General features: G+C 41.3%; 1 protein-coding gene across 3 annotated transcripts; it reads left to right on the plus strand.

Moving 5' to 3' along the window:
• Window positions 1-1,599: 1,599 nt before the first annotated feature.
• On the plus strand, window positions 1,600-112,079 carry LOC122654576 (DNA polymerase I). 3 transcript variants are annotated; one of them, XM_043848721.1, is made up of 16 exons: window positions 1,600-1,623; window positions 1,971-2,196; window positions 3,044-3,275; window positions 13,108-13,187; window positions 33,258-33,296; window positions 33,569-33,587; window positions 48,767-48,820; window positions 79,447-79,574; window positions 79,656-79,724; window positions 94,164-94,249; window positions 94,386-94,495; window positions 94,640-94,690; window positions 95,914-95,972; window positions 102,840-102,884; window positions 110,837-110,911; window positions 111,863-112,079. In XM_043848721.1, exons 2-16 carry the CDS (start codon window positions 2,029-2,031, stop codon window positions 111,971-111,973), a joined length of 1,326 nt encoding a protein of 441 aa, XP_043704656.1. In that variant the 5' UTR covers window positions 1,600-1,623; window positions 1,971-2,028; the 3' UTR covers window positions 111,974-112,079. The 3 variants fall into 3 exon arrangements, with proteins under 3 accessions (XP_043704656.1, XP_043704657.1, XP_043704655.1); XM_043848720.1 differs by lacking the exon at window positions 1,600-1,623 and having other exon boundaries at window positions 1,911-2,196; XM_043848722.1 differs by lacking the exons at window positions 1,600-1,623; window positions 48,767-48,820 and having other exon boundaries at window positions 1,910-2,196.
• Window positions 112,080-144,179: the final 32,100 nt, after the last annotated feature.

Below are 144,179 nucleotides of genomic sequence, written 5' to 3' on the forward strand. Positions count from 1 at the left end.
CCAGACAAGTGGGAGTTTGCCAATGAAGGAAATCTAAGTGATCAGAAGCATCTATTGAAGAACATCAAGAAGAGGAAGGCACCGTTGCAGCAAGCTTTGGATCCTTGCCTCGAAGTGGGACAATCTGGATTGGAGTAACAGTAAGATGGCTGCCTAGATTTCATTGGTAAGGGCGGCGGTGTTAGGGGTGTCAATTTTGGACCGAAACCGTCTCGCTAGGAGCCAAAACCGACCCACCCAATAGCTTATTGGTCCAAATCTGGTCTGGTCCCCGAAACCGTTGGAACCAGAAGAAATGTATACACTTGAACTTGTCTTGCACCATTTTTTCTGTTTTAAAATGTTAAAAGATGATCTTTGCTATTTTAACATGTAGTTAAAGTGACTTTTATTATACAGTTGTTATCCAATGGCTATTAGAACATGACCCAAGACTAAGCAAGACACTTGGCCCCTCAAATTCTAGTATTCTACCCCTCTTATATCTGTTGCACACAGAGGACACACACTAGTAATTAATGAATTGCTTTTGAAAGATTCTAGCTTGCTTGAGATTTCTACTTCCAATGGGAAAAATGCTTTACATTTGACTACTCAACAAGGGCATGTTTGGACCCCATTAGGAATCAGAACCAGACCATCCATTAGTTAATGGTCTTGGATCTTAGATTTGGAACCGGTGAGCATATTGGTCCGAATCTGGTTTTGACAGCTTAGAGCCAGAACTGCTAGAACTGAACCGATAGCCCAGAACCGGACCAGTTGACATCCCTAGGCGGTGTTGGTGGAGCAATAGGCAAGGGAGGGGGACTCGGTGGTGGAATTGGTAAGGGTGGAGGAGTTGGAGGTGGTGTTGGAGGTGGGGCTCATAGTGGTGATGGTGTTAATAGTGGGTGGCGATGGTGGTGGTGGTATTATTGGGTATCTATATTGTAAAAGAAGATGATGATTTGGGGAAGACGAGGGCATTTTGGTCTTTTCCAATTTTAGCAAATAGGTCAGGGCAATGAGGTCTTTTCAAATTTTAAAAGATATAGAATAAAGGGTAATTTGGTCATTTTTTAGCATTTAACGCCTCGTGTGGACTTAAATGGCTTTAGAGAGGTAAAGTAGGGGTGGTATGTGGAATTTTCAGGGGGTACGCGTGGACTCGTCAAAATCTTAGGGGGGCATGAGGAATATTGGGTGCATTTTAGGGGGCATGTATTTAACCCTAATTTTTTTGATTGGTCGCAAAGTGTAATTTCATTAAACGATTGGTACCTAAAATGTAATTCACCCAACTCAGAAAAAAGAAAGGTGGAGGGTTGAGGAAGCTGAATAAGAATAATCCTTCAACATTATACAAGCTCTTAGTCCATAAAAAAAAGAGTAATCCTTCAGCAGTTCGGCCCAACCAGACGATGACCGGTCTATGAAAACGATTGATGATCCAAGCCGTCGGGCCATGGTCGGATCGTCCGCTTTTACGGACCTTTGTTTATCGACTTATCACATTCAGTCTCTTGCACAAAATCTGAAATTCCCCCTCATTTGTAAATTGTTTACCCCCTTATTTAACTACTGAGAAGCAACGAAGTAGAAGAAAGAGTTCTTCGCCAAGACAAAGAGAGAACTCTCAAGGTTTCCATTTTATTCTTTCACTGCTTTAACTAGTTGCCAATTTGTTTAATTTTATGGCAAAAGCTTGCAACGTTTCGATTGCCCATTTGTTTTTCGAAGTATCCTGATCGACTTTCATTAAATTTTGTCTGTGGAAGTGTACACAAACACTTCTTTCATTGTAGTTTAACTGATTTACAGCATTAGATTGTTGTTTTTTTTTTTCTTTCCTTGTTCTCAATTTTAAAAATGATGAACGAAGCCCATTTTTTATTTGACGTAATAACTAGAATGTGTGCGTGCAGGTCTCTTGGGTTTCAGTCCGCATTGAGGCTTCTTGTAGAAGCTTTTGTTCTTTTCTTCCTGAGTCTCTCAAGTCATGACTATCACTGAGGTGGTTAGAACTTAAACGTGGAGAGAGATGATATGACTATGGCATGCCAGTGGTCCTCGCTTCATCGGGTTCAGTTGTTATGGCAGAGCGTTCACTGTTTGGGGAGGAGATGGTCAATAAGGGCTGGAGCTGGACACAACATGTGCTTTTACCATCTGCATGGTTGGTTCCGTCCTTGTTCATCAGTTGTGTTTAGAAAGGTATTACTTTATAGCTTATACTTTTCCCTACCTCAATTCCTAAACTTACTATTTTATGGGCACTTGAACTGGAGAGCTTTGAGTTCCCAAAAAAAGAGAGTGAGAGAGAGAGCTATGTGATTCTTTTTCAATTTTTAATTTATTGCAAAGAATATTGCCAAAAGAAAATATAGACACAGGATGGGAGGAGGTCAAAAGGATCATTATTTTGCTACAATGTCACAAAGCTCTTTCATTTAATGCCAGCCTGGTGGAGAAGAAGTAGGAGAAAAAAAGGAAGGTACCAATTATAAGGTGATGGAATAAACATTTAGGAAAGAGGGAAGATTTAAAGAAGAACTGGAAAAATGTTGATTTTTTCTTCTGAGTTTGAACCAAAACTTGAAATTTCAGTATTTCAGTTACAAGCCAGTCATAACCTAGGTTGGAAAAAGGAATTTGAACTTTGAACCCCTGATGGGAGCCATGAATTTAAAAGAAAATTTAATAAATTTCTCAAAATAAAGAACCCATTTTTCAAGTTCTATTTTCACATCAGATTCATTTCCTTTAGGCTCAGTTTGTTCAAAGGGAAAATATTTTACAAAATTGTCTTAGAACTGAAAGGAAGTTGTGTTGGTCTTAAAAAAAAAACTTTATAATATACTAAAAAATGTGGAATATGACTTCCACCTTAAATTTCTAGATGCTTTTCGGGGTTTGGCATAGTCTGTCCTTGTCCATTTTCTCCATGTGCATGCTAGGATATGCAGAATGAAGCGTGCATCTTTATGGATGAGTAGTTTCTTTTCTTTAAATTTTTTTTCCCGTTTATGTTAAATCCTTTCATCTGATGTTTGTCTTTCAGGGTTACTGTAGGCCATCTAATAGTTTAGAGTTGGGGTTATCCACGACTGCTAGTGCAACTATACATAATAATCTGCAGATAGATTCCAAATCCCAAGATTTGGATATCCAAGATGCGCTTCTTGATTCAGCTAAGCATGAAGAAAAAGATCTGAATCTTAATTCTTTGAATGGTCGAGTGATGCTTATTGATGGTACATCAGTCCTGTATAGAGCTTATTACAAGCTCCTAGGTATGTCAAGTCATTTCCTATTGTATATGTTCTGTGGGAATAATCATTTCATTTGGAATTGCTTCTGTTTAATTTCTTCAATATCACCAGAAAACGAAATTTAATTTATGTATTGAAAATTTCATATACAACTTAACTTTGTAATAGTACATCATATTACATAAGTACAGGCATATACATGTCTCATCTTGCATTATTGATTCGCACTTAACCCCAAAGTAGCTTTATTGCTATATGTAAAATCTCTGGTTGAGAAAAGCACGAATGCACAATCAAGTACGTAGGACACATAGGCACATACTCATTGGCATAGTTGTCACGGCGTCTTGGCAACCACTGACGAAACTGTTCTTCTGACTCTATCACAATTAGAAGGCCATGTCATGCTATCCGACATGCTGCCTCTCAATGAGTCTTCTTGGGTGACTCCATTCATTGATTAATAACTCCAACAGCAAAAGATATATCAGGTCTAGTAATAGTAAGGTAAATAAGTTTCCCAACTAACCTCCTGTACCGGTGCTTCTTGTCAAATTCTTCGTCATCATTGTGTCCCAAACTTCTGGTGCAGATCTGGATATCAACTGGTTTATAAGCAAGCATACCGGTCTTAGGCAAGAGATTTAGCACATATTTTCTTTGTGACAAACTAATCCCTTTCATACTGTGTAGCACTTCTATACCAAGAAAATATCTTTCAAGTCTTTCATCTGAAATGCTGATGTAGATAAACTTTCACCTCTGTAATCCTGGTAGCATCATACCTAGATATAATAATGACATCGACTTAGACAACCAATACCACCGCTCTAGAACCTTGGTGCCGAAAAAATACAGTAAGTGATCAGAATAACATACTGCAGAGTAACAATAGAGCTGAACTTGTTGAACCATGCTGTAGGTGTTTATTTCAATTTTCAACCCATAACTTGCCTTGTGTACCTTACAAACTCATGTGTGAATTCTCCCCCTGAGCAGCATACCCTGGAGTTTGTTCCATACACCTCCTCGTGTAAATCATTATATAAAAACACATTCTTGATATCCAACTGATATAAAGGCCAATCTAAATTCACAGCCAAGGAGATATGCACACAAACCGAATTTAGACGAGCAACATTTGATAAGGTCTCAAAATAATCCACATCGTAGGTTTGAGTACGACCCTTCATAATCAAACGAGCCTTTAGCCGCTCGACCTGTGCCATCTGGATTGTATTTAATGGTGTATACCTAGTGATTTTAAGAGATGTATCGTATCGTATCGGGAGACGCAAGATATCCTAAAGATACGTATGAAAATGGTCAAGAAATGTATGGAAATGCTTGGGTTATATCTAAAATACAGTTTTGAAGCATAAAACACTATAATTAAGCAATATGTAAAATATATCATGTATAAAATGGAGAATTTGTATGACGAGACAAGTGCATTCAATTAATTATAGATAAAGAATGAGATTTCTTACATTTACTAATATCAAAATTTTTAGGTATTGTATCAGTACTGTATTGTATCGGTACCTTAAAGATACAATACGTATCGGTTAGTATCAGCAGATACAAAAGGATACTTAAAATCTTGTGAGGGTCCATGTCTGTCTAAAAAGCAAAGCATCCATTTCTGTTTCCATAGCCACTTTCCGCCCAGGATGAGACAACACCTTATGATGAGTTTTAGGAATAGAGTTGGTAGATAACGAGAAACCAAAGTTATGAAATGGAGATGTAAGATGAGATATGGATACACAATTCTCAATGGGATAAACAGTCATGGAAGTTTGAGTGCATGAACAAGTACCTTTGCGAAGAGCAACTGGCAAGTCATCAGAGACACGGGAGGAGCTTCAGTTGGAGGTGCAGATCGTATGGTGGGCTGTGAAGCAGTAGACTGCACTGTCTTCTTCCGCCGCTAATACACTTTTAGTGGTGCAGATGAGGGAGATGCAACATCAATATAGGAACTAGAGTAGGAATTGGGGGGGGGGGGGTGCGCACACAACATTTTTATCAAGGGAAGAACTAGGTCACAAGAGATGGAAAATATGGAGTAGTTTAAAAAAAATGTAACAGTGGCATTGATAGATTGGTGCAGATTCATCACCAAAATAGGCTTGTTTTATTAGGAATAAGTTTAGGGTTGGGTTTTATACATGTTGGGCCTTTGATCCCATGGGGGGTGTCAAAAAAGCCCGGCCGGCCCGAACCCGCCCTGATCCCGGCCCGGACTCGACCCTGATTTTTCAGCGTGAAGGGCGGGATTGGGTTTAATAATACCCTAGCCCTGGCAGGGTCGGGTCGGGTCGGGCTCGGGTTTAGGCCTCGGGCTGAGCCCGGCCCGGCCCGACCCGACCCTGTATTAATTATAATTAGGGTTGGGCTTTTGGGGGGGGGTCTATTTTGGACCATAGGATCATGAACAACTAATCCTAGTTGTTGGTTTATTAGAAAACGAAAAACCTGATTTCCTATTTTCCTTAAATTTCCTCTCCCAAGTCCCACCCGAGTCCTGAGCCTAGCCTATCGTTGTCGACTCCTCGGTTCCTTCTCCACCAGAGCCCTGGAATCCCTGGCCTGCAAAACCAGAAGAACCAGAATCCCTATGTTTGCTTGTGGAGGCATTACTGCTCAACCTCACCTTCCCAAACACATGTATGACTCTCTCTCTCTCTCTCCTTCCCAAACACAGATATGACCTGTTTTCACATTACTTGAGAGTACATAACAGAAGTCATTGACTCTGCCCGAAGAGGTATACAATCAATCATATGCATTGCTGGAGTGTTAATTTAGAAAAAGTTTTTGTTCTTGCTTTATTTTCAACGATGGGTTGTGATTTCATCGTTAATTGTCAAACTTTGTGTCTGGTCAATTGGGGGAATTTGGAATTATTAGGTGGTTGTATTTGAAGATTTTTTCCCGACCTTCTAGTTCAATTGCTTTCTGGTTTTGCTCTTCCTTGTGGAGATTTATATCTATGCTTATATGAATTATCGATTCACTTCTTTAGTTTCAGTTCAATTCTGCATAAACGGAGATGCTCCAGTGGCGTCTCCCCCCCCCTAAAAAAAAAAAAAAAAAAAAAAGAATTCCTGCACACTGTTTCGCGGGTGAGGTACTATTGACTTCAGCTTCTGGTTGATTATTTATACGAAAGCAAAACACATTAACACTTGTAATAGCTAATTCTGGAAAAAAAGCAGTATAGCCATGTTCTATGAGATCCTCTTACTGTATGTTGTTTTGTTCAGTCTCTTAGTTTCAGATTCTCCTTTTTTTTTTTCTCTTTTGGTTGATTATTTATATGAAAGGAAAACACAGGGTCAATCAGGGCCAACCTGGCCCTGCCAGACCCAATCAGGGTCAATCAGGGCCGGGTCGGGCTAGACAAAACCCTGGCAGGATCGGGCTGGGTTGAGGGTATCTTAGGCCCTGGCAGGGTTGGGTTGGGGTTTAGGGTAGGCTCGGCTCAGCCCGACCCATTGACACCCCTAGTTTTCAATTTAATAGGTCACTTTTATGGACCTAAAGTAAGGGTGCATAGGTTGCATACAGGATTAGCTTATGTACTTAGTTTATTTTCATGTTTTAGTGTTTTAAATTGAATCGGTACAAAACTAGTTTGAACCAGTGGTTCAATTTAAGTGACTTGAGTCACCTTTCTTTTATTTGCTTTCATTATAAGTTGGGTCCACACCTCTCCATGAATTTGAGAGAGGTTGTGAAGTGTAATTAGAGTCCGCTAGGAGCTTTTGCACTCCTAGGTTGATTAGGAATATAGCCTATAGCCATTATAAATAAAACAATCGGTGGGGCTTATTCCCACCTCTGAATTTTGAAATCTCTCTCTTTTGAGCTGGTGCTCTGCAACTTGTTCTTCATCATTGAAGATTGTCTTGTGTGTGATCAAGACTGGTGGGATTGGTGTTTGATCCAATTGACACCTTGCTGTGTGAAGCCCGGGTGGTTCTTTAGAAACTCTCCTTTAAGGCACTTGAAGATTTCTTTGAAGTTATAGTTAAAGATCCAATTTTTATTCAAGTTTCATCATCAAACAAGTTGCTGCCAAGAGTAATCTGCTACTACAATCTTGGTTTACTGGCTCATAGTTGGTCTCCTACCAATCTAGGACTACATTAAGTGGTATTAGAGCATGGATGAACATGGTAGACCAATGCTGCCAGCAACACCCGATCCTATGGCAAAGGTTATCGAGATGCTTCAGCAACTACTAATTGATCAGAGAGCTATGAATGAAAGTTTTCAGCAAATTGAACAATACCAAACCACTCCAATAAGGGATAGCAATCTACCACTAAAAGAAGATACATATCAAGGACAATCTCAAGTTCATCGCTGTAACAGAAGGAACAGAGGATATAGAGACTGCAAGGAACAGCCTAGACCTCCAAAGGAGTTTGAGTTGAGGGATTACGATGGCCGACCAGATCCACAGGTTTTTCTGATTGTTTAGGTGCTTTAGATGATTATTTTGATTGGTATGATTTATTTGAGCCTAGGAAGATGAGATTAGCTCGTACTAATCTAGTGGGGTTAGCCCTTGAGTGGTGGAGAACTACTGAGAGAAATCTTCAGTATGAAGGCAAAGCCCCTATTAATTGGGTAGAGATGAAGGAAGACCTGAGTAAAAAATATTTACTATGGGCATTCAGACAAATAAATTCCCTTCGACAACATCACCACCAAAAGGCCTTCAAATCTGATGACAACTTGAAGCCTCAATCAATGAGTTTCAGTTTGCAAGTTGAAGAGTGTTGGAAATCTGACATCACCAATGTTAAAACAACGGCTGAATATGGAGTATTTTCAAAAAAATGTAACAACGACATTGACAGATTGGTGATTGGTCAGAGGATCATAGCATTTGTCCCTTTTCTGAGTTCGTTAGTAGCCAAGAAAAATATATATGATAGCTCTGGGAGGCAGTTTATCAATCTGGGGTTGTAAATTATGAACGAAGCACCCACATCCAAACACACGAGGCGGTAAAAAAAACATGGGTGACTTTGGAAATAGTATAGACAAAGGTGAACTATTACTAAGAATGGACGAAGGCATTCGGTTAATCAAGTAACATGCAGTAAGTACATCATCGCACAAAAAATGTTTAGGAACATGCATATAAATCATGAGAGATCTAGCAATCTCCAATAAAATGTCTATTCTTTCATTCAACAACCCCATCTATTGGGGTGTATAAGAACAACTTGTTTGATGAATCATACCATGAGCAGAGCAAACATTTGAGATCTCCCGCTGAGTGTATTCAAGAGCATTATCAAACTGAAAAATTTTAATAGGATCATCAAACTGAGTATGTATTTCATCATAGATATCTTTAAAAACAGAAAGAAACTTTGAACAATCTTTTAATAAATACACCCATGTCAACTGAGAATGTTCGTTTACAAAGGAGACATAACAAGAAACTCCTAACCTATTTTTGACCTGACTCTCGACATTGATTTTGCTCTTCTTGAATAAGCCTTGCCAATAAAAGACTGGCAGTACCCTTATGGTAGGTATGTTAGAAAGCACCTTTCTACTTTCAGGACATTTTTGACCTGATTTCCAATATAAACTTGCATCTGATGCTTACGCCATCGGATAGTACTAGCGAAATCCTTTCCGAAAATATCCAGATTGTCAAAATCTGTCGGTCGGATTGAGAGATATCGCTCCCGGAAGATCCTTTCGACCGTGGGTTTTGTTTCGGCCAGGCCCGGAACCGAGACAACACTGAGATTTCGGTCAATTTCGACTGAAACCTGCAACAATGGTCCATGTAACTGTTTGACATTACAGCTGTACAGATTTGAGAAATCTACGAGAGAAATTGTTTGACAGATAATAGTTTAGAGGTTTGTTTTGCAGTTGAGAAGGGGGAAACCTTGTGTTAATGATTCATGAGTTTAGGCATCTTGGTTTTGAGGATGTTGGGTTTCTCCATTCTCTCTTTTTTTCCTCTTTAATAGAATTCTTTGTTACCTATAACGAGAAAAATATCTTCCTCTATTATTTTGCTCTTCTCTTTTATCATAAGAAATATATGGTGGTATTTAGGTTAAGTACTAGTCTGTATCTTGGGATGTCTACCTGAACAGACTACTTAGGGCACATGTGCTTCTCAATTGATCAATGACATGCTAGGTAGGGCGTTGAATGTTCCCCGTGCGGAAGAAACAATTGCTGCCAAATCTAACTATTTTACCAAATATTGGGGTGGTCCTTTTCTAATTATCTTGGTTTTAGCTTTAAAGCAAATTATTGCGGATTTCCTGTGTGTGCAACACAATTTTATGCTGTAGCATATTCAACTAGTGGCTTGACATATGATTGGGCTTTCTGCGACCAAATTTGTTAGAAGAATCGTGGGTTAGAAAGAGAGAATGGAATAATAATGTTATATTTCATTGATAGGTAAGCCCCTCTATTTATAATAGAGGGGAAAGTTACAAAGGACTGAACTAGGCGATGTAGGACTAAACCCACATAGGCAACTGTAGACATAATTTCCCCTAACTAGCTGACTCTATAAGAGCAGCCACTTAAACCTAATAACATAGGAATAAAACTATCCCAAAAGGACCAGAATACCCCCACGGTATTCTGGATTACATATTCCAACACTCCCCCTCAAGCTGGATTATACAAATAAGAGAAGAAGGAAAATCCAGCTTGAACTAAATAAAAAAAGAACTCCATAATAATGCTCAGACTCCCCCTCAAGTTGGCGCATACAAGGTATTAATGCCCAACTTGAACAAAATGGGAAGAGACTAAGTTGCAGCAGAATCCAGCTTGACATATGAATGCAGCTCCCAAATAAACCTTCAAGAATTTGAAATAATTGATCTCCAAAACCTGGGCAGCCTTGATCAGCAAACTTTCACCAATCTTCAACAACTGTCCAGTGATGAATCTCTGATTGATAATCTTGAAGATAAGCAACTAGGGCAGCAAGCAGCGGAAACAAACAAATCAGGCAGCAGAAATGATCAACCCAATTGTACAACCTCATATAGGCAGGCAATAACCAAACATCTTCAATACTTTAATACTTCAATCTCCCCCTTACAGCAAACTCAACCCAATAACAAAGGAGATACTCAATGGCAATGGTGGAAACTTTGATCTTCTATGTTTTGCACCAAGTGCTCCTGCAAGTTCTACTTCTACAATGTCTGCAGGTGTACTGTACATAATCTCCCCCTCACGTGTAGCAGTACACGTGGACATAACAGAGATGACGAATGAGATAGTGCAAAAGGATTATATTCCAGAATATTCCAAGAGGTGCTAAGGGTAATGGAAAAGGAAGAAATGGTAAATTAGAGAATACCATTATCGTCCAAAGTGGTTATGGGTATATGCCAAAGGTATGTTTTGGGAGGTGGTGAAGTGAAAAGAGCAGTGGGATAATGAATTACGGAGTAAAACAATTCAACATATAAATTTTCAACCATCTTCAAATGATCAAACAAACACTTTTGATGGAAACTCCTGCAGGGGAGAAAATCCTAACTCCAATATCCAAATCTGATAAGTATAGAGATCTGATTTGAAGCAAGGAAAAACTTCAATCTTTAAGGCTTGATCAATCTTCAAACAAGGAAGAATTAGTGTGCAAAACTCCAATTTATAAACTCCCACATGCGAAATAGGACTGACGAAGATATCTGGACAGCAATTGATGTAAGAAGCTTCAACAAAAAAACTTAGATCAGATCTGAATTAGTGAACAATGCTAGGATCAAGCTCCAAAGTAAGCCGGATATGAACTAGAAAAGCTTCACATAACTGAATAGGTTCGTAGTTGCAACCAATAACCATGGAACACACTGTTATAATCCCAAATAAGCTGATCTCTAGGGTAGTAGATTCGAGTCTTCAATAATGAAAGAAATTCGATCTCCAATAGTAGGATACTCAGTCTCAATAATAGGGCAGCAGTAGTCCTTATAAAGGTAACAGTAACATGTCAACCAGTCATGCTTACAGTAGACAATCAAAAGAACCAGCAAATATAAGATAAATAACCCGACAGATCCATAGGTATTTGAAGTAGCCAGCCACATGGGAACTAGAAAAAAATAGGTTGATAGTTGATGAAATCGAGCCATAAGGGTGAACCTGAATTTTTTCAAAATAAATCCATGAATGATGCTGAAACTTGGGTTGAGAACTCCTCTGGTATGTGTAAAACTCCCCTAAAAAAATTAGCTTGATAGGACAGCCCTAACCCTAAAATCGATTTTTGTCAGGGTTTTGGAAAACCCTGAAATTGAGATCGATTAGGGAAGGGGACTTCAAAAATCTGTTGATGCTTGTCAAAGTGTGATGATTTCTTGGCATAGATGCTGTCCATAGCTGCTGGAATGGATCTCCAATACGAACACCCAATCTCTTGTAGGATTTGAGACTTGATCTCAAGTGGGAGAAACACCAAAAAGTGCAGAAAAAATAGGGCAGCAGCTATCTTAAGTAAAATACTTCTTTAAGCCATGAATAATTGAAGTAGATTGCCTCTCTTGATGGTAGAATCACCTCCAAAAACTCCAGAAGCAGCAGGTAACCCTAACCCAAAAAATCGATTATTGTCAGGGTTTTGGAAAACCCTGAAAATTAGAGATCGATTGGGGAGGGGTCTTCTAGAAAACTTGGATATGTGCAAGATTGAGGTCTAGTGGTCCTAGTAATGGAAGTAATCAGCCCTCCAAAAATCAGAAAAAGTTGAAACCTGTAACCCTAATTTCGATTGGAGTCAGGTTATTGTCAGGGTTTTTAGCAGGTTAAGAAAGTTTTTGCTGTAGAAACAAATCCAGCCATCAGAAAGGGTCCAAACTTGTGTCGAGTAGGGTTTGTAGTAGTAGGGAATCACCCCCAAAAAATCAGCTCCATCTGAAAAGGGAAACCCTAAAATCGATTGGAGTCAGGGTTTTGAAAAACCATGAAAAGTTGAGATTGATTAGGATAGGGGCTGGAAAGGTTAATGAATGATGGAGAAATAGAAAAAAAGGGAAGGAGGTCATTTAAATAGGGTAGGAAGGTGCTGGAAAAGAGAGCAAAGGGAGCTCCAATGGTGGAAGGTGAGCCTTCAATAGTGATACGAAGTTGATCTCCAAAAAATTCTGGAAAGCTCCAATTCGCAAAGATGGTTCCAACAGAATTTTAATTGAAAAAAGAGATTGAATGGAGGAGGGCAGCAACTAAATCATTGGTTAAGGTTTTTACCTCATTAGTGCTGCCCCCTTACAAGGATGAGAAGAAGAAAACCAGAAGAAGGAGAAGCCGAGAAAGAGAGAAGAAGGTGGGTTTTTCCTTTCTTTCTAACCTAGATCAGACCTGCTCTGATACCATGTTAGAAGAATCGTGGGTTAGAAAGAGAGAAAGAGAGAATGGAATAATAATGTTATATTTCATTGATGGGTAAGCCCCTCTATTTATAATAGAGGGGAAAGTTACAAAGGACTGAACTAGGCGCTGTGGGACTAAACCCACATAGCAAACTGTAGAAATTATTACCCCCAACTAACTGACTCTATAAGAGCAGCCACTTAAACCTAATAACATAGGAATAAAACTACCCCAAAAGGACCAGAATACCCCCACAGTTTTCTGGATTACATATTCCAACAAAGTTTTTGGAAGAATTTCTAGAATTTGGTTCTTCCTGAAATTACATTCTAAAATCAACTTGTTTTGTTTCTATTTGGTCAATCAACATGCTCTACTTTTATTTGTTGGGCTCACTGGTTTGTTGCATTACTTACCATTGGATGCTTATTCATGTTTTGTTGATTGAGAGTAGCCAGGTTGCACCATGGTAGTCTTCTCAGTGCTGATGGGAATGGAGATTGGGTTTTAACTATATTTACGGCTTTGTCTCTTGTAAGTTATTTTATGTCTATACATTTATTTTATTATTTCTTGTTTATGGCAGATAATATTATGTTTATTGGATTTCTTCAATATGCCTTGTTTACAACTTTTCTAAAGCATCGACTTGAATATAATGGTACATTTTCTTAAATTTTCTTTGTATGACCTGCTCTTTTCACCTTTTACATCTTTAAGTAAAAGAGTTGATTCAGCTGCGAACTTGAAGTAATACCAATTTTACTGAAACAGACAGAGAATGTAGAGTCCAATAACTCCCAGGAGGGGAAAAAGGTCAGCAGCTTTCTATAATGTTGGAAAAAAAAGGAACACTAACACCTCATAAAGGGAGATTGACCTCAAAACTTCCAGCCTCACAACAGCTTGTTCAGCCTAGTGGTCCATCTTCAAAAGTAACAAGGGATTCATTAAGGAAGCAAGATGCATAATGTGCTTCATGATTTGGGAAAAGCTCCATTTCCCCCCTTTGCATTCCAGACCATGCAATAACAGAATCCAACTATGGTATGAGGAAGCAGTCCTTGATAACATAATCCTAGTCGCAGCACTGAGGTCACCTTTAATTGCCCTTCATGTGCCTATGCTTGGTGCCCAAAATCGGCGTTGTTTGAAAGTTTTGACTTTCGTTGCTGAATATAGTGATGCTAGATACGTTGCAGAATGGAGACAGTGGAAAATGCATCCGATAATCTGCTCAAGTTGTTGCCTAACCTAATAAGGGATTGGGGTGACTACCTATGAGGCGGGTCTTAAAGTTGAAAAATTGATCAGAATTGGCCTGATAAGTCTGAAATAAAGGGTTTTTTAAGAGGGGGATTTACCTTCAAAGAAAATGAGAGTCTCGTTGTAAATCCGACGTAAAGTGATGAGAGTCCAGCCCTAGATGAGTTTCCTTCTCCAGTGTAGCTGAGAAAACGCTCAGAACCCTCCTGTGACAGTCCTCACTATGCCCCCGACACCTGATGGGCAAGGATAACTCAAAGATAGCCATGAAAGTTTAGTTTCACGAGTCTCTTGGGCTTCCTTTATTTTGACCGAAAAATATTTCTTGGTAAAGCAATTAATTGTTATAGAATTTATTTGTTAATTTTTCATCATTTTTCTTTAAGAGACTGAACATGACAAGGACACATATTTTGGCTTGGTTGATTGAGGAAACCAATTGAATCATATGACGGGGGTAGCATATTCTATTAGTGATAATTTCATGGCCAAAATACTACAAATTTTTTTATTGAAATAAATGGAGCATTTGGAAAGGAGCATGTAAATCTACTCTCCTAGCCAATTAAAGGTATGGAGCAATGACATTAATCTCTAGGTAATAGCTAGAACATATTTAAATTGATTGTCTTCCAATGCTCAATCGGCAACTTTGACTGTGAATCACCTCCACCTCAAATGAATAAGAATTTTGTAACATTCAGCTTATCCAACAAGCACCATAATACAGCTAATAAAGTGGCCTGCATAAAGAACATTCATTTTTTGCTTTTGCAAGAACCACATCAACTCCTGAACTTAAGTAGCAAAAACACCTGATCTAACTGAAACATCAATACACCATCAAGAAATGTGTGCACTCCTTTTTGGCGACGGTGCAGTAGAGGAATAGGTGATTCACAGATTCCCCATCCTTGTAGCATATTAGACAATCATAGGAGAGACACAATCCACCCTCCTTTTTAATGTTAGTGTCTGCGACTATCTCCTATGTTACATTGGTTTGGATATGCGATTGACATAGTTCTGTGTCCAGCATATTTGTCACGGCGTCTAGGTGACCCAAGGGTTGGAGGGGGCCTGGGTGTAATGTGACACCATCAAGGCACCTGGACACGTAAGCGACGCCTTGACAACTATGATGTCCAGAAGTTGGATTCACTTGACTTCTAAAATATTGGTATGTGTCCAAAAGTTGGAGCAGATGTAAACATGTCTAATATGTGTCTAAAAGTTGGTTATTGGGAAGTGGGGATAGTTTCTTTGGACTGCGCACCCTGTCTATGGACTGCACAATTATCTGCTACATGCAGGTTGGACTGGGATGAAGTTTTGTGCACAAATTGACCCAAAGGTCTCATGCTCACGCCATATTTCAGCCCAAACTGGAGTTGGCCAATTGGCAAAACAGTACCTTGAAAAATCTAGACTACAGAATGGTGCATGTCCATACATGGATGTCTGAAAAGTACAATGGAAGATGCCAATATACGGAAGGGTATATGACTGCATTAGTTAAAAATTGAAGTAGAGAACACAACTGTCCTTTATCTGGAAGATTTGGACAGGACAGGGAATAAGAGGAAGAAACATAAATAAGGGGGCATGACTACTGAAAACAGAGCATTTCCAATTCGTCACCTAGGCGTTACCTTGGTTGTTTTGGCCATGTAGTCAACCTAGGAGGTCACTTTATTAGCCCTTTAATCATACACACATATATATATACTTCTTTGTTATTTTTATTGTAATACATACTTCTTTATTATTTTTATTGGTTTTTAGATCATTGATTTGTGTACGTATGCTACACTATATCATTTTATAAGTAAGATAAGTTGGTTTTAGTCTTGATTTCGTATTCAGTGATTTTATTGGTTAGTGCATATTGTAATAGAATGGGAAGAAACATTGATTCACATCTTATAAGAGAGGATGTAATTATAGGGCTTTCGATTTAGGATAACTTAGTTGAAACATTGATTAATGCTTGATGTCTCTTTTATATGGTATATTGTTGCAAAAGCATATTTATGACATGTTTACATATACCCTACTAAACACTAATGCATATAACTAAACACCCCTTACACTTATGCGCACCTTACTTCGTAAGACGTTGCTTAGGTGTTGCCTTGGCGCCTTGACCATTATGACGAAGGTGTTCGCTACTGTTTCACCTAAAAGCTCGAACTGTTAGGGAAGGACAGTGTCAATGTATACATCAATACTCCCCTGCTTGTGTAGGCTAAGATTCCATGATTCTTGCATGTGGAGCTCATGCGGCACCGAGGGAGAAGAAAGGTTGATGCAGATTTATCACCAAACTGGGTTTCTTTGCTTAGGAATAAGTCTAGGGTTGGGCCTTTGATCCTATGGGTTTTCTATGTAATATGCCACTTTTATGGGCCTACAATGTGGGTAATTAGGTTGCATACGGGATTAGTTGTTTTAGTTCCATACTTAGTTATATTTTGGTGTTTTTGTTCATAAATTGAACCGTTTCAGCCAATGGTTCAATTTAAGTGATTTTAGTAGTTTTCTTTTAAGTGTTTAGTGGGGTTGGATTAGGACTCTGTTTTGAGTCTATTTTAGTTTCCTAGTTAGTCTAAGTTATCTAATAGGTTAAGGATTGGGTTAGGCCTTTCCTTTTTAGTGTAGGAGTCTATTTTTAAGTCTTTTATATAAGGTTGTAAAGGGGACAAATATTGAACATGAATTTTGATATTAATGAAAAGTTTTTGCTGCTCTTCTTCTTCATTGAAGATTTTTGTCTTGTGTTTGATCAAGGCTGGTGGGATCGGTGTTTAATCCGATTGACACCTTGTGTTGGGAAGCCCTTCGTTGGTGGGATTGGTGTTTGATCCAATCGACATGTTGCGGTATGAAGCCCAGGTAGTTCTTTTAAAGCTCTACTTCAAGTTCTAGTTAAAGATTCAATTTTTATTCAAGTTTCTTAATCAAATAAGCTGCTGCCAAGGATTTTCTGCAACAATAGTGAGTTAGGATCATCCCATCCCTGACCTTTCTTCTTCTAATGCTCTAAACCACCAAAACCTTTCCATCCCCTCCATCTCTAAACATCATTCTCATTACCCAGATTCTACCCAGACCAAACCAGCCATCAAAATACCCCCATATTTGGATCGAATTTCCCTCTCATCCTCGAGAGAACTCGATCCAAACCCCTGCCCTAATCTCCCATTCTAAACCCTAGATTCCACCATTATTCCCTTTTCAAAAACCCTAACCCTAACCTTCTTGTTGATTCTAATTAAAAGACCTAGACTTGTTAAAACTTAACAAGACCATCACTGATAGACTCCCCTACATCAACTTGACCTAACCCTACCATCAAACCCTAACCCTCATTTCACAATTTTCACCTATTTTGATGTAACCGAACTATCTGTTCAGATGAGATCCTGGTTATTGGCTTCTAGTTGGTCTCTTACTAATCTAGGACTACATTACAGGTTAACTCTTCCGATGCACTTCCCAATAGTTGATCACTTGACCTCCCTGCTCTGATACCATGTTTGCTACCGTTTCACCTAAAAGCTCGAACTGTTAGGGAAAGACAGCGTTAATGTCCATAAACAGAAGGTAACCGAGGGGAAATAAGGGAAATAGTAAAAATTTTGCAATGAGACTTTAGGGGATAATTATTTAAGCATAAGTACTCATGTATAAAAAGAAAAACTTAAAGACATTAATAAGTTAGTAACATAGGGAAGGTGGTGCTTCGATGAAGATACTAATATGATGTGGAACAAGATGGCTACTTATATTAAGAATGTGGGTAAAGATATTCTAAGTGAATCTAAAGGAAAGCGACATTCATCTAGGGAAACTTGGTGGTGGGATGATGAAGTTCAAGCAGCCATTAAGGCTAAGAAATTTAGTTTTAAAACTTGGCAAAGGACTAACAATGTGGAGGATAGAAGATATAAATTTGCTAGAAATGAAGCTAAGAACATAGTAGGGAAGCAAGGACTAAGAAATATGAGGATCTCGATAACAATTTAAGCACAAAGGATGGAGAAAAAGATATCTATAAACTAAGTAAAAGGAAAGAAAGAAAGAGTAGAGATTTCAACCATATTAGATGCATTAAAAGTGAAGATGATAATATATTAATAAGTGATGAGGAGATTAAAGAGAGATGAAAAACTATTTCTGCTACTTAATGAAAAAAATTATAAGTAATAGTTCCCTAGAGGCCACAAGTTCTGTGAGCAAACATATTAATGACGAGGAGCGCATATTTGCCATCGCGGTAGCTGAATGTGAAAATTCTTCCTGCTCTACCTCGAGAATTATACATTTGTGTATTGATAAGACCATTCACTATTTCTTAAAGCTCGATCTCTCCCCTGGATGAACCATATAGCCAAGAGAAACCATGAACCGTGAGGCTACAATTCTTGACTGGAGGGGACACCAAAGGTCTCTGACCTTCCATCCCTTGGATAGATAGAGAGGGAGGGCAGAGCTTTTGGTTTTTTTCATGTTATGTTGTCAAAGGGCTTGCTTCATCTCTTGTTTGATTGAACTCGTTGGAAGAAGGGAGGCAAAAAATAGATTCCCGGGCATATGGAATAGAGAGGGTTAGGATCACGAGATTTTGGGGAAAATGAAGAGCAATAAAGAAACTTATTAGGCTTTGGCTTACAGCAGGAACTCGAGCAAGCACGCAAGAAAGCTGTTTTTCCCTTGCGAGTTGTTTTGTTTGCCTTTCCTGTCGCTATTGACTGCAAACCCTCTCGTTTGGTTGATCAGTCAATGTCTATCGATTTTTCTTTTCTTACTTTGAAAGAGGCAGGTCACCATATTTGCTAGGAAGCAATTCGGTCTCCCTAGTCAGGGCCCGTGCCTCTTCAATGGCCTTCTTTTCCTATGTAGATTGGCTGGTCAAGGGTTACACTCTGGCTTGGCATTGGGATTTATGAAAAAACCAACCCATATTGAATCTAATTGCTTATCGAAAGTGTGCGCCAGAACTCAAAATTTGGGGGCGTTAACGCCCATTTATATAGGGTCGTTTACGATCAGCTTTTTTGGCTGCTGATCATGTTTTAAAAGCTTGTAATAAGTAATAACCATCAAGAAACCACAAATCTTAGTTATATACGAAAAATTAGGGTGTATAAAATACATGAAGTTTTAAAGAAGAAATACAGGAAGTTTTAAAGAAGATGAAAATAGGTAAAGTAATAGTTCCAAATGGTATCCCAGTAGAGGTGTGGAAGAGCTTAGGAATTTGTGGAATAACTTGGCTAACTAAGTTGTTTAATGGAGGAGAAGCATTATGGTTTTAATTTATAAGAATAAAGGCGATATTCTAAGTTGTAATAACTATAGAGGAATAAAACTTATGAGCCATTTTTTAAAATTATAGGGGAGAGTATCTTAAACCTGTCTGAGACACGAAGCTAATATTTCGAATAACCAATTTGGTTTTATGCAAGGAAGATTAACCAAAGAAACTATTTATTTTTTTAGGAGGTTAATAGAAAGATCTAGAGATTGTGAAAAGGATCTCCATGTGGTCTTTGTTGACTTACAGAGTCCATAGAGAGTTAATTTGGCAAGTGTTAAAGAAGAAAAGTGTTTCAAGTAAATATGTAGAGTGTAGACATAGTTAAAGATATGTATAATGGCATAATGGTTCTAAATCTCGGTTCCGCAAGAAACCGAGACGAGATAAGTTGCGACTTTAAAAAACCAAAAGTGCGGTAAAATATTCCATTTGTTTTGATACATCTAAAAAAATATTTTCATTTAGAGCGATTTTGACCGCGTTAACCTTATTTATGAATACTATCTTAAGTAAAATATAATATACAAAACATTTTACTTAAATGATATTTGACATAAATAAGTGCCTCCTTTGACAACTATGATTCTTAGTACATTGTGTACACTAGTAAACTTGGGTAAAAACCCCAAGTACCATTTTGAATGTGTTTTTTTTTTGTGAAAATAGTTTATGCATTGTGTTTAGAATGTCAAAAATAGGTTGTATACAAAAAATCAGATAAAATAAAAAAAACGATTTCTGGGACTCGAAACTGCCACCTTGAGTTGGTTGAGAAAAAGTCCCTGGTTTTGACCAGTTTTGACCATATCTCGGTTTCTGGCTGGTCGGAACCCAGTTTTAGAACTTTGGTTGCAACAAGTTTTTCCCTTATTTATTTTGGTGAATTATATAACCAACAAGCTTGGGGGAAGAAGATGCCAACAAGCTATGGTGAATTATGTAGTTATCAAGAAGTTTTAGGAGATACCCATTTATACCCTTCGATGTGGATTTATTTTACATTGCTTGATGAGGTACTCATTCATACTCTTCAAAATTATTTGTACAAGTACCCTTTTGAGAAAATTTTAGGGAAAATGGATAACTTAAAAACCAAAGGGCTGTTATGACCCAACTAATTCCCAACTAATTTTGAGTAGAGTCTTACATATCCTTGGATTCTATGTAGATCTCATGATTTATGGAACTTGTTATGGGATCTTAGCAATGCCAAATAAATACAAGAGGATTAGGATCTACTCCTTCAGATACAGGTTGCACTAAAGTTTATGTTGGATTGTATGGGTTAGAATACCGTGGGGGTATTCTGGACTTTTCCCCTTTCATTAATTATGTTTTATGTTCTATGCTGTTATGTACTGCCTATGTCGACTGTGTTAGGGGCAGTTTTGTCCTTGTAATCTCTACTTCATTATTATAAATAAAGGCTTGGAGTCAGTCTTGATCATTCAAACATTATTCCTAAATCTGTTTTGTTAACATGCTATCAGAGCCAAAATCTCTCTGATCTAGGTTTTCAAAGCCCACCACCCTCCCATCGTTTTTTCCTTTCCTTCTCCTTCTCTCGATTTTTTTTCCTCCCCTTTCTCTTTGGTTCCCATCCCTCTCCAAGGGCAGCACTGAAGAGGTGATCATATGATCTAGTTGCTGCCCTCCTCCCCCACCTCTTTTCCCCTTTTTTCCATGTCATAAATTCTGCTCCATAGCTACTGGTCCTCTCTTTGCGTTTTTGGAGTTTTCCAGAATTTTTTGAAGATCAGGCCATTACCACTGTTGAAGGCTGATTTTCCTCTGTTGGAGCTTCATCTGCAACCTTGACCAGCTTCTATCCAGCCTCTACCAGTTCTTTGAAGACCCCTACTCCCAATCGATCTCTTTTTCCAGGGTTTTCCAAAACCCTGACATCTATCGATTTTTGGGATTAGGGATGCTTGTTGCTGCTATATTTTTTTGGAGGAGTTTCTACCACCAAGGGCATCATCTACAAGTTCCTGGCCAGCCTACATCCAGCTCTTTTGCAGTTTTTTTGGATCCAACTCCCCACATTGATCTCAACTTTCAGGTTTTTTGTTCAAAACCTTGACAACATCGATCTTTGGGATAGGGTTCTCCATTGCTGCTGATTTTTTTGGAGGTGTTTTTCCCATCCAAGAGGACCACTCGACCTTGCTTTCAGCCCTTAGCTTGGAGTATTTGTTAGGTTTATCTTCCCAACAACCCCTCTCTGCGATTTGGGTTTCTCTGCTGCAACTATGGGTGACTCTGTTACTTCCACTGCTACTTCTGATCATGATGGCCTTGGCAAATCAGAATACCACTGTTTTCGTCTTAATCCCATCAAACTTGATGACACAAACTACCTACTAATGTAGTTCTAGATAGGGTAAAGCCCTACTAGAAGCCAATTAAACCAGGACCAATAACAAGGAATTAAGGGGCTGTTGGTTCTGCGGTTTTAGTAGGACAGAATTGCAGTTTTAGGTCAAATCTAGGGCTTAGGTTAGGATAATGGAAGGGGAGCTTAGGGGGTATGACTAGGCAGGTTTATAGGACTCTAATAATGTAGGTATTATAGAGTTTTTAGTGTTTTGAAAATTCTGTAAAACTGGGCAGTAAGTCAGGATCGACTATGGGTTTTGGGGAAATTAATGAAGGATGAGGGGATTAGGGTTTTGATGGACAAATAGGGGCAGCAGCTTGGGTCGAGTGTAGGGGGTGTTAAGGAGAGGCTGTGGTTTGAATTTGAAGTAATTCTAATGGTTAAATATGGCTGGGCAGCAAGATCTAGGGTTTAATGGAGTTAGGGTTTATGGGATTCAAACAAAAAATAAAGGGGACCGATTGGGGGAAAGGATTAGAGGGTTAGAAGAAGAAATTGGGTGTCAAACTTACTGGAGATTCCACTGGCAGCAGCTTGAACAGATGTGAAGGATAGAACCACCTTCGACTTGAAGAAGATCCTCCCAGCCGTCACGGCGTAAGGAGTCAACCGGATTCCACCAGTCCCTTTCCACCTTGATAGAACCACAAGGATGCACACTCACAAGGAGCAACACTCAACAGAGCAAGGCAGCAGCAATGGCAGCAAAACAAAAGCTTTTTCATTAATCAAATTCGTATTCAAGGTTTTGCCCCCTTACAACCTTATATAAAAGACTCAAAAATAGACTTCTACTCTAAAAAGGAAAGGCCTAACCCAATCCTTAACCTATTAGGTAACTTAAATTGATTAGGAAACTAAAATACTAAAAGAAATAGACTCAAAACCTGGCTGGACTTATAGAATCCTAATCCAACCCAACTTACATCACATGACCACTTAAACAAGTCACATGATCACTTAAGTGATCACATGACCACTAATTACATAAAAATCAAAACTAAGGAATTAAAACAGCTAATCCCGTATGCAACCTAATTACCCATATTTTAGGCCCATAAAAGTGGCCTATTACATAGAGAACCCATGGGATAAAAGGCCCAACATACATATAACCCAACCTTAGACTTATTTCTAAAGAAATAAGCCCATTTCGGTGATGAATCTGCATCACCTACTGTGGTCTCGGTCTGCCTCCTTTGCCATTGCTGGCCGTGGCCTTACTGGCCATATTGATGGCACCAATACTATGCCGGTTGCACATGGTCCTCAAACTTGATGGCTTGCCAACAATTGGGTTCTCATGTCATACTTGATTGGTTCTATGACTTCTGACCTTGCACATGGGTTTCTTCTCCTTGATACAACTTCTCAGATTTGGTCGGCTTGGAAGGAAACATACGGGCAGCTTGGCAATGATGCTTAGGTTTATTAACTCAGAAAGAAGGTCCTTCATACTACTCAAGGAGACTTGTCGGTCTCTAAATACTATGCTCCTCTGTGCAGCCTCTGGCAACAGTTGGACCACTTTTCTGATTACCACCCTACTACAGCTGTTGACATTGCTGCCTATAAAAAACATGTGGACAAGATTAGGGTCTATGACTTCTTAGCCGAGTTGAATGTTGAGTATGACCAGATTCGTGTTTAGGTGTTGGGCCATTCACCTTTTCCCACACTTGAACAGTCCTATGCCTTGGTCTCCTTTGAAGAAAACCGACGGGCTGCTATGTTACACCCTCCTATTACTGACAGATCAACCCTACAGACTGTTGCCCAGGCTCCAACTGCACCTGTTGGAAATCTCTCTCTTGGTAGTTCTACTCCAGGCACTATTACTTGTGAGCATTGTTACAAACCTTACCACACCAAGGACAAATGTTGGAAACTTCATGGGAAACCAGCTGACTTTGAAGCTAAACGAGCTGCCAAGAAGAAGCCAAAAAACAAAGACAACCACTCTGAAACTGTTACTACAGCCCCGACTACAGACATTGGTCTATCCCAGGATGATTTACAAGCATTCCTACGTGTGCTAAGGATTTCCGCTGCTGTTGCCTCTACTACATCCGCTACTACTGCCAATTCCTCTGCTCCTTCAGGTTCAAACTTTGCCCGGTCAGGTATTCCATTTGGTGGTCATTGTGCTTCTGTAGCTTTCCATTCTTGGATCATAGATTCTGGAGCTACAGATCACATGATTGGTTCCTTTGGTCTATTCCATAGATATTCTCCCTCTTCTGGGAAAGACAAGGTTAAAGTAGCTGATGGTTCCCTTTCTTCCATATCTGGAAAAGGAATCATCAACTGCACTACCTCCCTTCCTTTATCTTCGGTTTTGCATATTCCTAATTTTGCTACTAATCTTCTTTCCATTAGTAGTATTACTCGTAATCTTAATTGCAAAGTAACTTTTTTCCTTCCCATTGTGTTTTTCAGGATCTGGCATCTGGGAAGACGATTGGATTAGGTAAAGTGCACAATGGATTGTACCTGCTTGATGATGGCCGTCTCTCTCCACCATCATTACCTTTTCCGCTACATCAGAACTCCGGTCTCTTCTGAACTTTACCAATGACACTCTAGATTAGGTCACCCCCCATTAGGAATTTTAGCACATTTAATTCCTGTTTTAGTCACCAAATGTAGTAAGGATGATTTTTTTTTGTGAGGCTTGTGTTCTGGCCAAACAGACACGTTCTACTTATTCTTTATCAAATAAAAGGAGTTCTTTTATTTTGTGATTTTCATTTGGTACATTCTGATGTTTGGGGGCGTAATCGTAAACCCTCTCTTTCTGGTCATTGTTGGTTTGTTTCCTTTATTGATTGTCATTCTCGACACACATGGGTTTATCTTATGCACACAAAAAGTCAAGTTTTTTCATGTTTTCAACACTTCCATAAAATGATCCAAACTCAGTTCCATGGTACTCTCAAAATTTTGAGAAGTGATAATGGAATCGAGTACAAGGAATCCCAATTTCAAAAATACGTTGCTGATAATGGAATTCTTTACCAGACTAGTTGTGTTGATACTCCGACCCAAAATGGTGTGGTTGAAAGGAAGAACCACCACTTATTGGAAGTGGCCAAAGCATTGATGTTTGCTTGACATGTTCCATCCCAATATTGGGGTGATACTGTCCTAACTGCAGCTTATCTTATTAATCGACTGCCTTCCCTGGTACTTGATTCCCGTAGTCCTGCTGATATTTTACTTGGGAATTCTTCTTTTGTGATTCCACCCAAGGTGTTTGGTTGTGTCTGTTATGCTAGAGATACAAAACCTCATACCAAACTTGAACCCCGTGGGTTATGGTGTATTTTTTTGGTTATTCCCCAACCCAAAAAGGCTATAAGTGTTATCATCTTCCTTCCCGTCGTACTATGATAAGTATGGATGTCATTTTTCATGAAACCCTTTCATATTATTCTTCACCACCTCTTCAGGGGGAGTTTTTTAGTGAAGATGTGGTTCCTTCTCTTGAGGTTCCCCTTCTTTTACCTACTATGCATGCTGTCCAGCCCCCTAAGCCTACTGTCCAGTTTTCTATGGCTGCTGTCCAGCCTCCTACAGCTGCTGTCCAGCCTTCTATGACTACTACTCATCCTCCTATGGCTGCTGCCCAGCGCCCAATGACTGCTGCCCCTTCACCCGATGGGAAACCTTTACAGGGGGAGACCATGGAAACAAATGATGGTGATGTTCCTATTTAGGAGGAGTTGACTCCAGTACAGAGAACCATTAGTAAATTTCAGGAGAGAATTGACGACTCCAATGTTATCACCTATAAAAAGAGATGTTCCAGCAAAGGACAGCTTCAATCCACTGTAGCACCGATACCTATCCAGTTGTCGACTCAGGATCTAGACTCTTCTTCTTCCGGTAAGCCTTGTTCCTCCGACCTATCTATTGCTCAGCGCAAAGGTACTTGGACTTGCACTCTGCATCCCATCTCTCGTTTCGTTTCTTATAGTTCTCTTTCTCTTTCTTTTCTTGCATTTGTATCTTCTCTTTCTTCTGTTTCCATTCCTAATAATTGGCAGGAAGCATCTACAGATGGAAAGTAGAAGGCAACAATGTTGGAAGAAATGAGAGCATTAAGAAAAAATAATACGTGGGATCTTGTGGCTCTTCCTCCAGGGAAAAAACCAGTGGGATGTAAATGGGTGTTTGTGGTCAAACAGAAAGCAGATGGAACAGTGGATCGATGCAAGGCACGTTTGGTTGCAAAGGGCTTTACTCAGACATATGGAGTTGACTACCAGGAGACCTTCGCACTAATAGCAAAACTCAATACTGTAAGAGTATTGTTACCTCGTGCTGTGAATCTTGGATGGGATCTTCAGCAGTTGGATGTGAAGAATGCCTTCCTCCATGGAGAACTAGAGGAAGAGGTATATATGGACATTCCACCAGGCTTCTCTAATGGTACTACCAGGGGCAAGGTTTGTAAATTGAAGAGGGCTCTCTATGGGTTGAAGCAGTCACCTAGAGCTTGGTTCGGTAGATTTCATAAGGCTATGGTTTCTGTGGGATGCAAACAAAGCAATGCTGATCATACCTTGTTTATCAAACGAGTTGGTGATAAGGTAACTATCCTCATAGTCTATGTTGATGATATTGTAGTGACCGACAATGATGGTGATAAGATCAACAAATTGAAGCTCTTGGTCGTGAGTTTGAAATAAAGGATCTGGGAACTCTAAAATATTTTCTAGGGATAGAGGTTGCTCGATCTTCAAAGGGCATCTTTCTTTCTCTAAGAAAATATATCCTAAATCTATTGTCTGAGATTGGAATGTTAGGGTGTCATCCTTCAGATACTCCCATGGAAGCTACTACTAGACTTATCGAGAAAGAAGGTGAACCTGTTGACAAAGGTCGTTAGCAACGATTAGTAGGCAAGTTGATCTACTTCTCCCATACACGACTAGACATAGCCATTACTGTGAGTTTGGTAAGCCAGTTTATGCATGATCCTTATTCCTCTCACATGGATGCAATTCTTCACATCTTGCGATACTTGAAGTCTGCTCCAGGAAAAGGATGCTTTTATCTCCCAGTGGTCATCTAAAAGTTGAAGCTTATACTGATGCCAATTGGGATGGCTCTACTGACAGAAAATCCATTTCTGGCTATTGTTCATTTGTGGGTGGCAACCTTGTCACATGGTGTAGTAAGAAGCAGAATGTTGTGGTAAGGTCCAGTGCTGAAGCTAAATTCCGTGCCATGGCACAAGGAATCTGTGAACTTTTGTGGCTTAGAGGATTGTTGCAAGATATTGGTGTTGCTGTCCACCTTCCCATGATGCTATATTGCGATATTGCGATAGTAAAGCGGCCATTAGCATCGCTCATAATCCTGTCCAGCATGATCGTACTAAACATGTGGAGTTTGAGCGACATTTCATTAAGGAGAAGCTTGAAGCCGGACTCATTTGTGTTCCATTTGTGAAGTCTGCTGATCAGTTAGTCGATGTGTTCACGAAAGGACTAAGTGGCAAAGTGTTTCATCCTATTTTAGTCAAGTTCGGCATGTATGACATATATGCACCAACTTGAGGGGGAGTGTTGGATTGTATGGGCCAAAATACCGTGGGGGTATTTTGGACTTTTCCCCTTTCATTATTTATGTTTTATGTTCTATGCTGTTATGGACTGCCTATGTCGGCTGTGTTAGGGGTAGTTTTGTCCTTGTAATCTCTACTTCATTATTATAAATAAAGGCTTGGGGTCAGTCTTGATCATTCAAGCATTATTCCTAAGTCTGTTTTGTTAACAGTTTAATTGGCTAAACCATTTGAATCAGGGTAAAGCTTTGTCAATATTTATATACACCCGGTTCCTTGAACTTATGACTGTTGCCTCTGTCGTCCTTTCCTCCGGCCTCCTTGGCCGGCCGGATTAGTTTCCCTTCAATGACTTCCTCGGCTGAAATGTCCGCTGCTTCTCCTACCCCTTCTCCCTCCCCTCCTTTGCTAATCCCTTCCTCCACCCCTGCTTCTGTTGGTACTGTGCCTCATCCTCCCCCACCTGCTTCTACCTGGGCATCTCTTTTAAACTCTGCAACTACACCTTCGTCTGGGGGTTTGCCCCTTCGCTTTGTCTCTCCGGCTTTGGATTGCATCTCCAAGGTGGCCCTCTGCCCTCCGGAAGTGCTTGAATTTGAAGCAAAGCTCTAGGAGAACTCCTTGGTAGGCAATTTTCTGGGCTCTCGCCCTCCTTTCTCCGTGGTAAAAGCGTCTCTTTCCAAGCAATGGAGAACTCAGGCCTCGCTGGATGTCTCCCTTCTGGATAATGGGTTCTTCCTTTTCAAGTTCTCCTCTGCCTCTGACAAGACTCGAGTCTTAGAAGGAGGTCCATGGCTTGTCGGGAAAAAGCCTATTTTCCTCCGGCAGTGGCATCGACATCTGCAACTCAGGCGTAATGATCTCTCTTCGATCCCTCTGTGGGTTACCCTGCCGGGACTCCCGCTACACTACTGGTGCACGGATGGGCTTAGTTCACTGGGCTCTGTCCTGGGAAAACCTCTCTTCTCCGACATGAGGACCAGACGCAAAGACAGACTTGCCTATGCAAGGATCTGTGTGGAAGTTTCTGCGCACGATGTTCTTCCTTCCTTCATCAAGGTTGTGGAAGATCACGATTACTCCTTCGAACAGGAAATACATTACGATTGGAAGCCACCCCAATGTACTATCTGCAACATCTTTGGCCATGACTCCAGTCTTTGCGCCACTACGAAGGATGTCTCTGATGTCCACCACCCTCCTGCTGGCGGTGATGAAGTGGCTGAGGACCTCCCTTTGAATGCGGGCAACAAGAACTCTTCAGGTGTTGTGCAGAGTGACTCTTCTGCCTGGCGTCAAAGCTCCAGGGGTTGGAGAAGGCAAAGATCTCGCTACAGCAATCTTCCTCCGGCGGCAGGCAACCGGAACCCTTTGTGGGCTACGAGGCCTGTACCCCTGAGTCAGAACAATTTCTCGCTTTTGGCAGACCTAGATGGGGACGCTGCAGGTCCTTTCATGGCAGGTGATGATGAAGATAATCAGCTTTTGGACACTTGCCCCGAGAAATTACACTTCGATGTTATGCCTCGCAGCAGGTCTCGTATGTCGGAGGATACTGCGATGGAAGTTTCTCTTCCTAGCTCTGTTGTCGCTGCAACATTGGAAAGCTACTCAATGCCCCCTTCGGGTGCTTCTGCGCCTTTGTCTCGGTCCTCTTGCCTTCAAGGCCTGCTGGAAATCAACGCTGACTCAGGGTTATTAGAGCAGAGAGGCCTGGGGCCCACTACTGTTGATAACTCCACTACTTCGACTGGCTTGGGCCAAGATGAACCATTTACCGGTTCACTTATTGCTGGTTCTCCTTGCCCTCCGCTTAAGGCGGTTCAGCCATCTCCATCCGGGTCGGGTTCCCATCAAGTGCTTGCCCAAACCCATATTCAAGTTGGGCCTTCTTCTCTGCCCGATACCTCTGGCTCAAGTCTGAGACCCCCTTGCTATGCAAACCTCAGCTCTTCTCGCCACAGCTCCTACCACCGAAGGCATCGAAGTGAAACCAGGTCTCCAGCAGTCATGACTCACCTTTTGGAGTCTTCGTTGCCCCTCCTCCCCCTTCCTCAATGATTCGTGGCTTTCTGTGGAATTCTCGAGACCTCAATTCTGCCTCGAAGCAAGCTACTGTCAGATCCAAAATTCGTGCCTCCCATGCTGCTTTTTGTTGTCTTCTTGAAACTCACATCAAGGAGCCAAATGCTGGAAAAATTCTCATGTCCTTAGCTCTTGGCTGGTCCTTTCTATCCAACTACTCCTCCCACCCAAATGGCCGAATCTGGTTTATCTGGGACCCCCGCAAGCTTTCCATTGCTTTGCTTTCCTCTTCCGATCAGTTTATCCATCTCAGCTTTTCGGATTGCCTAGGCCAGTCTACCTATTTCTTTTCAGTCATCTATGCTCACAATTGCCCAATTCAAAGGTCTCTCCTTTGGACTGATCTGCGTTCCATTGCCAACAGCATAGGGACTCTCCCTTGGGGTTTGGAGGGAGATTTCAATGTTATCAGGTACTCCTCTGAGAAACAAGGAGGTTCGCACCTTGATTTGGAGGCTATGGAAAGTTTCAATGAGTGTCTCGATGATATGGGGGTCAATGACCTTCGGTGGACTGGTTTCCCTCTATCTTGGTGCAACAAGAGAGCAGGAAGTCACCGCATCTCTTGTAAGCTGGACAGATTTTTGGTTAATGAAGCTTGGCTCTCTTCTTTCCCTTCCTCTCTGGCTACCTTTGAGAACCCTGACATCTCTGATCACTCTCCTATAAATCTTACCATTCAGCCTTACACTTCTTTCGGCCCAAAATCCTTCAAGTATTTTGATATGTGGTCCTCTCATCCTTCCTTCTTGCCCACTGTTACTGAGGACTGGGCAAAACCTGTTCTAGCCTTCTCTTCCCCTCTTGTGGCCTTTGCTAGAAAGCTTCGCAATGTAAAGGAGTCCCTTAAGATCTGGAACAAGGCTACCTTTGGTGATATTTCCATTCAAGTTGCTGATTGCAAGGAGAGGCTCCTATCGGTTCAGGTGCAGCTGCAAACTGATATGCTGAATATTTCTCTTCAATCTGAAAAAGATCTCACTGTGGAGCTCAATACTTTGCTCTCTAGGGAAGAGAGCTTCTTAAAGCAGAAATCAAGAATCAAATGGCTTGATTTAGGCGACTCAAACACTGCTTATTTCCATCGGTCTGTCAAGGCAAATGTCAATGTTAACTCCATCATCCAGCTCACTTCCCCTGATGGCTCTATAGCTACCACTGTCAAGGATATAAAGGAGCTGGCTGTTAAGCACTTCAGTGACATTTTCAATGCTCCTCTTCCGGATCATGTTCCTTTGCAAAGTCATCTGCTAAACAAGTTTATTCCTGCCAGCCACTTGGAAGTTTTGAGTTCTATCCCCAAAGAAGAGGAGATTTTAGATGCAATTCACTCCCTCAAGGTCTTGGGGGCTCCAGGGCCGGATGGTTTCAGCATGGGCTTCTTTCTTGCTGCCTGGGATATCTTAAGGAAGACCTCATAGCAGCCATTGTCAGCTTCTTCTTTAACCCCAGTCAGATTAAAGGGGTCAATCACACTTTCCTTTGTTTTATCCCGAAGAAGGAGGGTGCCTCCTTGATGAATGACTATAGCCCCATTGCTCTCTGCAATATCATCTACAAGTTTATTGCAAAGATCTTAGCCAAAAGACTCAAGAGTGTTGTTGATCTGCTGGTCAGTGATAACCAATCAGCTTTCATCCCAGGCAGGAACATCTCTGACAACATCCTTCTTTGCAATGACTTAGTGAGAGGGTTTGACAGGAAAAATCATTCGCCTTCTATTCTCTTGAAGATTGACATTCACAAGGCTTTTGACTCTTTCAGATGGGATTTCATTTCTCAAGTTATGCTCAAGATGGGGTTCCCTATGCCTTTTGTCAACTGGATTAGTCACTGCATTTCCTCTCCCAAGTTCTCTGTTCTCCTCAATGGCAGCCCGGCAGGTTACTTTGGTGCTACTGTAGGCATTCAACAGGGGTGCCCTTTATCTCCATACTTGTTCACCTTGGCTTTGGAAGTCCTCTCTAGACATTTGCAGTCCTATACTGATCAGCAGCTCATTACTCCTATGCCCAAGTGCAAAGCTTTAAAGCTTACCCACCTTACTTTTGCAGATGACTTGATGATTTTCTCCAAAGCCTCCATAGCCTCACTTGAGTGTATATTGCTTTGTCTTCGTCAATTCCATGCCACTTCAGGGCTCCGCATCAATCCTAACAAATCCCTCATCTTCTTTGCTGGTATTCCAGAATTGGACAAAAGGGAGTTTCTAGACAGCTCGGGATTCCTTGAAGGCCATCTGCCAGTCAAGTATCTGAGTCTCCCTTTGATCCTAGCTAGGCTCTCTGCTCATCACTGCACTCCCATGTTGAATCTCATCAGGAAAAGGCTTCAGTTATGGAAAGCCATGCTCCTTTCCTATGCTGGTAGACTGGTCCTCATCAGATCTGTCCTAGAAGCTTCCTACATCTGCTGGTCCGGCATCTATGGGCTACCGCAAGCAACCATCAAGTCCTTAGAATCCTTGTTAGTTGCTTACCTCTGGAAAGGCTCTGACACGCCTAGGTTTCTCCACCCTCTCAAATGGGCTTCAGTCTGCCTCCCAAAAAAGGAGGGTGGTCTGGGTATCAGAAGGATCAAAGAAGCCAACCGGGCTGGTATTATCAAGCTCATTTGGAAGATAGCCTCTAAGAAAAAGAGCATTTGGGTTGACTGGGTTTGCTCGAGACTCCTCCGGCAAGACTCTATTTGGACTGTTACTATCTCCTCTGAGGCTTCTTGGGTTTGGCGCAAGATCCTGGAAGCTCGTCATCTTGTTCAAAGTCACATCCACAATCACATAGGTGATGGGCTCTCCACCTCTCTTTGGCTGGACAACTGGCACCCTAAGGGAATATTACTCCACCTTGTCACCCCAAGGGTTATCTATGCTTCGGGTCTTCATAGGAAGGATCGGGTGGCTGATATTCTCCGTCTTGATGATTGGACTCCCCCCCCCAACCTCCTCTCTGCAGTTATCTCTTATCTGGAGTGAGCTTCAGTCTATCAGCAGAAGGTTGCCATCTAGGGGAGATAGTGTCTCTTGGAATGCAAACAGCTCTCCTACATTCTCCTCTAAAGGAGCTTGGAACCTTATCCGGCAGAAAGGTCCGATGGCTATTTGGAGGAAGCTTCTGTGGTTTAGGCATCACATCCCTAGGCACTGCTTCACTGCTTGGAGGGTCTTCACTGAATGTCTTCCTACGCAAGCCTTCCTTCGCAGGCAGCACATCCAGGTGTCCAGTTCTTGCTGCCTTTGTTGGAGCAACTCGGAAGACTTGGCTCATCTGTTCTTTGATTGTCCTGTCTCCAAGGCCGTATGGAAAGGCATCCTCTCCAAATGCTGGCCTGCCCAAAGAAGGATTCTCAGTTTCTCTAGAGAATGGATTTGGGTTGACATGACCTATGGAGGAACTTCTTTGTGTGATTCTGTGGGAAAGATGGCTTTCACTGTGCTGCTCTTAGTCACATTTGGATGGAGAGGAATATTAGGAAATGGACCTCCAAATCGCGTACCTTTCAGTAGATTTGGGATTCCATTTCCTTTGAAATCTCCTCAAAGCTGCTGTTTGCCCCTCCCTCTTTTTGTAAGGACACCCCAAGGAACAGGCTTATTGTTGTCTCCTGGGGTCTCTCTAATGTTTCTCTCTCTTCTAGCTCCTGTTAGCTAATGCTCTCCTAGCCGTGGGCTCTTGTATTTCCCCTTTGGGGGCCCTTTTCTTTTTCTTTAGTAATTATATTCTTTATTCACCCAAAAAAAAAAAAACAGTTTAATTGAAGTTTTAATTTTCCTTGAAAAAAAGGGGGAATAAAGGTTGTACTAAAGTTTGTTTATATATTTAAAAATAGTTTGCTGATTTGCCATCATAAGATTATACCAGAGTTTCTTTATGTGTTTTGTTTTTTTAATTAAATGCTTTCGGATCTCCATTTTAGGGTTTAGTGTTTACTAACATCGGACTTTGAGAGGCTTTGCTTACTGCCATTTTCATGCAGATTATCGATGTTTTGGAGTTGATGCCTTCACATGTTGCGGTATGCCTCTTCTTACTCCTTTCTTCTTTTCTTCTTTTGATTGTAATTATAAAATCAAAACGCTCACACAATTATTATTTCGAAAATGATCCCCCACACCGGCGGTTTGTTTATTTTTCTATTTTCTTGTTGCATTTGGCCATCTTAAATGCATAAATTATTGGTTTTTCCCTTCTGGAGAATTCATTTGTTTTATGTAGTATCTACATTAATGCACTCGTCAATAGGAAATGTTGTGTTGCTAATGGGCATCTTTCTTTTTTATCATGCAGGTGGTGTTTGACCATGATGGTGAGATGTATAAGTTGATGACATCCTTTTCTCTTTTTTCAATCATGAGTGTCTGTTCTTCATTCTCTCATATGCTTGATTTGCTTCTGTATTCTCATCTGTCCTGCGTATGCTTGGAGTAATTTGAATCCAAGAGATTATCATCATGTGATGATTGCTTATTTAAGCTCAAGTTCCTTGCTCCCTTGCTTCTGTTGAAATTCAGTTGCGTGAGGTCTATTCATAAATTTTCTATAATTTTGCTGGGTGTTAAAGAATACATATCATGGCAGTGTGGTGTACCATGTTACGGTCTGTGGTGTGCCATGGGATAATATTTAAGTTGTAATTGTAATTAGATTAGGTCTTTAGCTGTTTGTGCCTTTTCAATTTATATTTCCTTATTGTAATTTGGACGTAGTGTTCTAGATTCCTACGAAGATGTCTGGTGTATGATCCCATGAGTGGACAGATAAGACTGAAATGATCCATCCATATATTCTTTCCCATTATCTGTCCTCAAAATCTTCACCTTGGCATCAAACTGAGTCTGAACCATGTTATGAAATAACTGGAAGCAGGATGAGACATCACTCTTCTGATGCATAAGATAAACTTAGGTAGTACGACTAAAGCAGTCAAAAACAAACCAACAAAAGCCAGAAGTAGAAACACAATGGGCAGGACCCCACACATCAGAATGAATCAAACCAAATGGTATTAAACTTCCACTATCTGAAATTGGATAAATAGCTCTAGTCTGTTTTGAAAAAATGCACGCATCACAAGGGAAAGTTTGCATTACAACTTTTAACTAAACTGGGAACTAATGTAGATAAGACTCCAAGGGGAGGGTGGCCTAAACGTCGATGCCACCTATGTAGTTCGGCCAAGGAAGAATCAGATGAGTCAGAACGAAGGACAAAAGCTGATGGAACTGATGAAGAGCTGTCCAACATGTAGAGACCACCAACCACCTTACCACTGCCAATCGTACGACCCGTTTTCAAGTCCTGGATAACACAATGAGTACAAAAAAATGTCACGGTGCAATGTAAATCACGAGTCAGGCTACTAATGGACAGTAAGGTCATACCCAGTGCACAAGGCTCCCGCATTTAGCAAGGTCTGGGGAGGGTCTGATGTACACAGCCTTACCCCTGTTTCCAGAGAGGCTGTTTCCAGGACTTGAACCCGTGGCCAAGCGTTCAAGCGTTCAGCAAGTGAGCACTTGACCAACGTGCCAAGCACGGCCTTCTAATGGACAGTAAATTGGTGGAAAATTTAGGTACATGTTAGACATAAGAAAGAGAAGGAGTGCACTTAATGGTGCCCTTCCCAGAAAAAACAGAAAGGGAACCATCAGCAACACAGACTTTACTGTTACCAGACAATGGAAAATATTGAAGAAATTGGGAAGGAAAACCTGTCATATGGTCAGTGGCTCCCGAGTCAATTATCCAAGATATGGACATGACCGAGGCACATTGGCCTCCAAAAGAAATACCTGTTGGGGTAGAAGTAGATGGAGGAGAGGTTCCTGGCATGGAAATAGCAGAGGCTTCAGAAGGAGCTGATGAAGAAGTGGTGTCCAGCCTTGGTCATGAGATGGCGAAGATGCTGAAGTTCCTCCTGGGAAAGAGGTTGGTCGGATATGTTGTCCTTAAATGAAGTCTGATTAGCCTTGGTTGAGGAAGAACGCCGCTGTCCACGTCCCCGGGTGTCATTGGGACGCCCATGTAACTACCAACATCTATCTCTGGTATGTCGTTCCTTGCCACAAAAATCAGACTTCACCGGTGGGCGATCAACATTGGAACAATCACCCATAGTACGAGGACCCCACAAGATGTTTGCTGTGGGCTGGTGAAGAGGGCAGATTGCTCCTGGGTAATAGGGTGAACCATAGTAGTACGACAGCTCTCCTCTGATTACACCATAGCATATGCCTGTTCAAGAATCGGAAAGGGATTACGATTCAAGACATGAACCGGAATTTGATCGTACTCCATATTTAGTCCGGCAAGAAAATCAAATATCTGAAGACCTTCCCACTTCTTGAAAGCAGTTGCATCAACATCACAAATAGCAGTAAAGGGCCCATAAAAATCCAGCTTTTGCCACATGCCACAATTTAGAATAATATTGGGAGAGGGATAATTCTTGCTGCTTTGTGGCATGTATCTTTTGACGGAGCTCATAGCACTTGGCAGTATTACCGACCTGGGAATAAGTGTCCTTGGCTGGCTTCCAAATCTTGGCAGCAATTTCGAGAAGGAGATAGCCACTAGCAAGGTTAAATACTTGGTGGTGAAAAAGTTCTCTTCGTAAATGAAGGCATGTAGCATTCTGTCCTTGTCAACAAATTGTATCTCCATCCCTCACCAAGTCTGACTCATCTTCCTCTTCTTAGGACAACTCAGCTTTTGTTGCAGGTGGACGTGGCTCTGTTTTTCCTGGTAGAGGTCATGGGCTAAAGGGAGGTCGAGGATGTGGCATTGGTGGTGGTAGAGAACAACAACCTGACAAAGCCTTACGTCAAGGTCAATTATACAGTTGACAAGTGTTGGGTTAAATATTTCAAACCTTAGTTTGCACAACAACTAGCTAATACTTGAGTAACAGAGGGGAGTTTTGATGTGGTGTCACCAAATGACATTACTGATGCTTCTTCTTGTGGAAGTGGTCAATCTGCATCTATATTTCGTAATGATATACTCTCTCAGTTACTTAAATGTGTCCAACAGCTTGAGTCATCGACCTCCTCGTCCACTGATACTTTAGCCCATACAGGTAAAATTACACTGCTATTTCCTTTTTAGTCACCTATTTCTTAGATTATTAATTCTAGGGCTACTTTTCATATGCTGTAAGTCAAATGTGTTCTCCTCTTTTCATAAAACTAGTCATCCTTCTCGAGTTATACTCGCTAACAGGACTTCTACTCCCATATCTAGTTATGATATTGTTTCTCCTACTTCATCTTTATCCTTGTCTTCTGTACTCCATGTGCCTCAATTATCTTTCAATCTTGTGAGTCAAAGTACTAAATCTTTAAACTGTTCAATTACGTTTTTTTCCCTCATCTTATATGTTTCAAGATCTGCAGACGGGGAAGATGATTGATGGAGGGCATGAGAAAGATGGTCTCTACTATCTTGACAATGTTTTGTCTTCTACAACTACTGCTTTTTCCAATAGTATTTCCCCTCTTCATTAGCATTATCAATCAGGTGATGTATCTCTCCAAGCTTTAGTATATAATCCCTAGTTGCAAGTCTATTTCCCGCATAGTTATCAAGGTGGGAAGGCGGTCATGGTGTTTTAGAGGGTAAAAATCAAGGCGACACTGCCATGGCGGCAAGGCGACCGCTTAGAAGCCCAAAGCGACCAAGGTGCTTGGACACCAAGGCGACGCCTTGATAACTATGATTTCCCATATTGAGTGTGAAGCTTGTGAGCTGGGCAAACATCATCGTACAATGTTTCCTTCTCGTGGTTTAGTTAGGAGTTAGTCATTATTTTCTTTGGTTTATTCAGATATTTGGGCTCTTTGTCGTGTTAAAAGTCGGTCTGGTTTCTTGTATTTTGTTACTTTTGTGGTTGATTATTCTCGTTTGACTTGGTTATGTTTATTGAAAGCTGTTCACAATTTCTATTTGTCTTCAAGGAATTTATAATCAAATAAATTCCCAATGTAGTGTTCTCTTTAAAGTTTTTTATTCTAACAATGCTCTTGAATACACACAACATGAAATTTCATCGTTTTGTTCTTAGCTTGGTATGATTCATCGGACTACTTGTTCCTGCACTCTTTAATAGAATGGTGTAGCTGAACAAAAGAATCGACATCTGCTAAAAACTACTTTCATTATAATGTTCCTAATACTTTGTGGGGGTGATACTGTTTTGACTGCCTTTTATTTGATTACCGATGCCATCATCTGTTCTTTAAAATCTCTCCATCTTTGTTGGCTTTCCTAAATCTTCATTGTTTTCTTTGCCACCCCAAGTGTTTGGTTAATTGGTTGTACTTGTTTTGTTCATAATTTAAGTCATGACATTGATAAATTATCTCTTCGGGTTGTCAAATGTCTCTTTCTTGGATACCCTTGTACACAAAAAGGCTATAAGTGGTACAATCCGGTTGAACAGTGATGGCCATTGAGAAGGGGGGGTGCTGAATCAGTGGACTCTAAAACTTTTCCCTCAATAGGTTCACTTCACAGTTCACCTATTTATATCCTAAGCACTCTGCACAATCACTGATGTAATCCTCTCAAATCCACAATCATACCATCATACACAGTCTGACAACCCTGACTCAGACACACACAACTACACTCACAACCCTTGTTGCCAAGAGCTGATGATCACAATGCTGCCAAAAGCTGATACACATACACTTTGCACCTCTCAATCGAGCACACAAACTCAAATCACTACTGGAGACCAACACTGTTGGCATACATGCACACATACACACCACAACCTGATTGTCAAAGGCTCTACTAGGTGTATACACCCATCTTGTTGAAAAGTACTTCTAACAAAAGCAAGCAAGCAAGCAAGCATCCATAGCATAGAGAAATACGTGCTTCGGCAGTTTCCCTACGTGCACAGAATAATGTTCACTCAGACCTCAACATCTACTCAATACTAATTTTCCCAGCATGAAATTGAGAGGCCGCACCCACGGAAATGATGTTTCAGTCACACCCATGACTCAGGACATCTGATCTGTTCTAGTCCCTAAATATAGAGATCCTAATGGTTTCCCAACACCCACTGGTAACCTACACTGTGTCTAGATCAAGGTTCTAAAACTTGGGTTTCGACTAGGTTTTGACCAGCTAGAAACCGAGTTCGTCTCGGTTTCAACCATATCTCGGTCGAAACCTGGGACTGTCTCCAGGCTAACTTGAACCTTGGTTTCGAGGCCCAAAAGTTGTTTTTTGCCCTGATTCTTGTTGTGCTACCTATTTTTGACATTTTAAATCCAATCCATGCATTAGTTTCACATAGAGAATACTATTTTTTCTTTTGGGTGAATAAAAAATTATATTACCAAAAGAGAGAAGAGAATACAAAGAGCCCTGGAGGGAATACTGCCTGCCGAGGCAGAGGCTAGGGGGCAGAGGGAGCAAAAGAAACACTAGAGAGACCCCAGGAATTTACAATAAGCCTGTTCCTTGGGGTGTCTATACAAAAAGGAGGAGCTAACGCTAACTTTGCATTAATTTCAAAGGAGATGGAATCCCAAATCATACGATAAGTTCGAGATTTGGAGGTCTATTTCCTAGTGTTACACTCCATCCAAATGTGATTAATGGTTGCACAAAAAGCCATCTTGCCCACAGAGTCACAAATGGAAGAGCCCCCGAAAGTCATGTCGATCCAAATCCACTCTCTAGCGAAGGGGAGAGTTCTTCTTCGAGCAGGCCAGCATTTGTTGAGGACTCCTTTCCATATTGCAGACGCCACAGGGCAGTCAAAGAAAAGGTGATTGAGGTCTTCATCGCTGTTCCAGCAAAGGCAGCAAGGAGAAGGGGCTGAGATGCGACGGCTGTGAAGAAAGTCTTGCGTGGGCAGGCAATTGATGAAGACTCGCTAGGCTGTAAAGCAGTGCCTAGGAATGTTGTGCTTGAACCATAGGAGCTTCCTCCAAGGAGCCTTGGGGCCGTTTAAACGGATGAGATTCCAAGCAGCTTTGGAGGAGAAGGGGCCGCCATTAAACAAGAAACCAGGTCTCCTCTAGCCATCGTTCTTCTAGTAATGGATTGAAGATCAGTCCAAACATGATCAAGAGGAGAGGAGGGGGGAGGAGCCCAACCATTGTGGTCCATGATTTCAGCAACCAAAGAGAGCCTATGCAAGCCGGAGGCATAAATACCTCGGTAAGAAACCAAGGGCAGCAGAATTCCTTTTGGGTGCCAGTGATCCAACCAGAGATAGGTGGAGAGCCCATCCCCTATCTAAGAGTGAATAGCTTGAAGTGCAATATGCCTGTGATCAAGGATATTGCGCCAGACACATGAGGCATCCGGGGAGGCCGAGGCAGTCCAAATAGAGTCATTCCGAAGAGGACCTGAATACACCCAATCGACCCATATGCTTTTCTTCTTTGAGGCAATCTTCCAGATAAGCTTGATAAAATTGGCGGAGTTCACATCTTTGATTCTCCTAATGCCTAGCCCACCTTCCTCCTTAGGGCGGCAGACTGCAGCCCAACTGAGAGGATGAAGAAATCTAGAGGTTTCCTTTCCCTTCCAGAGTAACGAAGCTAAGAGAGATTCCAGAGATTTGATGGTAGATTGGGGCAAAGCATAGACTCCGGACCAATAGATGTACGAGGCCTCCAAGACTGATCTTATAAGTACCAATCTGCCCGCGTAGGAGAGGAGCTTGCCTTTCCACAGAGAATACTATTTTACTTGTGGTTTTGATCCAAGTTTGATACTGTATATTGTTCTTGGACATGGTATCAAATAAGGTTTGACCGGAACATAACTCCTTCAATATAAATGAGATTTAAGCAATCTTGGATTTGTTAGAAAGCTTTGTTTTGATAGCTTTCCAACAAGTCCAAGATTGCTTAAATCTGATTTATATTAAAGGAGTTATGTACCGGTCAAACTTAATTTGGTGTGCACGAATGCTGTCAAAATCGCTCTGGACGAAAATGTTTTTTTGAACATCAAAACAAATGAATATTTTACTGCACTTTTGGTTTTTAGCAATGTTTTACCATATTAAGATTTATGAAATTTTTAGATTTGAGAAAAACCCCAACATTAGAAAGTTGAAAATTGCACCTACCATTGAAATTCAGTTTTTGTTCTTGAACTGGGGGGTTGACTTTTTTTTTCCTTTTGGAATTTGATTTTTTTAACTATTTTTATTGGATTCAAATAGGGGGTATTTGCTTATTTATGAATAATATCTTAAGTAAATGAAATACAAATACAAAAGTAAATGAAATACAAATACAAAAGCATTTACTTAAATGATATTAGACATAACTGTCTGTCTTGGTTTCTGGCATAAATACCTGTCTGTCCTAGTTTCCAGCCGAGTTTCCCCTAGTTTCGATGCGCATGTGTCAAAACCACCGAAATATGGTCGAAACCCGGTCGAATCCAGGGATTTTATAAAATCCCCCTTCAACTCGTCTCAGAAATCTGCGAAACCGAGTTAACTCGGTGATTTCGACAGGTTTCGGTCGAGTTTTTCTTCCATGGTCTAGATGCAACTGGACAACTCAACATAAATAATTGGGCTTATAACAATGCCCTAAAGTTAAATCACATCTAGCATAGGTCTCAACATGCATCCCTACTGCTAGCATATACAAGATACAAAATGCAAAATACAAAGTCAAGAGATAGAAATTCTCACAACTATGTGTTGTCTCTGATTTCTGGTATCCAGAGATGGAACTAGCAACTCTGGTAGCTCACTGAAATCTTTAACTTCTCCCAATTTGATGGAGAACTGAATCTTCAAGTGTGCACTGTCACTGAAGTCCTGAATGGTTCCTGGCAATGTGGGAAACCAGTTTCTTCCTCCCTTCTCCTTTCCTTTCCCTTCTTTTCTTTTCTCTTTCTTTATGTCTTTTCTTTTCTTTTCTTTCCTTTTCCCTTTTCCTTTCTTTCCTTCACCGAATTTGAGATTGAGCCATTGCTTTCTTCTTCACTTGTTTTTTTTCTCCCTTCTTCCCCTCTTACTTTTTAGGGCTGTAAATGGATAACCAAAAATCCGAATTCGATCCGCATCCGTATCCGTTTAGGTGCATCCGTATTCAACTAGAGATATCCGGAAAAATATCCAAATACTTCGATAAAAATCCGAATCCGAATACTTAATTAAAAAAAATTAAGTAAATAATGATCTTGAGGGTTTTTGAAGATTCAACAGGTTCTAGAATATGAGGAGAAGAGAATCATGATCTAAAACTATGGATTGAGAGTGAATTGTATCCACTAGGGGGAGGAAGGTTCGGGTTACACAAGGCAGAGGTGTAAACGGATGGTCGAAAATCCGAATTCGATCCGCATCCGAATCCATCCGAATCCGTTTAGAGGTTTACGTATTCGACCAGGAAATATCCGAATCTGATTACATCCGATCTGTATCCGAGCCGAATCTGATCCGTTTACAGGCCTATTTCTTTTCTTCTCTTTTATGCTATAACCATCACATAAGAAATGCAATGAAGCTTACCTACCTTGCTAGAACCATTAACGGAGCTCCATGGACACACAAGCACAGGTAGGGGTTGGATTCAACACATAAAACAAAGGGGCAGTGGGGATTTTGCGATTTCCACTCCACAGAGGCTGCAACCAGTGTGTTTTTTTTTTTTTTCCTTTCAGAAGGTAGAGCTCGAAAAGACGATCATTCTGCAATTTGGTTTACCTCAAACGGACTCCAAATAAGTGAGATATTCAAGTTTCAAGTCCGGCTAATGAGAGGGCTCGAAATGGAATCTCGGGTGTATTTTATGTGTGCACGTGTTACATCTCAGCGGTGCATTTTCCTGTGTAGCGCACGTGCAACTGGCGTGAGTTTTGAGGGCTGTTGGATCGAGATTCCAAAGTATGCCTTAAATAAAGGCCGTCAGATCGTGTCAGAGCATGTTAGCAAGTCAGCGCAGATCGCACTCGATCTGTGCCATTGGATCTGGATCTGGATCCTCGAGACAAGATGAATATCATCGTTTGACGTAGTCAGACTATGTTTTGCGCTCTGATTGGTTGATCAGGTACGGCGATATCTGAGCCGTTCATCTAGTAGGTGAAGGCAGGAAAATGCTACAGCCGTTCGATTGTAATCTGTCCTTCTCATACCACCTGGAGCCATGAAATCCAATAAAATAGAATCTCTTGGGCAGTGTAACATACGTTGGTGGAGCATCTAATCACAGACCACAGTGGTACCAAGCTTAATCATTCCTGTACCATTCATTCAAATTTTAAATTTAGAAATGAATGGAGTGCATGAGATCAGAATCTATGCTTCAATCTAGTCTGATGCCACATACAGAACCTTCATATACGCTACCAATCAATAGTGCCCCAACAGAATCTTTGGCACCATGTATCACGTGCCTGTGCTCCCTTCTCTCACTGTCGACAGATTGGCATCTTCTGACATGGATCAATCTCAGCCACACACCCTCTGATCCGCTACATGATAGTGTACCATTATTTCTTGTCCTCCCAGCCTACCAGAATCCGTGAAATGGTATCTACCTCATCTTTTTCGTCCGATCGAGTTTTTTGATGCGGTTTGCGGAAGCGCGCTCGTGACAACAAGAACTATCACTCCACATATCCAAAATCAATCAAATGTTCCAGAATTGCAAAACCTCTCCCATTTAGCTTCTTTTGGCGCGACTATACGGAAACTGCAATATCTCCTCCGTCCGACATTGAAACGACAAGAAACCAAATCCACTGGAACACTAACTCAAAGAACTGCATTTCTTCAGTTTTCACCTCTTTCCAAAAATGCCGTCTGGACTTCCGAAATTTCCCTCAAACACGCTGCTTGTGCATAGACCTATGAAATAAACATTTTGGAAATATGTAGCTCTCACCCGAAGCTGCCGAAGGCCACCAGACACTAGGGGCTCACTTGATAACCTTACTAGGTGTTTCTGTTCTGGAAATGTGCTGGGAAACACCAAAACATTTTTTTGTTTTCCAGCGCAGTTTTTTTCATTTTTTTGCTGAGAAACCGTTTTTTACCCGCTTGGTAAACCTGTTCTGGAAATTTGTTCCCAGGAGACTCTCTCTGCAATTTCTTATCCTCTTGCCTGCTTCTCCCAACTTAAAAAATGCATAAAAACAATGGAACTAACAGAGCACTAAAAGCACCATTGGATTTGCTCGGAAGATACGAAGACGCGTCTCCATCAGTTAAAATGCATTTCGCTTTGTATAATTCTTCATCCAGCTTGATCAAACACAAGAGAAACCAACAAAATTTGATGAAATCCCGTCGATAACGAAAAGAGCTGATTAAACAAGAAAACCGAGATGAAAATTTCGTGGCCTACATCGATGCACTATTCGATCTTGAAATCAAAGGAGGAGGAAGGGAAGTGGGTGATGAAGAAGTAATGATTCTCATCATGGAGGGTTCTTAATGCGGGTAGTGACACAACATCAACAATGTTACAATGGATCATGGCAAACCTTGTGAAGGATCAAAAGATCCAAGAAAACCTTTATTTTGAGATCAAAGAGGTTGTGATGGGGAGAAACCGTGCCCATCTCCTAAAAGAATTCCACTATGAATATTCTTGAGAATAAAAAATAAATTGAAGAAGAGAAAACCCCAAAGTTTTAGGGTAACATCGAAACCTCTTGAGATGCTCGAACCATAAGCAGCAGTAACTAAACAATGTGAGGGGATACGGAGACCCGTGAACCAAACCCCCCAAATTTCACAGTTCTAACACAAACCCAATTCAAAGAAAACCAAAAAAAAAAAAAAGAAGGCTCGGAAAAAATTAAATGGTGAATAAGTGAGAATCAAGACAATCAAAACGAACCCAAAACAAATGAAGACATTTAAAAAATAAAAGGCGTCGCAGAAATAAAAAGACGAACAACCTTTGTGATCTCAAGCAGTTCGGCGAAGGGAACAAAGAAGCCGGCTTTTCAAACTTTGCTTGTTGAGAACCTCTTTCTGTGTTAGTACAAGAAATACCTAAAATTGAACTGCAAGCAGTTCGGCGAAAGGAATAGAGAAGCCGGTGGGCACACAGAAGCCGTGGTTGTTACTTCTTAGGGTTTCTGTGAACCATATCGTGCACAGAGAGCGAGAAAGAGAGGGGAAGAGATAGAGTAAGAAAAAGAGAGGGATAGAGAACGAGTTTGACGGTACCTCCAAACTAGAGTTGCAGGTTGAAGGAGCGTAGCAGGTTGAAGGTCCGTTGCATCTTCTCCCACGGCTTCGACTGAAAACAGAGAGATGAGAGGTGTGTGACTCGTGAAGTTCTCTTTTGGATTTTTAGGAGTTTTTATCGGGTATACTTTTGGTAGATTTGTGCTGAGCAATGCAGAACATGTTGGACATGTTCTGTCAAAAGTCTTCTAGGGAGCAGAAATTTTGATTTATCCACCAGAGAACAATTTCTATGGAACACTGTTTATCAAGCACTTTTTAGGTGTTTTTCTGTTTCTCAGAATAAAAAAACACCAGAAACAGTTTCTGGTAAGGTTATCAAGCGGTACCTATATAAACCTAAAATGGAGAGTCCCATACTGCCACAGAGGCCCGGATGCTCCAACAACATTGCCAACATGTTACATCACTGTCAAATGACCAAAATGCCCTTGCGCATAGTTCTAAAGGCGTCATCAAGTCGTCCAGGCGCCTTGGTCGACTTGGTCACCTTGGCGGGTGCCTTACATGCCTTGGACACCTGTTTGGTGTCGCCTTGATTTTGGACCTCTCCAAAACCTTTGGTCACCTAGACGCCGTGACAACTATGCCCCTGTGAGTTGTATCAACACTCCACAGTCCTCCGTGACTGACATAATCACCAAAACACTCTAGGATGCTCACAATCACTGTTAAACGACAGAATTGCCCCTAGATGACTCCCAATCACCGTGGGACCTCTATGTACATTGCCAAACCCCTGTAATGATGTCACTGCCACTGTGAGCACTGTAAGAACTACTGGGGATGCTGGGAATGCTGCTAGTTATTACCTGAACTATCATAACCTCTGCAATTGCCACTGTACACTGCTACTATCACTGTAATGCACCAACATGCATTGTGTTGACAATAACAACACACATGCACTATGTTGACAACAATGACAACCAACACACAGACACTACCATCTCCACTGTATGTTCAACAGATCTTGTATGTGGGGAACAATTTGTCCGTGCTGGTGTTACCTTTTTGAAGGCACTCCTTGTTTCTTTGTTGAGTCGTATTTTGGAATCTGATCGATAGCTTTCCACATATCCCTGTGTTGCTTCTTATTGATTCTCCACATTTTTCACAACAACTGAAGGTTTATATGTGTCGTCCTATGACACCTGGTCTGGATGCTGCTGCTCCTTCTTTGTTGCCCATCACACAGTCAGATACTTTATCTGCAGGTTCTGGTCCGTCATCTCCTGCTACTGACTTACCAGTTTCTCTTTGTAAAGGTATTTGTTCATGCACTCAATATGTTTTTGATCACTTTCCCTATTGATCAATATGTTTCTATTTCACATCTTCCATCTCCTATTAATGGCTTTGCTAATTCCTTATCTGCCGATAGTTCAAAAACTCGTTTTGTTTCGATCAAAATTTTGAATATTTCGAGTATTTCATTTGAGTAGAAACAAAATTCAACATTGAATTGAAAAAATGCAATATTTCAAAAATTTCGTTGAAATTTCGGAAATTTCAATCATCTCGTTTCGAAAATTTTGGAAATCTCGGTCATTTTGGAATTTTACACCCACAAATGGCCAAGCAAAACTCATAGAAAAAATTCCATATTTCGACTCGGTATCTTGGAAATTTTGGTCAGACCGAAACACTGAAACGAAATGAGATTTAAACCTTGTATGTGCCTACCCTATACATAAGTTTTATCATGTGGTGCTATCTCATCCTAGTTGGAAATCGGCTATGGATGTGGAAATGGATGCTCTGTTAAGTCCTCAGACATGGATGCCTATTGAGTTACCTTCAGTTAAGACGCTTATTAATTATCGTTGTACGTATAGCATAATCACCCTGATGGATCTGTTGAGAGGCTTAAAACTCACTTAGTGGCTAAGGGCTACACTGACTTGTGCTATTGGCTATTTTGAGATTTTTTTCTCTCTTGTTGTCGGTTGAACTTTGTGTGTTCTTATTTTATTGGCTATTAATCTTGATTGGCCCTTGTATTAGCTAGACATAAAAAATGCTTTTTTGTATGGTGATTTGCTTGAGGAGGTCTATATGGAGCAACCTCTTGGGTATGTTGCTTAAGGGAGGATAAAAGAAAAGTATGCAGGCTTCACAAGGGGGATCTATGGTTTGAAACAGTCTCCTTAATTTGACAAGTTTAGCAAAAATTGTTCGTGCTTGTGTTTTTGGACATTGCTTCTCAAATCACTAGCGTTTGTTGTTCATCAGGATTCTAGGGTGATTGTTTTGGTGGTCTATCTTTGCGCTATTATTCTTTCTGGTAATGATTTGTCTGGGATTGAAGATGTCAAAGCTTATTTGAAACAACAGAACTATCTCATCAGAAGCTTAGGACATGTGGTGGTAAGGAACTTACAGACAAGCATCAATATCGACGGCTGGTTGTTAAACTTATCTATTGCACTGTGACCTAGGCTTTGCAGTGGGTGTTATAAGCCAGTTAACGCAGTCGCCGTAGCAGGTTCACTAGGATGCTGGATGTCACATTGTCCAGTATGTTAAGGGTGCTCCAAACATAGTTGTCAAGGTGTCTCCTAGGCGATGCCTATGCATCCAGACACCTTGGTCGCCTAGGCAGGTGCCTTGGATGCCTTGCCCCTTGTTGGTTTCGCTTTGCGTCTAGGTACCCTCCAACGCCTTGGGTCGCCTAGATGCCGTGACTACTATGGTTCTAGGAAATTTACTCATTTATAAATATTATGGACATGTTGATTTTGTTAGTTACTCAAATGCCGATTGGGCTGGTGCTGAAGGTGATAGGAAGTTTACCACTGGTTATTGTATGTTTGTTGGTGGGAATCTTGTCACATGGAGCAGTAAGAAATAAACTACAATGGCGAGGTCCAGTGCTGAAGCTTAGTGTAGGGCCATGGGTCGTGTTGTAGTTGAGTTGATGTGGTTGAAGTCTTTTCTTCAAGAGCTTGGTTTTTCAACTAATAAGTCTATTAACATGTACTGTGATAATCGGTCTGCCATCGATATTGCCAATAATCCATTTTTTCATGAAAAAACTAAACATATTGAAGTTGATTTCCATTTTATTCGTGATGGTGTAATGTGGAAGTTGATCTTCACTCCATTTGGTAGCTCTGTTCAACAGCATGGTGACCTGTTTACTAAAGGTTTGTTTAAATTTTTTTTTCTTCAAACGTTTTCCGAGCTGGGCGTGATTGATATTTATGCTCCAGCTTGAGGGGGAGTGTTAAGAGTTAAGGTGTTGTACCAAAGGGTATACTAGTCATTCCCTTGCTTATTAGGTCATATGAAGTGGGTACATAAAGTAGTAAGGGCAGTGCTGTAACTACTGCTTATCTTTATTATAAATGAACACATACTACACAATTCTCTCCAATCGGTAGCACTCTCCTTTGCTACTTTTTATTCTTTCTTCTTCTCTTTTGGTGCTCTTCTCTCTTTGTTTATGCATCACTAGTGTTGGTTGTTTTAGATCTTAAACTATTTCATGGTGCTTGAAGGCTTGAACTTCTTTTGGCAATCTTGGGCTTATTATAGTGGGTATGTCAACATCTTCTAGGTGCATAGTACTGCCTGTACAATTGATTGTTTATGGGGTGAAAGATGGGAGGCAATCGGTTGTTATTCTCTTTGTTTACTGCTTCCTGTATAAATGATGGTTTCTGTGTTGGTGAATGTTGAGAGGCAATTGTTTGTTATTCTCTTTGATACTACGGGTCTGTACACTGTATATGTTTTGCTCTCGTGTGAAATATGCCTGAGGCCTGGGAATTGCTTGTCGTAGATTTGTAAGGTTGTGTCTGCAGTTGATTTGTTTGAAGTTAGTGTTTTCCTCGTTGCAGCATCATTATTTAGTCAATCAACCAGATTCCTACGCTCTCACTGTTTTGGGGATTAATCTAATGTTAATGAAAGATATGGTGTTGCCTCAAAAGAAAAAATTGTTATGACAACATCAAACTTGATCTTTTTCTCAAGAAAGTTATATAACAACCTGTGATAATTAGTTTTCTGTTGTTTTACATGAATCTTGTGCTGTTGCTAGCACGTTCATCTTTGTTAATTGCATTCCGATCTCTCTTTAGAACATTATTTACAATAGCAGTTCATTTACTAGTAGGAGTTATTACCCGTTAAATCCTGTACTCTGATTAATATTCTGGGTTGCATTCTGACCCATGCTTCCTAGAGTAAAATTGGATATAGTTTTCTCTCAGTCTCTCTAGTTTTCAAGTTATCAATTTGTGTAAAATTTTGAGTGGCTATAACTTTCCTTTCAGGAGTTCCATTTCGTCATTCTTCTGTTCCATCCAAAGAGAAGTACAGGGCAAAAGGTATGTTCCATCCTCCATGCGACGGTTGCAGTTGGAATAAAATGTTAAATTGAAGCAGCTCTTATCACTTGCTGTCATTTCTCACTATCAGCTGAATGATAAATCTCAATATCAGCTGAAAGATAAAATGGCATCCCAGGCATATGTGTCAATATCTTACAAAACATGCTAATAGAATTGGGATTTTCCCCTTAATAATATTATGTATATATTCTATTAATGTTGAAGTTTGTTTCAAAAAGATTTATGATTTTGGAGTGAGGAAGTTCCATAATAGTTAGTGTTCTACTATCATGAAATAAATTTATTTATCATATGGGATGATCTTGTTACTTCTCTTTTAGAAGTCAAAAAGTGTTGTGGATATGTGTAGTATATCTGGTATGGGTGCATAGGAAAGTGGAATCTCTCTCCTCATTCAATGTGAGATGATAATGATTCTTTTGAGATACTTCCTGATCCTCCATTGTTTTTGGTTCCCATGGTTGATTTATATGGAGGATGGTCCTATTTGCGATATGTTGGGGAGGATTTGGAAGGAGAGAATAGCTAGACTTCTGAGGAAAGTAGTTGTTGTGGTGTATTGATATACATTGTTGTGGTCCTTACATAAAAGCTCGAACATTTGGGATAAGCAGTTGTAACATGGTATCAGAGCCAGGTGGTTGGTGTTCGATCCCTTGTATGTGCAAGGGTTTCTTTGTTGTGTGTTGTTGTCGTGCCCTTATGCCTTGTACCCTCGGTGTCATATGATGGTGTCACATGCAGAGTTGTGTGCTTGTGTGGGCCTGCACCGGGGAGGGGGGGTGTTGTGTGTTGATATACATTGTTGTGGCAGTTACAACTCGAACTTTTGAGATAAGACGTTGGAACATTAGTCACAGCACAGGGGCCTACTTTGAGATTTTGTGTGGATCTGTTTGATTATTTAGGTGGTCGATGTTATAATCATCGGAATCTAGAATCTGATCGGTCTCTGCAGATCTTGTGAGCAATGCCAAACCTTTTCTTCACTAATCTTCTGAGTTCTGTCATAAAACTGAGATCTTGGCATATTGCCTTAAGGATTGTGACATGGGAGGGAATATTCAGATCACCACCAATCCCAATATGGATGAGATATTCTTCCTAATCTCATCCAAATACTGGAAACAATAGCTTGGATAGAGCATAATTTGGTTGTAATTGATGGTCTCTTTTGGAAAATGCAATTCTCTTTACTATTGGACATTGGTAATAGATGATTAAAATAAAAAGAATTTGAAAGCTAAAATTGGAATAATCTGAGAAGGCAATATTGGTATCATTGCTGTATAATGTAGAAATAGGGCACCCATGTTTTGGGCTTTATAGATTGTTTGTTTGGACCATGGTCATTGATCTAGCATTTTAAATCGTGGCAAACATGATGATGCAGTCTGATCTAAGATAAGAGCATCTGAAGCTTTTAAAAATTTCTAATAAAAAGGATAACATTCAACCTCATGTTTTAGGATTTTTCAGCCTTTGATTTGAGCATGACTGTTCATTTATCTTGTTAAATCATGGTAAACATGATGGTACAGTTTGATCTATGATCAGATCATCAAAAGCATCTGATATGTGGTCAATGTTTCAATCATGTGATGAAGGTTCTAATAATTGATTTCAATGAACATAATTCATAACTATTGATTTAGCTAGGGTTAGTGTTGTCATGATTAAAATGCGAAGGCCCCGTTTGTTTAGAGGGGAAGGTGGGGTGGGATTGTTGGGAAGATGGGATCCACATGTTGGTGGGGTTTTTTTTGGATGGAAATGTTGAGGTAAAGTTACTTTTCCCATGAACAGTAACCAAAGTCCCACCAATTTGGTGGGACTTTGAATAGCAAAGGGGTGGGATTTTGAAGTACCACATTAGCAGACAAAGCAATTAATGATCTCCCTTGAGCTTTTGTAAGTTCACCACCCCAAATTAACCAAACATGGTTGGGTGGGATTTTGAAGTGCCACATCAGCATTTTCCCACCCCACCTAAGTCCCCTCTAAACAAACGTGGCCTAAATGAACGGCCATGATCCTACTCGGATTAAAAAATGTTAAAACATATGATGATTGAAGCGTCTTCTTCCAATTGTTTTTTTTTTTCAAAAGATATAGAAGCTTGGGGTCGTTTGGTCATGTACTTATACAAGGTAAAAACAGACTCCATTTTATTTAACAGATGGTATCCAGGTTGAGGCCCCCCAAATGTCAAGTTTTAAACGTTAGGTAACCCATGTAATAGTTACCTCTAGCGTTAAGAACCTCAGGTGTAATTTCCCTACTTAAAATAATAAAACCATGTTATATTCCGGCTTCCATGGCAGGGACCCTCGGGGTGGATCCGTCTTCACCCATGGTTCAATCGCACGTCCCCCTCCCCCTCCCCAGGGTGGTCTTGCATGGAACTCACTCTTCAGCCATTCCTGCCAGCTTTTGAGTGATGGTATCCTTCTCCATTTCTTCCCCCCCTCTATTATGGGCGCCTCCAAAGTTGCACTTTGCCTGGCAGGCCTCCTGAACACCGAAGCTCTGAAATGGAAAAACTCCCTTGTGGGCCATTTCATTGGTAGTAGACCACCCTTCAGCATTGTCAAGCTTTCTCTCAGTAGGTAATGGGAACCAAAAGGAGTTATGGACACCTACCTCATGGACAACGGTTTTATCATGTTCAAGTTCTCAGACGAAGATGACAAACTGCAAGCTCTTGAAGGTGGTCCTTGGAAGGTTGGCTGCAACCCCATTCTCCTTTGCCAATGGGACCATTATCTCCAACTCAATCGGATCGATCTGAGCTCTATACTACTTTGGATTACCCTGCCTGGTTTACTGCTTCATTACTGGTGCGTTGAAGGTCTTTGCATTATTGGCTCCATCCTTTGTAAACCAATCTACTCTTATGGCAGAGCCAAGACGATGAAACGCTTAGCCTATTCGTGAATTTGCGTCGAGCTCTTCGCTGATGTTCCCCTGCCTTCCTCCATAACGGTTGTAGACGATGAAGGATTTTCCTTCAACCAGCAGGTCAGCTTAAAGTGGATGCTTCCCCATTGCCAATTTTGCAAAATTTTTGGGCATTTGTCAATCAAGTTTCCCCAGTTCATCTTCCACTATCCCCATATTCCCTTTACCACTACCAATACCAACCCTGTCCCCCTCATCCCATCTACCTCTATACACCCTTCCCGGTCCCCATCCTCAGAACTCCAGCTTGTAAGTTCCGTTCTCCCCCTTGTCACCAAGTCACCCATCGTATGCTTGTTGCTTCCTGCTTTCGGAGCCGTGGTAGATGCCAAAACTGTAAAGGAAATACCCATCGCCGTCGGGAACCTCCCTCTGGTTCTCCTCAGGGTCATTACCTTCGTCGTCCCTTTGGTTCTTCTCTGCCTTTATCCGCTGATCCAAACAGGTTCTCCACTTTACAGTTTGATCTTGTCAGCAATCTTGTCGCCCTCGAGAAAGATCCTGCCCTCGTCAACTCCCTTTGTTCTCCTTGCCCTTCGAACGGTCGCCATCACTTGGGTTCTACTGTAAGCTAGATAACTTCTCTTCTCCTTGTAGCCTCCCACTGATCGATCGTCATCGCTAGGTTCTTCTTCCATCCCTCCCTCTCTTGTCTCCCTCCAGGTTATTCACGATCTTTTGAGGTCTTCCCCCTTTCTCTGCTTTTACCATTTCCTTTCATCCTGGAGTGGGGCCCGACTCTGTTGCAATCCAGCTGGCCCCACTTCCCTATCCCCCATTAACACCCCTTATCATGGGCCTCTAATCTGTCGAAGCCCACCTCTAACGATCACCCCCTCTACCTACCCTCTCCCTACCTTAGGCCGGCCCAACAAGCTAAAGTCCTGAACCAACCCATCACCCCTCCTTCTACTTACGAAGCCTCACCTCTGGACTTGGATCTAGGATTTTCCACTCCGATAGTCACAAAATTCTCCATTTTGTCTTCTCTGTCTACCTCTTTGCCCCTCCTCTCCCACCCGACAGCCCCTTGTTCTGGGATCTCCCCAAGTCACTACCCGTCCACCACCTCCCTTTGCCCCATTATCCTTGAGTACCGACGCTGTCGTGGAGATAAGTTCCCTCAACCACTCGACCTTTCCTTTTGTCCCTACCCTGAGGGACCTTTGTTGCATCATCCCTACTAACCTCCCAAATGACGCAATGCATAGTTTGGAATACCAGAGAGCTTCGCCATGGTTTATACTATCGCACTATGTCGTATCGACTGATATGTATCGGTATCGTAAGGTGTCGATATGATACAGTAGACAACTTTTTTTTTGAAAAAAAAATGGTATCGATCAGTATCGCATTGTATTGGTCGATATGGTGCGATACGATATAATATGATATGATATGATATGTGTCACACTCCGGCCTGGTTCATAAGGGCCAAGTGTGACTGGATGTCTTTGACATCCAACCAATCCCCAAGGATCGCAAGTGTAGTACCCTATTTACAACAATTATCACAATACAGAATTTAAACACAGCGGAAGCAATTTAAATACTAGAGATAATGGCAATAATAGAGAAGGCTAAGTGATAATGCATTTATATATAAAACTGAAGTTTGAGTTACATTGAAAGATTTACACAGTAACCCAAAACAAAAAAATACAAGATCTATATAAAGTTAAGTATACAAAAGTGTTTTATAAAACAAAAGAGTGGGGAGATAGCCTGGACTGTCAGGCATAGTCAAGAGAAGACACAGTCGTTACACGAGCACGAGACATCGTGCTCCACAAACAACGGAGTCTCAACTCTAAGAGTAGTAAGAGGATCCTGAGCGGATGAAGCTCCTACAGATACACCGGCAGCAGTAGCAGAATCATCTGAAAAATAAGGTTAATCACAGGGGTGAGCTCCACTGAGCCCAACAAGGGAAACACGCAAGCAGATGTGTATAGTCTATGATGAATGACTTAAATCTAAGTATGCTTCTAATAACAATACTAAGTCTTATGAGGTATAAGTGCTACTATGGTAGGTATGATATCCTCGATCCCGGAAACACATAACCAGACGTCGGTCACCCGAGCGATACCACTCTACCACTGTGGGGACCGGCCAGTTTCGGAATGAACACATCAGACCCCAACGAACCCCCAATGATAACCCTACTGTTTGTTCCCATCCTGATATGAACACATCGGACCTGGGACAGTGAGTGGCATTCCGGTATGAACACATTAGACCTACCACGGGTTATCCAATACCTCAACCCTTGTTGGTAAGGGTCGTAGCATTGGGTTCATACCAAGCCTAACCATATGTAACTAACATGATGGTAAATAAATTATATTAGATAATTAAGCAATTCTGTCCAGCAACATCACTATAAATCATAAATTCCAAGAACAAGTAATCAATGTAAATGCAACATAGATATGCAACCTAAAATCATGCACATCTAATGCAAATAAGTTGAAGCTAATAAAAATACATGATTTGAGTTATAAGAATAATGCATGATATGACAGCCACAACAAAACAGAAATTAAATATCATAAACACACCAAAATTAAAGTCAAATTCCTTTACCTCAAGTTGTAAAACAAACTGGACAACAGAGAAACCAAACTCAAACACAGACTTCACTAGAAAGAGGGTAAACAGCCCTATTTAGACACTAAATAACATAAATTAGACATAGAAAGAACCTTAGGTCAATCCCCTAGCAATTAGGTTCAAAACCATCACAAAATAGTGAACCGGATTCAGGCTTTGATCCAACCGGTTGACCGGATTCAGACTTGCAACTCCATCCGGTCCATAAAACAGAATGGGTTTTTGAGTTGTACAGTCATGGATCCTCATATGCACAACCCCAATTTGAAGAAAAGAAGTCTAAGAGAGGAGGGAAACCATAAATTGGGTTGTTTGATCCCAAATGTATTTGGAATTTGGGGATTACCCATCTATTTGTTAGGTTATCTAAGTCTTGGGCTGAATAGAGTTGTAAACTCAAAAGATTGAAGGAGAAGGAGGAATTTAAGTTAAACACAGAAATTAGGTTTAGGTTCCTACCTGAATATGGAGTAGAAATGGTATGGCAGCCCCTAATTGCAAGCTCCAACTATGATCCCCAACTGCTAGGCTCCAAGCTCCAAGCCCTTCTCCTTCCTTTCTCTTCTTCTTTCTCTCATTTAGAGCTCCTAAGCTGAAATCGAATTCTGTTTTAGTGTAAAATGAATCCTAAGACTAAGTATTGTATATATAGTAAGCCTTGACTAAAGGCTGTTTGGTTCAGTCCATAGAGAAGTAGTTTGATAAAAGTGTTTTTCCTAAACTAATTCTCATAGAATTAACTTACTAAATCACCTATTTTTAAGTCATATTAGTGATGTCATGTGGCATAAGTGAGAATCTAGTTGGGGTAAACTACGGGAAGTTGGATTTCGCACTGGGGATATGGGTCCCATAAGAGAAAATTTCCATTCTGCCCCTACAATACTATTTAAGTAGAAATACAATATATATACATACAAAATGGAATTCTCACCCATAATTCAACCTAGAATAGAGTGAGGTTCGCAGGCTATAAATCCAGCATGCCAAGCTTATGTGTTGTCCTCCGCTAGACACCTCAGACTCATTAGAGACTAAGTTAGTTGGCTGTTCGAAACGCCATTAGAGGCGGGTCACGAGATTGGTCTGAATTTTCAACCGAGACAGCCCACAATATAAAGGCTAGCATGGGCATTGAACCAGAACCCGAAATCACACAGGTTCCAAAAGTTCAAATTTATATTGGGTTTCACAATATGTACTGATAATCTCGATACGATTGATTTAGGGGTTGCAAAAATTTAACATATCGGTATGTATAACATCGTATCGGCCGATACGACGCGGTACAATGCGATACTTTGTGAAACATTGCTATACACACATTAAAAGGCTACTTTAGAATCGTGATTCCAGAAACCAAAAAGCACCAACAACACTTGGACGGACAAGTTTTCACCAAAAACTTTTATTTTGTGACCTCTTCTTCTTCTTTTAAATATCATGCTTGGGGCTTTGATTCCTTGTTGAAAAACGAATCAAGTCAAGGAAACAAGCTGCTATATTTCTTATTTATGTTGTTTTTTGCTCCAACTGTTTCCGCTATTCTGATAATAAATATGAAAATTCGATAGAGATGTAGTAGGGGATCATTTAAAAATTTTATATGCTTGGACTACACAAGAATTTGTTGATATATCCGATTGAATCCTCTTGTTCCTGAATCTTCCATAGGAAGAAATTGCCATTCCCTTCCTCCGCAAAGAAAGGTTTATTCCGAGTCACAACATAAGAGCCAGCTATTTTTCAATATCTTTCTTTGACTTTGATTCCAATTCCAGAAAAGATAAGTTTATACAATCTCTTAAAATCACCCCACCGATACTATACACGATACTGATACTTTAAACCTTGGGCTTAACAACTTGTCAAAGCAAGCTGAGGTTCACTCCCATATATCCTTCCTGCACCTTACTTTCTGTTGTCTCATTGAAACTAGATTCAAGCAAGCCAATGCCTCTTCCATCGCCAATTCCATTGCTCACAGTTGGAACTTTATCTACAATTATCCCATCATCCCAGTGGCTGATTTTAGGGGTGTCGAATTGGCCCGGCGAACCCGAGCTTGCACTAACCTGCCCTGAGCCAGACAGGGCCTCGGCCCGGTATTTCAGCCCACAGAGCGGGCTTGGGTTTAAGTCTTTCCTGGCCCTGGCATGGCCGGGCCAGGCTTGGGTTGAGGCCTTGGGCTGAGCCCAGCCCTATAATGCATTATGCTTATATATATATATATACATTATGACCCTCCCCAGACCCCGCAATGGCAGGAACCTCATGCACTGGGTACACCCTATTATATTATAGTATATTAATATGGTATAGTCCCTACTCAGCCGGGCTTTGGCAAACTCTAGTATAGTATAGTTATAAATTATAATGTTCAAATATTAATATATTATAATTACAATTCAGGGTCAATCGGGGCCAACCCGGATGGCCCTCCCCAATCAGGGTCAATCAGGGCCGGTCCGGGGTAGGGTAAACCCTGGCAGGGTGTGGCCTAGGTCGAGTGTTTCTTAGTCCCTGGTAGGGCTGGGCTGGGCTCGGGAGACTTTAAGACCCCTAGGGTTGGGCTGGGGTTTTAGCATAGCTGGCCTAGCTCGGCCCATACGCACCTCGAGCCGATTTGGTGTCTCTGGGACCCTTCCCTTGTTCATATTTCAACCATATTCTCCTCTTCCCAAATGCTGTGCTTGTTCATTTCTGACCCCTCAAAGAATTCTCCCATCTTCTTCTCAATCATTTATGGCTTATGCCGCCTTCTCCTCCTCTGAGTGTTCCTCCCTTTGGATGGACATTCGGCACATTGCAAATCAGATTGGCTCCCAACCTTGGGTTATGGGTGGAGATTTCAATGTAGTCCAGTTTGAACATGAGAACAAGGTTCTAAATCTCGGTTTTGAGGCCGGTTTCGACCCTGACCAAAACCGATATTTCCCAGGTTTCAACCGAAACTTGGTTGAAACCTGGTATTTTCTACTCAAAACTCTGCATGTCATGGGCTGTCAAAACTGGTCGAAACTAATCAAAACTTGTCGAAACTACCGAAACTGGTCAAAATTGGTCGAAACTTGGTATTTTTTCGGACGAAACTACCGAAATGTGCGAAATATAGTCAAAACTGGTTGAAACTTGGTACAAGTCTGTATCAACTCAAGATTTTTTCTCGTTTTCTTGGGAAACCGAGATATCTCGGTCATTTAGAACCATCCATGAGAAACAAGGTGGCGGCTGGCTGGCTGGCTTGATGACCCTTCTATGGAAGCATTCAACGAATTCTTAGATGACATCGGTATGGATGTTTTGAGATGGTCTGGCCTTAAATTCACCTGGCACAATACGTGCGGTGGTGTTTCCAGAATTGCTTGTAAACATGACCGTTTCCTCATCAATGATGGTTGGTTTATCTCTTTCCCCTCCTCCCATGCCTCCTTTGCTGTCCTTGGAATCTCTGACCAAATTTCTATTCAGCCCTTCATTTTCTTTGGCCCTAAGCCCTTTAAATATATCAATATGTGGTCCTTCATCCTTGACCTCCCTTTCCATTATCAGAGCCGCTTGGGACCAGCCCTTCCAATCCTATTCTTCCCCCTTCATTACCGTCTCCAGTAAGCTTTGTAATGTCAAACGTGCCCTCAAAGCTTGGAACTTCTCCTTTGGAAACATTTCTTCCCTCTCTTGCTGAGGATGAAAAGTCCTTCTCCCTTTAACTTCACTCCCTTGTGGTTCAAGGGGTGAGCTTCCTTCGTAAAAAATCTCGAATCAAGTGGTTAGAGCTGGGTGACTCCAATTCAGCTTTCTTCCATAAATCCCTCAAGGCCAGATCCAACCTCAACTCTATTTCCTCCTCAAGTTTGAGTCCATTGCTTTTTTCAAGCATATCTTCAACCCCCTCCCCCTCTCCTTTGGCTGTTATCCTTGATCGCCTCCTCTCCTCTCTTTCCCCCTCTCTATGCCATTCCCTCAGATGAGGAAATCCTTGCTGCCATCCTCTCCTCCAAGGCCAATCGTGCCCCCGGTCTTGACGGTTTCAATATGGGTTTCTTCGCTACCTGGGACATCATCAAGCTTGACCTCATCTAGGCCATGCGCAGTTTCTTTTTTAACCCCAGCTAAGTCTATGGGATCAACCAAACCTTCATCTGCTTCATCCTGAGAAAGAAGGTGCCTCCTCCTTGTTTGACTTCTGGCCCATTGCCCCCAGCAACTTGCTGTACAAGCTTATAGCCAAAATCCTTGCCCACCAGCTAAAGTTGTTGACCATTTAGTTAGTCCTAATCAATCAGCCTTCAAGCCTGGTAGGAGCATCTCTAACAATATTCTTCTCTGTAATGATCTTGTCAGAAGATTTGATAGAAAGCACCACCCCCCTCTGCCCTTCTAAAACTTGTTATCCATAAATCTTTTGACTCTTTGTCTTGGGGCTTCATTCTCAGTTTTCGCAGAAGATGTCATTCCCTCCTGCCTTTGTTAATTGGGTTTCCCATTGTATCTCCTCTCCCCGCTTCTCAGTGCTTTTCAATGGTAGTCTTGCCGGTTTTTTTGCCTCTTCTGTTGGCATCCGCCAAGGTTGTCCCCTCTCCCCTTGCCTCTTGCAGTTCTCTCCCATAGCATTCAATCCTCTATGGATTAGCAGCTCATCTATCCAATGTCCAATTCAAGGCCCTCGACCTCTCCCACCTGGCATTTCCCGATGATGTTGTGATCTTTTCCAGAGCCGATATCCCTTCCTTTAAGGCTATTTTGTCCTGTTTGTGCTTTATCACGAGCATGTCTAAACTCCATGTCAACACCTCCTTCTGTTCCTTGCTGGTGTCCCTGATGATCCTAAGACCTCTGTCCCTGCATCGTCTGGGTTTTCGTTGGGCCATCTTCCGGTCAAGTACCTTGGGTTATCGTTAATCCCCTCCCGGTTGTCTGCGCACCATTGTTCTCCCATGTTGGAGCTCCTTCGCAAGAGGGTCCAGCTCTGGAAGGGCAGAGCTGCTCTCCTATGCTGGTCGCCTAGTGCTTATTCGATTTGTCCTCCAGTCTTTCTATATATATTGGTCAGGTATCTTTGGGCTGCCATAGTTTATCATTGCATTTATCATTGCAAAGATGGAATCCCTTATCTGTGCTTTCCATTGGAAGGGTAGTAGTGCTTCTAAATTCCTTCACCCTCTCAGTTGGGCTTCTGTTTGCCTTCCAAAAGATGAAGGGGGTTTGGGTTTGAGAAGAATTAAAGATGTCAACCAGGCAGATATTCTGAAATTGATTTGGAAGCTGGCAGCCTAGCTTAAGTGCATTTGGGTGGATCGGCTGTTCTCCCATCACCTCCGTTCAGATTCTATTTGGACTTCTATTACTTCCGATGCCTCCTGGGTGTGGAGGAAGATCTTGCAGCTCAAGCCCATTGCTCTTGGGGCGATCAGATCCTTGTTTGATGATGGTTCCACTAGATTTTGACTTGATAATTGACACCCTCTTGGTGTTCTCATCCATTCAGTTAGTGCCAGAGCCCTCTACAGTTCTGGTTTTGATAGGATGGACTTCATTGGAGATGTTCGGCAGTTGATGATTGGCTTCCCCTACCCCCCTCCTTAGCTGCCATTTGGAATGCTCTTCAGAGTATCCCCAGGAGGCCGAGGGGGAGTGGTGATTTAGTGAGTTGGCCTGCTTCGCCGGCAGGTCTCATCTCCTCCAAGTTTGCTTGGGATCTCATCAGGGCTCATGGGACTGTGAAGCTTTGGCGCAAACTGGTCTGGTTCAAGAGGCACATTCCCATCATAGCTTCACTGTTTGTAGAGTTTTCTCTTGCTGCCTCCCTGCACCAGATTTCCTCCTCCAGTGTCAGATCACGGTTCCTCCAGTGCTGCCTTTGCTGGAATGCCTCAGAAGACGTGGATCATCTATTCTTTGATTGCCCATTCTCTTCAAAAGTTTGGTCAAAAGAATTTGGATCTTGCCCTTTGAAAGAGAATGGATTTGGATGGATATGACTTTCGCGGGCAAATCCTGCTGTGACACGGTGGGGAAGCTTGCTTTTGGCGCTGCCATTAATCACATCTGATGTGAATGCAGTCTTCGGTGATGGTCCTCCAAGTCTAGGTCCTTTCAGCAGATTTGGGACTCCATCACCTTTGATGTCAAAGCTAAGATTGGTGCTGCCATTGTTAGTTGTGTGGACTCCCCTAGAAATGGGCTGATTATTGATGCTTGAGGTCTCTCCCTGTCTTTGTTGCAGTCTCTAGCCTCCTCCCCTCCTTGTAAGGCAGGGTCTTGTTAGTTGTATTGCTCTTTTCCCCCTACTTCTTGTGGTTTCCCTCTATTTTTCCGTTCTTCTTTGGTAATGAATTCATTTATTCACCCAAAAAAGTGCCCATGTTATATTTATAATGTAATATATATTATAATATAGATATGTAAATATGTTAAATAATTTGGTAGTATTTTCTAACAATTACAAAAAATACTGTTTTATTAAGGAAAAGTTGAATAACATCAATATATTGCATTATGCCACTCCATATTTTCCACATTTAATTTCATGCATGTTCGTGAAAAACAGAATTTTTTACAATCTTGTCTATTTTTAAATCATTATTTAAACCAGAAAACTTAGAAAAATAATGATTGGATGAAAAAAGGTGAGGTTTCTTTCTCTTCAAATAGTCTTTAAATGGTTTTGTTGATTGTGTATGAGAGTAGAATGTGGAGAGAGAGACCCTATTTTACCAGATTTTTTTTTTTTAAAACAAAAGGGGCAAAATTAAGGATTCAAAGAAGCTTTATATATTTCTCACATTTACATTTTCTGCCATTTTCGATATTGTTTTGACTCGAAATGGGTAAAATATTTGTATATCTATGTATGATTTCAGTCATCTCGTTTTTTTTTTTTTTTTCACCCGAATATTACCTGGGACCGGGGCCGTACCCCAGAGCTTTATTGATAATCAAATAAATAATGAAAGAATACAAGGGGGGGGGGGGGACATGCCGCCTTACCCCATCCCAAAGGGAAAACTCTACCACTCGATCCTCTCCAACCACCAAACTATACAAGAGAAAACCTGAAACTAAAGTCTTAGGATCGGCATACCAGACTTGTCCTCTCTAAGCAGCACCTGAAGCTCCCCTGCAGGGAGAGTATTCTGCCGGAAAGTGCTTGACCTCTTGGCTTTACAAGCTAGCTTAGCCAGCCAGTCCGCAGCTCTGTTGCTTTCCCGGTAAGCAAATGACACTACCCCTCGACTGGCAGACAACAGAGTCATAATGTCGTGGAACCAGTACCACCCCTTCCAAAAGTCACACCAACCCTTAGTTACCATTGAAACCGTGGCAACCGAGTCCGAGTTGACCACAAAGTCACTGAACCCCAATTCACCACAAAGGGCCAGTCCATCCCTTAGGGCTCGCAACTCCGCAATAGCGTTTGTACAATCACCATAGAAGTTAGAGAATGCTGCCAGCACCTCACTATTCCCATCCCTTATTACCCCTCCACCTCCTCCCGTGCCCGGGTTTCCCCTACAGGCTCCATCAACATTCAACTTAACTGTATTGGGTGCAGGACACCAGGCTACCGGAATTGGCCTAGGAAGCTTTACCTTCGGAGTCTCTATGCCAAAGTACTGTAAAATCAGACCACTCCTAGCCGTCCCTAGCTGACCCATCTTGGCTGGTAAAGGGTTATCTTTCACCCAAGTTCTGATGCACTCAACCACTGTGGCTGCCGTGCGCTTCCTTTCACCATGTCTTCTATTATTTCTTTCTTTCCAAAGCTCCCAGACTATTAGTGATGGAACAATTCCTATTAAGAAAGCACTGGCACTTTTAAAGCTAGCTGTCTCCTGCCAAAGCCGAATCCGACCACGAACTCCCTGAGATGGCACATAAGCAATGTTGAAAAGCCTGGAGAAAAAAGCCCACACTCTGGCTGCCGTTCCTCCAGACACCAGGCAGTGGTCCGTGGTCTCCCTCCTGGGGGATCTACAACAAGTACACATAGAAGCAAGAGGAATGCTAACTGACATAAGTGTGTCATTTGTGGGAATCTTCCCATTAAATAGCTGCCATGAGAAGAAAGCAATCTTAGGAGGAACAGCTTGGTTCCAAATTCATCTAGCATAGCTAACCTCAGGGGACGTGCTTCTCACTTCTTCCCATGCCGACCTGGTGGTGAACAAGCCATTCGAAGTAGGGATCCAAACCAGCGCATCCTCCCTATCGGAGAGCACATAGATGCCACAAGTGATGCACTCCCTGGCTGTAGACGAGTCAATAAACTCAAGAAGACCCTGTTTCCAAGCCCCATTCTCATCAAAAGCATCCTTGACCATCAAGCCCACGTCGACCTGTAAGCCATTATCCACATGGTCAATAAGTGCTCCTGCACCGGACCAATTGTCCAACCAGAAGAAGACCTGGCCAGCCCCAATCAGCTATCTAGATCTTTCAAGCAGAAACCCCTGAAGGCTAAAGTGCTCCTCCAAGACCTTGAACCAGCCCTTAGCTCACCCGCCAGCCATAGTTATCAAGGCGTCGCCATGGCGGTGTCACCTTGAATTTTGCCCCTCTAAAGCGCCATGGTCGCTTTCCGGCCTTGATAACTATGCCACCAGCACTACATGGTCATTCCAAAAGAACTTCGCCTTGAAAAAAACACAGCAGAGTGACTTTTCCGAAAGCACTCTCCAGAGTCCTTTAAGCCTGAGAGCAAGGCCCACATCCTCCAAAAGCCTCACCCCCAATCCTCCCTCTTTAAGAGGTCTGCATATCTTATGCCACCAAACCTAGTGCCTTCGCTTCCCCCACTCTGAGTTTCCCCACAAAAAATCAGCAAAAATACCATAAAGCTTGTGAAGGACAGCCTTAGGAGGATCCAGCGTAGAAAGAACATGGATCGGAATGGATGTGAGAACATGTTTTAAGAGGGTGAGCTGGCCCCCTGCCGACAGAAGCCTTCCCTTCCAGCCCGCCACCCTGTTCCTGATCTTTCCAACCAACTCATCAAAGAAACTGATTTTCATCCTACCACAGTGCAGTGGCGCACCCAGATAAGTGATAGGCAGGGTCTTCCTGGTGAAGCTTGTCACTGTCTCTATCATGTGGGACCGTGCAAACGTGGTCTTGTCACCCACCACAAAACAGCTCTTTTGTCTATTTACTAGCTGCCCCGAGCACCCCTCATACCTGCTAATGAATCCCATAATCTGTTTGAGCGAGCCCTTAAGGCCCCTAGTGAACACAATGGTGTCATCTGTAAAGAGGCTATGTGAGATCCCTGGGCACCCTCTTGGAAGCTTGAAATAAGAGGCGTGACCTGATGCAAAAAGATTTTTAAGACCCCTCCTTAGCACCTCCTCGGCCAGAATGAAAAGGGCTGGTGACAATGGGTCCCCTTGCCTAACTCCTCTGGTGGACTTAAAGAAACCTGACTGTCCGCCACCCAACACAATGGAGAACCAGCAATTCTCCACAGTCTTCCTAATTAGGCCAATCCACACCTCACTGAAATCGAGCCTGGAGAGGACTTGCCAAAGGAAGCTCCACTCGAGCCTGTCCTATGCTTTGGCCATATCAAGCTTAAGTATCACGTTGCCCCCTCTTGCCTTGCGATTTAAGTCCTGGGTTACCTCCTGAACAATAGAAATGTTGTCATGTATGCACCGGCCCTGTACGAAAGCTCCCTGCTCCTCATCCACAACACCTGGAAGCAAGCTAGCCAACCTTGAAACCAGGATCTTGGCTATAATCTTGTAAGAGAAGTTGCACAAGCTGATGGGGCGAAGATCAGCCATTACTTTAGGGCTGTCCTTCTTAGGGATTAGCACCAGATTTGCTGACGTGTAGCTTCGGGGAAGTACCCCACCTCCAAAAAAATCCTTTACCGTTGCCCAAATGTCCTGGCACACAACCTCCCAACAGGAAGTGAAAAAATGCCCCGAGAAGCCATCTGGACCTGGCGCACTGTCACAAGACAAGGCATGGACAGCCACCCTAACCTCCTCCACAGTGGGGACCAGAAGAAGAGCAGCATTGTCAGCATCAGACACAGAAGCCGGGAGAAGCGAGAACAGCCCCTCGTCCAACGCGCACCCCTGGGAAGTAAACAACTCCGAAAAGTGATGCACCGCCTCCGCCTGAACCCCTTCAGAGTCTTCTATCCAGACACCATCAAGCCCCTTGATTCTGTCAACCCTGGCTTGTCTCCTTCTGACCTAGACCGCGGCATGGAAAAATTTCGTGTTCCTGTCCCCCTCCTTTAGCCAAGTGACCCTGGATTTTTGCTTCCAAAAAATCTCCTCCCGCAGCAGCATCTCTTCGAGACTCTTTCTCGCCTCTGCCAGGGCGGCCCTGGATGCCTCACCGGGGCAACTATCATAATCCACCTCTGCCCTGATAACCGAGTCCTCCGCATCCCTGACTTTCTGATGGATATTGCCAAAAACCTCCCTGTTCCATTTCCGTAGCGTTGCTTGAAGCCGCTTCAGTTTACAGTAAAGCACGAAAAGCCCTGAGCCAGCCATCGGTTCATCCCAGTTGCTTCTGACGAAATCAACAAAACCTGGGTGCCTCAGTCACATTTGCTGAAATTTGAAGGGAGCCCAACTCCTCGGGTCATCGACTGAGAAAGAAAACCAAATGGGGGCATGGTTTGAGCACGTTCTATTTAGATGTGCCACCTCGTACTTAGAAAAAACCCCTGTTCAAGCCGTATTCACCAAGAACCTATCCAGCCTCGCCAAAACCCGGGCCGTACCCGCCCGATTATTGGTCCAGGTAAAGGTACTGCCCACATAGTCTGCGTCCAGAAGCCTCGCTCCACTCACAAAATCCCCAAACTCAGCCATAGACAACGAGCATGCGGGGCTACCCCCAATTTTCTCGGACGGGGAGATCACAGCATTGAAGTCCCCTCCTAACGCCTAGGGGAAGGCAATCGAGCTTGAAAACCGTTCCAGCCTCTCCCACACCTCCCTCCTCTCCACCATTGAACAGAGCCCATGAACAAAGGTGAACACCACTGTTCCCACACAAGCACCCACACACTGCAAGGTCACATACTGACGATGCTCCTCCAACACCGAGATTTGTAGCGAAGATCTCCAAAACACCCAAATCCGCTCCCCTGTGTACATTGAATCCAACCCAAGCCGCCCCAGGATCAGCCGTGCCTTCGACTGCAGTGCCTTTGGCTCGGCAATTGCTACAATGTCTGCCTTATGCAGGTTAATTAAGGTCTTCAGGCGCCTAGTAGTTGGCTTATTTCCAAGGCCACGTGCATTCCAAAACAAGCAGCTCATTGAGTCAGAAGCAAAGGCATCTCCAACGATCTCATCGACCTTGTGATATGCCTGGTAGGGCCCTCCTTGGCTGGTCTTCCCCTTTTCCCCTTCTTTATTTTCTTCCTCTTGTACACATGCGCAGCACCGAGGAATGAAACCCGAGCCGAATGTCTCCTTCCCTTCCCAGGTGCCACTGGTTCTGCATTCTCCTCCCTAAGCCTCTCCAGGGTTTTGCGAATCCGCTCCTCTATAGCCGTGTTGAAGGACTTGAAGCTCTGTAGCAAAGCATTGCGGCTGAGGGGGCCTTCTACCACGGAATCCACGTCGCCATCATCCTTGGCCGGACCAACACCCAACAGGTCCTCAAAGAAATCTGCCGAGCCGTCACCAACTGATTGCAAACCTTCCTTAGTGATCGGCTCCAATGCCTCCCTCTTGCCAACCGCAACCAATCCCTTGTTGTGTTCCTGTTCGACAGCCCCAAAGGGCCTGCACCTGCTCCCCAACACCAAGCACATTCACAGCCTGCTGTGGAGGCCTCACCCCCTCGCCCAGGTCACCCGAAGCGCCCTGCTTAGCCTGAACCTCCTCTGCAGCAGAGTCTGCAGTCTTCCCAGCCTCTTGGCTCACCACAACACGCCCCGACGACTGCCAACGACCCGTCCGTCGAGAGACCTGCAACCCTTGGGCAGCATGGCTCCCACTTGCAACGGAGGCCCGCGAAGAACCCTCCCCCGCCGGAATAAAGACCCCATTACCATCTCTGTTCCCTGGAGCACCACCCGGTAAAGGCCCCGCGCCCCCCTGAACATTCTGGTAAGCGGCAGCCTCCTTTCCCTGGGCGCCAGGCGGAGCAGCATTATCAAAAACCCCGTGCGCCTCCTTGTTTGACCTGCAAACCTCCTTCACGTGGCCCAGCTTCGAGCAAGCACCACAATACTACGGTCTTCTTTCATACACGACCTTCTGGTAAAACCCCTCAGAGCCACACCCTATCCAAATTTTCGATGGCAACACACTCCTGAGATCCACTTCGACGCAAAATCTGGCTTCAACCGTGCGGGTAACATTGGCTGTGGCTCCATCCACCTTCAGGAATTTTCCAATCGCACCAGCAATCGAAACCAAGTAATTCCCCTGGTAAAAACTAACCGGCAGTCCCAGCAGAGACACCCAGACTGGGGCAAACGGCGATTCCCAGCCAGAGATAAAATCAGGGGACCATTTCATAAAACGAAAGAGAAAGCCCTGAATGAAAACCTTCTCCTTGAGCCACACCTTGACGAAATCTGCCTGAGTCGAAAACCGTAAGAGAACATGCCTCCGGTCCAGCGACGAAACCACCACTTCACCCTGCACATACAGGTTTTTCTGGAGAAAAGATTTAATCATCATAAGTGACGGTCTCCCATAGCTGCATTTTGCGATAAGGGAGGACGCGAAAACCTGCGCCGAGAGGGCCACCTCCTCGCTGGAGAAAAAAACTGCAGGTTCACCGTAAAAACTCGAAAGCTTCTTAACGGCAATCTCCACTCGAGAGCCAACTGCAGCAGCAGGCACAAGACTTCGAGAAGCCACCTCAGCAAATGAAGGCACAGTCCCTCCCGTGAAGCCCCCACACTGGAGAGGATCAGGAGGGTGCTCCTCCCGAGAAGGAGGACCCACCATGGCTGAAGCACGATCGAAAACTCCAAAACCCTACCGTGAGCCACCAGAGCCTATCGTGCGCACCAGAACTTGACTTCCCCCTATTCAGGAGTCATCTCGTTGAATTATGGCATGTCTTGTATTTCCCACAGCATTTCATTTCTGAAAAATCCGTATATTTCAATTTTGACACAATTTGATTGAAATTTTGAACATTTGAACGATTAAATAAAGAAAAAAAAAAGAAAAAGAAATCCATTAGAAGTTCATAAAGCTGTTAAAGAAAGACATGAATTTCGAATGGTTAAAAACTTATAATCTTTTCTTGTTTTGGTTTCTGGTAGACACAACCTTTTAGTTGGGTGTCATCCAAATGCATGTTCACATCTTCCTTACACGAGGCAATGGTGAGCTATATGGTCTCATATCCAACTTGGTCAAATTGAATATGAAACTGGACTAAATCTTCATGCTTATTAGTTTGTGGTTTCCCCCCCATTTTAATCTGAAATACAATGCCTCATTTTCTTGTTCATGCTCCGCTGATAATATTAATCTTTAAAGCGGGATCAAGTAACCCAAAATAGGTGGGCTCAATAATTGAGTGTTTTAAGGATTTAAATATTCAATTATAATAGTCTATGTGACTAAAGTGTTTACTGGATGGAGATTGATAATTGAGAATATCAATATAAAACTGAAGAACAATCACTAGGTGATCTGTATCATGATTTGTGAGGTTGCATTCACCATTATGGCGTGGTTGTTGCATTACATGTAACTTTGCATCAACTGGATTTCGTTTGTTTTGACCTACACAACAGATAGGATATATAGATATAGCAATCATTGATATTGGAACAATGCCTATTTGAGTACTCTAGCTGTATCTATATGGGAGATTGCCACGTTTTGAGTTGGATGTTTGGATTATGTTGTAGACTAGACTTGTAGTCTGAATCCTGGATATGTGTGGTTTATGTTTAGCTTTTAATTCTTTCCAGATGTAATGTTTAGCAGTAGTCATGTGGCTATCTTCCGTTTACTGCCTTCTGTTCTACTTGTACGAAGTGTTTTTGTTCCTGAAGTGCAAATTGATGTTAGAGCCTATTGTGGACTTATAATTGCTGCTATGGTTGGGTTTGGTTTGGGATATTTGAGAAATACAAAATGTGATCTATATCTATTAGGAGATTCCTAGGATGGGAACTTTAATCATGCGCAGTTCATGTAATTAAAGTGGTTTTGGTGATGTGAGAAACCCAAAACCTGGAACCAGTACCTGCAAGTGGAAGAGATAGGAGAGAAGGGAAAGACATTGAGGGAGAAGAAGAGAAGGGACTGTCAAGAATAACAACCGATAGATTGCAGTGCCCCTCTTATTGTCTATATATATATATATCCAGTAGTACAAAAAGGCATGGACTTCCTCAGTCCTTGTGATAGACTGAAAGACTAAACAACTTACCTAATCTAACTAGGAAAGTAAACAACCTAGTCTAACTAGAAAAGGAAATAAAACAATACAATAAGTAAACTCTATTGCTAAAATTTCCCATGATAGGGACACTCCCCTATTGTGTTACATAACAAACAACCTCTGCTGTATATCTTAACAGGTGATACCGCATTTCAAGCTAAAACATTAGAGAATTCATGTTATGCTACTTTTTGAAGCTAAAACAAGACACTCTTAGATATATGCTTCAACGTAGACATTGAGGCCGTTGGTAAATCAATTCTTCACTGGTTATCTCTTCCTCTGCCTTTCTTATCTCATTCGTTCCTAGAGTTCTTGCTATATTATGGATTTAGGAGCTACTGAGTGTTTGATAAATAATAATAGCCATTCCTCATTTCTGTTATAATACACATTCCCCATTTCTGTTCTTTTTGTTAAAAATTTGGTGGGCTGAAAAGCTTGTTGTAATTTGGGGTTTAAAGGGTAGAATTGTCCATAGGGGTATTTCTGTCCTGTAGCCTATCTAGAATGTTCCACTCCTCACCATAAATGAAGATCGAGACTGTGTCTCATATGCCACAAGTCCTATTTTCCCAACTCAAACATGGTATCAGAGCAGGAAAGATCGACCTAGGGAATCAACCCTAATCTAGCCTCTCCTTCTCTCTCTCTCCCTTTCTCGATTTCAGTGCCTCCCACAGCCTAGCGCCACCAACCATCAGCTTTTCACCTTCTTCTAGCAGCAGCCCTTCCAACCGCAGCCTTCTCTCACATCCACCCACCTCGGTGGCTCTTTCCTAAGCCACAGAGGGCCTTTTTTTTTTTTTTGTGTGGTTCCTTCAATTACACTGATGCTGTGAAGGACTTAATTCTGTTTTTTTTCCTTTCTCTTTGACAGGATCCAGACTTTTATCCAATTGAATTTTCCCAGATCTTTCTGGCATAATTTTTTTCTGGTTCCACCTTTTCTTCTAATCGATTCTTTTGCAGTCTTTTGGAATCGAATTTTTCCTGGCCTTTTTTTTTTTTTTCCCATGTTTGTCGTTTTCTCAGGATACCACCTGAAATCGATCTCTGTTTGCAGCCCGTCTTTTATCTTGATTTTTTGCACCTTGCTAGAATCGATTTTTCCCAAATTCTTTGGAATCGATTTTTTTTTTATCAGTTATACGAGATCGATTCTTTAGATTCTTTTAGGGGTTCTTTTATCCAATCTGAGATGACTGGTTCAGAGGTATCTTCTGGTTCTTCTGGAGAGGATGGAGTCACCATTATCCAAATTTTCCCCCTTGTGCTATTAAACTTGATGGGGGAAATTATCTGAAGTGGTCCAAGTCAGTTTGCCTCTCTATTGATGCTCGTGGATATTATGGCTATCTCACCGGTGCTAAGCCAAAACCCACTGATGAAGCTGAACAAGAAAATGGAGTTCCGCCAACTCCCTGGTTATGTCATTTCTCTTCAATAGCATGCAGCCGGAGATTGCAGATGGTTATATGCTCTTGGACACTGCTGCCAAGATCTGGAAGGCGGCTCAGGCAACCTATTCCCAAGTCGGTAACGATGCTCAGGTCTATGAACTACGACAGAAGCTTCATGGGACTAAGCAGTGTGATCGTACCCTGCCTCAATATTTCTCTGGGTTGCGATCCCTCTGGCAATCCCTGGACTATTATGATGACTTTCAGTGCTCCATCTCTGCTGATGTTATTGCATTTTTTAGAAACGGAAGGATAAGTTCCGTGTTTATGACTTCTTGGCTGGCCTCAAGGTAGAGTATGATCAGCTCCATGCACAGATTCTCAGCCGTGAACCATTTCCCACTTTGGAGCAGTCCTATGCCTTGGTACAACTTGAGGATACTCGCCGATCTTCTATGTTTCCGCATTCTGTACCTTCTGCACCTGAGCCATCAGCCCTTACTTCTGGTCCTGCTGTACCATCTCAGGGAAGTAACCAGAAGTCAACCGATCGCCTTGCTTCTGATCGGCCTCCTATCAAGTGTGACAATTGTGGTTGAGAGAGACACACCAAAGAATTCTGCTGGAAACTCCACGGTCGCCCTGCTGATGGTAATACTAAGGGTCATGGCCGTGGCCGTGGCAAGCCAACTGCGCATGTGTCTGAGACTACCGAGACTGACTCACCAGCCCCTGTTGCTCCTTCTGCTGCTGCTCCTATGCCAGATGAGGTCACTATGCTGCTCCGCCGCTTGGTCACAAAATTGGATCAGCCTGCCTCTGTCAATCCTGCCACTGCATCCTCTACATTTTTACCAGGTTCTTCCACTGCTTCAGGTATATCTTTTGCTGGTTATGTGTCTGCTGCTCCCAGTCCATGGATTATTGACTCTGGAGCCTCAGATCACACGACCGGTAATTCTAGTCTTTTTTCCCGATATTCTCCTTGTTCTAGTAAAGACAAGGTTCGTATTGCAAATGGGTCTCTTTCTTGTGTCTCTAGACAAGGATCCGTTCGATGCACTCCCACTTTAACTTTGAATAATGTTTTGCATGTTCCTGATTTTTCTACCAGTCTCCTTTCCATTCATCGTCTTACTACTGATTTGAATTGTAAAGTCATTTTTTTTTTCTCTTCCTACTGTTTGTTTCAGGATGTCGTAATTGGGGAAATGATTGGCTCTAGTAGGGCTCGTGGTGGTCTCTATTTGCTCGACGAGGCAACTTCTTCGACTTCTCAAGCTCATCACACCAAATCAGATGTTTCCGCATCTCTTCTTCTTTGGCATAAGCGTTTGGGTCACCCACCTGTGGGGACCTTAGTTAAATCTTGTCCTAGTTTGTTTTCTAGATGTAGTTCGAAAGATATTTTTTGTGAAGCTTGTGTTTTAGCCAAGCAAACCCGTATTTCTTATTCTGTTTCTAATAATAAAAGTCCAGCACCTTTTCTGTTAATTCACTCGAATGTATGGGGTCCAGCTCGATGTACGTCTGTTTCAGGTTTTCGGTGGTTTGTCTTTTATTGATTGTCATACTCGAGTTACCTGACTCTATCTGATGCAACACAAGAATGAAGTGTTCAATTGTTTTCAGTCTTTCCACAATATGGTCCGCACTCAGTTCAAGACCGACATCCAGATCCTTTGTAGTGACAATGGGTGGGAATATTGTGATGGTCCATTTCGAGCATACCTTGATTCTCACGACATTCTCTATCAGACTAGTTGTGTGGATACACCTGCCCAAAATGGTGTGGCTGAACGGAAAAACCGCCACTTGCTTGAGGTGGCTTGCTCTTTAGTTTTTGAGATGCATGTGCCGTTACATTTTTGGGGCGAAGCAGTCCTTACTGCTGCCTATTTGATCAACCGGATGCCCACTCGTGTGCTGAATTTTAATTCACCCCTCCAGGCTCTTCATGGATCAACAACCTTCATTGTTCCACCGAAGGTTTCGGTGTGTATGCTATGCTTGGAACCTTCAACATCCTAACAAATTGGAGCCAAGGGGACTGAAATGTGTCTTTGTTGGGTATTCTCCATCTCAAAAGGGCTATCGGTGCTATCACCCACCCACACGGCTTTTGTATGTCACTATGGTTGTGGTTTTTAATGAGGCAACTCCTTACTTTTCTCCGGCATCTCCTCAAGGGGGCCCCTTGGTACTTGGTGATGACATGCCTCAAGGTTCTCCGCATTCTCATCTACCTCCTGCTGCAGTTGTTCCTATTTAGGGGGAGAGTTCGGATAGTACTGATGCTGTCCAAAGTCATACTCCAGTCCCAGTTTGCCCACCAATTGTTCCTTATGACATTGTCTACAATCGCCGACCTCGTGAGCAGCAAATAGAGCCTACCACAGCTGCACCAACTCTACCTAGTCAACCGTTACCTCCTGCAACAAATCCGGTTACATCAGGTATTGATTAGTTTCCTTCTGAGTAAATTATTTCAGATTCCATTATTTCAGGTTCTCCTTCGCTTGATGCTTCCCTTGACCGCCCCATTACTCTCCGTAAGGGGACTAGAACTTGTACGCAACATCCTATTTCTAAGGCTGTCTCATATGGGTATCTATCTCCTTCCTTTCATGCCTTTGTATCATCTTTGTCTTTTCTATCCCTCAGAACTGGCAGGAGGATCTTAAAGATCCAAAGTAGAAAGCAACAATGGTGGAAGAAATGCAGGTTTTAAAGGAGAACAATACATGAGACTTGGTGAGTCTTCCTCCCCAAAAGAAGATTGTCAGTTGTAAATGGGCGTTCGTTGTTAAGCAGAAGCCTGATGGATCTGTAGACCGTTACAAGGCTCGGCTTGTGGCTAGAGGATTTACACAGACCCATGGTCTGGATTATCAGGAGACTTTCGCACCAGTGGCAAAAATGAACGCCATTCGGGTCATTCTTACATGTGCCGTCAATCTTGTCTGGGCATTGCAACAACTCGACGTCAAGAATGCCTTCTTACATGGGGAGCTCGAAGAAGAGGTGTATCTTGACATTCCTCTTGGGTTTGCTAGTGAAGCGACTGTTGGCAAGGTGTTCTATCTGCGACACTGCTGCCAAGCTAGTGTTTGGGGCCACTATTTCGCACATTTAGATGGAGAGGAATCTTCGAAGATGGACCTCCCAACTCCCATTCTATTGATAAGATTTGGAAAGCCATCTCCTTGACGTCAGTCCAGACTTCATATGCTCCCCCCATGGTTCTATTATTGGTTCCCCAAGGAACAGGCATATTGTTGTTTCTTGGGGTCTAGATGTTTCTTTTTTGCAGCCTCTGGCTCCTCCTAGGGTTTGAGGCTCTGTATATTCCCCCCTCCCCCCTTCTTCCCTGTGTATTCTCCTCCCCCTTCTTTCTCTTCCCCTTTGGGGCTTTGGTATTGAACTTTTTATTCACCAAAAAAAAAAAAAAAACATATCATTTGTGACTGGTTTGCATCCTCACCAAATCCTTGAATTTTTTAATCGCCTTCTTTCCTTCTTACGTTGGAAGAGAAATAAATTGGATAGAGTAATATCTTCTTTGTGCCAAAATGGTTGTTTCTTGAATGGTTTGGTCCAATATTGATTTCAGAAAACAGTGGTGATGCATTTGATTGGATTCTGGGGTGAAACATGTTTGCTAATTTGGTAAAACAGAGGATAATGCTCCAATGCTGTCACAAGGTTGGTGTTATACTGTTATTACTTATTACACTTTAAGAGTATATCATTATACTCAAAAGAATCCCCTAATATAAATAAAAAAGAAAATTGCTTCTTTTCCTTTCCAGCCACATAAACTCTTAACGAATAAGTGTATAGGGAAATTGAATTACACTGTTGCATGGTGTTAAAGTTATACCGCAGGGGGTATTTTGTAATGTTTCTTATATGTCAGGGGTGTATGAGTAATTACAATATGCCAAGGGGTTTCTTGTCATTAGTTATTATTATTATGTTATACATATAAACTTAAGCTGTTGATCAAGGTAACACAACACCCTAATGGACCAGCTTTTGTTTTCTCCCATATTCTCTCTTCTCTTCCTTTTTCTTTCTTTTTCCTTCCCTTTCTTCTTCTTCTCTTGATCTGCACAGGTATTGGTAGTGTTTTTCTGATTCTGTCACATGGTATCAGAGCACCATAAACTAGTTGTCTACTTTTCGTTCTCTTGCTGATTTGAGAGTCCTTCAAGCCAAATGTGTGGTGTGCAGTAACTGTGCTACCTGCTACTGTTAGTGATGCATTCTCTTGTTTGGTGAAATACAAATCAAGGGATTTCTTGTGTGGATGAAGTCTTATCTGCTTTGATCATGTGTGAATGGTTATTAGCCTTCTATCAACACTCTGTGACATGATCTAATTAGTTTTCTGCTATTTTGGTTTAATTTCAAGAATCCTTGTGGGTGTCTAATTCTTGAATGGGCATCTGCACTTTGTTGGAATCAGTCCAAAATTTGTAGACTTGCTCTACTCTCTCTTGTGGTTGGATGATCTCAATTTCAGGATCATTAGACCTCGTTTGCAGCAGTTCTTTTAAGAATTATTTTTCAAAAAGGAATTTTCAAGAAGCCCACTTCCACTGTCAGAACTCCGTGAAATTTTTGTAGGTATATTCTCCTCATAAATTAAGATACTTGACCAAAATTTCAGGGCAATCAGACATCTCTTGCCCATGCAATTTCACAGCCTTACTTAACTGCAATTTGGGGTTTTCCCGCTTCTTGTGGTTTGGTCTTTTTCTACTTTGCAGCTTGTGGTTATGGCTTTTGTTTGACTTCAATTGGATTTTCAATATTGTTGCTACCTCTGGCTGGTTATTGTTGCTGTTTATGGTCGGAGATGTGGTTATCTGTTTCTAATCCGTGATTGGGATCTGTCTAGAATTTTTTTTGCCTTGTGGTTTGACCTTATTGTGATCTTTTCTTGGTTCTGATTGCTGAACCTGTCTCTGCTTTGCTATAATGGGTGATTCTGTACCCTTTGTAGACTTATTTAATATCCAAATTACTGTTATTAAGCCAAATGGTATATCTAATTATTTATTTTTGGCACAAGCTGTGAAAGTTTATATTAATGCCGAAGGCAAGTTGAAGTATTTAACTTCAACACCTTTGTCTGCTGATTCAAAAGACTGATGATTGGAGGGTTGAGAATGATATATTATTAGTCTGGTTATGAAATAATATGGATCAATCACTTTTAAGTTCCATTCTATTTAGAGTCTGTTTACCCAGAGTCAACTAGATAGCAAATCATGCCCTCCTCCTCTCCAGCAGCCCCTGCCGCTGATCGAACCCCCCGTTTCCCCTCCCCCTCTTGCTTCTCCATCTCACCCCACCCCACTGCACCACCTCTGGTCCCAAACCCTGGAACTCTCTCTTCGGCCCTGCTCCCAACCACACCTGCGAAGCTCACATTCTCCATTATGTCCCCCCCATCATCATCGACGACCATAGTTGTCAAGGCGTCACCTAGGCGGACTCCTCGGTCGCCTAATTGGTGTCATCTTTCTTTTTGACCCTCTCCAATGCCTTGGGTTGCCTAGATGCCGGGACAACTAAGTCGACGACACTGAAGCTGGTCACTGCCCTTCTGGGCTCTTGGCTGACAAAATCGCAAAATGGCACTGCTGCCTCGTTGGCCACTTCATCGGGACCAGACCCCCCTTTCATGTTGTTAAAAACTCTGTTAAAAAATAATGGAGGCCTACTAGATGTTTCGACACTTACTTGTTAGCTAACGGCATCTTCATCTTCCGCTTCGCCTGCGAAGGCGACAAGCTTCGAATGTTGGAAGGAGGACCTTGGCAAATTGGAAAGAAACCCATCTTCTTGCGACAATGGGATCAGCACACCAAACTCTGCAAAATTGACCTGAAATCCATTGCTCTTTGGGTCACCCTCACCATAGTTATCACGGCGGCAAGGCGGTAGAGGGGTGTCTAACCGCTTAGGCGACCAAGGCGCTCAAGTGTTTTTTTTTAATTTCTTCTATTTTCTAACATTATTTAGTATGCTAAAATATGTACCTTTTATCATCAAAAGTCAACATTAAACCACATCAAGTCATAAAAAATCAACATTAAGCTACATCAAGTCATCAAAAATCAACATTAAGTGACATCAAGTCATCAAAAATTAATATTAAGCCACATCAAGTTATCAAAATCAACATAGAACTAGAAGACAACAAAACTGAAGAAGCAAGCTATTTTGAAACAATCAAAACATACATTTGGTTTTTACTGTTCTTGGAATTGGTTATTGTTCAGATATACCTAGTCTCACATTTGGTTTATACTATTCTTAGAAAATATGATCTTATCCATAAGTAAAACTGCTCTCGATATAGAGAAATGTTCTTGTTCTCTAAGAAGTTTGACTGCTCAAATGATTTTATTTTTACATGAGACTTTTTGTATTAGGTAGAGCACAAAACCAGCTTTCCGATAATTCAGAGATTGCTTAAATCTGATTTGTATTGAAGGAATTATGTTCCGGTCAAACCTTATTTGGTGTGCACGAATGCTGTCAAAATCGCTTTGAATGAATATATGTTTTTAGATATCAAAACAAATGAATATTTTACTGCACTTTTGTTTTTTAGGACTGTTTTACCATATTAAGACTTATGGAATTTTTAGATTTAAGAAAAACCCAGCATTAGAAAGTTGAAAATTTCACCTACCGCCATAAATCCAGTTTTTGTTCTTGAACTAGGGGGTTGACTTTTATGCTTTTGGAATTTGATCTTTTAACTATTTTTATTGGATTCAAATAGGCTGTATTTGCTTATTTATGAATAATATCTTAAGTAAATGAATAAGTGTCATGCCTTGGCGACGCCTTGACAACTTTGACCCTCACTGGTCTCCCCCTTCACTTTTGGTGTGCCGCTGGCCTTAGTGCTCATAACACCAACTCTGCGAACAATGGGACAATAGTCAGCGATCAAAAGCTCAACAGAATGAAGTTAATTACAAGAGTAGAGAAGTGCACCATGGGAACAAACCGACCCTCGAGAATGTGGGGACTGCGCTTGGTAGCTAAGGCATCAAGGCTTCGAAGGAGATACGCGTCACCCGAAACACCCCAGTTGTACTCGGTGGCCTGACCCAAATTGGTAATATACCTAAAAAACAACAAAGACGTTGCGTTGCGGCACTAACTAAACAAACCAAATCCGCCGGAACCAACTAGTATGCATTTGCCCACCGGGAGGATAGGATCCAAAATGTCTGAGCAAAATTGACCCATTACAATGAAAACCAAAAAAGTAAAAAGCCCTACTTTATAATATAACCATCCGAAGGTCAATGTCAGCCCATTGGACTGCCACCAACACTTTATGGGTCTCCCAACCTTGGATATAAGCCTCAATACGGGATCAATGCCGAATGCAACTGCATCGATTTCCTTGGTGTTGAGAAAAACTTGCCCTCGAGTTTTGTAGAACAGTAGGAATCAAAACATTTTAATGGGCGCTTGTAGTTCTTTGTCTATAACTCGAACAAAATCCAAAATATGAAGCTTCAATGTTGCATCCGTATCTTGAAATATGTGGAGAATTACAAATTCTATATGTTGAACATTCTTCGTTGTAGTGGAGTCTATTATTATTTCATTCATAATAATTATCTTGTTTCCCTTTGTTGTTCCTGTCGTCCCTCATCGGAGTGGTTTTCCTCTTGTATTGACCTTTTCGGCTCTTCCTGTGGCTGTATTGTTGTTGCTGCGTCCTTTGGTTCCGAGCATAATTTGTCAACCAGTCTCTTTAACACAAACGTCTGTCATTGATGGGAAGGCTTTAGGGAACACAAATTTTTGTTGCGATCAACGACACCTCGTCGTGCTTCCAACTACTTTCCACCTACTTTAATAATACACTCAGAAGAATAAAAAACTTCACATTAAGCACTTCACAATATTGAGAAATTGAGAATTTGACAAAAACATCATCCTCAGACTTAATGATGATCTCATTGGTCATTGATAACTTCTCCACCACCGGCCACAAGAAGAAATTGTCACTCCGCCATCATCTATAAGTAAAATAGCAGTTTTCTGTTCGGCAAATGAACTCTGGTCTTGAAAACATAGGTATCTATGGTTAGGTTCGGCTCTAATATCAAATAAGGGACTCTGAAATTCCAGATTATGGATCTCAGATGCAAGCAGGCTCAATGATCAAATCTGAGATAAAGGAAGCAATTGCGTTGTTAAGGCAAGAAATCAGATCGATGGAGTGGAGGGAAAAGGGATGAGATCGATCATCTTAGGAGGAAGAGGAGAGAAAACGTGTGGAAGAAGAGAGGAGAGGAGAAGAAATCAGGTTTGGGATACCAATCCCGTATGCACTGTTTAATAACACAAAAACTCTAAGAAAAAAAACTCATATTCTTTACTCAAATCATTTCTAATTGATGGTTGTGGTATTCCATATATAAAGACCTTATAAAGTTCCTAAATTAGTGGGCGAGCCTTGGCACAACTGTTAAGTTGCGTTATTGCAACCTGTTGGTTACGGATTCAAAACTTGGTCAATAGCCTTCTTCAGATGTTTTGTAAATCACTCCAGCTTTTCCTTTGTTGATTATTGAGTCTGTAATCTCATGGGCGACAAGAGATATACCTACCTTTATGAGTATCACTTGTGTAGGTTTATTTCTTTTGAGAATCATCTCTCATATGTCATAAGGGATTATTCATTTCTACCTGGCATAAATGTTTTTGTACGGTCCACTTAGGAAGGGATTCCTTGTCGCCCCACGTTATTGTGCCACATGGGATGATGATTTGGCACTTCTGACCATAAAACAGAGAGTGCATCAGTGCATGGTCTCGATTAGCCACATGTCAAAAAACATTTGACACCAAAGAAGGCCTTCCTATGGGGGCTATGCGCGTTCCACATGCTCTTTCTAGCTTGTGATTGTACATTGATGGTCTCAATAATTCCAAAGTCAGATGGAACTAGTGAAACTTTTGTTTTGATAAGTAATGGCAAAATTATAAATTGCTCTTATATGTATGTTTATATGTTTGTGGCTGGTTGCCTGTCTTTTTATGAATTTATCGTTTGTATTTGTATAACCATGACTTGGCTGGCCATTCTTGGTTGAATTTGTACCTAAAACTGTATAGTGAATTTTTTGAAAGTTAGTATCTCTAACTATAATTTCATCAACCAATGTGAAGGCCTGAATTTTCGTCACACTTTATATCCCTCATACAAGAGCAACCGTGATCCTACACCTGATACTGTAATTCAGGGGCTCCAATTTTTGAAGGCTTCCATCAAGGCTATGTCCATAAAAGTGATTGAGGTGAATAAAAAATAGCCCTACTGCATATATCAAGAGACGATGACTATTCTGTTCTTGTTCCTAATTTACACTTAATATCAGGTTCCAGGTGTTGAAGCTGATGATGTAATTGGAACTTTGGCAATAAATAGTGTTGCTGCAGGGTTCAAGGTGGTTCACTTTGCTTTCATTGCTATTATATGAAACTTATTTGGTATCTTGATGTTTAAGCTAATTGTTAGATTTTGATGTAGGAGCTAGGGAATTAATGAATGACTATCTATGCCACTGTTTCTTCCTCTAGAATAATATTTCTCTGCATTATTTCAATAATATGGCTGTAGATAAAACAAAACCAGTAATGCATCTGATACATAAATTGAAGACACAATATTTTCTCTTTTCTAAGTTTGGATCATGGTTCGAAATTTCAATTTTGAAACCCTGGTTGAAACCAAAATGTTGTGCCAAATACCAAAATTTCGGAACCGAAATGGCCATTTCGGTGGCAAAACTGTTAAATTTTGCCTTGAAACTTCAGTGTAATCCTATTTAAGCATGATTACACGTATTCAAACCATTATATTGAAAAAAAAAACCATACAAATTCTAGTTTAGCTTTGGACCCTAGGTTGCTAGTGCATGCTGTAGCCTACCATATTCTCTCTTATATAACCTATTATACACATAATTTAGTACTAGAAAACATGACATCCAATAAAATCAATTTGAATTATATATTAAGAATAAAGAAAAACCATTTAATAGTACGTCAATGTCCAAAAGTTTCATCATAGACACTTAAATAAGTACAACTATGCAACTTTTGACACCCCTATGCCTATGTTAGTACCGCATAGAATTCTGAGGAGGCTCAAAACCTCTACAAGATTTCTGCCGCTAACGGAACCATTCCCCCATCAAGTCATAGATTGGCTGAATGGAGTCTAACATATAAAATATTAAAGGCCAACCAATATATATTGACTCTATTTTATTCAAAAATTTGTTTCAAGAAAATAAATTTTCAAACCAGAAAATTAGAAACAAATTATTTTAAAAAAAAAGTTAAATCTAAAATCGTGAAGCCATTGATTGGCCTACGATGTCTAACATATAAAAAATTGAAGGCATGGTTTGAGGTTTTGGTCAGGCCCAAAATCGAGATTTCAGCCAAAATTATTTATTTTTTCCAGGGAGTTTCGAGGTTGGGTTTTTGAGGGCCATATGACCAAGTTAGGTCTTAAAACTTGTAGGACAGCCTATTTCAGTCCCTCTAAACATAGTGGAACCCTTAGATTTTTCGAAATCACACCCAAAATGGTAGTTTGACTTTGGACCCTAGGTTGTTAGTCTATGCTATGTACAATCTCTACCTAGGCTATTCCATACAATCTTTATTACTAAAACACATAATTTAAGTAAAGCAACTTTTTTTTTGTTTGGGGTGAGTTAATAATCATCACCAAAAGTGACAAAAAACAAGGAGGATCCCCTAAGGGGCAAGGAGAAAAAATAATGAACCTCTTAGGGGATGTTGGGGGGGGGGCAAAGAAGAGGGGAGGCCCAGAAGACAACAATATGCCTGTTCCTTGGGGAGGGAGTACAAGCATAGTACTAAAACTCGTGAAATTTCCTCGCGAGATATCGAGCTTTAATTACAAAAATTCCCTTCTATTTATACGCTATCTCGTGACGTGGAGAAGGGGCACTCGAATAAGAGGTGACCAATGTCTTCCCTTTCGTTTCAGCAAAGACAACAAATTGGGGGAATTGTGATCTGACAATGAAGAAGAAATGACTGCATTGGAAGGCAGTTGGAGAAGGCTCTCCACATACAGAAGCTGTGGTGAGGGATATGACCCTTGAACCAAACGAGCTTACGCCAATGGGAGGTGGGCTCCCAAGATTTGACATTCCATGTGGATCTGGAGATGAAGAGACCCGAAGAGGAGGGAGTCCATGTAACTATATCTCCTGAACCTGATGGCTGAGTTGCGGAGGAGGGGGATGGGACACAGCCATCCTGATGCATGATGTCTGCAACAAGAGAGTGTCTGTGAAGGCACACTTTGTGAATCTCTTTGGAGCCGAATAGGGCGAGGACACCCAATGGATGCCAATGGTCAACCTAGAGACAAGTAGAGGACCCTTGCTCAATCTTTGAGATAATGCTCCCAATAGCTGAATGTCTAAGATTCAGGATCTTTCTCCATACCCAGAAGGAATCTGGAGTAACTGTCCAAATGGAGTCATTCTGAAGGAGCCCTGCATAAATCCAAGCTACCCAATACTTTTCTTCTTTGCTGCGATCTTCCTGATCAATTTACGAATGCCTGCTGGCAGGGGATTGGCAAATGCTTGCTCGCTCTCTGTTGATAGGCCCCTCTTCTCCTTATTCTGACGGAAGGACAGCGCCTGCTGGCGCGAAGGATGATTGGCATGTGCCGGATAAGGCAGCCATGGAGCTAAGCTGCGAGGCTTTGTTGGACAGTTTTAAGGCATTCAATACCACTCTCGGTGGAAGGATCCGTAGAACCTTTGAGAGGTTGGAAGCTGGGCACAGGGCAGCAGCGCCTACTGGTCGACGATTTAGGAAAAGGTTGCCACCTCGGACTGCTTCCCTCAGTGTAAGCCAGGTGTATAGGAGGAAGAAAATATTAAAGGCGAAGCATAGTCGACAGGCTATGGAGGGGTCCCAGCGGTGAATCACAAGATCTATGCGATCGGCGGTTGGCTCCTTGAACCTTAATTAATGAGCTGCATTTTTTGGAATGCCAGGGGGATTGGGAACAAGCCTACTAGCAGGCGTCTGAGAACACTTGTAAGCTTACATAAAGTGGATATTGTTGCGGTGGCTGAACCTAAAGCGCAGGTTTCTAAGGCGCGTTTGATCATGCGTAGGATTGGCGTGGGCATGATGCATATTTTGGACAGGTTATGGGTCTTTTGGAAGGCGTCGTTGCAAGTTCGAGTTGTGGAAGGGCACTGTCAGTTTGTTACTCTGGAATGCCAGGGTGTTGGTGCTGGGCCTTTCCTCATGACTTTTGTCTATGGCCTTTGCACGGCGGTGGAGAGGAGAGAAATGTGGGAGAGACTCGAGGCGTTCTCTCATTCTGTCATTTTCCCTTGGTTGTTGGGGGGAGATTTCAACGCTGTGGTTTCACCGTTGGAAAAGACGGGTGGTAGACCAGCCTGTTCTCTGTCCTTGGAGGAGTTTGGGTGCTTTTTGAGTAGGGCTGGCCTTATTGATACAGGATACGCTGGCAACATTTTTACTTGGTCGAACAACCAGTCAGGTGTGGGCAGAGTGATGGCTAGGCTGGATCGGTTCTTGGTAAATAACTAAATACTGCTTGGGTGGGTGCTTTTCCCAGGTACTTGGTCAACCATTTCAACAGAACATGCTCAGATCATGTGCCTATTGGTTTCACCTTTTCGGTTGCTACCCATCACACTTTTTCAGCCTTCAAATTCCAGCAAATGTGGCTACGACACCCTGATTTTTTGGACTTTGTGAAGGGCCATTGGGACAAGCCGGTGGCTGGCACGCCTCTCTTTTTTCTGTTCATGAAGCTTAAGAGGCTTCGCAGTGCTCTTCGCAATTGAATAAAACAATCTTTGGCAACATTCATCAAAAGGTTAGGGACGCAGAGGATTCGGTTAGCAGAACGGAGGTGGAGTTTGACCAGCAGGCTGATGACATCTCCAAGGACAATCTTGAGGAGTCTAGGAAAACCCTATAGAAGGTGTTACTGCAGGAGGAAATCTTCTGGAGGCAAAAATCCAGGGTCACTTGGCTGAAAGAAGGGGATCGTGACACTAAATTTTTTCATTCCATGGTCAAGGTTAGAAGAAGGTAGGCTGGTGTTCAGAAAATTAAAGGGGAAACTGGTGATTGAATTGATGACCCGGATGGGGTGCAAGCTAAGGCTGTGTGCCATTTCTCAGGCATCTTTACTTCTCAGGGCTGCTTGGTGGATGAGGAGCTCCTTTCCGTGATCCCACGGTTGGTAACGGAAGAGGATAATGCTTTTCTTCTCTTGACTCCGTCTATGGAGGAGGTAAAAGGGGCTGTTTTCTCTTTGTCCTGTGACAGTGCGCTGGGCCCATATGGCTTCTCTGGATATTTTTTTTACTTCCTACTGGGATGTGGTTTGCGATGATGTTCTGGCAGCGGTCAAGGATTTCTTCGAAGGTGGTATCCTTTCGAGGAGTTTCACCTCAGCCAACTTAGAGCTAATCCCTAAAAAGGACAACCCTGAGGTAATGGCTGACTTGAGGCCTATCAGTCTTTGTAATTTCTCGTATAAGATCATTGCTAAGATCATTAAGACAAGGTTGGTAGGGGTTCTTCCTCACCTAGTGGCAGAGGAACAAGGTGCTTTTGTCCAGGGCCGGTGCATCCATGATAATATTTCTATTGTTTAGGAGGTGACTCAAGACCTGAACAGGAAGACTAGGGGCAATGTTATCCTTAAGTTGGATATGGCTAAGGCCTATGACCGATTGGAATAGAAGTTCCTATGGATGGCCCTCTCTCAGTTTGGCTTCAGTAACTCCTGGATCAGTCTGATTAGGAAGACGGTTGAGAACTGCTGGTTTTCTATTGTTCTGGGGGGCAGCCAGTCGGGCTTCTTCAAGTCATCTAGGGGAGTGAGGCAGGGGGATCCCTTATCGCCTGCTTTGTTTATCCTGGCAGAGGAGGTCCTTAGCAGGGGTATTAAGGAGTTGTTTGTTGCTGGGCATGCTTCTTACTTCAAGCTATCGAGAGGTTGCCCCAGGATCTCTCACTGTCTCTTTGCAAATGACACCATAATTTTCTCAAGGGGCCTCAAAAGCTCGCTCAAGCAAATCATGGGTTTTCTTCGCAGGTATGAAGGCTTTTCTGGACAGCTTGTCAATAGACAGAAGAGTTGCTTTGTGCGAGGTGATAAGGTGTCGCTTGCTAGAGCCAGGATGGTTGGGGAAATCACAGGGTTCCCAAGGAAGGTCCTTCCAATCACTTATTTGGGAGCTGAGCTTCACTTTGGAAGACTGAAAATCTGTTTCTTTGATGATCTGATAGAGAAAATAAGAAACAAGGTTGCAGGTTGGAAGGGAAGACTTTTATCTGTTGGGGGACGGGTCACTCTATTAAAACATGTCCTCTTATCCATCCCGATCCATGTTCTTGCCACCTTGGATCCGCCTAAGTAAGTCTCTCGGAGAATTTATAGTATCTTTGCTGATTTCCTCTGGGGAAGCTCTGAGTGGAGCAATCGTAAGCACTGGGTTTGTTGGCGAAAGGTCTGTAGGCCACTGGAATAAGGTGGTCTGGGGGTTAGGCTTCTGGAGGATGTTGGCCTCTCACTCAGGCTTAAGGGAATTTGGAGGGTTCTCTCTGAACAATCTCTTTGGAGTGGCTTCTTCAAGGCTAAGTTCTTCAAGAATCTTCACGTGGTTTTAGCTGGTTTGCCTAGTGTTGGCTCTAAGTCTTAGCGGAATGCCTTGGTGTTTAAGAGCCTATTGCTGTACAACTCTCGTTGGTTGCTTGGCGTTGGTAATATTCTCTTCTGGCTGGATAACTGGTCTGGGGCTGGCCCTTTATTGGATGCAGTGGACAATAGCCTCTTGATTGACTTGGAGGTTCGCCTTAAGGATGCGGTTGAAGAGGATGGCTCCTGGAAGGAGGGGCTAATGGACCAAATTGATTCTGCTACAATGAGAAACAGCATTACTTCAGGTAACTTTGCCTTTAGTGATAGGGAAGATGTGCTAGTTTGGACCCCAGCAAGTGATGGTTGCTTCACTACTAAAGCTGCCTGGAACGAGGTGAGGAGTGTGTCGCCTGCTGTTCCCTACGCCAAGTGGCTCTGGAACTCTACCCTCCCAGTGAAAGTTGGTTTTTTTTCATGGCAGCTCATGAATGGAAAGATCCCAACTAATGACTCTTTAATGGCGGTGGGCATCCCCTTGGCGTCTAAATGTGTTTGTTATGGCAGCCCCAGGAGGGAAACGATGGATCACTGTCTAGTCTCAGGCCGGACGGCTTCCAAAGTCTGGGGTTACTTCTCCAGTATTTTTGACATTGAAGCTCCTCTCTATCAGGATGTCAGGAATCGCATCTCTCTATGGCAAGGCTTGGCAGGCAGTCACTGTCACAGTGCTTTTATCACAGGATTGCTTCCAGCTCTGATTGTTTGGGAACTTTAGAAGGAAAGAAACAATAGAAGACATGGGGAAAAAAGGCGTTCTGCTAACCTCATCATCCAGTGCATTAAAACCTGGGTGAAAGACCTTCCGTTACCTTCTAAGATTGGTAAACAGGGATCTGCCAGAGATTGTTTGATTCTGCAGTGTTTTGGTCTCTTGGCTCCGATACCCAAGCTGAAATGTCCCCTCCCTGTCTATTGGTGTCCCCCCTTTGCCTCTGTTAAACTTAATGTGGATGGGGCTTGTCGAGGTAACCCTGGGCTTAAGGGGGGGGGGAAGGAGGGATCATCAGAGACCCGAAGGGAGTGGTGTTGGCAGCATTCTCTAACTGCTATGGGCTCTGCACCAACTCCATTGCTGAACTGAGAGCTCTTAGGGATGGGTTATCTTTGTGCCAGGAGCTCGGCTTTGCTGACGTGGTGGTTAACTTTGACTCTGCCTCCATTGTCAGGATGGTTAACAAAAGGTGTAACCTGTGGAAGGGGTGGTACTGGTTTCAAGCATAGTTCGAGAACTCGTTTCGTTTCGGTATTTCGAGCTGACCGAAATATTCGAAATTTCGGATATTTCGGTCGAAATATTGTATTTTTCTGGTATGTTTCGATAGGTCATTTCGGTGGGTTTTAGGCCAAGTTAAGGCCTGAAACTTCATGGAAACCCTATTTTAGGCTATATAAACACATTTAAATGTTCAAATTGCAAAAATAGTCACCCAAAATGGTGTTTTGGATGTGCACCATTGATTGGCAACGTACGGTCGAACCCTAATGTATAAGTGTATAACTTAGTTAATTACACATTTACACATACACATTGTACATTAAACAAGTAAATTGACTTGGAACTAAGTTGGAAACATAATGACTCATAAGTTAAGTCATAAATCATAATATAAAGTACATAAGACATCAAGTCAATAACAAGTTAACAAATAACAACTTAAGAGTTAAGATTTAAGAAGATGATATCAAACATTCCAAATCACAATATGTCAATATCCCCAATTGTCCCCTACAAGGCTACAAGTCAAGTAGTCAACTAGTCATCATTCATCTCAAATGTTTACAAATTTGCTAATAATAACTACTCCACCGTCCAGGATCAACCCCACTCATGGTCCGCTGGAGCCGACGTGTATTGCTCTCTGACTGTAGGGATTAGGCAACCCACCTCCTCCACTTGTACCTGCTCCTCCACTACCACTAGCACTAGCTCTAGAGGTACTAGCTCCTCCACTACCACCTACTCTCTGTCTCTCGACTCTCACCTGATCCTCATGATAACTGGCTCTGCTCATCATCTGTGCTCGTCTCCAATCCCCATGGTACTAAATCTCGTTTCGTTTCGACCGAAATTTCCGAGATACCGAAATTTCGTCGAAATCTCGGTCGAAATATGGTATTTTTCTGTGGGTGTAAAATGCCAAAAATGTCCGAGATTTCCGAAATTTTCGAAACGAGATGACCGAAATTATCGAAATTTCCGAAACGAGATGACCGAAATTTCCAAAATTTCCGAAATTTCGTCGAAATTTCCGAAATATTGCATTTTTTCATTTCGGACTTGCGTTTCGTTTCGGACAGGTCGATATACTCGAAATATTCGATATCTCGACCGAAATTTCGCGAGTTTTAGTACTATGCCAATCCCTAGCCTCTTGCTCAGTCTCTATATCATCAGGAACATAGACATCATCACTGTCATCATCATCATCATCACGATGGCTTGATTGGCCTCCCGCTGTACACCTTACTGCTTCCTCAAGATCTACTTTTGCCTTTTCCCTCTGAGCCTTCCTCTTACTCCCTCCCTTCATGTAATCAATGACAGCCCTAGATACCTCCACAGGGACCATATGACATGCGACCACTTCAGGAGAATTCCCAGCTAGATGTTGTTTGAGTCTAGTGGCACCACCTCCCAAAAACTGCATGTGACAATAGTTGCATTGGGATTTTCTTTTATCCCCATCAATTGGAGTGCCATGCAACCATGCAATGTCACCCCTAGTGCGCCTGTGTGTGCTCCCCTCCTCCTGGGTCTGGGCCGGCTGCCTCTGCCCCTCTTGCCTCTGGCTCTGTCGTTTACCACGGTTCGTCATAATCAGACTAGTTTACTGTTGCATGAATAAAAGACAATTTATTAATCACTGAAGCACATCAATTCTTTTAGTTTAAAATTTTAAATGTTTAAGAATTAAGATTTAAGAGCACTAACACAAGTATATAAGTATATAACTATTTAGTATTTTTCCCCTAACCCTCATATTTTTCTCATATTTAAAGACAATTTTTAAAAATATTTTTCAAATAAATATTGGCCTAGCACAACAAAATCGAAAAGATATGTAAATGGGCAGCAAATAAGAAGTATGTACAATTTACTTTTATATTTTTCGGTAATTTTAAAACAAAAACCTCATATTTTTTCTTATTTTTTGCTATTTTTTTGAATTTTTTAAATATTTTTTATAATTTTCAAAAATTAAAATAATTAATTATTGGCAGAAAAATATTTTTGACACCATGAGGCCATAGAGCGGCCAATGGTGTCTAACATATATTTAATTCATCACCATACAATATACATAACCCCTATTATTTTTTGATTTTTGTTGTAAATAAATCCAATTTTTGAAGTAGAAAAATAAATAAATAATATATATACCAAAAAAAAATTTCGACACCGTGAATTCGTAGATCGGCTTCCGGTGTCTAACATATATTTATTTCATCACAAACAAACATGTTGATCAAGCATTTCCCTAAAAAAAATCAATTTTGAGAATATGGTTTTACCTGAAATAGTGGAAAGGCTTCACAGATGTGCTAAGAAGTCTGTTCTCCAAGTGATTCCGGTGTAGATGTGGCAAGGATTCAAGTGGGAAGTGGAAGATTTAAGAAGAAATAAGCAAAAACCTTCAAAAACCAAGCAAAAGAGGAAAAATGCTCTGTTTCTCAGTCTCGGTTGAAATTTCGACCGAGACTATCGAAACATGGTATTTTATATAAAGCATTTTTCGAGATTTTTGAAATCTCGAAATATCTCGAAATCTCGAGAATTTCGATCGAAATTTAGTATTTTTTTTATTCGAGGGGTCATTTCGTTTCGAGGGGGTCGAAATTCTCGAAATCTCGATCGAGATTTCGCGAGATTTTGAACTATGGTTTCAAGAGGTTCTGGTTCTTATTGCGCCCTGAAGGGCTTCGGTGTCTTTCGCGTACCGGGAGAGTAATAGGGTTGCTGACTGGTTAGCTAACATGGCATGTGACTCTGGATCTTCATCCACTTTCCAGCCTGCTAACTTGTCGTTGGGGTCTCTGAAAGGGATTCTTAAGGAGGACATGGTTGGTCTGCCGATCCTTAGAAAGTAGTGCAACTGTGTATACTTTCCTGTGTATGAGTTTTTTGGGATTGAGAGGTTCTGAGAGATTAGTTTTTCGGGTTGGGGTAACGTGGAATGTCCCCCCCTTGTATTCTTTATTCTTTTTGATTTTTAATAAAAGCTCAGGGGCTGGCCCGGGTTCCAGATAAGGTTCGGGTTAAAAAATAATAATAAAAAAATTTTACGAATGCCTGCTGAATTTACCTCTTTGATTTTTCTCAAGCCAAGAGGTCCAAGATCTCCCTCATCCTTGGGAAGACAAACTGAGGCCCAATTCGTACGGCGGAGGAATTTAGAGGCTTCAGAACCTTTCCGGAGGAAGGAACACATAAGAGATTCAAGCCCTTTGATCGAGGACTGAGGCAGCCCAAAAACACCTGACCAATAAATATATGAAGATTGGAGCACAGATCTAATCAGCTCCAGACGATCGACATAAGAGAGGAGCCTGACCTTCCATAGTTGATGTCTCTTCCGCATAAAATCAAGGATAGGGATGTAGTGGTGAGCCTTCAACCTAGCAGGAATAAGAGGCAGCCCCAGATATTTATCTGGAAGGTGGCGAAAGGGGAAGGTTGTCCTTGCTTGGTGAGAATGCATATCTGAATCACAGAGCCTTGCCAAAAATAAGAGGGATTTCAGGGGATTGATTCTGAGACCAGATAATCTTTCAAAATGTCTCAAACAAGCCATAAGAGTCTCAAATGAAAGGAGATTAGCTTTGGACAAGATCATGTGGTTTTCAGCAAAGGCCGAGTGATTTATCATAAGCTTCTTGCACTTGGGCATAGGGAAGATGAGCTGTTGGTTTGTCTTGCACTGAATCTCTCTAGAAAGCACTTCCAGAGCATGGGTTAATATAAGAGGAGACAAGGGGGCAGCCTTGTCTAATGCCTACAAAGGAGGAGAAGAATCCAGCTGGGTTTTCATTTACAAGGATCGAGAACTGAGGGGTTGAGATGCAGCGATAAACCCAATTAACGAACGCTGGAGGGAACCCCATTTTGTTCAAAAATTGGCAATGTAGTCCCATCTTTAAGAATCAAAAGCTTTGTGGATGTCTATTTTCATCAGGGCTGTAGGAGAGTGACCTTTTCTTTCAAAACCGCAAACCAACTCATTACATAGAAGAATATTGTCAGTTATATTTTTACCAGCAATAAAAGCAGATTGATTTTCACTGGCAAGGGAGGCCACAACAAGCTTGATTTTGTTGGCAAGAATTTTAGCAATAAATTTGTAGATGGTGTTGCAGAGGGATATGTGCTTGAAATCTGACATAGTGGAGGCACCTTCTTTCTTAGGGATAAGGCAGAGGAAGGTTTGATTCTTACCTTTGATTTGGCTGGGATTGAAGAAGAAGCTCTGAAGGGCCTTGGTGAGGTCCCCTTTGATAATGTCCCAGCAGGAGGAGAAGAAGCTCATACTGAACCCATTTGAGCCTGGTACTCTGTTAGCCTTATGAGAGTGAACAACCACAAGGATCTCGTCTTCAGTAGGGATGGCTTGAAGAGAGCTATGGAGGGAGCTGGGGATGAACTTGTTGAGCTGCTCCTCAGGGATAGGATCCGAAGAGCCAATGGAAGGGGATAGTAGTAAAGAACTTCCTTAGCCCTGATGCCATCGACTGAAGTGAGGGAACCATCTGGAGCCAAGAGCAAGGGAATGGAGTTCGAGTTGGTTCTGTGAAAATATGTTGTATTGGAAACTCTCCTCTTGAGCAACCAAAGTCTAAAGATTCAAAGCAACTTGCTTCTCTTCCTCTGCTAGGCGGATATTGACAGTGTCAGATTGGAGACTTAGTTGGATCCCAGTGAGCTTAGATCTGCAGTCAGAACCCAAGGAGGAAACATTTCCAAAAGAATTAGAATTCCAAACTTTAATGGCACCCTACTCATTACGAAACTTTCTGGCTAAAGCTATAAGAGGGGTGGAATGAGTCTGGACTGGCTTGTCCCAGGCAGATTGGACAATGGAGAGAGGAAGTCTTGGTGTGTGGACAACATATCAAAAAATTTGAATGGTTTTGGACCGAAGGAGATATAGGGTTGAATGAACAGTGAGATAGGGGTATGGTCTAAGATGCTTGGGGATCAAAGGTGGCATGAGATGAGGGAAAAGCAGATAACCAAGCTTCATTGACCAGCACATCCAATTTGCAGGCTATTCTGGAGTCACCACTTCTGTTGTGCCAGGAGTATTTCAACCCAGACCACTGAAGATCATTGGCATTGATATCATTAAGGCAATCATTGAAAGCCTCTACTGAAGAGATGTCAAGGTGATCACCTCCTTGTTTTTCATGTTCAAAGCGAACAACGTTGAAGTCTCCCCCAAGACCCAGGGGTGGGAGCCAACCTGCATAGCAATATTACGGAGATCACCCCAGAGGGTAGCATGCTCCAATGGGCTGTTAGATGCATGTATAACAGTGAAAAAAAGTGGGTATTTCCCTTGGGTGTCTCTGATTTGGAGATGGAGGAATTGGGATGAGGAAGCCAGAAGCGAGACTTGGATTATTGATGGATTCCAAAGCAGCCAAAGACAACTGTTAGGGTGATGGTAGTTGTTGGTGAAAACAGACCAAGAAGGGGCTATAAGGGAGGCAATACGAGAAGAGTTGGCCTTAAAAACTCTGGTTTCTATAAGACAACAAAAGCAACATGGAAAAGTTTTATGTGAGAATGGACTTCCGCATGCTTGAACGAGGAATTGAGACCTTGAGTGTTTTATGGGAGAGATTGATTCATGTCGAAGGGTGGAGAGGGTGCAACAATGTCCTCTAGTGAGAAAGAGGGGTGGCTTTTGTGGCACAGCTGGTAAGAGCAGATAGAAGAAGCTTCAGAGGGAGGTGGAGGATATCTCAGAAGCAGGAGAGGAAGGGAGCAGAGGGGAGAGCATCAATGCAGCAGGCGCAAAAGATTGAGTCTTGAAGGTGGGTATAAAGGAGGAGGGATGATGGAAGATGGGGTACCCAGGTCCAGACCCGAAACCGGATCCAGATGAGAGGGCTCGGTCGAGTTAGGGAGAGGAGGTTGGGCCATGTTAAGAGAAAGAGATAGCTTGTTGGAGAAGTGGGTTGTGCCAGAAGGCAAGTGGTTCAAGACAATAGATGAGGCGATGGGGGGAGTGGGCCCAAGGAGAGAGCGTACGAGCTTAGTGGTGGGCCCCTTCTGTGAGAAGCTACTGGAAGGTTATAGGAGGTAGAAGGTTTAGAAGATTGGTTTTTCTGATTCCCTTTCCCCATCGGCTTCTTCAGCTGACTAAGGTGGTCCAGACTCAGCATCTTTAGCATCTTCCACGGGTAGTGAGTGACCCAACCTGACTTACCCTGTAGAGCTGTAGAGAAGGCGACTGCACTTGATGGCAGATGATCGGCACGAAGAAAAGGAGATCCATGGAGGGGCGAGTCAACTTGAAGCGCAAGCAGATCAACATGAGCCAGAGGAGCAGACAATGGATGTTGACGAGACTCGGGACAAGACGAATGAGGATTATCAGCACCAAGAACTGACATGGCTGTAGAGGAAGCGGCAGGTACGGTCGCAGTTGTGGGGTTCGATGGGTCAACATGAGAGACTTGCAGAAGGGAGAACCTATTAGGACTGCCGGTCTTTTGTGGAAGTTGAAGCGTTGGTCTGGGTAGGTTGAGTAGCATGATGAAGGGAGGTGTTAACAGTGGCAGCTAGCTTTGGAGGGGGCGGACGTTCTTCTTGGGAAGACGGAGAAGGATGGCACTGTTTAGTATCATGGCCGAAAACAAAGCAGATCAGGCACTGAGGAGGGAGCCATTCGTATATTATGGCTTGTTTGAAGGAGTGTCCCTCATCATCAGCAACCAAGATTGAGGTAAGAGGGACAGCATCTGCTGAAACCTCCACACAGATTTTTGCATAAGCAAGTCTGTCTTGCTTCTTTATTCGGACATCATAGTAAAGAGGTCTTCCCACTACCGAACCAACAACACTGAGACCATCTTCGAACCAGAATTGGAGTGGGAGACCAGGGAGCGCAATCCAAAGAGGAATGGTTGAGGTCAACTTTCTGGAGTTGTAGGTATTTGCCCCATTGCCTGAGGAAAATGGGTTTTTTTAACCGACTTGCCAAGGCCCACCCTCAAGGGCACGTAGCTTATATTCGTCGGAGAATTTAAAGATGAAGAGTCTTATCTAAAAGGTATGTATCTAAAGATCCACTCAGTCACCATTTTGCAATTGGAACTCAGTTTTCATCTATTTGGGGACATGGAGATAGAAGATTTGGGCTTCATCTGCTACACACATCTTAATTTCTTACAATAATTCCAGAACATTGTACCAAATAAATCAGAATCTGCGATCAAGCTTGTACAGACATTGAGAAACATACCTGATCAAATCACACGTCAATACCTTTTGGGAAGTGAACCTGATATCTGGAGCACCATGGAAGGAGAGTGAGTGGGTTTGTCTTGCAGAGAATGCAAGCCAGATAAGTATAATAGGAATTTGTACTGGAATGGATCCCATACCTGTTCAGAAGACAATTCAATACCTTCTGGGAATTGGGCCTGATTTCTGGAGCAGAATGGTCGGGGTGGGCAGAGATATATGGACGGGTGGGAGAGAGAGAGAGAGAGTTGTGTAGTCTGTGATGGGGCAGCAGGACTTCGAACCTACATGGAATAAAGAGGTAGAAGAGGACTGCAGCATATTGAGTAAATATCCTTGGGGTTGGTGCACATAACAAGGCTTTGGTTTCTTTCCAACACTCTTAAAGGTGGCAATATGCAGTTATTGAATAGTGAATATTCAGTTTTTCTTATTGTTAGCATAGTTATCAAGGTGGGAAGGCGACCATGGCGTTTTAGAGGTCAAAAATCAAGGCGACACTGCCATGGCGGCAAGGTGCCCACCTAGGCGGCCAAGGCGTCCAAGGAGCCTGGACACCATGGCGTTGCCTTGATAACTATGATTTGAAGTAGTTAGTTGTCATCCTCTTGTACTTGGTATCTAATTCAGTTTTGCTTATACTGCCTTAATTTATTACAGGTCCGAATTGTCTCTCCTGATAAAGACTTCTTTCAGATTTTATCTCCTTCATTACGTCTTCTACGAATAGCTCCACGTGGAACAGAGTGGGTGTCATTCTCACATGACCTTCGTATGCTGATTTCATTTCTAACACTTTTATAGCTCAGTTTTGATTAAAGCAGTTCTTTTACTTATGTGAGTTCTATTAACTACTAAAGATTTTCATGGTTGCTCTTGTAGGTTGGTCTCATTTGGACTGGAGGACTTTGTGAAAAAATATGGATCTCTAAAGCCTTCCCAGTTTGTCGATATAGTCTCACTTATGGGTGATAAAAGTGATAATATTCCAGGTTCGTTGTTTCTCTCACTCGCTGTTGTTGTTGTGATGTGTGTTTTTATTGTTGAAAGCTTCACTCCCTTAATTTTGTCAATTGTTGCTTGCAACTTGCAAATTGGACTTTATTAAAGTATGTGTGTTTCTTTTCTTAATGCAGGGGTTGAAGGTATTGGAGAAGTACATGCTGTCAAGTTGATCACCAAATTTGGTATGCCTAGTTACTTATTTAAGGGAATCAATGTAATTGAATTGGAATGTAATTGATGAAATTGGAAGAAGTCTTTAAATTAAACCATGAAACTTCATACTCTCCATATTATTCAATTAGATAGGCACTCCGTTTTGAGAAAGACCATAGCAGTAGGCACCCATAGAAGGGGACTCCCATGGTGGGGGACTCCGACGGAGGGGACTCTCAAAAAGATTTTTGTGATTTACCAATCATACATTTTCAATCGTTTGATTCTGAATGGAGATCCTTTTAATTTTATGATACAAAAATCATCAAAGATGATTATGGGACGGAACTGTGATAGTGATACCCTCGGCCCCTTTCAAAAGACGAAATTAAAGAATGGTATTTCGTGAGTGGATGTGTGACAATGTGTCTTAATATACCCTTGGGCCATCTCCACCTCATGCCTTACGGTTTTGGGTTGGACCCCGAAGTGGTATTTCATGGGCTACCCAACTTTATTAAATAGAACACTAGTAGGATGGTAGGAGTTGCTATATTGTAGTTGGATTCATATTAAGGGTCTGATTACTGAAGAGAGTATTTTTCTTAGTTGTTTTACGATTTTGTTTTAGAGTCCAAGTCCTATCTCGTTTTTTTGGGATGGATGGTCTATACATTGGGCTGTAACCTTATTGTTGGTGTTGAGTTAATGAGTTTGAGTCTTAGCTTTTTGGGATTGGTTTGGAGTAGGAATTGTGAGTGAATTCTCCTAGTGATTTGCATTCTTTTTGCTGGTTTGAATTTCTACATCTCTCTTTCACTTCTCTGATATTCCTGCATCATTTGGGCCCACAATTTACACAAGCAGGGGAAATTTGGGCCAGCACCAACCTGTCTCGTGGTAGAAAATGATGGTTGATTTGCCTCCAATAGCAAATTGGCTGAGTTGCAGTCTCCTTCCCTAAAAGTAAAGTTGGGATAATATATGAGCTGGAAAAGAGGCAAATCAAACTTTCACAGGCTAATAGTTGGGAAGCCAACTGTACGAGTGCCAAGATGAAATGTACCCCTCAATTTTTCAATTTATGGAGGTGGTTCCACATGACTGTGAACAAGAAACCTAACCAATCTCTTTTCTTTCTAGTCTTTTGCTTTTGTTTCATTTATTTTTTTTCGTACTTACTATTTGTGGAGCCCACTAATTCAAGTTATCTAACCTATTACCTGTTAATTGCCATCGTATATATGGGCAGGTAATTTGGAGAACTTGTTGAAATGCACTGATCAGGTTGACGAGGAGCGCATGAGAAAGGTATCCTGAACTATTCCAGTGGATCTTTTCTTCACTATGTATGGTTATGTAAGCTAGGGTTGAATCCACAGCCTTGCCATTGGGGCAGGAAGCAATCTAGTGCCCCTAGTTGTAAAGCAAGTTTTGCAAGATACTTTGGATAGTTACTGTTAACAGGAATAAAACTAGAGCTGAATGCTTGGATAGTCTAAGGCAGACCCCAAGCCATATATTTATAATGAATAGAAAATATTACATGGACAGAACTGTCCCTAACAAAGCCGACATGGCTGTACATATCATAAAAGAGGTAAAAAGTCCAGAATACCCCCATGGTATTCTGGCCCATGCAATCGAACACTCCCCCTCAAGTTGGAGCATATATGTCATGCGTGCCCAACTTGACTAAGATAGGAAGAAACACTTTGCCACTTAGTCCCTTAGTGAACACATCAGCTAACTAATCAACAAACTTCACAAAGGGAACACAGATGAGTCCAGCTTCGAGCTTCTCCTTGATGAAATGTCGGTCAACCTCTACATGCTTAGTACGATCATGCTTGGACAGGGTTATGAGCAATGCTAATGGCTGCTTTATTATGAATTATCATAATAAAGCATCATTGGAAGATGGGCAGCAACACCAATATCCTGCAACAATCCTCTAAGCCACAAAAGTTCACAGATTTCTTGAGCCATTGCATGGATCTCTGCTTCTGCATTGGACCTTGCCACAACATCCTGCTTCTTGCTGCGCCATGTGACAAGGTTTCCACCAACAAAGGAACAATAGCCAAAAATTAATTTTCTGTTAGTAGAGTCAGCCCAATCGGCGTCGGTATAAGCTTCAACCTTCAGATGACCATTGGGAGAGAGAAGGATTCTTTTTCTTAGGAGCAAACTTCAAACACTGCAAAATATGAAGGACTGCCTCCATGTGAGAGGAATAAGGATCATGCATAAGCTGGCTCACTAAACTTACAACAATGGCTATGTCATGTCTTGTGTGAGAGAGATAGATTAGTTTGCCACTAATCGCTGATAACAACCTTTGTCAACAGGTTCGCCCTCTTTATCCTTAAGTCTTGTAGTAGCTTCCATAGGAGTATCTGAAGGATGACAACCTAGCAACCCAGTCTCAGACAACAGATTTAGGATATATTTTCTTTGAGAAAGAAAGATGCCCTTCGAAGATCGAGCAACTTTTATCTCTAGAAAATATTTTAGAGTCCCTAGATCCTTTACTTCAAACTTACGGTCAAAGAGGTGCTTCAATTTCTTGATAGCATCACCATCATTACCAGTGACCACAATATCATCCACATAAACGATGAGAATAGTTACCTTGTCACCAACTTGTCTGATGAAGAAAGTGTGATCAGCATTGCTTTGCTTATAGCCTGCTGAAATCATAGCCTTGTGAAATCTGCCAAACCAGGCTCTAGGTGATTGCTTCAAACCATAAAGAGCACACTTCAATTTACAGACCTTGCCCCTGGTCCTGTCATCAGAGAAGCCTGGTGGAATATCCATATATACCTCTTCCTCAAGCTCCCCATGGAGGAAGGTATTCTTTACATCCAATTGCTGAAGATCCCACCCAAGATTTGCAGCACAAGACAATAACACCCTTACAGTGTTGAGTTTCACCACTGATGCAAAGGTCTCCTGATAGTCAACTCCATAAGTTTGAGTGAACCCCTTTACAACTAGACGTGCCTTATATCGATCCACTGTCTCATCTGCCTTCTATTTGACCATAAAGACCCATTTACATCTAACTGGTTTTTTCCCTGGAGGAAGAGCCACAAGTTCCCACTTATTATTTTTGTGTAGTGCTCTCATTTCTTCCAACATTGCTGCCTTCCACTTTCCATCTATAGATGCTTCCTGCCAATTTTTAGGAATGGAAACAAAAGAAAGAGAAGATACAAATGCACGGAAAAAAGGAGAAAGAGAACTATAAGAAACAAAACGAGATATAGCATGCAGAGTGCATGTCCTAGTACCTTTACAATGAGCAATAGGTAGGTCGGAAGAAGAGGAATTACCAGGAGAGGATCTGGATCTTGAGCCGGCAACTGGATGGGTATTGGTGCTACAGTGGATTAAAGTTGCCTCCTTTTGGTACCTCCCTTTTTATAGGTAATCATATTGGAGTTGTCAATCCTGTTCTGAAACTCACCAATAGTTCTCTGGACTAGAGTCAGCTCCCCCTGAATAGGAACATCAACAACACTCTTTTCCATGGTCTCCCCCTGTAAAGGATTCCCTTTGGATGAGGGAGGAACAGCCAGAGGAGGTTGGGCAGCAGCCATGGGGGGCTAGACAGCAGCCGTAGGGGGCTGGACAGTAGCCGTAGGGGTTAGAAGAGGAGGAACATCAAAGGACAGCATATCTTCACTAGAACTCTCACCCTAAAGAGGTGGTGAAGAATAATGGGAAAGGGTCTCATGAAAGATAACATCCATACTGACCAAAGTACGGCGGGAAGGGGGATGGTAGCATTTATAACCCTTCTGGGTTGGAGAATAGCCCAAAAAAATACAACGTAACCCCCTAGGTTCAAGTTTGCCTGGAGATTTTGTATCTCTAGCATAACACACACAACCAAACACTTTAGGAGTCACAATAAAGGAGGAATTCCCCATTAAAACATCAGCTGAGCTACGGGAGTCAAGAACCCGAGAAGGTAATCTATTGATGAGATAGGCTGCAGTGAGAACAGCATCTCCCCAATATTGAGATGGGACATGCCTAGCAAACATCAAAGCCCTGGCCACCTCTACAAGTGGCGGTTTTTCCTTTCAGCCACACCATTCTGGGCAGAGGTATCAACACAACTAGTCTGGTGAACAATACCATGGTCAACTAGGTATTTTTGAAAGTGAGATTCTTTATAGTCAGTGCCGTTATCACTTCTCAATATTTTGAGAGTAACCTGGAATCGAGTTTGGACCATGTTATAAAAATGCTGAAAACATTCAAAAACCTGATTTTTTGTGTGTAAAAGATACACCCATGTTTTCCTAGAATGACAGTCAATAAAAGAAACAAACCATCGATGACCAGAAAGAGGTGTTTTACTATTAGAACCCCGAACATTAGAATGCACCAATTGAAAACAAGAAGAACTCTTTTTATTTGATAAAGAATAAGTTGAACATGTCTATTTGGCCAAAACACAAGCCTCACAAAAAAAGTCATCTGTATTACATTGGGTGACCAAACTAGGAAATTTAGCACATTTATTTGAATACTACTAATGGAATGAAGGTTAGTAGTAAAATTAGGAATATGTAAAATAGAGGACAAAGGAAGAGAGGAAGTGCAGTTGATGATTCCTTTTCCATGCATGGAAGAAAAGGAACCATCAGCTACTTTGACCTTGTCTTTTCTAGAAGTTGAAGAATAATGATGGAACAAGCTAGAGGAACCGGTCATGTGATCTATAGCCCAGTATCTATGATTCAAGGATGGGAAGCTATAGAAGCACAGTGACCACCAAATGAAATACCTGACCGGGCAAAGTGTGAACCTGAAGGAGTAGAAGAGTTGGCTGTAGCAGCAGCAGAATTCCTTAGCACACGAAGGAATGCTTGTAGATCGTCCTGGGATAGACCAGTGTCAGTATTAGGGGCTGTGGTAACAGACTCAGTATGATTAGCCTTGTTCTTTGGCTTTTTCTTGGCAGCCCTCTTAGTCTCAAAGTCAGCCGGTTTCCCATGAAGTTTCCAGCACTTCTCTTTGGTGTGTTAAGATTTGTGACAGTGCTCACAAACAACAGTGCCAGTAGTAGAATCACCAGAAGAAGTGCCAACAAGTGCAAGAGTAGCCGGGGCAGCAGTCTGGAGGGCTGATCTGTTAGTAATAGGAGGGTGCAACATAGCAGCCCTATGGTTTTCCTCAGAGGAGACCAAAGCATGGGACTGTTCAAGTGTGAGAAAAGGCTTATGGCCCAACACCTGAACACGAACCTTGTCATACTCCACATTCAAACCAGCCAAAATATCATAAACCCGAATCTTGTCCACATGCTTCTTGTATGAAGTGATTTCAGCAGCAGTAGTCGGGTGATAATCAGAGAAGTGGTCCAATTGTTACCAAAGACTGCGCAAAGTAGCATAGTATTTGGATACAAATAATTCTCCCTATGTAGTGTGTAGAGCCTTCTTCCGGAGTTAATACACCTAGGCATCATTGCCAAGTTACCCGTAAGTTTCCTTGCAAGCAGCCCAAATTTGAGAGGCCGTATCAAGGAGAAGAAACCCATGCGCAAGGTCTGAAGTTATGGAGCCAATGAGGTAGGACATGAGCACTCCATTGTTTGCAAGCCATCTGTCTTGAGCAGCACCAGTCTCAATTGGCATAACACTGGTGCCATTAATATGGCCAGCAAATGGCAAAGGAAGCAAACCGAGACCAAAGCAAGTAATTAGTGCCATCTAGTTTGACTGGATTAGGGGGAAAGGTATGATAATCTGATTTGCCTTGGTCATCACCAACAGAAGTAGCAATCGAAGTCACTGAGTCACCCATGAATGCAGTAAAGAAGCCCAAATCGCAGAGAGGGGCTGTTGTGAGGCAAAAGCCAGTAAAAAACTCCAAGAGAAGTGCCAAAAATTGAGAGAGAGACCTCTGTATATGCAGCAATAGGTGTCCCAAAAAATCAGCAGCAACAGAGATGGCAATCCCCTAGATTGACTTTTGCAGGGTTTTGGAAAAAAACCTTGATTTGGTAGAATCGATGTAGGGGAGAAATCAGGCAAAAACTCAGCAAAAGGGGCTGAAATTTGGGTCGAGTGGTCTTCTAATGGTGTTGGATCACTCCTCCAAAAATTAGCTTCAATGGATACCTGAAATCCCCAGATCGATAATTGTTAGGGTTGTGAGAAAACCCTGATGTTGGGAAGAATCGATCTGAGGAAACCTTCAAGGAATGGAGATAGGAACTTGGAAAAATCTGCTGCAGGTCTTGATCTTCAATAAGGGAGATCAATTTCTTGTTAGGAGATGAAATCAATCCAAAAAAAAATTGAAGCTTCAAATATCGTAGGCAGGGAGGCTGGTTCCTATCGAGCAGAATTTTTTGTCATTGAATGAGGTGATGGAGGGCAGCAACTGGATCTAGTGATCACCTCATCAGTGCTGCCCTATGGGAGAATGGAGAACAAAAGAAAGGAGAAGAGAGAAGGAAGGGAAGTAAAGAGGAAGAAGAGAGATCGAGAATGAGGCTGTGAAGAACCCTAGTTCGAAACCTGCTCTGATGCCATGTTAACAGGAATAAAACTAGAGCTGCATGCTTGGATAGTCTAAGGCAGACCCCAAGCCATATATTTATAATGAATAGAAAATATTACATGGACAGAACTGTCCCTAACAAAGCCGACATGGCTGTACATATCATAAAAGAGGTAAAAAGTCCAGAATACCCCCACGGTGTTTTGGCGCATACAATCCAACAGTTACAGAACATGTTTGTTCTTTTTATCCATTTCCCCAGTTGGTAGAACATGAAATCTAGAATTGGGAAGACTTTCTGGAAAGCAGTTCTAGAAAATGGGAAATCTTTCTTAGTTTAAGAAACAATGTTCCACTTGAATTCTTAGTTGTGAATGTTGATGTTCAAAAAAGGAAAAAAACCTTCTTTTGGTTACAACATCCAAAATATTTCATTGCAAAAATGGAATTTTCCTGACATAAAATTCTTCACCTGATGGCTTTGGCCTTCCCGGTTTATGAATAGTGTTTTGCCACATTCGGTTGTGTCAGCCCAAATACATGGGAAGGTTTAGTTTGAAATATTTAGCATTTAATTGTTATAATAATAATGCAATTGGGCTGGGCAAAGTGGTTAATGGGATGTTGGGTACATGAATGAACCCCTTTTCTAAGGGCAATCGGACGGTCATCAGGAGCATTAGCAGAAACAGGCACAGAATCAATAACAAGAGAGATGTTACCTGATGGTGAGGGCAGATCTGGTGGAGGCGCCGCAATGGGTAATGGCTGAGGATTGTACATGGTATCCTTTCGCCTGGATTTGTTCTGAGTGTAAGTTATCAAATCTGGAATAGCAAGAACAGCAGGTGGTTGTGGGACCAATGTCTCCCTCTGAACAGGAACAGGTACAGGTAGACTACCAACTACTAGTAACGGCAGCTCTTCTTCCTCAAGACTCTCCCCCTGAAGAGGTGTCATGAAATACGGTTTGGACTCGTGAAAAGTGACATCCAGGGTGACATAAAGACGGCGAGAAGGGGGGTGATGACATTTGTAACCCTTCTCAACAGTATGTTGTAGCCTATTGTATTTTTTCCCTTGTATGGCATATTCTACACATAGTTTAGTCCTATAACATACAACATTCAATAAATTTTATTTTTTTGGAAATATGCTTTAGTATTTAGAGCAAAATTTCAACCATTTTGGTCATTTACCAAAATTTCTATCAAAATCTAGCTGGTGGTTTCATTTTGAACAGGTCGAAACCGAGATAAACAGTTGAAATTTCAATATTTTCGCCAAAATTTTGAGCTATGATTAAGTTATTTCATTTTGAGTTTCCACTCCTTTCTGAGTATTCAGAAAGGAAAGTTCATTGCTTCTATGTTAGATCCTGGTTCCTTGATACTATTGATCTGATATATTAACTAATCAAATTACCTAGTAGACAGGGAAATACACTGAAACTATTACAATGCTTATTTAGTTTAGAAGTTCAGTGTCTAATATGGTTGCCAATATGTTTGTCTCCGATGTAGTTGCTTAAGAGTTACTAAAAGGGTATGCAAAAGCTAATTGGGTCTTGACAAACATAAGCTTGGTAGTAGTTGTACTTTTCTTCTTCATTTTGTTCTCTCTTGTTTATTTCTATTTCCTTTGCAGGCCTTGACATTAAATGCAGAACAGGCTATCTTAAGCAAGAACCTGGTAATTTTGTTGCCTTCAGAACTCTAATTTTTGTAGTCACATGCAACTATATTCTTTTGGAACAGTGATTACTTTATTTATGATAAGGGCTAATCTATTCTGAGATTTGTGTCTGTTGTTTGCATGTTAGGTGCAAAACAGTTATATAACTGGGTCAGGGTTCCACCAAGCAAGTAGTGCAAATGCAAGCAAATACTGACCGTGGTTAATAATAAAAAGAATCACAAATCATGTTAGTATGCCAATATGAATTAGCATCAGTTAACAATAAATAAAAGTGAAGCTATAAAATAAATAAATAAATAAAAGTGTGAACTCAGATTATTAAATTATTATATTACTGAATTGCCATGTGAAGTGAGGAGCACACCAACATCTAATAATATATAGAATCTTTTGTCTCGCATGACTGATTATTATTAGCCATGAAAATTTTAGTTAACAATTGAACTACTCATGGTTAATAATAAAAATTTTGAGAAAAGCTGGATGTCACCTAGGTAGGTTGTAAAAGTGTTGTAATTTATTTTCAATTGCCTTAAATACCCACAATGACAAAGGCATGATTGGCCAAAGAAAAAACCAGAAAGTAATTTCAAAAGTTAGTGGATGGGCCCCAGTTTTTTAAGAAAAGGTCATGCCATTAGGACATAAATGGACTTTGTGTACCATGTAAATCCATTAATGACATGTCGGCCAGATTAGGTGATCTTCATGAGCGTACAGGGAAAGTAACAGGGTGGCAGATTGGATGGCGAATCTCGCTTGTGATTCTATTTCATTCTCCAGGTTCCTCGCTATCAACCTTTTGCCTGGGGAGGTGCGTTGCATCCTCCGGGAAGATCGGGCTGGGTTGCCAGTCTTACGGAAATAGGGTTGGTCCTTGTCTTATCTTCGGCCCATTCTAGGGGTCGGTTGAGTTGTGAGTGTTTGCTCCTTTGGGTTGGGGTTAGGTGGCATGTCCCCCCCTTGTATTCTTTATTCAATTTTGATAATCAATAAAATTCTAGGGGCTGTCCCGGGTCCTAGATAAGGTTCGGGGAAAAAAAAAAAAAGGGTCATCTTCATGATGGCAGACTACTGAAGCATCCAACACTGTCTATAGCACTCGTCCTCTTATGGTTCCTATCACGAAATCAAGAACTGAAACCAATCCCTGCACACTCGAAGCAAGAGAAAGAGAAGAAAATAAGAAGAGAAGAGGCTTACAGTTAGTCAATGTGCATTAACCAAGAGCTGTAGGGTTTATTTAATAGTCAAAAATAAATTACATTACAAGTATACCCCTATCGACATCATGCCATATAAAAACTTTAGAGAAAATAATACCTAAATTACTCCTACGAGAGTAAACATAAGAGCATAGTTCGAGAACTCGCGAGATCTCGGCGAGTTTCTCGGTTTTTTGAGAAACCGAGACGAGATGGGATACCATACAAAATAATACAAGATCTTAGCGAGATCTCGGGTCGCCAATGGAAATGACCCATCTACTATGTATTTACTTACCTAATTCGACATATTTCGGCGAGATCTCGGATCTCGGGTTGACCCATGGAAATGAACCATCTACAATGTATTTAGTTACCTAACTCAACAGAACTCTTATACGCTTGCTGTGGAGCACTATATGCAACATTACAGCAACACTATGTTATGGGAAGACTATGTGACACTAGCGAGGACTGAATACGTGATTCAAAGTCATTTTATGTGATGATAGTTGTAACACTGTTAAATAGTTTGATGTATCACTTTAACATTTCTAATTCTTATTTAAGTTGTTTAGCTATTAATTGAATGTTTTGCTTGCTTTCTATTACTATATTATGTGTGGAGTAGGGTATTTTAGTACGTCGTCGCCTACCAACCTATGGTCCGAATTGAAACTTATATTTGGACTTTGTTTTTGCAAAATCTAATAGTGTCATTGTGTTTAAATGGCCTAAAATAGGCTGAATACCAAGTTTCAGACCCAAACTAGGTCTAAAACCCACCGAGCTGAGGCTTCGAGTCAAAAAAAAAAAAATGCACCAACTCGGCGAGATCTTGATTCGGCTCGGTTTTTCCAAGGGCCGAGTTGGTACCGAGACCCGAGTTTTAGTACCTTGCATAAGAGCATATAAACTTTAACACTCCCCCTCAAGTTAGAGTATATATATCACCCATGCCCATTTTGGGACAAACTTCCTGAATTCTTTAACAAAAGCTTGGTGAACAATCACCCAACTTATCTGCAGAAGCAACAAATGGAGCAGCAATTAGTTTTCTCATAACTACATCCCTCACAAAATAACAATTGACTTCATTGTGCTTGGTCCTTTCATGAAACATAGGATTACTTGCTATGTAGGTGGCAGCTTGATTATCAGAAAACATATCAATGGGTCTGGTAACTGGAAACCCAAACTCTTGAAGAATTGATCTAAATCACATTAACTCAGCCGCAGTATGAGCTATCTCTATACTCAGCCTCCGCAATAGACCTTGCCACAATAGTCTACTTTTTACTCCACGTAACAAGTTGCCACCGAGAAATGTACAATAGCTTGTGGTAGATCTCCTATCATCATCAGCTTTAGCTTAGTCTACATCAAAATATCCTACTTAGGGATGTAAATGGATAACCGAAATCCGAATCCGCATCTGTATCCATTTAGGGATATCCGTATTCGTTTAGAGATATCCGGAAAAAATCCGAATACTCTGATAAAAATCCGTCCGAAAAAAAAATCCGAATACTTAATAATAAAAAATTAAGTAAATAATGATTTTGAGGGTTTTTGAAGATTCAACAGGTTCTAGAATATGATGAAAAGAGAATCATGATCTAAGAGATATCCGCTAGGGGGAGGAAGGTCCGAGTTACACAAGGCAGAGATGTAAACGGATGGTTGAAAATCTGAATCCGATCCGCATCCGAATCCATTTAGAGGTATCCGTATTCAGCCAGGGAATATCCGGATGCAATCACATGCAATCCGTATCCGGTCCGTTTATATCCCTAATCCTACCAAATCAGCATGACCATTAGGTATATAAATGAGACCCTTACTAGGAGCCCCCTTAAGATATCGTAGAATCCAGCAGGCAGCCTACCAGTGAACCTTTTTAGATGATTCCATAAACTGACTAATCACACCAACAACAAAGGATATATCCGATCGAGTAGCAGTAAGATAGATAAGTGCCAACAAGTCTCCTATACTAATGTTTATCTGCTAAATCCACACCATCATCTATATTAAAATTCTGATGTAGGTCTATAGATGTATCAACAGGTTTGGATGCAAGCATACCAGTCTTAAGCAGAAGATCCAACACATATTTCCTCTGAAAGAAGCTCACACCCTTCTTAATCTGAATTTACTTCAATCCCAAAAAAATAACAAAGAACACATATCTTTCATCTGAAAATGTTATTGTAAATAAGATTTCACCTCGGCAATACCAGATGTGTTAGATATGATAATGTCATCAACATATACTACACCAATACAATCACTTGAAAATCCCGACGACAAACAAAAATTAAATGATCAAAATACACTGCAATAAACCAAATTGGATAACAACTGAACTGAACATATCGAACCAGGCTCTGGGCGATTGTTTCAATCCATAAATCGCCTTACGTAACTCACACTTTTTCTGCATTTTCCCCTTGAGCAACATACCAAGGAGGATGCTCCATATACACGTCCTCATGCAAATCACCATATAAAAGCACATTTTTAATATCCAGTTGATATAACGGCCATAAACATTCATTGTGAAAGAGATAAGTACCTGAATAGAAGTAAGTCTTGTAATCGGCGAGAATGTCTCGAAGTAGTCAACACCATATGTCTAAGTATACCCTTTAGCTACCAAACGAGCCTTAAGCCGCTCAATAGCGCTGTCAGGGTTATACTTAATAGTATACACCCTACGACATTTCACTAGATACTTATCTAGACTTTGGAAGTAAGTCTACCAGGGACCACGTTTAACGAGAAATTAGAGCATCCATCTCCACATCCATAGCCGACTTCCATCCAAGGTAAGATAAAGCCTCATGATAAGATGTAGAGATGGTATGAGATGATAAGGATAAGGCAAAACTATGTAAAGCAAATGGCAATTGAGAAATGGACACAAAGTTGTCAATAGAATATAAAACCATAGACCTTTGAGTAAAAGAATGGGTACCTTTCCTGAGAGCAACTGGTAAGTCTGGTAGGAGAAGACAAAGTAATAGGAACATCAAACATAGAATCAGACTATGAGGAAGAGGTAGAGCGACATCTAGTAGTGACAACATTTGACGATGTTGATAAACCAATAACGGTGGTTGTTGAGATGGAGACGAGGTGTCAACAAGAGGAAGTAGAGTAAGAACATGAGGGGACGAAAGATATCAGTTGCAATGTCAGGACCCTCAGCAGAATAATATGGTGTGTTTTCATAGAAAGTAACAGTAGTACTCACAAACACCGATAACCCTCCTGAGTACGAGAGTAGCCAAGGAAAATAGATTTTTGTACATGAAGAGATAATTTATGCGCCCCCAGTTGTAAAACATGAACAAAACAAACATACACAAAAACACGCGGTGATAAAGAAAACAAGGGTGAGTTAGGAAAAGCCATACCATCCGGTGTTTTATTTTTTGAAACGAATGAAGGCATGCGATTAATCAGATAACATGCAGCTAAACATCATCTCCCCAAAAGTTTTTTGGGACATTCATATTGTTGTTCCTAGGTTAACATTGAAAAGGGGGTGAATCAAGGTCTATAAAAACTCTTCCAAGTTTTTCTCTCGGTACTCTTTCCTTACACCCCTTAGTGTTCCCCTACTTTCTAGAATTCTTGGTACTCCCAATCACACACTACTTCCTAGAGCTGATATTTCTACATTGTCCACTATTGCCATTCACAAACTGTCATTGACACTAGCACACAATCATGTGATACACCTTGCCTCTCGACCACAGGCAGACATTCAATTCATGTGGCAAGGCCTATCCGGTGTGCACACCCTTCCTGTAGACATTCACCACACTCCAATATACACAATGATAAACAAATACAAAGAACACCAGATGTACGTGGTTCAATAATGTGCCTACTCCACGGGGAAATACCTTAACTAGGGTTTCATATTATACCCAATACACTACTCAAATTTTTACCACAGCAACAGCCCAGCAGACAAGCTCTGCTTTACACAACTACAACTATGAGGGTGTTACAACACCCAGCTTTAGACAGCAACAACTGTCAAGGATCTACTCCCCAAATTTACTCAGCACAAGACCAGGAGGGTGTTACAACTCCAGGCTTTAGGTAGCTACAACACTCAGTGATGTCCAGATGCAACTGGACAACTCAATAAACCAATTTGGGCTTATGAAATGCCCTATAATTTTTCATTTTCTAGTCTAGGTATTCAACCGACAAAACCTAGAATTAGCATATGAATACGGATACAAAAAAATACAATTGACAAAGCCAAGATGTGATGCTTATAACCCTGCTTGTCTTGTTCTTGGTATACGGAGTAGCTCTGAATGGGCAGTGGAGCTTCACAAGAGATGTCTTGACAGTGGAGACCTTTTCTTCCCTCTTCTTGTGTAGACTTGTGGAGGCTCACAAGGTCTTCAACTGTGGCATACACACACACACTTCTATCTTCTTTCCTTCTTCTCTTCTTCGTTCTCTTTTCTCCTCTAGGGCTTTTTCTTTTTCTTCTGTTACTTGCACTAACTCATCAAAGACTTCAATGATGCAAACCAACCCTTAAATTCTCTTCAATAAAGATTTAATGCACCTTGAAATGGTGGTGTTTCAATAAAGTTTGAGTCTTGGTCCACTCAAACTTCCTAAACTTCCATATCTCCCTCGTTCAAATGACCCATTTCGAATGGCATTGGAAAGAAGACTTGAGGGGCTACATTTAATATGAAGACATCTTCAACCTAGATTGAGTGCACGGTTCCCAAAAATGGTCTTGAACCTGACTGATGTGCAAACACTACTGTCTTCAACTAGCGTTCCATGCCTAAAGATCATACCATAAAGTCATATAAGTCATAGACCTGGACACATTGAGTTCCTCCCACATGCCTTTCAAAGAGTTATAGTTATCACCAATGGTTTACCATTCTGCTTGAAAAAGAAGAACTTTTCATATAAGTCATATACCCTGGACATATTCTTGTCTTTAGAATAGTTTTCTTCAAGATTATCCTAGAAACCTTTAGTTGTGGTATGAACACATTGGCAGCCACAAAAGGCTCCATACTATTCCACAGACAACAAAGTATTGTGGCATTTTACGTTGTTCACTCTTTGTATTCGGTAGAAGTCATACCAGGCTGTGGGTTGGTCAGATAATCCATTTTCTGTTCGACAGTAATATATATACCCTTACAGCCTGTGCCCAGGGTAAATAATTGGATGCCCCTTTAAGTTTGATAGAAGTAATTTGGACGTTGGCTGCGTCAACAAGGGTTTTTGAATCAGCCATTATAGATGAAGGATACCTGATAGTACCAATGAAATAAACCAGCAGCCAATAGACAGTCTCAATGAAGACTAAACAGCAGCCACTGAAGGATACTTATATAAACACTAACCAGCGGCAACATCACCAATGAGAATCAATGCTGACCAGATACAGCTTTTAACAAAAACCTAATATAACCTTTCTCTGATAGGTCCCCAAATCTGGTCAGATATAATAGGTAAACGAGGAAGAAAACTCCCACAATTTTAAACAGATCTGATGAAGAGATAATGTTCAGCAGTAATATAAAGTGATGATGAAATCACAGGACCACAGTTAGGGTGATTTCAAATATCAGAAAAACAAGGTGTCAAAGTCGACGGGCCCTTTCAGAGCGATCAATAATACCCAAAAATCTCGGACAGATCTCAAGCAATTTAAGAATTGATTCTGTCAAGAAAACCCAGAAAACAGGTTACTGCCAGCTCTTGGAGATTTCTAATTACTCCACCTCGGAGGCTTGGATCAGTCTCAAACTTAGGTCGAAGGATCTAATTGGGGGGGGGGGGGCTTCAATGCCCTAATTATCAAGCAAATCTCGTGGACAGATTTGGATTAATTTCAGATACCGATTCTGCCCAAAAAAGCTCAAAAAACAGGGTAGCTCCAGGCTTATGAACTCAATAAAATTCTGCAGGAAACTCGGTTCAGATGAGGGGAAAACACCAAAGGCTTACTGCTGCACATATTGATCTACGTATAGATGAGGTAGATCCATCTTCCATGGTGCTCCAAGCAAGGGGGAAACAGTTAGCAATATATGTAGAGAGAGAAATTTAGTTTATTTTCATGTAGTTTCAGATAAGGTTCCATATAGCAAATATGGCAGCATAGGCTGCTGCAAACCAGAAAAGAAAATCCTCAAAAGACTTTCTAACCAGAGAAAAAAAAAGTAGGAATTTCTTAACAGAGCTCTGATACCATATGACAATATATCAAATCTGTAAAGCAGCACCTACAAGAGAAAGAGGAGGAAGAGGAAGAAGAAGAGAGAGTAAGAGAAAGGACCATGATGGACTCAGAATATCCTATCATGGTCAAGCCTCGCCACTTTATTATGTTAAGTAGTCGACTCTCAGTAGGAAACCTACTAAGAGTCTGTCTAATTACAAAAGAAGTAAATAACAAAATAAAAGACACCCACTACAACTCAACATCACCCCACGATTCAGCGAAGGGAAACTCCCCTGACGGTGCACTTTAACAGATTGTTTGGTAGCTATTCTTTCTCCTATAATTATATTGCTGTGTTGCAGATATTTTATTTACTTTATGAATCTTCAGAATCATAACTCGTCTTTTCGTTTTTGTTATCCATGCATATTATGAAGTAATTCTGGAAGTCTTGAACTACTTATTGTGACATTTTCTTGCTCTGCCTAACTTTATATTTTTTATAGGCAATCTTACGCTCAGATCTTCCATTCTACATGGTCCCATTCACAACAAGAGATCTTGTATTCAGGAAACCTGAGGTTTGTTAGACATGAACACCTCTAGCTTCAGAAAGCCTGATTGTTATAAGGGTTTTATCGTGTGCACAGTCTTAACCCAAAAAACATTCTAGTTCTTAGTGGTTTAAAGTTAGTGGATTATCCTACCATCCAACTATAATATTCTGTCTTACCAAGTCCAAATCAAAGTCCGTATGGTCACTTTCTTGTCCTACCAACAGAGGAACACTGATAAGGGAACAATGATGTGTGTTTTTATATAATATATATATTCTGGCTCGTCCAACTGTCGGTTGACCTTTTGGATAGATAGGAAAATTATACTTTTTCCATGTCCCTGGGATGAATGGTCTTCTGCCATGTGAATAGGTGATTTGGCATTTTTGACTATTGTATAGGTTGCTTACTCCCTTTATCTTCCATGTGTCAATTCTTGTGTTTCATTTCAACAATGTGGCCTACCATGTATTTAATTTTCCCCCTACTCTTTTCAATTGCTGTACTGTTTTAAGAATCATTGATTTTTCGAACTTTCTTCAAAGTTGGCTAAAACTTGCCACAAGTAGAGGATGATTGGACAATATGCTACTGCCATGTGGCAGAAAACAAAGGCTCATGGAGAGAGCTTATCTCCACATGGTATCGGGTGAAATGAATAAAATATAAGATTTATGCCTTATGGTCTATGAAGCCATTCAAATATTGAGTTCTAAAAAAACAAATAAAAATAAAATCAAATGAATTGGTTTCACATTGGGTGGTTAGATGTGTTTCAAAGGTGAATTTTGTGGTTTTCTTTCCATATGAGGGTATGGTTTAGTAACTTATCTGATTGTTTGGAAGAGAAACATCTCCTAGAGAGAGAGAGAGAGAGAGAACTTGAAAAATTCTTTACTGGTTGCATAGGCACCTCCATTTTCTTCATGTTCATGTAACTTTTCTGACAATAGACCTGATCTGGAGTGGTTGCAGGACAATGGAGAGAAATTCACCAGCCTCTTAACGGCCATAAGTGCTTATGCGGAAGGATTTTCCGCGGATCATATCATTAGAAGAGCATTTTCTTTGTGGGGAAAGTTCTAACTGATGCCATGTTCATAGATGCTCGAGTACGCATGCATTTGGACGCCCAAGTTCTTATAGATTAGGATATGGATTTATAGGGATACCCAATCAGGAACATTTGTAATTATTGATAATGGAAAAAATTCGAGTGAAAGTGGTACAAAAAAAAGAAAAGAAAGAAAGAAAAGAAGCAGCAAGGGCCAGTGACCAATGTTTAGAACACGATCCTGCGAATAAATAAGCCCCAAAATTTTCAGAGGCACATGCAATTAAATGCCATTTTGAGCATCCAGATGCCATTATTGAATGTTTGTAAATTTTTTTTTTCGAAAAAATGTGAGACAGCTGAATGGGATTGTTGAGACTGCACCTAGTGTGTCCCAAACATTTCCAGTGTTTAGTGCTTCTCCTTAAAATCCTGCTACTAAGAAGTTGCATGCTGGTGTAGTTGCCAAGGCCTTTCCTCCACTATGGGGGATTGTGTTGGGGTGAAAGGTTAAAAGTCAGTTATCTTTTTCATTTCATAGTCAATGCGAAGATCAGATTTGCTTCATAATCCTCCGATGAGGAGTTGATAAAGAAATGCTTGATTGCAATGGTTGACGGTTGAGCTTTGAATTCATGGCATGAACAAGGGCTGGGAAGTCTATGTTTGATAAGATAAGGAATTTCATGTATGAATATATGTTGTTGAGGGGTTGGGCTGGGTCGGCCGGGAGAAGTTCTCAAGGGTGTCATTCTATTCTTTTACCATTGTCGTCCATGGTTTCCTTGTCGGCGCGAAGGGTTTTGTATGCAAAACTAGTCCAAGCAATGGCAGTTGACATGTCAAATTTCAGACAAAATTATGTCAAAATTGTCTCACCATTACTACGCTGCACAAGTAGGTGTGCTGTCCACAAACGGAAATGCAGGAGTCCCATGCTATCCAATCTTCCATGAGAGTTTTAGCATTTTAAAGACTATAACATTGAAGTCAATACCTAAAACAGACTTTTTTTTAATTTTTTTTTAATAATAAGCAAAAAATAATATCAACAACCAACATTTACATTGTTTCCATTTACAACAAAATGATGCCTGTGAGTTAAGGCAAATTGAATCAAAAAGTTACGAAAAGTCTGTAAAGGAAGCTCCTGATGAAAAGTTATATGTGTCCTTGGGATAGCATCCACAACCTTCAAAAACTGGGGAACGAGGTACCAAGGCCAAGGAAGCTTTGGGGTAGGTAAGAACTCCAACAGCTTTTCATTCAAACATCAGATCTCCTTGATGTTAACTTGCATGTTCAGAGCAAAATCAAGCCCTTTTTCTATGCTTGTAAGCAAAGACTCCAAAATCTGACCAGTATCCAAAAAACCTGCGGCGATCAAAATAAACTGTCCTTCTAACAGAATGCAGTAGGACCATCCCACTCTGTCTAGGACAGGATTAGAAGATCCTGCCATAATCTAATTTAGGTAAAGACTTATAAATATCAAAAAACCTTCCCATGACTTACCTTGTTTTGATAATGCCATATAAAGTAGCAAGTTATAATTAGAACAGAGAAAAACCATGTAAGTATAGGTTTATCAGAACTATATCTAGAGAATAAGGCTAAACAAAGTTGATGCAAAGTAAGAGCTGAAAGATATTCTGTTCTCAGTCTCAAAGGGACTGAACCCCATATACGCTTAATCCAGTCACAAGATAGAAAAAGATGATGGGTGGACTCAATACAAGTTTCACAAAAGACACAATAGGAGTCCATCTGACTCCATTTCGAAAGATTAGCTTTAACTGGAAGACATGCATATAAGACATGCCAAAAAAATATCTTAAATTTAGGATGCAGAGGAAGTTTCTAAGAGAAACGCCACCAAGTAGAGTGTTGAGTATTTAGGGGATGCCTAGGCATCAAAAATTTTGCCACTATCTTGGTAGAAAACCTACCTTCCTTGGATAAAGTACAAACCCATCTGTCATCATCACTAGAATATTAGGAATTTATTTAGCATAAACAAAAGGTAAACGATCATAAAGCAAGGGTAAATTCTAATGACCATTGATCAATAAACTACCAACAGATTCTCTAGATATGGAATGATCCGTACCCGGGAAAGAGGGAGTCCAAGGGTCAATCCAGAAAAAAGAATCCCTATCATTGCCAATATGTCGCAAAACCATAGTCTGAAGGGTAGGCAGCACATGAGCAATGCTATTCTAGGGCCAAGATCCTCTCTTGGCCAAGACTTTTGGGTCAAACACAAGAGAATTTGGGAAATACTTAGTTTTTTCAAAACTTTGACCCAAAGATTTATTTGAAATAAGTCTCCATCCTAGTTTCAAATTTAAAGCCTTGTTGTGAGTGTCAGCCTTTTTGATACTCAACCCTCCTTGTGACATAGGTGAACAAATTTTGTTCCAAGCAACTAAACAAGTTTTCTTAGAAGAATTTGTAATGTCATTCCAGAAATTGAGACAAGATAGCATCAATAGATCTACAAATCTCAAGGGGGCAGAGAAAGCAGGACATCAAGTGGGATTAGAAGCCAAAACTGACTGAATAAGCACTTTCCTTCCAGCATACGAAAGGTAGTTAACTTTCCAGGAGGACAATCTATTCTTCATTATTCTAATCACAGGATATAAATCTTGACACTTAGACCGAGAATAAATTAGGTTAGTTCCAAGATAAATAGAATTCTTTGCCTCCTTTATGCCAATTAAGGAGCTCAAACTCCTTCGGTCAGAAGCAGAGACATTCTTACTAAAGATCCCAATCTTACCAAAATTAATTTCATGACCAAAGATATCCGAGAAAAGATCAAGCACAGATTTAATGGTTAAAATGTCATCTACAGAAGCTCTGTAGGAAATAAGAGTATCATCTGCAAATAATTAGTGAGAAATCTCAAGGGCAGACCGGGCTACCTTGATTCCTCTAAAAAAACCCAAGATTTTTATAAGCAAATAGTAATCGGGACAAGACCTCCATTGTCGTAATGAATGAGTACGGACTAAGGGGACAACCTTGATAAAGACCCTAGAGGACTTAAAGCAATCAAAAGGGCTTCCATCCAATTTAATAGAAAAGGTAGGAGAAGAGATCAGGTTTAAAATCAGATCACTCCAATTATTTTCAAAACCAAGAAACTTAAACACAACACTAAGAAGTCCCCGTTCAATCTTGGCATAAGCTTTTGCCATATCCAATTTGATGGCCACAAAGCCATCTTTACCTTTTTTTATGATTGAGATAATGGAATACCTCATGGGAAATTGTGACATTATCAGAAATTTGACGCCCATGGATGAAAGCACTCTGAAATGGGGAAATGAAAGAAGAAATAAAAACCTTTCAAACGACTAACAAGAACCTTGGCTAAAATTTTATAAGAAACATTACACAGACTGATAGGTCTAAAGTCAGACACTGTAGAGAGTAGAGTATGATTAACACCATGGAGGCGAGGCAACAAGAGAAAAAACTGGATACAAAAAAGAAGACGTTAGCAGATAATAAATCCAAAATTTCTGGTAAAAGTAAGCCTGAAAGCCATCAATCCCCAGAGCTTTCAAAGAACCTAGAGAAAAACCACTTTTCTAACTTCATCCATCAAAGGAGGGGAAACAAAAAAGTGGGCATCCGCATTAGAAACAATAGGATAAAAAAGGCAATCAACAAAAGAAGGGTCTAAAGGGTTAGAAGTAGTGTAGATAGAAGAAAGATGAGATGCAAAAGCATGAGCAATACCTCTAGAGTCCTCAATTCTAACACCATCCTCATCCAAGATAAATTCAATACCTGTTTCTTAAGTTTAAATTAGTGACCTTGTGGTAAAATCTGGTATTCTTGTCCCCATCTTTGATATGAAGATGTTTGGATTTTTTAAGGCAAAATGATTCCTCAGCCTCAAAAATTCACTGGATCTGATTGAACAGGTGCTTGAGGTCAGCCTTTGAGGAAGAAAAATCATCCTCCAGAGAAGAAAACTGCTGAAATAAGTTTAATTTTAGAGAATCAATATGACCAAAAACAGAGCTATTCCACTGTCTAAGCTAGCCAGAGAAGCAAGTTTGACATTAAGAGAGTAAGAGCCTATAAGATTCCACTTATTGACACAAAAAGAGGTAAAATCAGGATGATGAGTCTAGGCTTCCTGAAAGTGAAAAAAGTATTAAGTAGACTCTCCTTTGGTTATTGTTGATCAATGCATTCATTCTTCTTCTAGTATCTGCCGTCCTCTATTAAGTAATCTTTTCACCCCCTAATTTAATGACAAAGCTCACTAAAATCTAAGGCTGTCAATTCTGCCTATTGAAGGCCCTACCTGCTCTTGATGGTGAGGGTAAGGGTGCCATTTCTTACCTCATCTAATTGCCAGCGAGTCTAAATGAGGGTCTTTAAGTAATTTCATAATGTAAATAATATATTGTTGAATGTATATATAAAACATTGGGCTTTAGCCCATAACAACTCAAAGTCTAGCAACCAGCAGCCATACCCTTAGCCCTATAGGTGTGGCACATTTCATTGTGAATTTTTTGTTCAATGGAAGGGAAGAGAAGATATTATAAACTAAACAGAAAGAAAATCACATACATTGTCCTCAACAAATCATCTAAGCTTATGGGCAACTGAAATTCTCTCTCTATTTTGTTTTGCATAAAACAAACTTTTGAAAAAGATTTAGTCTGGTTTCTTATATCCCACAAAAGAGTAAAAATCTCTCAAGGTCATTCCTCATTCTCTTCCTCCTGTCATTCTTCTAAAGTTTTGCAATCAGTTCAGATGTCGATCTTTGAGGCGCCTAGCTCCTTTGCTCTTTGCAATCCATTGAAGATGGCTCTTGCCTCTGACTCTTGTGTGCTCCCTGCAAAACCAAAATATTAACAAAACAATTTTCAAAAGCACAAATAGCTGCCCAGCCAGCTTCATTAGACTCTTTAAAAAGGATACCATCACAAATAATTGTAAAAAAAATCTAGGTTAAGGAGAAAAAAAAAATCAAAAAGAGAGAGTAAATGGTGTATTATTATCATCTTTGCAATTCTGCTTTAACTCTCATAAATTCAAATCCGTGAGCCATCTATCAATATTTTTTAGAAATATCCTTGAATTGGTTTTGAGGAGACAATGGATTGGTTTCTAGCAGTCCAAATAAAATAACTGCTATAGTAAAAACAGATAGGATGTTATATTTATCCTTTTTAGACAACTCAAAAATTTTAAAGAAATTCTCAAAAAGAAACAATAAGGAAGGTGCTAATAGAAATTCAGGTTTTTAAACCCAAGGACCTGCAGCCCATATTCGTTTTGAAAAACAGCAAAAAGCAAAAACATGTCAAATGGATTCTCTACTCCCATTGCACAGAGCACATGAATCATCAATAGGTATAAAGCAGTACAATATGAACTATTTTTTTTTTTATTTTTTTTTATTGTTCCGTCTAGGAATGCTTAGACATTAATTCATTTATATCTTTCTTTTCTTTAATATATTTTTTGCTGACCTTAAGCAAAAAATGTTAGATTAATTTGATCCGAATAGGGACAAAATCCCAAAAGCCAGGATCTTCATAGGACATTCAAGAACACAATCAAATAAATAATAGAAAACAGGGATAGAACCACCAACCTTGTTTTGCATCCATAGTGACGATGATCACAACGAAAAATAAAGATCAAAGATCTAGGTGCTTCCCCTCTATTCCCAAAGTAACTGGCTTGATGAGAATACTCTATGCATAGGGATGATGAACACTGAATATCTCCCTCTCTGTCCAGAATGCACTCCTCAATAGAGATTGAGAATAATTAGTTGTTATGGGTAGAGGGGGGACCTAGCTTTCTTTATATAATAATTCTATAGGGTTCGACTCATCACAGTCCCAATAGGAATCTATCAGCCCACACTAAAGCCAGTCCATATAGGATTCCTAATATAACCCAATGACCCCCTTAATTAAACCAATACCATAATTAGCCTGAGTTTTAGGTTATTTAATATTAGTCCATAATAAAAAATATAGAATTTTATTCCAAATATAATTTTAACATTCTCCCACTTGAACTTATATTAAATCACTCATTTTTAAAGAGATTTAAAATCAGTTTTAACTAAAAAAAATCACAGGCTAACAACCTTTAAGAAAACTTTATGTGCACATTTTTTAAAAACAAATTGGTCTACAGGTTGTATTAGAAAATCAATCATGTCCCATAGAGTTTTAGATACTGAATCATGACAGTAACTGTATCTATGATCAAACGACACAGAGCCTTCCATGGTCACGAGAGCCCTCAACTCTACTAACATGAAGGTAATGTGGTAGTGTGACAACGAGATAATACTCACATAGTGATTCCTTATGTATTATCCATTTGTCAATCCAAAATTTCTCTTCTTTAAGTGGCACAGGCTCACTAGAGAAATAATCTTTATGATTCCAACGAATCTGTATGTCTCATCTTGAATAACTCAAGTTTTACTTTATGTGTTATAAGACATACCTTTAGGCTAATAACTTAATGCCCCAGCCTTGCTTAAGGTTAACACATTTCTTAAGACTTTAAAACAAAAAATATATACATCATGTCAATAAATAAAACACTCATGTGTTCAAAAGAAACTGCATGCAATGACATCTGATATATATAAGCCAAAGTTTACCACATGGTAAAAATTACAGATGAAAAGAAACTTTATTATATAATGGAACAAAATCAACTCCCACTAACCAATCGCATCCCACGATGCACCTAAGCCCATGCTTATGACATATCTTTCAAAACACAAGGGCGAAGAACTTTGATTAGGGGATCTGTAACCATATCATCTGTACCAATATGCTCCACTACAATACCTTTCTGTACTGTCTCCTTTATGGTCAAATACTTGACCTTCATGTGCTTAGACCCTATAAATCATTTATTGTTGTTTATAAACAACACAACAAAGCTATTATCACTATATATCTGGATGGGTCTATCCACAAAATCTAAAATGGTCAATTATTTTATGAGATTCCTGACTCAAATAACCTGAGTAGCAGCCCTATGGCATGCTACAAACTTTACCTGTATAGTCGAAGTGGTCACCAATGTCTGTTTTGTACTGTTCCATGATACTACCCCTCCTGCCATCAAGGAAACATAACCAGATGTGGACCTCCTATCATCCTCACAGCCAACAAGGTTGAAATCTGTATGACGTACTAGCTTGAGTTTAGAAACGTGTTTGTATGTTGCATACAATCTTTTGTCCCTTTCAAGTACCTCAATACTTTCTTGGTAGCAACACAATGGCTAAGACCAGGATCTGACTGATATCTACCAAGAAGACCCATCACAAAGCCAATATCTGGTCTGGTACAGATCTGAGCATACATGATACTACCTAGTGCGCTAGCATAAGACACCTTCTTTATTTCATCCCTCTCAGCTTCATTTTTCGGGCACTGTGTCGAGCTCAGTTTGTCACCCTTGAGAACAGGAACATTTCCAGGTTTGCAATCCAGCATACTGAACCTCTCCTGAATACGATCAACATAAGCCCTCTGAGAAAAACTTAGTAAACGGCAAGAACAATCCCTATGGATCTCAATGCCAAGGACAAAAGAAACCTCACCAAGGTCCTTCATGTCAAATTCCCTAGATAATAGTTGTTTTGAGTTATGCAACATTCCTAGGTCACTGCTAGCAAGCAGGATATCATCCACATAAAATATGGGAAAGCAGAATTTGCTCCCACTGACCTTGTGATATTTACAGTCCACAAAACTGAATGAAGTCATGACACTGTCGAACTTCAAATACCACTGCCTGGAAGCTTGTTTGAGATCGTAAATAGACTTCTTCAGTCTACACAAGATGGTCTGAACCATCCACCGTAAAACCCTTAGGTTTAATTCAACAAGCTCCTAAACATCATTAAGTTTCATCGATTGCACCTTATCTCTCATCACATCTAACCACAAATCTAACTAAGGACTAGAGACAACACCCAAATAAGTAACTGGATCAACCACACAACCTATGTCGTAATCATGTTCTCCTAGATAGACCCCATAGATAGATGATATAGCTGAATTTCTCTCCCTGATGGATTTTCGTAATGGTGCTACCACTGCCTCACCCTGAATCTGAGGAATCTCAGTTGGAACTGCATCAATGATAGGATCCTCAACCGCTTCTTGATTAAGAGGAATCTCATCAGGTGCTACATGAATGTCAGGGACCATATCAATATCAGGCTCCTGAACTCCAGCAGGTGTAACCAATGACGTAGTATGCCCCACATCCATCTAAATAGGTAGAAGAACAGGTACTGATGTACCAACCATGTCACTATCTTGAACAGTCTGAGAACAATCATCCTTTTCGGTCACATCAAATTCCAAAAACTTCGCTGTCTATGAGTCCACAATCCTAGTGCCTCCGCAAGGATTACAAAATTTATATCCCTTTGAATGATCTGGGTAGCTGATAAAGTAGCAACGAGTAGTCATCGGATCCAACTTGTTTAAAGTCGGACGATATAGTTTTACTTCTGCGGGGCACTCCAAACTCTAAGATGGTTTAAACTGGGTTTACCAGGTACATGGTTAAAGATATAAAGAGTAGTTTTCAAAACCTCTCTCATAAGAACTTAGGTAAATTCGTCCTACTAACCATACTCCTTACTAGTGCGGTTATGCCTTTCGGCGACACCATTTTGCTCAAGACTTCCTGGCATAGTAAAATGATCAACTATCCTAGAGTCCTCTAGGTATTTGGCAAACGGGTCCTTAAGCTATCCAGCATCGCCATGTCTGCCATAATACTCACCCCCACGATCGGATCTAACAATTTTAATAACTTTCCTCAGCTGTTTCTCAACTTCAGTCCTAAAAATCTTGAACTTGTCAAGAGATTCAAACTTTTCTTTAATTAAGAACAGATAGTCATATCAGGAATAGTCATCTGTAAAAGTGATGAAATAAAAATTTCTACACAATGTGGTTAAATATGGACCATTAATGTAAGTATGAATGACCTCCAACAGGTCAGAACTATGGACTGCAGTTTTTTTCTTTATTTTGGTCGTCTTTCCCTTACAATAGTCTACACAAGTTTCTAGATCACTTTTGAGAGTAGGTAGAATGTCAGACTTTATCAGCCTTTCCACTCTTGCCTTAGAAATATGACCTAACCTCTTATGCCACAATGTGAAAAACCATTCATTAGGTAAGGGTCTTTTAGAAACAACGTTTTCAACATTATAAGAGGCATAGATATCATTGGGAGATAAACACGGTCTGTACAATCCATTGGACATAATTCAGGAACCAACTTTACTTGAATTAAAAAACAAATTAACCATACTGTTCTTTATTTCAAAATGGTAACCACTAATGTCCAAAATTGAAACCGGTATTAAATTTCGCTTGAAGGACAGTACATAAGAAGTGTTCTTTGAAGTCAAATTAAAACAAAAAACTAATAATAAAATGATATCTCCTACGAACTCTACGTCAACATATCCATCGTTTCCTACGACAAGCTTTGATTCATCCTGATTTGACCTCCTCCGATTTATGAACCCCTATATGGTAAAAGCAACATAATTAGTTGCCCAGCCATCTAGCCTCCAAGAACTGGATGAGGCTTTTGATAGATTGGATTCACAAACAAAAGTCAAAGAATCATTACTTGATGGCTTGGGTTTTGATAACCAAGCCTTGTATTTGTTGCAGTCCTTCTTTATGCGACCATTCTTCTTACAAAAGAAGCAGCGATCACTCTCTTTCTTGGGTCCCAAATTGTTAATTCGATCGAACTCTTTTTTGGTAGACTTATGAGCATGGTTTATAGACTTTTTGCTCTTATAGGATTTGGAAGTAAAAAGGGCAGTGTGGGGTTTATCTTTCTTTAATTTCTCTTCCTCAGATACAACTCTAGAAATAAGGTCATTAATACTTCAGAAACCATCCTGGGAAATGTAGTTGATTTTGATGATACCAAATTCAGAAGGTAGGGTATTAAGGACTTGATGAACAATCAAGGCATCAGGAAGAACAATATTCAAGGCTTTGATTTTGGTTTGATAGTCAACCATCCAAATAATATAATCCTTAACACCCCCAAAACCATGATATTCCATATTAAATAGCTCTTGCAGAAGTGTCCCAATCTCAGCATTCGATGAAACTCTGTATCTCTTAGACATTGCATCTAACAATTTCTGGCAGTACATTGGTCAGGCATACCACTTTTTAAGTGTTCCGATATTGACCTCTTTATGGACAGCATACTGAGTCGATTACTCTTTTGCCAACCATGCAGCATGCACATATTTTTCATCCTCAGTACTATCAACTGTTAGGTCCATTGGTTTATCTATAATAAGGGACGTGTGCACATCTGTCATCCCCATGGCAAACATAATGTCCTCTTTCCACTTCTTAAAATTTAACCCAGTAAGAATCTCAATAGTGACCATGTTATTGTTGACAAAAAACAAAGTGACTGAAAATTTAAACAATGAACAGTACAATAATCAGCATGATGCAAGTACAGCTTAGAACCTTATAAGAAAATGAGAATTTTACACACATCATTGTGAAAACACATTTGGGCTGAATTCCCAACATGCAATTATAAAAATCTCTACATACCAGTGGCCATGGGAATACAACTCAACTTTCAGAATCCACCACCTTTGGGTGTGCAGAGTTCTAGGGTCGGCCTATTCACATGCATACGGTATATGTACCCCTTCAAGTATATATGATCACCACCCTTGGGTGTATGACCACACATCAGAGTTATAGGACATCCCACAAATATATGAGACTAGTGTTTCACAAATCCAACAAGGAAGGTCACTTTAGCGGCTACATCCTGTCGAACCCATAAAACCCTCTCTGGGATTTTCCAAAATTACTTACATCCTTATTAATTTGTGTTATTTTACAACTTATGACAAGAGGCTTAATGTCTCAAAATAAACACAAATATGCCAACAGTACTGTTTATCAAAGTAGGTATTCTAGCAAGTCAAAAAATTAGTTTGGTTCCCAATGGAATAAACCGACAAATTCCAGAAAATGGCATGCATCAATAGAATATCAAAAATATTTAAAATATGCATATTTTATCAAAACAGAGGGTACCACTGTGTAGAGCACAGAAAAACAGAGCCAACACATAAAACGAGACCCCAAACAGAGTCTCATAGCACCTAAAAAAGCGGTTGACTATCCTGGTTCAAACCGGTCCTTACGATAAAACCAAATCAATCCCGGTCTAACTGGTCCGATCCAACTCCCGATCCAACTGGGTCCGGGTCAACCCCAAACGGGTTAACAGGTCGGGCTATCGGGTAAAAAAATTGGGTCGACTCAACCCCGAGCGGCGCAGGTTAGCATATCCTTGAAATTGTTAGGGGCGCACGATAGCAAAACCCCAATAAACCATTTTTTTTTTTTACTATTTAGTCGGAGAGTGAGATCCACTCGCGGCTTCCGTCGACGACGATCCACCCATGCAGATGCTCAGCTCTCCGAGCCCTACACGCCCATGTGATCAGATTTCACTTTTGCCGAAGAAAAAATCCGACAGTGAGCCAGTGTCTGTACGGGTTTTCCAAAAAATTTGATTTGAAACGAAAAAATTTTGATTCCCTTAACATGATCTATTATTTTGAATCCACATAGGTTCAAGAACGGAGTTATGGAGGCTCTGATACCACATGTTAGATTAATTTGATCCGAATAGGGACAAAATCCCAAAAGCCAGGATCTCCATAGGGCGTTCAAGAACACAATCAAATAAATAATAGAAAACAGGGATAGAACCACCAACCTTGTTTCGTATCCATAGTGACGATGATCGCAGCGAAAAATAAAGACCAAAGATCTAGATGCTTCCCCTCTATTCCCAAAGTAACTGGCTTGATGAGAATACCGCATGCACAGGGATGATAAACACTGAATATCTCCCTCTCTGTCCAGAATGCACTCCTCAATAGATATTGAGAATAATTAGTTGTTACGGGTAGAGGGGGGACCTAGCTCTCTTTATATAGTAATTGTCACGCACCTGCCCCGAGCTTATGCCACAAGCACAGTCAAGAGGGTGATTGGGATACACACGTCACCCCAATACCTAATAGGATCAACGACACAGTGTCCTAGCGCATGATTATCACCCAAGGGCCCACCCAATAAATACATTGAGTAAAAAGAAGGAATACAATTCCAATATTTGTCAGAGTCATAATGAGCGAAAGCATTAATTACATAAGCAGTTACAGTATGTTCAGCCATCTAAGTGATAATATAGTAGTAGTACTGACGTTAGCTGACCATGACATAACTACTCAAAACTATAATAGGTTATTACAAAAAAGGTCTAGAACGGGTACAATACCCCAACAGAATCAAAAGTTAGGGAAGTATCCCTGAAAGTGTCAATGCCCATAAGCACAATCATCGCAGGGCAACCGTCGCCGTGTTCCTCTGACAAGTACCCAGGTTCCAATGTTCCAGTACTATCATAACTGCCGACTATACATCCAGACCGGCCAAGTAACCATCACCTACATCAAAGTCTAAAAAGTTGTGTACACAGGGGGTTAGCTCCACTGAGCCAATGAGGGGAAAGGGGAGTGCACATACATACAATCACACATAATCCATGATGCATGAAATGTTAAATTCATATGTTTCCACCTAAAAAACAATCTCAGTCATGGCATATGCTACTGTGATAACTCGGGAAACACTGAGGGTCACTTATCCTATCGTCCCAGTGAAACCTCAATTATCACATGGGACCTGCACCGGTAGAAGCCATCATGACCACCCAGTGGCAGACCCCGATAGCCATCACTACCCCTGTCCTAGCCTCTCCCACCTCCACAGACCATAGGTGCTTAGACTATCCAACACCTAAACCCCTGTTGGCAAGGGTCGTAGCATAGGGTACGGTAGATCCTTACCACAGATATACTACATGCATTTCTATCGTCCCAAGAGGTAATCCGGGTGCATCAACGTCCCATTCCATCTAGTACCCGGGTACCTGCACGACACGATACATACAGACCAGGATGGCAAGCAATATTAATAATAAGAATTTATGGGGCCCCGGCACCGGCATTACCCGGCATCGTAACCCGACATTACAATATAAAACATCATACTTGCATCTCATCAATTCATGTCCACAAATTTCATATGCAAGATGCAACATAGCAAGAATGAATGCGAGCATAGAGTTCAATATATATATATATATATATATATATATATATATATATATATATAGATAATGCATCCCTATAATTATGTATATCAATCCCAAACATCACCCAAAGCCCACTCACTGATTGGTTGATTGTTGTTTGGTGAAGTTTGGTCAAGTGCACGTACTCCCATATAGATTCTAAGGTCTGAGAATGCGTGAAAGTAGCGTTAGGAACATATAGGAGTGTCCCACAAAAGATCCCTACAAATGAATGTGTTTTGGGCCAAGACAGCAGGAACAGATGAAAGAACAGAGCCAGACGGGTGAATCTGGTTGTGGATCCGCCCAGGTCATGTCCAAAAAATGTATGGAACGGACTCACGGAAGGATGCAGAATGTGAGTCCGCTCGTAGATCCGTTCCAACCCTGAGACAGACACACCCGAGAGCAACTTAAGGATTCTGGGTTTCGGGCGGATTCATCTTAGGTGGATCCGCTCGTAACTCCGCTAAAGAGGAAAGTCGTAATAGGCTGAACGAACTAACGAACAGATACACGACAATGAGTCTGGTCGTTCGTCCGCTGCCCCTCCTTTGAACAGCTGCGAAGAGCATCACCTCCAGCCCTTTACTCATGGATCCATTAGGGTTTTGGGGTTGGCGAGGTGAGCTCAGACCTTCGTTGGAGGTCCCATACATGTAGCCCTACACAAAGATAAGGGGATTTGGGGATTTTAGGTCCATTCCCAAGATTCTTCCCAACCTAAGCTAGGTTTCCAATGATTGATCAGCATAGGGGTTAATCACAGCCATGAATACATTAAGGTGAAAGGGATTTAAGTCTAAAGGAGCATTAACTAGGTATTGTTGACCTACGAGAAAACCCAACATAGAAGTCGATCCCAAGGGATCTCCAAACCCAGAAATGGAAGAGAGGAAGAGGTAGGTGAGGTCATTTACCTCAAGGTTGAACCAATCGATGTCTTCCACCTCCACAGCCTCTCAAGCCCTTCTTCTCCAAGCCTTCAATGCTCCCACTACTCCAACGGTTTGGGTAGGTGAAAGGAGAAGTGCTTTGAGACTTGAGAGTTAAGTCTTGGTTTTAAGACTAATCTCCCTCTTAAGGCCTGTTTGGTCTGGAGCTTAATGAGCCAAAACTCATTAAAAGGCTTATTTAGCCAATGGGTCCACCCAATGGTAACCCTACAAACCAAGGAAAGACAAGGATGAGGCCAACCTCATCCAAAAGACTAAACTATGGTGCCCGAGGTATGGAGTGTGGGTCCCACACAAGGAAAACACATAAAAACCCGAGACAGCACGGGCGGAGTAACGGGCGGATGCAATGCTGATGAGTCCGCTCGTGCGTCCGTTACTGCTGTAAGGGCAGAAACATAAGGGAAAAGGGTCGGACTTTGGCCCACACTTCAAAGTCGACTAGAGTAAGGTACAGTATCATTTACAAGATTAATATCTTACCCCTTAACCGTCATGACGTGTCCCTCGTGATCCCAAATAACTTCCCGATCGCAATACTAAGTTCTTTGCCAAATGAGGTATCTAATTGTGGGGACACGGGGTAAGCCTTTCGGTACTCCTCACTTTGTGGACTCGTGCTGGGAGGATGATCGACGAAATCACCATCGATAAATCTTCCCCACTGCCGGTTAAGGAACCTCTCTTCCACAGGCCGGCCCGTGATGTGGTCAACGATCTTGTGACTAGGTTTGACCACAAGCAAAAATAGTTCGCCAGCATACACGGCAGCAGAATCTACACATCACACGAGAGAGAAAACATTATTAAATAATAAATCTGGACGCGGGTGTAACATCCTCCCCACCTTATCAGAATTTCTTCCTCAAAATTATCGTACCTTATAGGAATCCAAGGGAAGGGTATTTCCCTCGCATTTTCACCTCGGCTTCCCAAGAGGCTTCTTCTTCCGTGTGGTTGCACCACTTCAGTTTCACATAATGAATAGGTCGATTACGGAGATTCACCACCTTACTGTCTAAAATCTTCTTAGGCTGTTCCTTATAAGACATATCTGCCGCCACCTCTGGTGGCTCCTGAGACAGGATATGACTGAGGTCATGTACATAATTCCGCAACATAGATATGTGAAAGACATCGTGTACGCCGTCGAGAGATGGTGGAAGTGCCAACCGATAAGCCACCAGTCCAACCTTCACAAGAATCTCGTAAGGCCTAATATATCTCGGGCTTAATTTGCCCTTCTTGCTGAACTGCATCACACCTTTTGTAGGCGACACTTTGAGAAATACTTTGTCACCAACGAGGAACTCCAGATCCTTTTGCCTTTGATCTGTATAGCCCTTCTGCCTAGACTGGGCAGCTTTAATTCTTTCTCGGATCAATTCCACCTTTTCACAGGTTGCTTGAATTAACTCCAGCCCAAGAATGCGCCGCTCACCCACTTCGTCCCAATACAAGGGAGTTCGGCACTTCTTCCCATACTGTGCTTCAAAGGGTGCCATCCCAATAGTAGCTTGGTAACTGTTGTTATAGGCGAACTCGATAAGCAAAATGTGCTCATCCCAGCTGCCCTGCATATCAATGGCACAAGCTCGAAGCATGTCCTCCAATGTCTGTATTGTTCTTTCCGAATGATCGTCGGTCTGTGGGTGGAAGGCAGTGCTAAAGCTCAACAGGGTACCCATAGATCTCTGAAATCAGCCCCAGAATTTGGTAGTGAACCTGGGATCCCGATCTGAGATGATGCTCATTGAAACTCCATGTAGGCGAACCATGTTATCAATGTATAAGCGGGCCAATCTATCCATAGAATAGGTGACTTTGATGGGAATGAAATGAGCCGTCTTTATCAATCTATCCATAAGGATCCATATAGCATCAATGCCCCTGGGCGTACGGGGTAATCCTGTAACAAAGTCCATAGTAACATGCTCCCATTTCCATTTTGGCACAGGAAATGACTGCAACAGGCCATGGGGACGTTGCCTATCTGCCTTCACTTGCTGACAAGTGAGACACCGAGCTACATATTCAGCCACATCCCTCTTCATTCCACTCCACCAGTAATGTCCCTTCAGGTCCTTGTACATTTTAGTACTACCTTGGTGAATTGAGTAGGGAGATTCATGTGCCTCTGCCAACACTTCCTTTCTTAGCTGATCGTCCTTAGGAACACATAGACGATCTCTAAACATAAGAACGTCACTATCTGTCAGTGTGAAGTCCAGATCACGCTGTGTGTCACCCTGGATAGCTTCAATGATTTCCTTACAATGTCCATCTGAAGCTTGAGCAGCCTTAATCTTTTCAACCAAAGTTGATTGCACCATTAAAGATGCTAAGGATAGGGTAACACCCTCTACTAATAATTCCAAATCCATCTTTCTAGCTTCTTCTATAAGTTCCTTGCTGATAGTTAGGGATACGATAGATAAGGTCTGTGATTTTCGATTGAGAGCGTCAGCTACCACATTTGCTTTGCTTGGGTGGTAGTAAATGGTGTAGTCATAATCCTTCATTAGTTCTAACCAACGTCTCAGTCTCATATTAAGTTCCTTCTGAGTAAAGAAATATTTGAGGCTTTTATGGTCGCTGTAAATCTCACTTTTCTCTCCATACAGATAGTGTCTCCAGATCTTCAGAGCAAAGACTACAGCTGCCAACTCTAAATCATGAGTGAGGTAATTCCTCTCATATTCCTTCAACTGACAAGAAGCGTGGGCCACCACTTTATCACCTTACATTAACACACGGCCAAGTCCCATCTTTGACGCATCACAGTAGACTACCATTCCCCCTGTACCATTTGATATGATAAGCACCAGGGATGAAATCAACCGTTGCTTCAGGTCTTGGAAATTCTTTTTACAATCGTCCGACCACTCGAATTTCACTCCCTTTTGGGTTAATCAAGTCATAGGAGCAGAGATTTTTGAAAAGTTCTCGATGAATCTCCTATAGTAACCAGCCAGACCAAGAAAACTATGAATATCTGCTACACTCTTAGGTGTCTCCCAATCAACTACCAACTGCACCTTGTCAGGGTCAACTTCAATACCCTTTGTAGATACTAAATGACCTAGAAAAGCCACTTGTTGTAACCAGAACTCGCACTTGCTGAACTTAGCATATAACTGCTTTTCTCTTAATCGCTGAAGCACAAATCGAAAATGGTCTGCATGCTCTTCTTCGCTCTTCGAGTAGACCAGGATGTCATCAATAAACACAATAACGTATTTATCCAACACATCATGAAACACCCTGTTCATCAACTCCATAAAAGCTATCGGGGCATTGGTTAGCCCAAAAGATATAACCAAGAATTCATAATGGCCATATCGCAATCTAAACGCGATCTTGCTAATGTCACTGCTTCTGATCTTCAGGTGGTGGTACCCCAAGCAGAGATCAATTTTAGAGAATACCCTAGAACCTTGTAATTGATCAAACAAATCATCGATCCTAGGTAATGGGTATCGATTCTTGATTGTCAACTTGTTGAGTTTACGGTAGTCAATACATAAACGCATGCTACCGTCCTTCTTCTTCACAAATAAAACAGGCGCACCCCACGGGGAAACACTTGACCTTATAAGACCCTTCTTCAGTAGATCATTAAGCTATCCCTGAAGTTCTTTCAATTCTGATGGGGCCATGCTGTACGGGGCCTTTGACACTGGAGCAGCTCCGGGTATTAGATCAATCATAAATTCTGTCTCTCGATCCGGTGGTAACCGTGTGAGGTCCTCCGAAAAGACATCAAGGAAATCTCTTACCACATTTATCTCTTCCATCGGTGTAACCTTAGCTTCAGTGTCCACTACTGAGGCTAAGTAACATTGGCAACCTTGTGCTAAAAGCTTCTGGACCTGGAGGGCCGATATGATTGGGTTCTTGGGCTTCTTACTTTTGTTGCCCTTAAATACAAACTCATTATCCTCTCCTGTTCGGAAGAGTATCTTCCTTTCCATACAAATTAGACTAGCTCCGTGTGTAGATAACCAGTCCATTCCCAAAATTACATCAAAATCCTTCATGTCTAGGATGATCAAACTGGCCTCGAGCCCGTGGTCGCTTACTCGAACAGGGCAAGAGTGGAAGGATCGATCAAGCTCAACTTTACTTCCATTCGGCGTACTAACCATCAAATTTTTCTCCAGTATGACCGGTTCAATAGGTAACTTCTCGGCAAAGGAAGGGGATACAAAGGAATGTGACGCCCCCGAATCAAATAACATATAAGCGGGTAAAGAGCACACATAATTCATGTCTGACAAACACCGAACAGCTAAATATGGTAAACTAAATTTAATTAATTTGACTAAGATGGTTGAGTGTAGTACCTGTGATTACACCAGGGTCAGATTGAGCTTCCTTATGGGTGACAGAATAAACCCACCTCTAAGTCTTGCTCACTGGAGAAGGAGCAAGTGGGTGAACAGCAGTCCTTGCCAGGGGTGGTTTGGAAGTCGCAATCGGCCATGAACCCAATTGTCGTGATTGTGGACAATCTTTGGCCATATGACCAGACTCCTTGCAGTTGTAACATATGTGAGTCTGTGCTCCATAATGAGAAGCAGGTACAGATTTAGGTACTTGAGCTGAATCAGGTCTACGGAATTGAATCGGGGCTGCATTGGTATAAGACCCTCTTCTTTGGAACTTGCCAGGTCCCCTAGAGTCATGAGAAGGCATTGGCCTCTTGCCCACCTGGATAGCTTGATAATTCTCCCTCTGCTGATCTTCTATCAGCTTGGCAGCTTCAACCACCTCTACATAGGTGGGGTACTTGTGCAACACCATTGCAGTACTCAGACTGGCTCTAAGTCCTCTTTCAAACATTCTTGCCTTCACGTCCTCAGTCTTCAAATGGATCGGAGCAAAATAGAAATACTCCTCAAAGAGTTGTTGGTATTCAAGGATCGATTTGGACCCTTGACTAAGGTTCATGAATTCAATTTCCTTCTTTTCCTAGAAGTTTCTTGGGAAGTAGTTCTCGAGAAAAGCTTCCTTAAATTGATTCCAAGTAGCGTTGGGATATTTAGCCTGGAAATGATCCTTCGATGAACGCCACCATATATCAGCGTCACCTCGGAGTTGGAAAGTAGCACATCGGATCTTCTCGAGATCATTGCACGACAATACTTCAAAGATTCTCTCGAGATCCTGGAGCCAAGTAGCTGGAAACATTGAGTCATGGACCAGCTTGTAGAAAGTGGGAGGATGGTGCTTTTGAAATCTCTTGGAGAGTTTGGAGGCATCCACCCATTTCGGTACCACATTTCTGACAGGTAAGGCAGTCGGAGGAGGGGGAGGTGGATCTTGGATTACTTGTGCTGTAGGAACTTCATTAGCAGCCAGTCCAAGAGGAGGAATGGTGGGAGTGACATTAGCCGAGGGATTCGGGACTCCGTGCACTTGAGGTGGTACTCTGGGTCCTTCCCTACCAGCATTTTGAAGCTGAGCAGCCACATCACGCATAAAAGTGCGCTGCTCATTTTGGGAATCCCAATGTTCTCGCTGCATATCACGAAGAATATTTCCCAAAAGTGCTGCAACATCGGCATTTGTATTCACCGGAGGAGGTGCAGGTAAACCTTCCTCAGAAACATCACCTGCGTCATCCCTAGGAGGGGAACGATTTCGATTGCGAGTATTGACCATATTTTAGCACCTGGTTCCATTAGATGCCTCACAAGTTAGCACAAAAGGAAGGAATAAGCACAATATAGAGAAAAAGCATATTATTTGCACAAGAAAATGTGTGTCCCAACACACGGAGGCATCAAGGATCCTAAGAAGGAGGTTGAGCCCTAAAATATAGGCCAATGGCCCTTTGGAACACGAGCGGATCCACCAGCGGATCAACTCCTCTGAGTCCAGTCGTGAGTTCGTTCGAAAATTTAAACTGGACGTACTTACTAGCGAATGCGGAACGTGAGTCCGCTCCTTCGTCCGTTCTCAGGGTGCTCACAGGCCGAGGGGTCGAACAGATTAACGGGCGGACCCTTATGTTGTAGTTCCGTCCATTCATCCGCCCAGCACAAAAGATGAAAGGTCAGAGTCTATAGGCTCAGTGATTCCAAGAGCGGATTCACGATAAGTAAGTCTATTCGTGCATCCGCTCGACAGATTTTAACAAAACAGAAACCGCTCCATTTAGTTTCATATTTTGGGAGAGTGGTTAGGAGCGGGAGAACAAGGCAAGGGTGTCCAAGCTTCGTCCGCCCCACATTTCTTGCTCCTAAATTGTGGATTTTAGTTCTGCTACTCCAAATCTCAATCTCCTAACCTCAAGGTATGAATTTCCTTAACCATTTGGATTCCTTAGGCTGTTTGAGTCTCTCTTCTAGGGTTTCATTCAAGTTCTTCTCCCCCATTCTTCTACATTGTGTTGGATTGTTTGAGAATATATGGAAACATCATTTTCTAGTTCTCTTTACTATAAATCTATTTGTAATCATGTCCAATCATGTATACCCCCATCGATTTGGGCTAGGGTTAGCCAAACCCTTGCAAAAATTGAGTTTTTTTCCCATTATTTTAATGGTTTAGTTTCTAAGACATGGGGTTTAACACCTATTCTCCCCACCTTACATAGGTTTGATGTAAAAAAAATTTGATCTCTCGTTTGAGTGTTGTTATTGCTCCTTTGGACATTGGGAAGATTTTCTATTTTGTCTCTAAAAAGAAAAATATCTAATTTCTTGGATGCATTTGTACACATTGCCTCCAAATCCCTCTATTTCATTAACATTGGCGTGGTCTCTCACTCACATTTGTTCCTTGTTTAACTTATACGTAAATTATGTAGGTAAGAAGGAATGGGTCCCAAGACAAGGAGTAATAGGGCTCCCGCAGTTGCCGCAGCGCCAGCACAAGTTCCGGCCCCGGTACCATTCGATGCCAATCTATTCATGTCCGCAGAGGCTGAAGTCTTATACGCCCAAATACTGCAAAAATGATAGATCGAGACAGGAAGGGATGCCATCGTCAAAGAGCTAGCAGCCTTTAAGGTAGGGCCAAGGTTTGAGTACCTAGGGTGGTCCAACATGTTGGTTCTACCCCGATACTACTACTCCAGGCTAATTGGGCATTTCTATGCCAACCTGACTGCGGAGCAAGAAAACATGGAAATGCTCAGGATCAATTCCTTTGTGAAGGGGGTCCACATTACCTTCAATGAGGTGGAGTTGGGGGTTATCTTAGGGATCAATTCTATGGGTGCTCGAGTGTATCACCCGCCTGCCAGAGATCCCTTGTCCTGCATGTCTTTAGCAAAGTATGAACACCTGTATGAGACCATGACCCATAATAGGCACAAAAGTCGGGTGAACATGACCAAGTTTGGCTATTCCCAAAGGATTCTGACTATGATAGTCAAATCAAACCAGATGTCAGTGAAAGGACATAACACCGAGCCTTCTCTCATGTCTGCCACCTTGGGGTATTGTCTTTACCGGGGACAGTAGTTAAGTCGCCCTTTTGCCATCATCAAGCACGTGGAGCAAGTACTCTTCAAATCCAGGATTGAGAAAACCCTTCCTTACGGGAGGCTTCTAACCTGCATCTTCCAGCACTTTCAGGTTGATCTAAGTGATGAGCCACCATGTGAAAGTTTTAAAGAACCATTTGGGAAGAAATCCCTGGCTCGCATGAGGATTGTAGTCACCACTAATAGTGATGGGGAGCCAGTGGTCCCAATAGGTGGTGGAGGTACAGGTGCAGAGGCCAGTGAGGATGATGAGGAAGAGGGGCCCATATAGTATGCTACTGATGCCTCCAGTTCCAGAACCTCAGAGATGGGTGCAATTCTAAGTACCCTGAATCAGATGAACCTTATCATGACCCAGCTTAATTCAGACATGTTAGAGGGTTTTGCAGGTGTCCATGGACAATTCACTTCGTACAACCATCGTTTGGAGAGGATGGAGAAGGACATCCACGACATCAATGCATACCTCTACTATGAAGGTAGTGATGACGAGGAGGAAGACAACGATGGTGGAATGGGGGATTAGACCCTAAATCTGATGAAGCTTCTATTGGCTCTTTCTAATTTCAGCTCTTTTGTGTTGGAGGAATGTTTGAACAATATTTTGTTTTGACTTGTCTTTTATCTCTCTTTTCCCCTTTTTATTTTAGCATTTCTCTTGTAGATACAGTTCTACCAGCTGGAATTTTGGAACTTTCTGTTTTGGATTCGTTGTAGTTTGCTTATCTCCACAGGAGGTTAAAGCAAGATCGGTTGGAGTGTTGGGACTCAATTAACATATATATATATATCTCTTTAACTCTCGATATATATATATATATATATATATATAACTCTTTAACTCTCATGTTGTCCCTATTATGTGCTATGTTTCCGTGTTGCTCCCTAAATAGTCCTTTTTCTATGTTCTGCACACATTCCAATTATGCCTGTTAAAGCTTTTAATTTAGACCCTACTGTGTAGAGTAAATCAAGAGGCCTTGGTGAATCATGTCTAGTGCAGAGCATCACGCTCTAATACCATGCTGTCACGCCCCTGTCCCAAGTTTATGCCACAAGCACAGTCAAGAGGGTGATTGGGATGCACACGTCACCCCAATACCTACCAGGTTCAACGACACAGTGTCCTAGCGCATGATTATCACCCAAGGGCCCACCCAATAAATACATTGAGTAAAAAGAAGGAATACAATTCCAATATTTGTCAGAGTCATAATGAGCGGAAGCATTAATTACATAAGCAGTTACAGTATGTTCAGCCATCTAAGTGATAATATAGTAGTAGTACTGACGTCAGCTGACCATGACATAACTACTCAAAACTATAATAAGTTATTACAGAAAAGGTCTAGAACGGGTACAATACCCCAAAAGATTCAAAAGTTAGGGAAGTATCCCTGAAAGTGTCAGTGCCCATAAGCACAATCATTATAGGGGCAACCGTCGTCGTGTTCCTCCGACACGTACCCAGGTTCCTCTATCCCAATACCATCATAATCTGCCGATAGTACATCCAGACCGGTCAAGTAACCATCACCTGCATCAAAGTCTAAAAAGTTGTGTACACAGGGGGTTAGCTCCACTGAGCCAGTGAGGGAAAAGGGGAGTGCACATACATACAATCACACATAATCCATGATGCAAGAAATGTTAAATTCATATTTTTCCACCTAATAAACAATCTAAGTCATGGCATATGCTACTGTGATAACTCGGGAAACACTGAGGGTCACTTATCCTATCGCCCCAGTGAAACCTCAATTATCACATGGGACCTGCACCGGTAGAAGCCATCATAACCACCCAGTGGCAAACCCCGATAGCCATCACTACCCCTGTCCTGGCCTCTCCCACCTCCACAAACCACAGGTACTCAGACTATCCAATACCTAAACTCCTGTTGGCAAGGGTCGTAGCATAGGATACGGTAGATCCTAACCACAAATATACTACATGCATTTCTATCGTCCCGAGAGGTATTCCGGGTACATCAACGTCCCATTCCATCTAGTACCCGGGTACCAGCACGACACGGCACATACAGACCAGGATGGCAAGCAATATTAATAATAAGAATTTATGGGGCCCCAGCACCGGCATTACCCAGCACCGTAACCCGACATTACAATATAAAACATCATACTTGCATCTCATAAATTCATGTCCACAAAATTCATATGCAAGATGCAACATAGCAAGAATGAATGCGAGCACAGAGATCCATATATATATATATATATATAAATATATATCTAGCTAATGCATCCCTATAATTATGTATATCAATCCCAAACATCACCCAAAGTCCACTCACTGATTGGTTGATTGTTGTTTGGTGAAGTTTGGTCAAGTGCACGCACTCTCGTATAGATTCCAAGGTTTGAGAATGCGTGAAAGTAGAGTTAGGAACATATAGGAGGGTCCCACAAAAGATCCCTACAAATGAATGTGATTTGGGCCAAGACAGCAGGAACGGATGAAGGAACGGAGCCAGACGGGTGAATCCGATCGTGGATCCGCCTAGTTCATGTCCAGAAAATGTATGGAACGGACTCACGGGCGGATGCGGAATGTGAGTCCGCTCGTAGATCTGTTCCAACCTTGAGACACGAGAGCAACTTAAGGATTCTGGGTTTCGGGCGGATTCATCTTAGGTGGATCCGCTCGTAACTCCGCTTAAGAGGAAAGTCGTAATAGGCTGAACGGACTAACGACCGGATACACGACAATGAGTTCGGTCGTTCGTCCGCTGCCCCTCCTTTGAACAGCTGCGAAGAGCATCACCTCCAGCCCTTCATTCATGGATCCATTAGGGTTTTGGGGTTGGGGAGGTGAGCTCAGACCTTCGTTGGAGGGCCCATACATGTAGCCCTACACAAAGATAAGGGGATTTGGGGATTTTAGGTCCATTCCCAAGATTCTTCCCAACCTAAGCTAGGTTTCCAATGATTAATCAGCATTGGGGTCAATCACAGCCATGAATACATTAAGGTGAAAGGGATTTAAGTCTAAAGGAGCATTAACTAGGTATTGTTGACCTCCTACGAGAAAACCCAACATAGAAGTCGATCCCAAGGGATCTCCAAACCCAGAAATGGAAGAGAGGAAGAGGTAGGTGAGGTCATTTACCTCAAGGTTGAACCAATCGATGTCTTCCACCTCCACAGCCTCTCAAGCCCTTCTTCTCCAAGCCTTCAATGCTCCCACTGCTCCAACGATTTGGGTAGGTGAAAGGAGAAGTGCTTTGAGACTTGAGAGTTAAGTCTTGGTTTTAAGACTAATCTCCCTCTTAAGGCCTGTTTGGTTTGGAGCTTAATGAGCCAAAACCCATTAAAAGGCTTATTTAGCCAATGGATCCCCACCCAATGGAAACCCTACAAACCAAGGAAAAACAAGGATGAGGCCAGCCTCGTCCAAAAGACTAAACTAAGGTGCCCGAGGTACGGGGTGTGGGTCCCACACAAGGAAAACACACAAAAACCTGAGACAGCACGGGTGGACTAACAGGCGGATGCAATGCTGATGAGTCCGCTCGTGCATCCGTTGTTGTTGTAAGGGCAGAAACATAAGGGAAAATGGTCGGGCTTTGGCCCACACTTCAAAGTCGACTAAAGTAAGGTACAGTATCATTTACAAGATTAATATCTTACCCCTCGGCCGTCACGACGTGTCCCTCGTGATCCCGAATAACTTCCTGATCGTGATACTAAGTTTATTTCCAAAAGAGGTATCTAACTGTGGGGACACGGGGTAAGCCTTTCGGTACTCCTCACTTTGTGGACTCGTGCTGGGAGGATGATCGACGAAATCACCATCGATAAATCTTCCCCACTGTCGGTTAAGGAACCTCTCTTCCACAGGCCGGCCCGTGATGTGGTCAACGATCTTGTGACTAGGTTTGACCACAAGCGAAAACAGTTCGCCAGCATACACGGTAGCAAAATCTACACGTCACACGAGAGAGAAAATATTATTAAATAATAAATCCGGGTGTGGGTAACAATAATTCCTATATGTTCTAACTTATCACAGTCCCAATAGGAATCTATTTGCCCACACTAAAGCCAGTCCACATAGGATTCCTAATATAACCCAATGACCCCCTTAATTAGACCAATACCATAATTAACCTGAGTTTTAGGTTATTTAATATTAGTCCATAATAGGGAATATAGAATTTCATTCTAAATATAATTCTAACAAAAAAAACTCACATGCAAGAGTTTCCAAAGAAAATTTTAAAATTTTTGGTTAACCCAAAATGGGATCGTCTACTGTCGCCAAAGTTCGCATCTTTCTCCTCAAAAAAGTTAGTCAGAAAATGGGCAACAATTTTAGTTGTCAAGATATCATTCTTAGCATAGGGGTAGAGAGGAAATCATCATGCTTAATGAAAGCTGGAGGAACTCTTGAAACTAGATTTGTTACATGACTAGAAAAAATAGATTGGAGAAGAGGAAGATTCCAATTCCTACCCACTAGCAAGTCAGAGACTGATACAAAAGGGGGAGGGTTCGATACGACACTAGGGTGCAGTTTTGCACCAATGAGGGAAAGGGTTACCAATCGTCTAAAATGGGTGGACATTTAATGATGAGAGAGGGTGTGGGGTCCATAGTTGGGATGTGAGAGGGTGTAGGCATGAATCCACATGATGATGTTGTGTGATTCTTTTTCCCTTATTTTAAATTAAAGGTTTTAAATATTTATTGAAACTGTTTATCAAAATCAAACCAAACCATTTAAATGAAGTCATCAAACTAGTTAATAGATGGTTCAATTCTGGTTTGGAAAAGTGCAACCGTTTAACCATCGGGTTTGAACCATTTACAAACTGTTAAAATTTCTTAGATCTACAAAAAAATTACAAAACAAGTAGGTGTTAAAAAAAGTCAAACCTAATTGTTTTTGTAATTAATTTGCTTATGATTTTATCCTTCTATGGTAATGCAGAGTCAGTGTTCTTCTCTGTTTGCATTTTTATTTCTTCAAAAAAAAAAAAAAAAAAGAACATTTAAATTTTTTTGAGCTATGATCTCTTGATTATGTTGTAAGTTGAGATTGTGGGTCTCTGTTGTTCAGTGGAATTCATGGAGTTTCAGTGGTTTTGCTGAATAACTACTTCTTTATTACTCTTCTAAGAGTTTATTCTATCCCTGTTTGTTGAGATATCAATGGACCCCTTTGAGTGGATTAGGTGAGGAATAAAATAAGAAGAAAGAAAAGGGATTATAGCAAGGAAGGTTTGAAAATTAAAACTTTTGAGTGACTTTGTTATTTGTATTGCTGGAAAGTTCGAATTCCATCCTTGAAGCTCTGTTTCTCAATTTAGAATAAATTCAACCTGAGAAATGGACTTGGAAAAGAACCAAAATCCATAGTTGCATGAAGAAATTTGAAATCACTGTATTCATAAAATCATAGGGACGCTCAAGTCCTGTGCACCTATTTATATATAACTGGACTGAATAGATATGGATATATTTTGACTGACCTCAACCAAATCCTATACTGAAAATGGAAATAAAGATTAAAAGGAAAGAGTAACCTACCAAGCTGTTGTTGGAAAGCTTTGGAGGAATCCTAGTTATTGTAACTTTAAAAAAAAAAAATTGGACTGAAAACTAAAATAGCACAAGTCCAGCCATTATTATGGACTAACAAATCAGCAGGGTAAATTTTAAATTTAAACACATGACTAGAATAATGATTGAAGTCATATGTTCATATTGAAACTCAAATCAGACCCTATGCAGGTCAGATCTAGAGTCTAGATTAAAAGTAATTTTAAAATTCAGATCTGAAATAGACCATAACTGAAAAAGGAAATATGGTACTAATAGGAAAACTTAATTTAAAGTTTCTGTACTGTTTGTACCTGATATTTTGGCTATTCTGTAGTACTGAAATTACTGAATCTTTTCAAGTTTTGAACTTTAAAGAATGTTCTCCTATTTATTGTTTTGTTTCCTCTTGGAATTTATTGATGGCTTTGGCTTTGACTTGTATGTAAGTATTTGTTAGTCAGTCTTGCTGTTGGTAATGGATCACTAGAACCTTGTGCATAGCATGTGTCTGTCATCTAAACTTGATGGGTTTTTAGCTCAAATTGGTAGAGCACTTGGAACATGAGCATGTTCCCAGGGGATGGTGGTTCGAATTCACCAAGGCCCAATTTTTATTCAACTATTCATAGCATTGTCAATTATGACACTAATCCACACAAGAACCAAATTTTAATGACATTTTCTAAATTTGGCATATTTTTATAATTACTTTGGTTATGTTAATGAGATATTTTAATTTTATGCTAAGGATGGTAAGAGAGAAAAGAGTTTTACAAGTATTTTTTGGTATAATTTAGAAAGAAATGGCATTATTGTAATTAACATCAAATAGGGAAGAACAGGTTTTACCAAACACCATTTTCGTTCTGAACGGCATTCTTGATACCGTTACCAAACAGTCATTTTTGGTTTCAGAACGCCGTTCTAAACAAAGAACGTTTCTAGTCAAGAACGGACGTTCTTTGTTCAGACATTTACCAAACATAGCCTAAGTCTCCACATTTTGGTAAGTGCACATAGAATTTAGGATAGATATGCAAATATGTACCAAGAAAGAGGTTTAATACTGGAAAACTATTTAAGGGCCATTAAAAAAAACGTTTAAAGACCGTTTATGAGTCTATTACCTCAAACCGATAACAAAACATAGACAAAAACCATTTAAAACTGAAATTGTTTACAAACCAGGAAATCAAAACAGTTGAATAAATAGTTTGATTTCACTAACTGTAGCCATTTAATAAACGGTTTGGTTTCTATTTCTACCAACCACACTCTGAATTGAACCCAACCAAATAGTCTAATATGAAATCGAATCATTTAACACCCTTAATATTAAATTAGTAGGCTTCTAACTAATTGTTTAGGTTTTTTTTTTTTTGTTAATCAGATGAAAAGACCAAAACAGAAAAGAATTGTTTAATATTCTTTTAGTGAATAAATAATATGGCTGAATGGGTATTTGTTGTTTATTATGTTTCTTAGGTAAATACAATAAGCAATTATATATTTAAGCCGATATTTTTTTGTTTATTAGGTTAAATGGGAGGAATATTTTAATATTATTTTAAATAGGGAAAAGACTGGGCATGCCGCCAGGATACCAAACATGTGTCATCCCCTCTCCTCCCCCTTCAGAAAAGACCCTCTTGCTCTCTTGTGTCCAGCCCTCTGATTGGTGTAAGCTGCTAGCTTATTGATAGCTAGTGACATACCCAACCCTCTCCCTTTCGGATATTATTAAACTAAACACTTGCAAGCTTTACCTGCCTTAGCCGTCGACTGGTGATGGAAATTTTTACCTGCCCCCTAGAGGGTAGGGCATTTCCTTGCTATATGTAGGGTAAGACTTTTATTCCAACAATGGTTTATAATCTCGGGAATGAATTAGTCGATTTGCCTGGATCAGATTGGTATCATCCAATGCTGATCCCAAACATTGACCGATCCGATACCGATCCCCTAATATGACCCAAAAATTAAAAAGTAATAAAAATCAAAATTTTATTATAAAGAGGGTAATTCCATCCAATCCGGCATTAAGGGTGTTCCTGATCAGTATCAAATTAATATAGGCCAAGACCAATCCTGATCATTTCTTATAATGACCCCAATTTCCAAGCCTAGCCTGGCCCACGAAACCAGACCTGACTGGGTAGTCGCACAGGAAAGTTATACTCTAACATTCTATTAAAAACTATAGCGGAAGAAAATAAAACAATCATAACAAAACAATAACAAGGTAAACAACTACTAAACAAGAAATGGATCTGATGACGAGTCTACATTCATTTACACATCTCTGTTGATGTAAAACTACCTTGAAGTAAGCTCTCCAAAATATACATAATTTCATCATGAAATGTTGTACCTTCCAAATTAAATTCCTTCATTGGGTATAGAATGATCATATTAAGTCTGATGCCAATATACAACTCAGTGAGGTATACCAAGCCTTTATAGGCAATTACGACTAGAATGGGCCAGGCCTTAATTGGCATTCTACGGGTATACACTTCATAAGAGGGGTTGAGGCTGTGACTATTAGTGAAAGTAACTTATAAAATGATTGAACTATTTTCACTCATGCTTACAAACAAATGTTTAATAATTCATAAGTTACACATGATGAATGAATGTCAATGGATGATGATTGTATGCTCTGATCGAACACAAGTTATTTGATTCCTATACTCTAGGGCTGCAAGTTTGGCCCTGTTGGCCCGAACCCGCCCTGAGCCCGAACAGGGCTTGGGCTAAGATTTCTGGCCCTGAGGGCGGGTTAGGGCCAGAAATTCCTGGCCCTGAGTCAGGGTCGGGTCAGGGTTGAGACCTCGGGTCAGCCCGACCTTGATTTTGGCCCTGAATAAAATTATTTATTTATTAAAAAATAAAAGGTATTATTTGTATATCAAGTGTTTAGCGCACTTGGTAATTTGTGTTGTGTAAAATCCAATAGTTATCAAAAGATCTTGGGTTCAAGCATCCTCTTTTACATCTTTTGTCTTGTGATTTTAATTTAATTATTGCAGGGCCAGGGCCAATCAGGGTGGGCTTGGGCTGGGCTTGGCCCGTCAGGGTCAGGGTTAGGGTCAAGGTATTTAGGCCTTGAATCAGGGTTAGGGCGGGCCTGGGCCCAGCTAAGGGGACTCAGGGTTGGGCTAGGGTTTTAAAAAGCCTGGCCCAACCCGACCCTGTTAGAGCCCTACTATACTCCATGTTTATATATATATATTATATTATATTATATTATATATGTAAATCGTTGAAGGGTCTCGAGTCCAACTGGTTCACCCACATGGGGCAGACCAGCCAAACCCAAACGAGGGAGAGAGAGAGGGACGGTCACTTAAGTGACCGATCCCTTCTCTGCTTCTCTTATCCATTAGAGTCCCAGAGGGAATCGGATTGGGGATTAGAGGGGTGCCCAGGGTATTAGCCTATAAATATATGTTGACTTAAACCCTAAAAGAATGAATGAATTTGGTCTCTCCTCCTCCTTCAAGTCCTACGTTTTTTCCTTGGGTTCCCATCCTAATAGCCTAGGGTTTTGCAGTGTGGATTTCTCACGTGGAGAAGCCTGTAGAGATTGCAGTGTGCTCGTAACTGTAAGCCGACTCCAATCATCCCTTCCGTTGCGATTCTGTTCACTCTAGGTATGATCTAAACCTATAGTGCTTAGAGAATGGAATGCATGATGTTGTAATAGTAGTATCAGAGCCAGGTGGGTTTACGGTTCACAAATTTCGGATGAGTTGTTTTTTTTTCAGAGATCTTTGAAGGATCGATCTCACTCGTCCCCTCTTTCTTCTTTCCTTTTTTTTTTTCTGGTTTTCCATTCGGGAACGTCCCAACCCCTCCTTGGCCGCGCAGCCTTGGCGCACAGCGAGGCAGCTGCTGTTGTTGTGTGGAAGGCGCGCTGCGTCCAAGGCCACCAACAACATGCGGCAGCGGCAGCGGCAGCAGTAGGCCTCGACCTACGACTGCCGCAGTCGCACGAGGTCGGCTAGGGCAACGGCCATGCTCGACAGCAGCCAAGTTTTTTTTTTTGTTTTGTTTTTAAAAAGGGGCAGATTATAAATCGTTTGTTTTTTTTAAAAAAAAAGGGGGAGAGTGCTGCTGCTAGGCAGCAGCATGCTTATGAAAGCAACAAGAAAGAAAGAAAGAAAGAAAAAATAATAAAAAAAAATGATGGATATATATTGTTAGTTTTGAATATATATATATATATATATGCACATGTGGGCATTTGTGGAGCGTGCAGGAGTCCAAGGCAAAAGCGAGATATCTATGTCTCGCAACCGTTGGTAGTCAAAATATGATGGATTGATTGATGAATGATCGTGAAGAGAGACTCTATGAGATATTTTCAATCTTATAGGATATTAAAACTCTAACCAAGTGTTCTTCTCTAAAGTATGTTCATCAAACAATCTTATGATAATGTTTTATTAGTTCATAACTTAGCATTTAGAGGTAGAATAGAGAAGAGTGGTCTGTGTAAAGGACACTATTTGTAATTATCTTTCCACTTGGTTTATTTTCCTTTCTTCATCAAAAAAAAAAAAAAAATTTTAAAACAATCAAAAGAATCTGTCATTGACATCTTAGGTCTATAGAAAATAAATTATTAAATTAATCTCTACTTGTTGAAGGTGGAATTTTAAGATAATGCAAATAACAATTCTTTTTATTTTTTTGACAAGTAATTGAAATAATACATTTTGGATAAGAATGAATTTTTAAGTGTCAATATTTATTGTTATCAGTTTGGATGAGATTGCATCTACATATCCAAAAAAATAAATAGAAAATCAAAAATGGAGGCATTTCACCGCAAATTCACATTGTTATAGTAACAGATTTAGCATTCCTAGATATTGTTGGTATAATCAATTTGTGTGGTGAGAAAGTGGAATCAAACAAACATAGCACAATGTCAGAC

Source organism: Telopea speciosissima, chromosome 3 (genome assembly GCF_018873765.1).
Source record: "Telopea speciosissima isolate NSW1024214 ecotype Mountain lineage chromosome 3, Tspe_v1, whole genome shotgun sequence".
NCBI lineage: Eukaryota > Viridiplantae > Streptophyta > Magnoliopsida > Proteales > Proteaceae > Telopea > Telopea speciosissima.

Coding starts and splice junctions, on each gene's coding strand:
- LOC122654576 (XM_043848721.1), top strand. CDS start 2,029: ATGACTATGGCATGCCAGTGGTCCTCGCTTCATCGGGTTCAGTTGTTA. Junction 48,821..79,446: donor AGAGAAGTACAGGGCAAAAG/GTATGTTCCATC, acceptor ACCAATGTGAAG/GCCTGAATTTTCGTCACACT. Junction 110,912..111,862: donor TTGTATTCAGGAAACCTGAG/GTTTGTTAGACA, acceptor GAGTGGTTGCAG/GACAATGGAGAGAAATTCAC.